A 144,179-nucleotide genomic window follows, 5' to 3' on the forward strand; every position below is an offset into this window, starting at 1 on the left:
TCAACAAATTAACAGCTAGAATGCCAAAGGTCTGCAATGCTGTAATTGCTGCAAATGGAGGATTCTTTAACGAAAGCAAAGTTTGATGTAAAAAAAATCTTATTTCAAATAAAAATCATTATTTCTAACCTTGTCAATGTCTTGACTCTATTTTCTATTCATTTCACAACATATGGTGGTGAATAAGTGTGACTTTTCATGGAAAACACGAAATTGTTTGGGTGATCCCAAACTTTTGAACGGTAGTGTATATTGTGCCTGCCTCCATCTACGCCGTGAGTAGAGATCATCCTTGTCGAATAATCCTGGTGGTAATGATGGTTTCACCTTCAGCAACCGGAGAGGATTGGGCATCAGTGCCTCCAAGTCATTTGGGTCACTAGATGCCTTTGTGATAGGTCGGCTGTTGATGATCGACTCAACCTCACATAAGATTGTGTGAAGGCTTTCTTCATCAAGGACTTGTTCACTCACAGTGGAATTCAGCACCTTTCTAACTGATCTTATTAACCGCTCCCACACTCCGCCATGGTGAGAAGCTGTGGGAGGGTTAAATGTCCATTTAATCCCATATTGATGAAACAAATGCTGGAATTTGGAGGTGTTCCAGTCAGCAATGGCTGCCTTCAGCTCACGATTGGCCCCAACAAAGTCCGCCCCATTATCTGAACGAATCTCTTTCACTTGTCCTCTCCTTGCTATGAAGCGCCGGACTGCATTTATGCACGAGTCTGTGTCCAATGATGAGGCAAGCTCAATGTGAACTGCGCAAACAGCTAAACAAGTGAATATAACACCGTATCTCTTTATGAGGCTTCTTCCACGTTTCACCTCAAATAGTCCGAAATAGTCCACCCCATCTCTGGTGAAGGGTGGATCATCTGGCATCAACCGATCTCGTGAAAGATCAGCCATTAGTTGTTTCCCAACTGTTTCATGTAAGTGACGGTATGTAACACACTTGAGAGAACCTTTCGAATGGCTGTGTTGGCACTAGGGATCCAAAATCTCTGCCGCAGTTTGGAGAGCATATGATTGCGGCCTCCAGGTCCAGTTTCCTCATGGATCTGTCGTAGAACTACATCAACAACGGGAAAGTCTCTAGACAGAATGATAGGCTGCTTACAACTTTCTGGCATAGCCGCTCGACATAGCTTTCCACCAACTCGCAACAGATCATCTTGAAACACAGGGTTCAGCTTAAACAAGTGGCTACTGCACTTCACATTCTGTCCCTTGAGTAGAGCTAAAATCTCATCACAGAACTTCTCTTTCTGACAGAATTTGATCACGTCCTGACACATTGATATGGCTGCTTCATCTGTAGCAACAGATTTCAGGCATTCATCCATGTAGACATTCTGCAACACTATCTCTACCACTTCAGCTTTGAACTGCCCACTCTGGTCTTCAGCATACTTTCTCAGAGCAAAACTGGCACAGCTAGGTGAAGATGTAGCCCCAAACAAGTGTACAGTCATTTTGTGCTCAGTCAAGGCTTGATTATAGTCACCATCTGTCCACCAAAGGAATCTGAGTAAATCAGAGTCATCATCAGGCACTCTAACCTGGTGGAACATTGCTTCCACATCCGCCATGATTGCAACGGGTTCTTGTCTGAATCGGATTACAACGCCAATTAGACTACTGGTCAGATTTGGACCTTGAAGAAGCTGCTCATTTAAGGATGTACCCTGATAGGATGCAGCGCAGTCGAACACAACTCTCAGTTTCTGTTTCACTGGGTGGTATACTGCATGGTGCGGTATATACCACACTTGCCCTTCCATGTGTGTCAATTTTTCATTGGGCAACTGCAGTGCATAGCCCTTTTGAATAAGCTGTTCCATGAAATCTGTGTATTCCTGTTGAAAGCAGGCATTCCTGATTAACTTCCTCTGTAAGTTGAGTGCTCGCTGTTCAGCTATCTTGCGATTATTTGGCATGTTGACCATTTTGCTCTTTAGCGGTAAACATATGGTGTAATTACCATCCACCAGTTCAGCTGATTCCATGACCATGTCCATGAACTGATGATCTTCTCTAGACATCTCTACTTCATCATGTTTTCCTCCTTTAGGGAAATCCATCTTGAACTGTTGAAGCCACAAGTTCTCTAAACAGGCCACAGATATACGATTCACCGTTGTCTTCATCGGTTTTGTCATATCTGCATGACTGCAGAGTTCCCTTAAGGGCTCATTCACGGTCCAACCTAGTTTGGTTCTTACAGTGTATGGTCCATTACCAACACTGCTCACCACTTCCCACGGCTCCATAGCTTTGGGTACATTTGCTCCAATGAGCAGTCCAATGTCGGCCTCAATTTGAGGGAGGTAAATTTCTTTGAGCTAAGACCACCTTTCAAGATCCTTCTGCTGGGGTATGTTTTCTTTACCTACATGTATTGACCTTTGCATGAAGACATCTGGAAGTTCAAGGAACTCGCCGCCTGACAAACCGCTGACCTCCAAGCCAGACACCATGTAAGTGCATACAGGTTTCTCTTTATTCATGGTTCTCAGCAGTATGTCGGTCTTCCTTCCACTGAGCTTTAACTGCAACGCCAATTAGACTACTGGTCAGGTCTGGACCTTGAAGAAGCTGCTCATTTAAGGATGTACCCTGATAGGATGCAGCGCAGTTGAACACAACTCTCAGTTTCTGTTTCACTGTGGGGGTTCTCCTGCCCGGAGGCAGGAGACCCCCCACAGTCCTCAGGGTATCAGCACCCCAGACGAAGCTCAACTTTGCATAGACCCTCCAGTGGACTCCGGTCTGGAGCCCGGCCAGCCACAGCCAGTAGCAGAGAGGAAGATGGAAGGAAGAAAACCTCAAATCCTGTGGCCCAAGTCCAGCCAGAAGATTGAGTGGGAGACCATCAACTCTGACCTTGTCCTCTTACTAGAAGGTCAAAAGGGAACAGTTGAAAGAAAACTGGAGAACATGGGAGCCATCATTTACAGCTATGGCGTAGAGAGATTTGGGGTAAAGGAGAAGATACCCAGTAGGCAGAAAGGCATAAGAGGAAAGAACGGGCTAGGACTCGTTTCTACAGCAACCCTTACAGCTTTGTCAAGAGCCTTTTTGACAGCAAGAAAAATGGGAGCCTTAGAGTCCCCATACAAGATCTGGAAGAGCACCTAAAGAAGACCTACTCTGATGTCCGGAGACATGAGCCAGTCACCATCCCGGATGACATGCCACCAATTCACCCACCTGACCACCATATGGACATAAGACCCCCCACATGGAGTGAGGTGGAGAGGACGGTAAAGCAGGCAAGATCGATGTCAGCTCCTGGGCCCAATGGTATTCAGTATAGACTCTATAAGAACACTCCTAGAGTCCTGAAATACCTCTGGAAGCTGTTGAAAGTGGCATGGCAGAAAAGAGTCATACCCAGGGCATGGCAAAGAGCAGGAGGCATTCTGATCCCCAAGGAAAAGAACTCTTCCTGCATCAGCCAGTTTCGCCAGATCAGCCTTCTTAATGTAGAGGGAAAGATATTTTTTAGTGTGATTGCCCAAAGGCTCTCCACATTCCTGCAAAGAAACAACTTTGTTGATACATCAGTGCAGAAAGCCGGGATCCATGGCTTCTCAGGATGTCTGGAGCATGCTAATATCATCTGGCACCAGATACAAGCTGCCAAGAAAGAACGGAGAGACCTGCACGTGGTTTTCTTAGACCTTGCCAACGCTTTTGGATCAGTTCCTCACAAGATCCTGTGGATGGCGTTTGATTTTTTCCATGTCCCCAAAAATATCACAGAGTTGGTCAAGACCTATTTTCAGGATCTCCAGTTCTGTGTCACAACACAGAACACCACCACCACTTGGCAACATCTGGAAATGGGCATTATGGCGGGCTGCACTATTTCCCCTCTGGCATTCACCATGGCAATGGAGCTCGTCATCCGTGCATCTCGATGGGTGGTGGGAGGCGAAAGGTCCAGGAATGGCCTGTGTCTTCCACCAATCCGGGCGTACATGGATGACTTGACCACCATAGCAACAACAAAACCATGCACCAGGCGCCTGCTGCAGAAACTCCAGGAGAACATCAAGTGGGCACGAATGGAGTTTAAACCAAGTAAATCTCGCAGCATCTCCATTGTCAAAGGCCAACTAGCAGATGAACGGTTCTGCATTAGTGATCAACCAATCCCCACAGTCCGGGAGAAGCCCATCAAGAGCCTCAGATGGTGGTACAATGCAGACCTCAAAGACACCCAGCAACTGGAGCAACTTCGCCAGGAAACAATCAGTAGCCTCAGGCAAATCAACAACACTGCACTGCCCGGGAAGTTTAAGCTTTGGTGCTTTCAGTTTGGGCTGCTACCCCAACTCATGTGGCCAATAACCATGTACGAAGTCTCACTATCTCATGCCAATCGCTTGAAGAGGCTAGTGAACTCGCAGGTGAGGAAGTGGCTTGGACTGCCAAGGTGCCTCAGCAGTGTTGGACTCTACGGCAATGGAGCCCTCGCACTGCCAATTTCCAGCCTGGTTGAGGAATTCAAATGTGCCAAAGTGAGGCTGGACATGTCCCTCACAGAATCCCGAGACCCAGTAGTGAGAGGAGTTGCTCCAACCTTAGCAACAGGGAAGAAATGGACCCCGGCTGCAGCTGTACTGGAGGCGAAATCTGCATTCCGCCACCGAGACGTAGTAGGCCATGTTCAACAAGGCAGAGGCGGCCTTGGCCTGGGAATAAAAACACCTACCTGGCAAAACGCGACTACTACCAAACGGCGAACTATGGTGGTTGAGGAGGTCAGCCGACAGGAAGAAGCAGCCAGATGTGCTAAAGCCATAGCACAAGCCAAACAAGGTCGCTGGATGAGGTGGGAGGGTGTTGAAAAGAGGAAACTCACATGGAGTGAGCTCTGGAGCATGGAATCAAACAGGCTGAGTTTCATCATCAAGGCCACATATGATGTCCTGCCCTCTCCGATAAATCTAAATCTCTGGTTTGGAGAGAATCCTTCTTGCTCCCTGTGTACAGCCCCAGCAACCCTCAAGCATATCTTGGTTGGCTGCAAGACCAGCCTTACCCAAGGCAGATACACCTGGCGACACAATCAGGTGCTCAGGTGCTTGGCAGCTGAACTCGATTGCAAGAGGGTTTCCATCAATGCCCAACCCTTCAACAACCAGGAAGGGCCCCGGCGGTTTCCAGCTTTCATTCGAGAGGGGGATAAACTGAAGGCCAACCCTTCACTTCCCAACTTAGGCTCACTAAACTCAGCCAGGGATTGGGAAATGCGAGTGGACTTAGGCCAGAAGCTCATCTTCCCGACAGAGATCGCAACAACCACCTTGCGACCAGACCTCGTCCTCTGGTCCAATTCTAACCAGCTCGCTTACATCATTGAGCTCACAGTCCCCTGGGAGGATGCAGTCGATGAAGCGTACGAGCGTAAGAAGCTGCGGTACGCCAACCTAGCAGCCGAAGCAGAGGACAGAGGCTGGAAGGTGAAGGTGCGCCCTGTGGAGGTGGGTTGTAGGGGCTTTGTTGCCAGCTCCACAGCAAAACTCCTGAGGGAACTAGGAGTCAGGGGGCAGGCCCACAGGAGAGTGATCAAAGAGCTAGCCAACACTGCTGAGAGGACTAGCCACTGGATCTGGCTCAAAAGGAGAGACGCCGTCTGGGCTGCCAGGGTGAACAGCTAACCACAGGTCACGCACCCAGGACCGATCAACCTGTGGTGGGCCTGCCTCAGCGGAGGGTGTCTTGTGATAAAAGGCCGAAACACCCTGTGATGCTGAGGTACACAACTGATGATATGTCCTGGTGGTGGCAATGTCACCTTGGCAGACATCTCCAGTTTGATCTCCACTGAATCTGTTGCAGTGCAAACACTAGGGATTTTAACAACCAGTCCTTTTTTGAATCTTGAATCCATCAATGCCTTCATACAGAACGTGGCAGAGCTCCCTGAGTCGAGAAAAGCATAAGTCTGCACCACCACACTTCCCTTCTTGGCTTTGACTTGGACAGGAACTATGGCGAGTGTGCAATCATTTTCTCCGGCCCCAGTAAACTCATAACCATCAGACTCTGCACAGACAAATGCACTCAAAACTGTTTGACCTTCACAGTTACCAGTCCTCTTCTTTGGCTCAGCAACCGTGTCCTTTTTCTTAATGTGCAGCAGTGTGGGATGAGCTAAGGAACACACCTGACAGCTCACCTTTACTTTACAGGCTTTGCTCATGTGACCATGCTTCAAGCAGCTAAAACACAGTCCTTTGCCTCTCATGAATTCCAACTTGTCTTTGTGTGGCTTGTCTTTTAGTTTACTACATGACTCTATGGTGTGTTCACCCTTACAGAAGAGACATGTCCTTGTCGTAGGTGTGATGGGATTAATGTGTTCTGTTTGCACTGCATCTTTTGTTTGACAATCCAATGGTATAGCTTGTGGTGAACGACTTCTTGATTCCACTTCTTTTCTGTGCTCTATGATCATCTTGTGTAGTTGTGGATCCTTTAGCAGTTGTGCTGTCCTTTATGTCGCCAAAGACTGGATGAAGTGCAATTTTGGCCTGTCTGTTCATGAACTCAACCAGCTCTTCAAACTTGACTCTCTTGTCGCATTGCTCTTGTACACCACACACAACAGCTCTCCACCTTTCACGTAGCTTGTATGGAAGCTTTGCTACGATAGCCTTTAAGTTCACAACATTATCCAGTTCTTCCATGTAACTCACTTCAGTCATGGTATTACAGCATGCCGTTAGAAAGAGTGAAAAGGCATTTAAAGCTTCTCCATCCTCTGGCTTGATAGGTGTCCAGCTCAAGACCTTGTTCATGTAGACTACAGCAATCTTGTAATCATTCCCAAAATGCTCTTTGAGCAGCTGTTTAGCCCTGCAATAACCTACATCTGACTTCATATGAAGACAGCTTTTTTATCAACTCTTTGGGTGGACCACTAGTGAACTGCTCTAAGAAGTAGAGATGGTCCTTATAGCTTTCGGTGCAGGATTCTACTCCATGCTCAAAGGCTCTTACAAAAAGATTGTAGTCTAAAGGATCACCGCTGAAGATAGGGATGTCTAACGGTGGCAAAGTCATAATTTTTTACTGCTTCACCATCAACTCTGTAATGCTATTCTGGCATGTCATGACACTGCAGAGCGTTTCTACCACATGATCATCTGCAATAAAGTTACTAGACTGACCTACACCAATGGGCTGGGGACAAAGTGGCCTGAATTCTTCACCTCCGTTTTCTGTGTTGATGATTGGCTCTGCATGTGGTGGTAGAACTCCAGATTCAATAGTCATTCGACATGTAGGACTTACTTGGGATAAGTGCTCAGTTTCAAAATTTTCTAATACTTTGATTTTAGCGTCAGATGCAGCAATAGCAGTTTGTAGTTCTAATGCTTCCCTTTTTGCCTTCAACTCAACTTCTTGACGTTCAAGATCTTGCTTCTGCTTGAGAGTAGCAGCCTTTGCAAGTAATGTGGTTCTCTCTACCTCAGCCTTGAGGCGCGCTGAGGAAGCACTGGAGGACGCCTTGCTTCCAATGTCTGACCCATGCCTTCTACTCTTAATGACCGAAGCAAGGGACGCCATTGATAAACTGTCTGTAGGCTTTACCTCTGCATCACAGCGTCTAGCTTGCTCTACACGCTCCTCGACTGCCGTTAGCCACATTTCCATCTCTTGTATAAATCCTCTTATATGACTTATTTTATACTCATATGAATTTTGATCTTCAGAGAACTTGTCGTCATGGATTAACTGTTTTATATTATCATTTAGCTTGTTTATTTCCCCAAGCAAATCCTGATAATCCAAACGTATTTTCCTTTTCACTGCATTTATGTTAGCATCATCTTCCATTAGCCACTCAAGCTCATTTGCCTGGTTGGTTAGCTGACCTAGCTTAGCTCTTCTAGACTGTGTTAACCTATGCAGTTTGTCCTTGACAGCCATTTCCGTCATTTTCACATTGCTCTTTTGACGAGGTAGCTCCTCAAACCCTTCTTCCATATTTCCACGTTACTTTGAAACGTCTTCAAATTAAACAATGCTAGCGATACGTTTTTTACTGCTTACCGTGCTGCCTTTCTTTTTACCATCGTTCACCAGTGCTCGGTTTATCCTCATCAGTGAGTTTCCTTGCTGTCCACAATGCCTTGAATCCATCTCAATCTTCCTTTTCCACTTGGAGCAAGACGGTTTTTCTGACAAAGATGTAAGGGCTGCTATAGCTATCCTGATAAACTAAATAAAAGAAGGAGCCTTATGGTTGACGCATGTTCCACTTGTCTGTTTGGTCCAAGAGTGATTTCTCCTTTGCGTTTTAAGTATTTATTTAAACTTGCTTGAAGACATACAGTGAAATAATGAACTGCATCCATGAAATAATAACTTTTAACCTGACCTAATGCAACGTATACACAAAGCACCAATACACGTAGGCTATGCACGAATACACGTAGGCTATGCACGAATACACGTAGCTATGCACGGTTAGAAAAACCGTGTAGCTCCACTCTGCTAGGCCCTTCTGCTTACTTCCTCTTCCGGAGTGCGTTAACCCAGGAACACCCTTCTCCAGTTCTTAAGGTGACATGCACCTATCTAAGACTACACAGCAAACTTATTACATAAAGAAAACAGTTACCTAAAGTATACGATGTGTAAAAAATAAGTATTTAAACTAATTATTCAAATTACTAATTAAAACATTAATTATTAACCATTAGGAGACATTCAGCTCCTACAGCCCACACCAAATGTTTACCTTAGGAACCTCAAGCCTCCAACCCTAGTAAAATCCAGGAATCACACAAAAGTTTGCCATCAAACTAAAGGGAAACGTAAAAGCCCTCTGAAAGTAGTCTGTATGGACTCAAAGTTGTTCTAAGACTTTGTCACTGAAAGTTATAACTTCTGTTTTCTCCTAGAGACTGCGGTTACCATGCCCTGGGGAATTTCCAGAGAACTTTCAGCAAAGAGTGAGCAACAGTATGGATTTTCAAAGTCAACATACTTTTTCAGGCATAAGATTTCTGTTTTAGATTGTAATGAATCAATCAGAACATGGTCCTGATTGGCTCAGTAACAGCTTCTTCCACTTCCTGTTTGTTCTGCTGCTTTGGGCTTTTCTACTGGCTGTTGAGATATTTAGTAAGATAGATTGAAATTAACAAAATTAACTGTCTTTCTATGATTTCCTATGATTTGTTTGTCTATCTTGGCGTGGTTGTTGTTGTTTCTCAGTTAAGCGAGATGTTATTCAATTGACTGTTCAGAACAGCGGCCTGAGTAACTGGCCTGGATCTGAGGGTCTGTTCTCCCGCTGCCCTCAACAGCCCCGACCTTCCTGCCCCACCAAGACAGCAGGCTCACTAGAAGCCCCCTCACAGAAGGTCAACTCAGGTGCATTGCAGATAGTGCTATGTGATGCGGCTTAGCATGCTACGGCGCTAGATTCATTTCTCTGCATCAAATTTGGCTTTCACTTTGAAGAAAATCAGACTTCTACAGAACACACGACTAGTTAATATGAGCAATGCTTTTGATGATGTGGCTGAGATATCAATCACAAAACATCTACTCAATTTGTTACCTACTTCACAGATGCCTTAGTTCACTGAACCACTAGAGTGAGGTGCAGCCTTCGATTGTCATTACTGTCACGACCAATATCAAGCCTACAAGTCAGAGCGCACAGGATATCCCACAGAAAGATGAAGGAAGCAGCTGCTACTCGTCAGAGGACAACCCGGTATCACGCCAAAGCGTGTAATACACCCGCTGCTCCAGCGTGTCAGTGTCATGGGTTGCCTCGCTCAGGCGTGAAAAGTACACGCGTGTATGAAGGTGCAGTGCCAGCAGGGGGCGATGATTAAGACGTGAAGGCAGGTTAGGGTTAGGGTTAAGGTTAAGGTTAGGGTTATGGTTAGGGTTGGGTTAGGGTTAGGTTATGGTTAAGGTTAGGCGAGGGATTTTGGAAAATGCTGTATGATTCTTTTCCTCCGTGGGGAGTTGCTAGCATTGAGTTAATCATCGCCCCCTGCTGGCACTGCACCTTCATACACGCGTGTACTTTTCACGCCTGAGCGAGGCAAATCGTGACACTGACACGCTGGACCAGCGTGTATATTACACACTTTGGCGTGATACCAGGCTGCAGAGGAGGTATAGTGGTCCAGTGTATGTCTTGTATTTTGTATTGGTAACACAGCAATAACATTAACACTGGCAAGTGTAGATTAGATGTTAAATTCCCCATATGGAATCTCATGCTATAAATGTATGTACTCACAAAACTCAGGCTCCTTCTATATGAGTACAGTATACAGTATCAGGGCATGTATAAAGTTATATGGGCATATATATAGTACACAGATGGGTGACAAATTAAAGGAAAAACCTGAATGCTTGACTCCTACAGTGAGGTGGTCCGGGGGCTCTGTTATGCTATGGGGGGCATTTTCCTGGCATGGTTTGGGTCCATTTGTCCCCTTCGAGGAAAGGGTTGCTGCAAATTGCTGAAAAGTTATTCTGAGTGATCACCTTTATTCTATGATGAGACATTTCTATCCTGATGGGAGTGGTCTCTTCCAGGATGACAATGCCCCCATCCACAGGCCACGAAGGGTCACTGAAGGGTTTGATGAGGATGAAAATTACATAATTTCCTTTTCATTTCTTTTTCATTACATAATTTTCATCCTCAATCATATGTTATGGCCTTCACAGTCACCAGATCTCAACCCAGTTGAACACCTATGGGAGATTGGACTGACTTGTTAGACAGCGCTCTCTACCACCACCATCAAAACACCAAATGAGGGAATATCTTTTAGGAGAATGGTGCTCATCCCTCCAATAGAGTTCAGAGACTTGTAGAATCTATGGCAAGGAGCATTGAAGCTGTTCTGGAGGCGCATGGTGGCACAACACCTCATTAAGACATTCTATAATGGTTTGTCCTTTAAGTTGTCACCCGTCTGTATATACTTATTCTTTATGCCAATTGACAATATCCTCTTTACGAATATATGGTTTAATGATAATAACTTGACCCTGTCCTCTCTTCTATGTGAATTTGAGGTGGAGCAAAAACTAAGACAAATATGAGAGGATACTCAAGGTATGTTTTCCTCTTGTCATTTATCAATAAGATGTTACATTCCCTGTGCCATACACCAGAGTGAGCTTTCACCCTGAAGGTCAGTTGAGACAACAAGCTAATGTGTTTCTGATGAACTACCTATGCACAGTCTGCCCTCTCATTTACAGCTATAAATGAACGGGATAAGCACCCAAATGATCTGAAAATGTTCAGACTTTCAATTTTTCTCTCTGAAATATGATTTTTTTTGTAAAAGACATGTTTGCACTCATTTAAATCTACTAAAATATAAGCATTTTAATTCCTTAATTCTATGGTTGCATTGTGCATTGCATTGTGCATGCAACTATAGAATCAACCAAACAACATCACCATGTTTTTTAACATGGTGATGCTGGTCGCATGGCTTGGGTCCTGGGCTGTTCCGGTGGCGTCTGGACACTGCTTGGCATCCTGCGCATCATATTCTTCATACATTTTATAAGTCCATCATAATTCTGTTTATCCTCTTTCAATATTGTATTGTGTAAATTGTGTAAATACAACATCCATTGCATGTTGTCCGTCTTGGGAGAGAGATCCCTCCTCTGTTGCTCTCCCTGAGGTTTCTTCCTATTTTTTTCTCCCTGTTAAAGTTTTTTTTTTTTTTTTTTTTTAGGGAACTGTTCCTTATCAGATGAGAGGGTTTAAGGATGGTATGTTGTGTTGCTGTAAAGCCCACTGAGACAAATTTGTCATTTGTGATATTGGGCTATAAAAGTAAAATTGACTTGACTTGACTTGACTTGCATGTGTGTGTGTGTGTGTGTGTGTGTGTGTGTGTGCGCGCGCACGCGCGCATGTGTGTGCATGTGCATGTCCATGTGTGTTGCTGTGGGTAGGGAGAGGGAGAAGGTGGGTGTTTTATTCTAAGTTTGTTGTAATTATAATTTCTTGTCAATCTGTTGTAAAGTTGCAAATGGGGAGAGGGAGGGGCTGGGGTCTGTATTGTAATTTTTTTTTTTTAATAAATTTGTGATTTTATTGTCTATTCATTGTGATTTTATGGTGCATCTTGTATTTTATGCTATTTCTTAAATCTGCCTGCCCAGGAGGGCCTGCAGATGGAAATTCGCTAATAGCTAAACCTAGCACAAAGCATCTCTTCTCTTTGAGTTAAATGTATTTGTACATGGTGTTTGATAAAATGAACACAATGAAATAAAATTAAATTGGATAAAATTAAATCAAATTGAATTAAATTATAAGCTATGTCATTAATAGTACCTAAACCAGCTATGGCTGAGCCTGTGTGTGTGCCTGTGCAGGCGTGTCCTTAAAGTTATCAAATGGCCACTTTCCCTCTCTGGTCATAGTAATAGTTCCCTACCAGGTCATGCACCCCACTCCACATCACTACAATGTACACCCATAATAATGTTTCATTTTAGTTAGAGGATTCCTTGAGTTTGACCATACCCAATAAACATGTGTAAATGATCACTCATCTGTCTAACTCTTCTCTTGTGTTGCATTGGTCCAGGTCAGGGTGTTGAGATGCTCGATTATGACACAGTGCAGGACGTGTCTCTGCTTATTTGTCCTGCCAACCAACCCAATGTGCTGAAGAGACTGGGTTGTTCTTTAGGTGTCCCACTCCAAATTCTCACCCATCTCCATGACTTCCAGGATCTATTCCAGTACCTACGCACCTCCACCTATCTACTCCTGCCCCAACTGGCCCAAGCTGCAGCACTTCTGCTGAGCCCTGAAGTCATTGTGAGGATACACCGAGCTGTGGTGAGCAAGTAAACTATTAGAGACCGGAGATCTTTTGCTTTGACTCCAAGCATTCTCAGCTTCTTCTGATCTGCCTCGTAGGATTATACCGTACATGTTTAGTATCCAGGGTCGCACATTGGCCCTAATACTTTCTGCTGAAACAGTTTGCATAAGTGCTGCTTTTTTTTCCTTCGGTGAAACTGACAGAGTGCAATGTTGGGTTTCACACAAGGGGGATAAAGATAATGCCTGTTATGAAGCCTATGATATTTACCCATAAAGTTAACTTTTTTCACCTGATTACCTGTCATTATATGTCCCATGGAGACTATTTGCTTTATGTTGTCACATGAGCAGCCTGCTGATCCATGTTCCATCATCTATAACATTAAGGTTTGTTGTGAATGTCAGACAGACTGTCATACATTTTTGAAGTGTGTTCTTCATGATATCTTATATCTTAAATTTCAGTCTTTTAATTAAGACCAACGTTGTTTGTGCATTAAGTGTTACATATAATGCTGTTATGTATTATTCAGGCCAGTGCAATTGAACCCTACGTGCGGTATTCTTTCCTGTTTTTCCATGTAAAATGGATGAGATGGCCCTCTGGCTAAAGCATGTGAGGCAGGCCAGGACAGAGGATGTAGTGTTCATGACTAGAGACAAAACATAGAGCCCTGGGAAAATGTGTTCTTTCTTTATTGGGAGGAGTTCATCAACTAATACTTGATCCCTTGATGTATCTAGATCCTCATATTCTTTGGTCCTTTCAGTAAGGTAAGCTGTCGAATTTTTTCCCTTGCATTATTCTTGGTCGACAACAAATTGCAACAAACTTGCTTTGAGATTAGGATGGAGGATTGTTTAAGGAGTCAAGGCTGCCTGAAGTCTTTTAGTTTGAAAAAAATCTGCATATTCACAAGTTCAACTTTGTCTCTGTTGAAAACTCCTATACCTTCCTCTATGTAAACCCTTTCTTCTTTGGATCTCAGTCATTCATGTTTCTTTATCCTTAAGTGCCTTATTGCTTGATCACTGTAAATCCATTACTAATTGTCTACTTGACACCTATTGCTTGTCTCCGTCATTGAACTGGGAGTGGGAACCCACCTTTACAATCTCTGGGGCTTCTCCTAATAAGTTTGTTTTTTATGGTAAGGTTTGTTGTTTTGTTTTTCTGTGGAGTTTTTCCTCATTCGAATCAATGGCCTAACGATAGGGGATGACGTACATTGGCCAACCACTCTATTTTCAGCTGTTGCAAAATTCTGGAACTGAATTGTTCACGATCTAGGGGCCATGATTTTTAGGGCCACTCCAATAAAAAAAAGACAAGACTTGATCTGATTGCTTTGAAATCCCCGTTTCGTTTTTACCAGCAACAAGCCCTGTTAAGTTTATTTAACTTCAACTCCAAGAGAAAAAGAAGGGTTCGACGTTATCGACGGTGCGTCAAAATACATCGGGCCGAGTTTTGCCGAGGAAGTAACAATTTCCGTTTGCTACACTACCTACGTACACCGCTAGATGACACTGTCGACTGTCACTGCGGCTGGTTCCTATGTGATGGACGCTGGTCGTCCACGTCCTACCGGCGGCTACGAGTTGCGCGCCTCCAGATCTAGAAAAAAGCGAGAAGAAGGAAAACTTCACAGAAATGGCGCAGGGTGCGACGTCTCTCAAAGGCTTGCGAGCCCAGATTGGTAAGAAACGCACTGGCAAGCTGTAGTTATCTGTGTATCGAATGCTCCCGGCGATGTGGTTAACGACTCGGTGGTGTTTGTCAGTGGTTATCGCCGCCAAACGTGTTTATTTGAACGTGTTTTAAATGCGGGAGAGAGTTAGCTTAGCTGGCCGGTGATTTGCCGACAATGGACGGGATGGAAGCCCGCCGCCTCCCTCTACCGCGGTTAACGTTGGTTCTCTGAATTCACCAAACTTGTGTTTAATGACGCTAGATATGTCGACTTTCTCTTCAGTTAATGTATAAACAAGTGTAAGTAGCTGCTTTAGGACCTGGGGGTTTGCGTGTCAGCTAACGCTACGCTAAAGTTGTAACGGTGTGTTTGTATGTTGACGTATGGAGACTTGTCTGGCGCCAGGTCATAACCGAGTCATTAGCCCATTGAACCTGCCTTCTGGCTAATGACTCGCTAACGTTAGCTAACCAGCAAGAGCAACTATTTTAACAAGTGGCGTAACAACGCAAGGTTAGCTTGGGAGGTTGGACAAATGAAATCAACGCGGAGTTTTTGTGTGTGTCAGCGGTTGTTTATGACTAGCACTTTATCATTTTCCAGTGACCTGTCTCAACAGATGATGTGATCACAGCTTATTTTTACGCTGTTTTCTTTACCACTGGTCAAGGAAGCTTATTGATCCTTTGTTCGTATCCCTTTCAAACCTGCTTTGCAGTCATTAATTTCGGTGCATACAATAGCAGCCATCCAGTTCCATTCAGCCACAGCAAGCTTCCAATGGATCAGCAGTACCATGGTTTGTTATTGAAAGTCAACGCTAGTACTCATTCAGCTCGATGCCACACAGGATACTCATTGTTCTTTTCTGTTACAGTTGTTATTAGCCCACAATAAAGCTTATTTGTTGACATATGGCATTGCCCCTCTCCCGTCAGGCAAGCCAAGTAACAATGTCTGACCTGAATTTCAGATAGTCCCAGACACTGAACCATGAGCATACAGGGCTCTGATAGGAAGATAAGGCTGCACAATGTGTTGCCCTCTCTCAGATGCGCTGATAAGAATTTAGGTTGTGATAGGAGTCTTCTGTTTTGGCTGGTAGCCCTGTTCCTCAAACACATTTTCTATTTGAAACAAAAGTGTTTAACTCTTTTTTTTTCTTCATAAATGACATTATTTGGATTAGCTGTATCAACACAACTTTGAACACTCCTGATCCATTCCCCTAGCCTGGCTCCATTTTCAGGTAAAAGGCACAAGATGTTTACTGTGTGTCTATCGTAGGGTCCTGAATGCCCAGTTTGTTTTGACTCAAGCTGCAGTTGGGCTGACACATTCATAGTTTTGTAGGCTGTGAGTAAGTTTTCTCGCACACTGTGTGTGTGTGTGTGTGTGTGTATGTGTGTGTGTGTGTGTGTGTGTGCGCGCGCGCCTACTTTTTTGTGGTTGACTAACACCAGATCATCAGTAGGCCTCCTCTTCATCTTGTTTTCCTAATCTGTCATGTTCAGTATTTTGACTCTAGAAATTTCAGCTACCTTTTTGTGGCCTCTTCGTGGCCTTGTGAAAGCATCCATCCAATTAGAAGAACTGGTTAATATTGTAATACTGGCTTTCTTTTGAGTTACAGAAGATAGGGTGATAAATGGTTAAACATTCAAAATCACTACATGCACAATCGCCAGCTTTCTTCACTCAGTGTGGAAGATGGAGAATTAATATATTATGTCAGGAATCTAGCCTGCGCCAACCCTAAACTGCTCTTGTGCATGGTTGTCTCCACAAGAATGTCACCTAGGAGTTGATGTATCCAGTTCTTTTTCTGTTACAGTTGTCATTAGCCCACAATAAAGCTTATTTGTTGATATATGGCACAGCCTGCTCCCTTCTCCTGTCAGGTTGAGCTAGGAGTTGATGTATCCTGTTGTTATGAAGGAAGGTCAGATGCTTGGGAATCACACTCCAAGGCTATCCTTATCCCTGGCTCAGCTGAATCAAAAGCATGACAAATATTTCTGGACTGGTTGCAGTTAACCAAAGGAGGAAATAGACCAGCCTTAATTTCTTGGTATAATTTCTTGGAATTGTCAATTTAAGAAGGTCAAACTCCTCTGAGACAAATTCACTACTCTTTGTTGTAACCCTAAAGGTAACTTTGTTCCCATGAGAAAGTGGTATTTGTGTGGTTAGTATTCAAGAAGCTAAAGGATTCCAGTAAGTCCTCCCCAACACCACCACACACACGCATGCGTGCATACACCAACACGTCAATAAACACAGTCTCATGTTTTTTTGATAACATCTTTTTTGACTTGTTAACCTAGTACATCATAGAAAGGATGTACATTTACTACAAATTATCTAGTCACTGCCCAGTCCAAGATGCTTTATCAATCGTACTCTGCTAGTGTTATTATTGTTTTACAAAATCCTTCCACAAGAGACTTGCTTATCACAATATAGCTACATAACAAACATTGATGTATACACATAAACATAAGCACATAAACAAGGTAGAGAGTGGTGTTTAAGATGATACATCTGGGCCCTGTTGTCATGATCCTAGTGGTTCTGGAAATGGCCAATGCTTTGAATGAATGTGTTCCTATGGGCACACAAAATATACAATAGATTTTGTGTGGTTTGTGTGTGTTTATGTATCAGCTGTGTTCCCTGAGCTTTATTGTCTTTTGAAACTTTACTCACGGCATTCACCATTTTTCCACAGTTGGAAAAAACAGCAGCAGGTTGTACATAGGAGGGGCAAAAGCCATGCACTGACCGACTAGAATATTGTCTGCCCACTGTAATATATTTATGTGTGTGTTGTAATTGACTTAAATAGGTGAGTTGTGAGCTGCATATGTAGTCCCAGAAAAGTTGAATCAGTTCATCTAGACACATTTTAGTGGGAAAACATTTCATCACTCATTTAAGTGACTTCATCAGTTCTCAGCTGAGAACTGTATATGTAACATTTTGTTTATGTAGCTGAGGTGTATATGTAGTATTTTGTGTGTAGCGCTGTCTAAAATTGCAGATTTTTTTTCAACTGTGTTATGTCCAATACAAGCCTGCATATTATGTCAGATGTATTGGTGTTTTTCGTACAAATACTTTTGATGGAATGCTACTATTGCGAACCCTGAAGAGCACATCACTGGTAATGTCAGGGTTTCAGCAGTTGTGATCTAATGCTGGCTGGCCTGTTTCCTGTTTATGACCTCCCAGTCTGGTCTGCAGAGCGGGGGTCAGTGAGAGTCCCTGATGAGAGACTGGTCTTTACTGCAACCATTAAAACCAAGCAGCCCAGAGGGCTGAATCCTACCAGTCAATATATATAAGAAAACAAAAGCAAACTTGTTCCAGCATATGCTGCTATCAAGTATTAAGTCTTACATGATCAAGCATAGATTATTCAGTAATCAGTTGCTAGGGTCCCCCCCCTGATGATTTGGTCCTCGTTTACTGCTTGAGTCTAACATCTCTCCTATAAGGCTTCAGCCCTGAGCTGTTTCTAACCAGCAATGCAAATATATGCTTATCAATGCAGGTGTCCATAGTGATGGAGGGATGAGAGGCAGGTATGCTCGCCTGATTGGTTCCTTCCACAGTGTCCACAAGGACACCTGGCTCTCATGATGTCTCTTACAAAAACAGGAAATCTCATCTTTGCTGATAAAGCACTGCAATCACCACATAAATTGTGCGTGTCAGAAAGGAAAGTATGCAGTGATTGTTGCTAATTTTATTCCCTGTCTCCCTGACAGGAGCTGCTGTCTGACTGCTTGGTTTTGCACTTGTTTTAAATTCCTTCTTGATTGCTACATGTCAGTTGGTTTACCGAGTGACTCTATCCAGTAGTTCCTTGTGTGTGGTTTGTTTCTACCAAAAGCTAACCTGAAAGTTGGTAAAACAATTTCTTCGTCAAGACTGAAAACGGAGTGTTGTGTGCTGAGTATATGAAAGGCCTGAAATGCCAGCTCATTGCTGGCTAAAGGAAGGGGCTGAAGCCGAGAGTGTGCCGGAGATTAGTCTGGCTGCTGGAGAGAGTGCAGGTTTTTAACTTGGCAGCACTGCTTTTACCTACTCAGCCTTTTCCTCAGCCCCTTTGCTTTTCTGTCTGCTCCCAATAACTTGTCCCCATTACAGTTTAAATGCCTCAGTTAGTGTTTTATAGTCAAATATGACAAGGGTTTCGGTATTTAAACATTGCTTTTGCCTCTTTTGAGATTTTTTTTTTAAATTCGGTTTAGGAAATTAGAAGTTTAGGAGTTTATAAGCCAGTTTTCTAAATCATTCTTACTAGTATTTTCTTATTTTGCCTATTGGCAAAGATATGATTAGACAGACACTATTTTTTTTCCCCCTCTTTTTCTCCCAAATTGTATCCGGCCAATTACCCTACTCTTCCAAGCTGTCCCGCTCACTACTCCACCCCCTCTGCCGATCCGGGGGTGGGCTGCAGACTACCACGTCTCCTCCGATACATGTGGAGTTGCCAGCCGATGTTTTCACCTGACAGTGAGGAGTTTCACCAGGGGAACGTAGCGCGTGGGAGGATCACACTGTTCCCCCCCAGTTCCCCCTCCCCACTGAACAGGCACCCCGACCGACCAGAGGAGGTGCTAGTGCAGCGACCAGGACACACACCCACATCCGGCTTCCCACCCGCAGACACGGACAATTGTGTCTGTAGAGTCGCCCGACCAAGCCGGAAGTAACACTGGGATGCGATCCCCATGTTGGTGGGCAATGGAATAGACCGCTACGCTACCCGGACGCCCCAGATGAACACTATTTTAATTCAATTCAATTGTAAAATTGAATCAAACATTTAGTTGTTGAAGCAAGACCACTATGAAACCTCACATTCATTTACTATAAAAAATCAAAGCTTCACCACTCAGTGAAGCCATTCACCTGTGAATCAACTCACTTCAGAATTCATTTTAGTCTGTTGATGTGAGCAAGGGTGAGAGACGCTTGTTATCTGTCTCCAGCTACTCATTGCATCATCTAGCAACAATCGGCCGTATCACAGAGAGCTTAAGAGATTTTAATTTGAGTGTGGTTTTATATGTATTCCCCAACCAGTAAAATTACTTAGTGTTTACTTACTGTAGATAGGATCCCTAACACAGAATAGGCGCTCTTCATGTTTCTCTCCTCTTTTCTGTTGAGTGAAGGACAAGCATATGTATGACAAAAAAGTTTTGTAGCAGCTTCAACTCTGAGGGTCCAATATTTGTTGCCCCTGAAACCATATTTTTATGTTATGTGATTTTTATGTTATATGTTAACACTTCTGAGATCATGCTAAACTCATTTGAGTGGTCTTTTAAACATGGATGTTTTACAAAATGTTAGCAGATTAAAGAAACACTGTTTGCACTTAAATGTGCATCTGAAGAAAATGAAACAGTGTGGGGCATGGTGAACAGTTAAAGATTTCCTTGAAATAGATAAAATTCAAGTAACGGAACTGCAACCAGGGGATTTTATGTATGAGAACTGGATTTTTCAAATGGATCTTTGGGATTTTGATTCCTCGAACACCGCTGCATTAACCATGTGTCACCATAGTTGTCAGTAAAGGCCCCCACTCACTGTACAGTTTTGGCCAATCTTAGGACCATCCCTGAGGCATTTTTCAAGTTGCAGACAAAATTCATCATGTTCATTCATCACGAACAATGGTCAGCTGTCTTGGGTCATTCAGTGTGACAAGGTTAAGAACTGCTGACAAGTGTCGATCTCCAAAGTTGTAGGCTCTTAATTTCTAGCAGTGTCAGAAAATGTAGGTTGTGATCGTGTAATGTGGCTGGGGATACGACAATAAAAACTATGGCTATGACTCCCTTTTGGTGAGTTAACCAGTAGGAATATAGTACAAATCGGTGATATCCTAGCATTCCAGCTTTGGACAGAATGTTGAGACAAATATTTGCCATCATAAATTCAACTACATGTTTTTTTCCTTAAACCGATTTAGAATGTCTCTTTTTGGGGGGGTGTGGGTTCATAGGGCACTATCAGCTCTCTGTGGCTGATGTTAGGCTTGGGCGAGTGGATGAATATATCAGCGATTGGCTGAGTCCAACCAGTGAATTTTTTTTGGGGGGGGGGACGCAAGTCTCTTTGTTTTTGCACGGGATTTTTGTTCTTTTATTTGGCTAATGGTCCACGTCCTCAAGAGTTCAACTCTGTAAATAATTAACCTGTAAAGCGCAATTCATAGCGTTTGCGAATAGGAACTGGCAGTTGGAGTTGGGCCATATGCATGTTCTTGTTGCTTTCCATAAGTCTTTCACAGAACAGTGCAATGACTAAATGTCAAGCTGTCTTTCTAGGTTGCTGTCTGATCGATTGGTGCTGAAAAGCAACGTCAATTCATAAATCATATTTGGGAAATAGACCAAAAACTGTATGTTCAGTTGTGCACCCTGATCATCTGATTGCATAGTTTTGTTATCCCCGGCTGTTTTTGTTCAGTTGGAGGCTGCAAGCTGAGGCATCCTTCTCTGATGCCATTGGACTATTTTTTTTTCTTTCCCCGAATCGTGTCATTCAGGCTGTCTTTACAGCTTATTGCTTGGCAAAGATCTCAAGGCGATTTATCTTGTTTAATTGAAGAAGAGTAGCCTATGGGCTGTAATGTTTCAGTGACATTAGATTTTCACATTTAATGCTTGTGCAAATTGATAGTGTTAGAATCTTTTGCAGACACAACTTGTTTGTAAAGACGGCAAATTAATTAATTTAGATCCTTCGGCTTGCCAGTTATGTCCAGTTTAAAACCAAAATAATCTCAAATGGGGGATTTTGTAGTCTTTTTTTTTTTTTTGCAACGAGCTCTTCGGTGATTACATTTGCTGAACATGGCCGGTGCTCTGTTGATATGTGCTACCTATCGTGATGTGCTAGCGGTTCTGCGCATAGTTAGGAGAGGTTAAGGTTAGACTGCTGTCTATTCGCACTACAGTAGCATTGGCAAGGTAGCGTAAATTGTCAGAACACTGGTGCATGAAGTGGGTGTATATCGGCAATTACTGATTGTTGGGCTGATGTTAGCCAGTTGGAAGATTTTGATACATTGCCCAACCCTAGCTGACATAGGTTGTAGTCTTGTTCAACCAAATACAAAAAAATTACAGTAGTCTCACTTCATCTCATACATAGCTAACAGTTGGGCTGTATTAAGATTTTACTTTTTTCCTGTTGTACAGTGTCATGCAATAAACATTTCAGAGAATTGCACAGTCTGTGGAGGCTTAAGCAAAAACAATTGTTAGGATTGTAGCTTTTTTTTTGTTGATTTTCTCACCAATTGTATCTGCCCAATTACCCCACTCTTCCGAGTTGTCCCAGTCACTGCTCCACCACCTCTGTCGATCCAGGGAGGGCTGCAGACTACCGCATGTCTCCTCCAATACATGTGGAGTCATCAGCCGCTTCTTTCCACCTGACAGTTAGGAGTTTCACCAGGGGGAGGTAGTGCGTGGGAGGATCACGCTGTTCCCCCCAGTTTCCCCTTCCCCCCGGACAGGCGCCCCAACTGACCAGAGGAGGCGCTAGTGCAGTGACAAGGACACATACCCACATCCGGCTTCCCACCCACAAACACGGCCAATTGTGTCTGTAGGGATGCCACTGGTTTTCGATCTGGCAATCCCCATGTTGGTAGGCAACAGAATAGACCGCCACGCTACCTGGACGCCCGTTGGATTGTAACTTTAATAAAATGGTAAGACCACATATCCTAGTTTGACCGGCTGTTTTCTTTTTCTTTTGCGAGTTTTACCTGCTCATTGGTAGGGCCTTCTACTGCTGAGTGGGGTGTGAGAGCAAAATAAAGTGACCTACTATATTTCCTCTAGGGATTAACTGTAGACTTTGATCCACAACTGTCTGCTGTGACCTAATGGCATTATTGCACCTATGCAGAATACTGATGTCAGTGCTTTTGGGAACGCTCACTTTATAAGCTCTGTGTTCCCTCACCCTTACAATATCTGGCTTGATAGCTCAGACCCTAGAGAACTATCTGAATTTTGGTTGTTTCGTGATTACAAATTCAAATAGCTTGAGTTGTGTGATTCTCTTTTAAGCTGTATCCCTAAAAAGATGCAGACTCATGTGGAGACCAATTTCTTTTTTTCTGATTGAATTGTCTTTCATTGATTTATCCTATTTGGTCAACCGCTGGTACGACAGTATTTTTTCCCCACCGCCAGCATCTCAGAACAAACAAACGTGTAATTGATGTTCAACTGAGTGAACAAAGCCTTCAGCTCATTTGTCATGGTCACCTCATGTAAGGAGAGCCTGTTTTCATCGCTGCTGGATAGCGCAGTGGATTTAAGGTCATCCTATCTAGTGACATCTCTTTGCTCAATGAAAAGGAGGTGGCACTGCTACCCTTTCCTTACAGTATATGTTAATGAGTTTTGTTAGTCTTGTGACATGATTGTGGACAGGGCAGGAGCTTTTATAGGTGGATTAGTTCTGCTGTATTCCACCTAGTTCAGTTTTCGGGAAAGTGATGAACAGCTGTGAATGATTGATGTTGTATGAGTTTTAATCTGTGTGTATTAACCAAATTGGGATCTGATGAAATATCTTTGTTTGTTTCATTTATGTTTGAGGGTGAAGGAAAAAGGGATGCACAAATACGGATATTTCCTTATTTTGTGCTAGAACTTTTGTCAAATTCACTATTCTCAATAGTTTGGGTTAGAAATGTTTAATTGCTTTTTTTTGTATGTTGTATTAAGATCTTGGCTTTTTTGGTCAACAAGGGACATTTTAGATACTCTGCCAAATATTAGTTATTAATTGTGGAAATTAGAATTAAAATATGCAGTTATGCATGGATGACTGTGCAGCCCTTAAAAAGAAAAGACTGCTTTCAGACCACAGTCCAAGTATTCATCAATAATGTGAACATCACATGACTGACAGTCTCACTGCCTCGCAGTCAGCACTACTGTAATGCAACACACACACACACACACACGCACACACACACACACACACACACACACACACACACACACACACACACACACACACAGGGAAAAGGGTTAAGGCTGTTACCAGGACTCATAGTGCCTAATCACATCCTGTTCGCTTCCTTCCTTCCTTCCCTCTCTCATTCCATCTCTCCTTCGTCCAGCGTTACTGTTCAGTCTTGGCTGGAGCGGTGTAGCTGTATTTGTGCCCCTAATGCATTTTTGTGACCATTTAAGCCAAAATTGCTGTCCAGCCCCTGGGCATTGCCAGGCCAAGTGATTGTTACTTTATGTTTACATTATTTTTGCAAGACTTGATTTTTTTACCGTTCTGAAGACATTGTTTCTTCTGTCTTGTTGTTGTAAACCTCAAGATTTTAGGATTAATGACGGTGCTAAGAGGCTGTAAAGCTGTTTTTTGCAAGACTCTGAAAGGGAAATTTGTCTTTTCCCAGAGATGCACCAATTGCAATTTTCTTGGTTGATTTCCAATTTTTTTTTAAAAGTATGACCTGCCGATTCCGATTTTTTTTTTGTTGAGAATTATGATTGACAGCATACACGAACATTTTTGTAAATTTTCTTCAAGGTGAATTTCAATTATATATTCACAATAAAACATTGACCATTAAGTAACTTACATTGTCTCCAAAAACAAAACAATTGAAATAGGATAACAGAATTATAATGGAATTATAAAATTTATGAAGGTAAGGAAATCAAAGAAGGTTGAATCGGTTCAACTGGATACACGGTACATGCTAACAGATCTAGCAACAGCACAAACCCGTGCTGGTAAGATAGAGAGATCAGCCTGGAAAAGAGCTGGATGTACATATGTAAATAACATATAGCAGTCTGAGGACGGCTGTCCTTGCCTGCCTAAGTTTTTGTTTCCTTATTATGTGGAATTGGCACATGGGAAGGACCATGTGTCGGCCCTGAGATGGCCTGGCGGCCTGTCCAGGGTGTCTAATGGATGGATAGATGGACATTGTTTCCAAAACTGCACCAGGTTACAGGACCCTCTCTCACTCACTCAAACAAATCTCAAACTAAAAAAGTTATCCAGGTTACTGGACAGAGCTTTTTTTTTGTTCAGATAAAATATAGGGCTGCATTCGATTATTGCCATGATAATCGATAGTAAAATCAGTATTCAGTCCCCCCCCCATGAGACGGTAAACACAGTTTGCAATATGGCACGTGAAAAACGGTGTCCACTTGAACACATTATACTAGCTCTGTTCATAATCATAATGATGTTCACAATCCTAAGGAGACAGAAGTAATGCTGTAAATTAAGATTTCACGTAAAGGTCTACACTGATTTTAAAAAAAGCCTTATTTCTTTTTCATTTCATGAGCAACTGATTTCACTTTGAATGTGTTTGTAGCAAGTTTATTTCAGTAAAAACGAAACACCTTGAAGTCAAATTTTGCCTTTGTCTCCATCCATTCATCCATCCAGTATCCTAACCGCTTATCCTGCTCTCAGAGTCGCGGGGCTGCTGGAACCTATCTCAGCAGTCATTGCGCAGCACGCGGGGAGACACCCTGGACAGGCCGCCAGACCATCACAGGGCCAACTCTCACACACATTCACACCTAGGGACAATTTAGTACGGCCAGTTTACCATGTCTTTGGACTGTGGGAAAAAACCAGAGCACCCGGAAGAAAATCCACGCAGACACGGAGAGAACATGCAAATTCCATACAGAAGATGACCCCCAAGGTTGGACTACTCCGGGGCTCGAACCCAGGCCCTTCTTGCTTTGAGGCGACCATGCTAGCCATTGTGCCACCATGCTGCCTTTGTCTCTCAATAGCATAATTCATTACAATAACAACCTAATGATAGGATGTGATAAAGACAATAACTGCAAACATATGAGCAATTTAGTTTTTATAGTCTATGGCTATAATTTATTTAATTTAGTTATTGCACAGTTGCTCCCACCCCTCCCCCTGCCCCCCAGTGAAGCTTCATATACCTTCGAATATTCGCTACTGAGTATTTGAAGCCCAAAAAAAGATATTTGGGACAGCCCTAATAAAATCCAACTGAAAATGATTTGCAGTATACCCCAATTTATCTAATATCTTTTGCTTTCCCAAAGTAAATGACAGTTCTCAATTAAATGTTTTAGCGTGTGTCCGGCTGTGATGTTAACTGTTTGTGCCACTGTGTGTGTGACGTGAACCGTCATGTGGCGCATGCAATTACATTTGACTGACTCAGAATCGGATATGTCTGAGACTGACTGGCTGGTCACCGGTTATGGCTGATCAAGCTGAAAATCGGCCACTTCAGATCACCAGCCAATTGATCGGTATGTCTTAATTTTTACATATACACTCTAGAAGCGAGCCTAGAGCCAAGTGTCATCTGCACTATCCTGGCTGTAGAATTCTTAAGGACTCAATGCCTTGCTCAAGGATACTAAAACAAAGTTGATACCTGCTGTGAGGGTTGGAGTAACTCTGATGTTCTCTTTGATGAACAGTTTCCATACTCAATACCAGGCGCGCTGGAATCATTTCAGAAGTGTGTGTGTGGGGGGGGGGCAACAGTGATATATATGCATGTGCATGGGGTGTACTTTATAGTGCTATAAGAGCGCACAGCTCCGTATGCCTGTATTTGCGGTTTTAATACAATAAAGCACGTTATTGAAGACACGTGTCCGCCACATCTTTTTACTTTGTTGGAGTTAGACAATCTCAATGTAGTGTTCTGTGTTGAGCTTGAGCGCTTAAGTGGTACATTGTATCCGGGGCACCGGAATGCCCCCCCCCCCAACTTTTACCTTCTTTCCACATTTTTTTTTAAGTCAGGAATCCCTGTATTCCCCCCCCCCATGCCCCTATATTGCAACACTGACAGTAAAATGACATTTCAATCATTCCTGTTCACTCTTAAGACATTAGGTCAAATAAAGCATGCAGACAGAAATCAGGAAGAATATTCACATTTTAATCCAATCAAAGGGTACATGCAACACAATACAATCAAATGCATTGTAGCCTACATAGCAACCAATAAAATTATGTGTGTTTGCGTTGTTTGTCTGTTTGAGCCGTTAGCTTACGTCAGCTCTGGTAGCTATCAATATTGCGAACACATGCTTCTGCAAAAATGTCAAAAGAACCAGTGACTATGAAAGTAAAATACAGCCAAACAAAACTAAACTTTAACAGTAATGTCACACCCCCGCCGTCCACAACTCCATTGATGGAGCCTGGTCCCCCCACTCGAGAGCCAGCGCAGCCAGAATCCCGAAGCAGCAGCTCCAGCACCGGGACTGCTGAGACTTGAAACCGCTAGCATAGAACTGAAACATTATAAATGTTTCAGTTCTATGCTGTAATTATTTTCGTAATATTTTAATTCGTGTTAACACGTAAAAATATTGCGAAAACAATTAAAATTTTAATTTTTTTCATAATATTTTTACGTGTTAACACGTAGAGTTTGGTCGTGTTGCGTGTTAACACTTACATTATTTTGACATTATTATTTATTTATTTTTTATAAACTTATTTCTAGTTTTTCCCCTATCCCACCTGATTAACCCAATGGAATATGGCTGGAACACTTGTCGAATAACTCCCCTGGCTCACGTTTCCACAGGAAGTAGATAGTCGTAACACCAGCTTCCTTCAAGCTCGTGTCGCCCGCTCTCGCTATTTTACACACTGAAGCCTCGTATGGATTGCATTACCTTCAGGCCGCGAAGTAGACGTAGGGAGAATGCTTTCGGTTGCTTGGCTGCAGGCACCTGGATGGGCCAGAGGGGTCGCTGGAGAACGACGGGTCCCCGAACACTACACCGATCTACACCCACTGTCCCTCGGGTAAGGGTGGCCTAATGAATGCCTTACCCCGTGGATGCTCTGGCCGTGACCGGTTACGGCGAGTCTGGGATACGAACCTCCCAGCCACATGAACGGATTGCAAGAACAGCGGTTTATTCCTCTCGGCCATCAGAGCGATTATTTTGACATTATTGACAAAAAGGAGACTGCTAGGTTGTTTGGCCAAAGGGAAAGATACTTCAATGCAGAATGGTATAAAAATAGAGAGTGGTTAATTCTGCTGAACACATGGCAACGTTACCCTCGCTATTACTTGCTTGCTACTACAGTGTTACTGTCTTGTAAACTCATAGTTTAGGCTAATTGAACAAGAAATGTTTTTATCTAATCCCACATGCACTAGCTGGTTTATGTTTGAATTATACCCTGTGGGCAGGCAGCAGAAAGAGTGAGATTTCAAAACTGAATACAATGTATCACTAAAGCGCTCAAGCTCAACACAGAACACTACACTGAGATTGCCTAATTGCAACAAAGTAAAAAGATGGGGGTATAATTCAAACATAAACCAGCTAGTGCATGTGGTATTAGATACAACCATTTCTTGTTCAATTAGCCTAAACTATCAGTTTACAAGACAGTAACGCTGTAGTAGCAAGCAAGCAATAGCAACGGTAATATTTCCATGTGTTCAGCAGAATTAACCACTCTATTTTTATACAATCCTGCATTGAAGTATCTTTCCCTTTGGCCAAACAACCTAGCAGTCTCCTTTTTGTCAAAATATTACGTGTTAACACGACCAAACTCTACATGTTAACACGTAACATTTTTTACCTGTTAACACGTAAAAATATTACAAAAATAATTGAATTAAATTTTAATTCTTTTCGTAATATTTTACATGTTAACACGAATTAAAATATTACCAAAAGAATTACAGCATAGAACCGAAACATCATAAATGTTTCGGTTCTATGCTGGCGGTTTCAACCGGTCCTGGAGCTGCTGATTCGGGTATCTGGCTGCGCTGGTTCTCGATTTGGGGGGCCAGGCGCCAATGGCGTTGTGGACGGCGACGGTGTAACATTACTGTTAAAGTCTAGTTTTGTTTGGCTGTATTTTCCTTTCGTATTCACTGGTTCTTTTAACATTTTTGCAGAAGCATGTGTTCGCAATATTGGTAGCTAGCAGAGCTGACGTTAGCTAAATTAATGGCGCAAACAGACAGACAACGCAAACACATCATTTTATTGGTTGCTATGTAGGCTACTATGCGTTTGATTTGTGTTGCAATGTACCCTTTGATTGGATTAAAATGTGAATATTCTTCCTGATTTATGTATGCATGCTTTATTTGACCGTATTTCTTAGAGTGGACAGGAATGATTGAAACGTCATTTTACCGTAGGTGTTGCAATATAGGGGCATGGGGGGGGGGGGATACAGGGATTTCTGACTTTAAAAAAATGATGTGGAAATAGGGTGTGTGTGTGTGGGGGGGGGGGCAATGGCCCCCTGGCCCCCTCCCATTCCGGCGCCCCTGCTCAATACACCAACCTGCTGCCCTGTTTTAGCTCAAAATACAGCATGATCTCTCTGTCGATGAGCTGTCCTCAAATATAGAGAGGAGATTTGTACATGGGGTTTCTTTTGTGTGTTGGATACTAGGAAGCACACCAGATGGTGTGGGGAATAAGAACAAAATACTTAACATTTTCAGAGGTCTCATCACTTCACAAATTGTATCGCAATGTTGTTCACATAGTTTTTCTGAGGATAGGTGATGAGTTATGGAAAAGTGCATCCCTACTAGGTAGTACAGTGTTAGAGCATTATGTTATAGTACAGTATTCATCCTCTTCTTTTATCAAGAGCTTCTGATATACTTAATCAGGTTGAAACTCAAAAAATTAAGCTAATTGGATACTCACTTAAAATGAGTTTTTAGGGCCCTGTGAAATCCATTTTATTTTTTCCCCAAGTTTTGTTTTATTGTTTCCCATTTTCAGTTCCCGTGTTTTTATTCTAATTTTGTTTTTGTTTTTTTTACCCATTTTAAGAGAATTTGTACAGTCAACTATGATAATAAAGTAAAATGGCGGTTTCTGTTTTTTGTTTTATATTGTCCTCTGTGAGGCTAGTTGCTTCAACATTTTCTTCTTATCCCATACAACAAATCCATGTTCATTTATTGACATGGGCGCACTGTGTCACGTACACTCGGATGCACAAAGACACAGAAGGGTGACAGGGTTTCTGCAAGGGAGAGCAATGGATGATGTAACAATAAATTACTTCGAATTCATATGTTTGCCAATTTTGTAATCTCACTCAAATCTCCTAATTCCATGCACTTTCCTTCTTATATCTGAAATCTGTTGTTTGTTTCCATTCTGTGGTTCCTTCCATGCTTCCACATCATGTCAATCATAGGGCCGTACTTTTTGTATTACCTGTTATTTCCTCCTCCAAATTCTTCCTCCATCATCATGTCAGCCATGCAAGGCTTTTTTCTTTGTTCATGGAAATGGGCTCAATTGATGTCACACCACCTCTGTTAGTAAGGTCTTTTAACAGCGGGGAAAAGGAAAATGTTAATCATTAGTTAAATGGATATCCAATCTAGCTTTGTCTGTACGTGCATGACACTTCTGGCAGCATGTAAGTGAGAGTATTTGGTAGAAAGGAAGAATACTATTTGTTGAAAATGATGAATGGAAAATACACAAAGATCATAGGCTTTTCTAACAGGGATGTTCAAATCTCGTGAGAGCAAATCATACACTTCAACTAGTGACAATATTAGATTGTCACATCAACTGTCCCTGCCACAGAGGACTGATTATAGAGTTATCTCTCCTAAATGCTCTTAAGTGGAGGCAGCAGCCCATCTCTGCCAGTGTGTCTTGTAGAGCAGTGTATGGCTGGCTACAGGGCTGGGTGTGAGCAGGGTGGGGGTTAATGCTAGTTGGCTGAATGGCTGGATTGTTCTGTAGCTTCAAATCCGCTGGATCTCTTTTAGAACTTGCATTCCCATGGAGAACAAACAAAGCACAGAAAAAAACGGCAGCCACAGGCTTTGCTTGGCTTGTCATTCCAAAAACGCCCTGCTTCATTGATGTGATTGATATTGTTTGGTAGACATGATATGAAGAGACTCCATAGTCTTGGGTAGACATGATATGATGAGACTCCATATTCTTGGGTAGACATGATATGATGAGACTCTGTGATCAAGGTGTGTATGCATTTACATCTGCCTACAGCTGCAGCCGCGCAGGCACAAGCAGAGGAGCGGCGCAGCCTAGCAGGGAACAGCCCAGGACCTACAACCAACGCACCAGCTAAACCTCAGGGGTCTAGGCCAGGTAATGGACACCACACATAAAAAATGTAAACAATGTGGTTCTCATAGGCACTGCCCCACAGCCATTATATTGTCTTCCAAAGCTCAACTTATTTTGCATCGACTAGTACTCCGTGGACCTTTTGCACCGCAAGAACTTCAAGCATCAGCCATACCACCTTGTCATTGTGACTTACATTAGTTAACACTCAGTCATTATCTTATCATTGTAACAGCCTGCAAAGCTCATTAATGGCAGTCACATGCATGCATGCATGCATCTGCCTGTCAGATACTTAAGTCTTTATGAAACTGCATGCTATTGTAATCCACCACCGTGTCCTTTGTGTGTATGTTGTCGCATGCCTGTGTGAATAACAGTAGGCCTGTTTATGTGTATATTTCTATTTGTTTTCAGTCATTGACGGAGCCTCACTTAGGATAGACGACCGACTGCGAGTAGCGAAGGAAAGGCGAGAGGAGGCAGAGAAACAACAAGGTGAGAGGGATCCCAATGCCTCAATAGAACACATTTAAGTCAAGGCCAGCTCTAATCTTTTCATACATAATGTGAATGATTTTTATATGACTAGATTAGAGCGTATACTATATAATGGGAAATTTAGTGGTGAAATGTGCCTACAAAACCGAAGACAGGCTATTACTTGTGAAAACGGGAAAAACACAACATAAAACCAACAAAGGCATTTTTTTCATCTATAGGCATTTCATATGCCTACAGATATTTCATATGCTTGTTTACATGCGCACCAATACCTTAATACTAGAAGTAATCAGCTGAAGCCAAGATTTTGATTAGTGTTGACATATTTCAAACTGATTGGATCTCTCAAATACTTGGGTAGAGCAGGGTTCTTTTAATTTGCAGTCTGTTTCATATTTGTATTGTATAAACATCAGATGTACTGTGTCTGGTCGTTAGTTACATGAGGAAGTGACCTGTAAGACTTAGGAGCATGATCAACTGATGTTTTCCACCAGCACCAGACCTCTTTTGTATTAAAAATCAGCTGTTGATATTTGCTATAATACCGCAATGGGCATTTTGCAGGAATGAGGAGGGAGTTGGTGGGCCAGACATTTTTGCACCTCAGCTTCATTGCATATGCATTTTTGGGAGTCACCCTTTTCAAAGTGCAAAATATTGGAAGGATATTATGGAAATAACCCTGAATCTGATTTATCAAGGCTGTTTGTAATTACAACCTTGACACTATTTAACACATTGCCATTGATATGGCTGTGTTGAGTGACTCGGAGAGGATACCGTAGGATACAGAAAAAGCATGTCAGATAGGAAAGAGCTTTTTCTGCATTTGTGAATTTATTTACAATGTCAGAAGAAAACATTGTACGAACTTATTACCTGCCAAGTCACATTATTCTCTTTGCTAGAGTGAATAAAAGAAGATCTGGAGCCACAAACTAAAAGGACTCAATGCAATTCCAGCAATAACTAAACTCTTTGCCACACTTAATTTATTTGCTTCTGGTTCATTTCAGCGAATGGTACCATCTGTAACTGTTTGTCACAGTCAGCATTATTTGCCATGTTGTCCCAAGTCCTTACCTAAAGAGTGCCAAATCATTTACAGTTCCCAGATCACTGTAGTGTTCTCAATGCAATCAAACAGGAATATTATAATATAGAAGAGTTCCCAATTTTACGCGGAGCAATTGAAGGGACACGTGCACAAAACGTGTTCATATAGTGCCTGTCAAATTTAGATTAACAAGGCTGCCACTGTGTTAATCATCCTGCCAGTCTTTCTTAATCGATACCGCACTAAATAAGCCACCTCTGTTAGCGCTAATTGTAGGTAAAATTGCGCTTATGTGTGCTTCTGTCTGTAGATCTGGCCCAAAATCTCAGAAATTGTATCAAAACAGTAGTTGTAATGTTAGACACAGATAGAAGATGTAAATAGGTGTCCTCATTACCTGTCTTTCTATACACACTGTCCATGAATGCACACATGCGCGATCAGCTTTGCGAGAGTCTCAGATTTTGGAGCGGGACCGTAAGGCCAAGCTGCAGGTTGAGCGTCAGATGGAGGAGCGCCAGAAAAAGGTGGAGGAGCAACGCAGGAAGGAGGAGCAGAGACGCTCAGCTGTGGAGGAGAAAAGGAAGCAGAAACAAGAAGAGGAGAAGGTAGCTACTCTTCAACGTAATTAAAATGATTTCTGGAATACTAATACTTAAAATGATGAGAGACAAACACCTGTTCTTTTTTATATTTGACCATGTCCTCCATGTAGACTGCCAGTAGGAATATGTTTCACAAGAAACGTACAGATTCAGAGCTGGTGCACATGATTGATTTATGTCAGTTATTTTGTTCCATCAAGTTCAGTATCAGGGGGAAAAAATGGCAGACTGAGGATGACTTGTTTTTCTACTCTCTGCCTTCACCCTGCTGAAGGAGCACTATGAGGCAGTAATGAGACGCACAATGGAACGCAGCCAGAAAGTGGAGCAGAGGCAGAAAAGGTGGTCCTGGGGTGGACTGTCCACAGACTCAGATGGTCGAACAGGTGAGGAGTCCACATTCCACCAAAAAATACCTTCTTGTTTCCTCTCTCTCTCTTCCAAATGCACACAGCATTACGTCAGTTGGCTTTAGTAAATCCTTCAGCTTGAGTGCCCATGTGCAAGTAAATCATATTGATCCCTGAAAGCTCACCCATGTATCTGGTGGCTGTAGCTGTAAAATCTCTGGATTGCTACCATTTAAATTAAGATCTGTTGATGTTGGTATGTTCATACTCGCTATCTGGAAGTTTGTTTTTTTTTTAATGTAGAAAAACACTTGTACAGTCCTCTGCAAATCCAACTTTGAGGTGCAATCCTGAAGAGTGACGTTTTTGTTTATCTCACTGTTAAGCTATATCATGTTTTTTTCTTGGCAAATTCCTCCTCAGCAGCAACCGTCAAAATAAGCAACTTCAAAAACATTCATTATTTGAATATTTGTGGATTTGCTGTTGTCTTAAGCAGCAATAACAGGGTCAAAAAGGGAGATTTGTTTGTGTCAGTCTTCAGGATTGAATCGTAATACCTAATGTGATAATACTCAATAAATGTCCGCTTGAGTGATAATAGCTAATAAAACAAAGAAAATGTATTGACAAAAATACTTTGCAAATTTCTCTTGTAACTGGAAACAATTTGGCATGTCTGTGGAAATTGATCTGGTCACCAACTATCAACAGAGGGAAACGTTTTAGCCCTGTTATAGATCCCCCTATCTGACATTAGGTGTAGAGAATGTTACTATTCTCTACTTGTGTTTCAATGCTCCCTCCTGAAAGCTGTTTTTCCCCACAGGAGACTCTGACGCCAGCGCCTCATCACCAGTAGCTATAGTAATTTCCCCAGCGTCTCCAGAAAAGCCCCCGAGGAGGCAACAAGGTTTTGATTGTTGATAATTGGCCCACCCCTGTAACAGCACAGCATGGACTGTGACCAGCACTGTAGCTAGCATGGTCATTTCTATTCCCCACACCAACCCTCACCTGCACCCTAACTGTCAGTATCTCACTAACAGCTGTCATGGTCTGAGGACTCTTTTTGGTTTACTTTTGATGTACTGCGTACTCGGGAAGATTGCCTGCGGCTTCTCAATCATTCATTCGCTCTCAAGTACTTCCAGGTCATTGGGGGACTGGTCATGCAGAGGTTTAGCCCTGAATCAGCTGCTTAAAGCCCAGATGGTCAAATATGATATCTGTATTCCCTTTCATGTTAATGTAATGTAGTTGTCTTTTTGGTAAATCTCTTGTGTCCATGGCACGGAATCCAGGGTTATGTTTGCTGTTTTTTTCCTGTTACACCTATAAAATACTTACGCACGCCTACCGGAATAGCTTTGGATTGGCACCTGGATGCTTGCTTTGGAAAATGGAAAGTGTGCTGAAAATGTTTTTGAGAAAAAAATTGGGATCATATGCTGTACTACTGTTTGCATTAACAGCCCATTAGATCGACAAATGCTAGCTTTGATTTAGCTTTAAAAATCATTCACAGGTTAGACTTTGGAGTTAAGCAATATAGTTTTTTTAGTCCAAATCTTAAAATATTAGATACAGAATATTTGGGCCTTGCAAAACCTTGCCCCTCCCTCTGTGTTCATCAAACTGCCTTTTCCTATTGGCTAGATCACTGTGTAAGCCCCTCCTACCCTGTCTGTCTCTCCTCCCTCCCTCCTAGTGGACAAGCGCTCCACATCAACCGTGAACCTGAAACAGCCACCCGAGGCTAGCATCAACAAGCGCCTATCCTCCTCCTCTGCTACCCTCATCAAATCTCCCGATAAGAGTAAGTCTCCTCCCTCTTTTCTTCCTTCTTCTGCCCTGTACTGTCTCCTAACCTGTGTAGTATATTCCAAGACTGTCTGTCTACCAGCCAGATGCCAAGGCCTTTCTTGAATGAATGAAACTTAAACTTGCACTTCGATCCAGCAGCTTGTTTGAATTGTAGATGGCCCAGAACAAACCCAGTTTCTCTGCCAGCTCTTAGTCTCATGTAAACTTTGACCCTTCTCTTCTTCATGTCCAGGATTTCACACACAAGCTCACTGGAACACAGAGAGAGACTGGTAAACCAAAGTATTAGCTCCCTGTCTCTGGTTCCAGCCAATGCTAAATCAGCATGACCCTCTGATTGTACAGCATCCATTCACTTTGCACCTCAACTACATACATTAGAGCAGAGTGGAGGAATCACAAGGTGCTCCAAGCACGGGACCATGATCTGTTAGCAAATTTATTCTAAAATCATGGCTGTTGTGTCCTGTTCTGCTCATTTTCCAACATAACTACCTGATCTGATTCACATGATAAAGCAGGGTATCTGACTTATGCAAAAATAATAATCATCACTATAATTGGTAAAATCACATCTCTTTGCAGTTTCTTCTTCCTCCCTTAAGGCCAAGGGGCCTGCCAGTGTTTTTCTCCCCTGTAATACACTGAATTCTCTGCACCTCTGCCTCTTTCTGCTTAATTCCACTGCCTGTTTCCTCCTCAGGGTTATGAATACATTCTGAAAGAAATCATGTGGGGCTATTGAGGGTGGGACTGAGGGTTTTGTGATAAAGATTCACTGTTTCTGTGGTTGTCTTTGCTGTTCTCATAAAGTCAACCTGTTGGGTTGTTTGTGCGTGCGTGTATGCGTGCGTGTGTCTGCGTGCGTGTGTCTGCGTGCTCATGACTGAGTGAGTAACTGAGTGCATGCAAATTAGAGCAAGAGTGTAGTCATTAAAAAAAGTGCTGTGTCACTTCACCGTGAGTGTCTCGTCACTGTCTCCCAGGTGTTAAGCGGAGGAGTTCATTGTGTAACCGGTTGCCTAGCAACAACAATGCAGCTGAGCCCACTAAGGAAGACAGCAAAAAGCTTCAGGTGGTGCAGAAGATGCCCCAGCCATCCCCCATAGTGTGCTCATCACACAGACACTACATTCTGTTTGTCCAGCCACCTCTGTAGCCACAATGATGTTTTCCACTGGGGAGATGACTTAAATTATGGAGATAAGAAATAATTTAACTGATGATTAAAATGCGCTTGGCCTCACCTATGAAAGCCACAACTTATTAGTTTGATAGTGTTACAAGCTGATGGCATCTGGACAACTGGTCACTTAACCGCCATTAAGATTAAGACTAGAACACTACAAGAGGACATCCAGTAGATTTCTACCGTAGAGCTGACTCGGTAATAAAATTAGATGTAAAGTTTTACCTCCAGCTTGTGTATTCGGTTGCTGTTTGAGACTTGGATGTTAGTCACTCTTCACCCCAGGCTATTGATTGGCAAATGCATAGTGAAACGAAGCTCAGTAGAAAACACGTGGCTTGTTTGGGGGCTTTTTGGGGTTCCCTTGTTTTCTCCTTTGCCATATCTGTGACCGGCTGTAACACAAATCTCCTCTCTGTAGGCCCCTCCCAGAAGAAGAGAAGCTCCTCCCTCACACGAGTAGGTGGGGGTAGAGCACAGAGCCCTGCCAAGCCCGATAAGGGAACAACGGATGATCAAGGTGGCTAGCATGAACAGTCAACGATAGTATTTCTAATCCCTATCTTCACCGCCTGGGCCTTCCTCTGTGAATAACAAGCATGCATCTCGGAGGTCATCTGCTCACCTATTCTAAATCTGCTCAGTATTTAAGCCATTAATGATGCTATCTGCTTGTTTTAAGAGGTTGTGGGAATAATTCCCATGTTTTGGTGCAATTAAGTGCCCTAAGGCTACAAGGGTGTCTGAAATCGGCAAACTGTACTTGTCCTCTTTTTCCTCTCTCTATCCAAATCCTCCTCTGCCAGATTGCTTATTCACTGGACTCAGATCTACCCCTTCTAACCTTCTGCTGATCTTCTCAGTACTGTTTTTCTCTATCCATGCTGTAACCCAGAACAATATACTGGTTCCTATTGTGCCTTACCTCCCTTTGTCTTTCCCTTCCAGATCTTTCTGTATTGTATTGAGTTTTTCATTCCCACTTAATCTTGTTTTAACCTGCTTTTGTTGTTTCAAGTCTCAATCCAGGAGTGGGTCTTTTGTGTGCAGTGTGTGCACTAACAAAATGTTTAGTTCACGTGTCACAATATGTTTGTTGTTTTCTCCCTCCCAGATGACGTCAAAGCTGCTTCTGAGTCACTGGTCTCGTGCCTTATTGCGGTGTGTGTCAGTGCCATCCCACTGTAGCATCCCTCCCTGATTGCAGAGCACAGAAGTGACTGCAGGGGGATCTGTTATGCTATTAACCATCAATGTCTTTGTCCTGTAGCCACGCCAACTTATATATGTGCACATGATGATTGGTAAAAAATTGTCCCTGTCCAATGCCTAACATCTGGTACTTTAGAACAAAAATAGCCCTGTGTGTTTTGTTTGGTAGGCTGTGCCATAATGTAGTGCAACCAGCATAATTTTAAATGGCTGGACTCAAACGAAAATAAAAAATCACCCAAACGGTACCTCTCTTCTTCAGTGAGGATTCCTTCCTCAACATTGCATAGTCCTTAAAACTATCAAGCACCATTTTATTCCTTATTACAACCATGACCCAAACTGTTGAGCCCGTTTCTTTATAACTGGGCCCTGATCAGCCCTACTTACAAGGACTAGTGCTGAACATCTTATAGATGAGTCTGTCATCAACAGATGTCCTCTATGTCAGGGCCTCTCTCATAAAAAGGAGAAAAATGTGACTCTGCAAGCTGCTTCATTTGAAGTGCCAGCATTTATGAACCCAGACTTCACATCGGCTCCTTAACATTTAAAACTTTCTCTTTTTTGGTTTCTACTTTTTAGATTGATAAAAAGGACTCATATGGGAGGCGTTAGGTCTTTTTTATTGAAGCAAGGGCTCTTTGCTACTGCTGTCTAATTCACATGTCAGCCAGCGACATTTTTAACATGCTTTACATACTACACTGTAACATTCATTCTGCACATGCATAATACTGTCTATTGTAATATGTTAGGCAAGGCCGACAGTCAGCGTCCTCATTTTAACTTGACAAGTAATATCTGTTGGCTTTTGTGTCTGGATTGTGAAAGAATTTGCACAGTGGAAGCTAAAGAGCACTTGACCTGTTATGCCCATCGGGCCTATCACTTTAAGTTACCTTGTTTTCCACCTTACTACCCAGTTCTGCTCTCACTCTTAGACCTCACTTTCTTTTAGACATCACTAATGGTTAATTTTTTTTCTCCATCAGCACCAACCCCCTTTAGTCCAAGGAACCACTGATTCAACCTCATTGTACTCCACTTTGATTACCTTTCAGTTTCTTGGCAATCAGCCCGGTCTGTGTCTCAATAGCCTCATGCAGCTTCCTCTTCTTGCTGATTTCCTACCTATCCTTATTTCATCGGTCATTACAAAAAAGTAAAAGGACAAAGACAGTGTTGAGAAGGTGCCCACTTAAGGCTATTGAGACACAGCCTCGAACTTTGGTTCTTCATGTTGATTTTCTCCACTTGGTTAATATCACAAGGTGACCCTTTCACAACTCAACACCACCCCCCATTCCCTTCTTTGTGTTTACCCCTCATCCCCAATCTTGCCTCCTTTTTCTTCTTGGCCTTTTTTTCCCCCTCTTATTATTTTATTTTTTGGGGGGATGTGGTTTTCGGTCGTATAGCTCGCAGGCCCCTGGCCAGTGCCATGGATGGAGGGGTCCTTAGTCGCCTGCTCACTCCCACCCAGGCCTCACTAGCTAGAAGCAAGAGTGCTGCTGTCCTGTCCGCTGACGGAGCAGATGCCCCAGGTAACCTCAACCGAGGCGACCCTCACATTGTGGGAGTATACCCAGACACAGCCCTCTGGTCCTGAATCACAACACCACTTCACCTAATCCATTATCTCAGACCTAGTGCCCTATAGGTGAATCCCCTCCCACAATTGCAGCTGCTGAAGTAATTTTGAAGCTAACCTGTGTTGTTGCTTTTGGCAACAGTAGCAGCTGAATATTTTCAAGAGTTTAAATGCTACTTGCATTGACATAGGCTGTTTGTTTTGTACAGTGATTATTTGCAGTAAAGTATACTCATGTGATAGTGCACATTCACTCACACTAAACACTGACGCACACACAAACTCATGAACCCTGCCGGGTCCAGCTCACATGCACTCCCAGTCACAATTGGCCGTTGTGTGCAAACCCGAGCCAAGTCTGGGTAGACTTGGCTGGGAGTAGTTAACTATGTCCAAGGAGCCTCAGGGTCTGTACTGTGAGATTTGCTGTAAGCTGCTTACCTGTTGGTTTGCCATTGCATGCGAATCAAGAGTGTTGTGTTTTGGTCCGTAATATGGTGATCGGACCAGGGAGCTGAGGACTCCAGTGCACATTATAACAATTCCTGTGAAGGCAGTAGCCCTTGAATATTCAGCTCTGGAGTTGTTAATCAAATCAGACCCGTTGACATTTCCATACTCAGTTGTTTGGCTGCTGTTTGTATAGTTGGATGTGCTCTGAACCCTTTTAGCCTGGGTTTTATGTCGCACTTGGTTGATGTATATGCCTTAAATATTTGCTGAAGTGCGCGGTTTCCTTGTATCAAATTCTCAAATTAAAATGTAAAGGCCTTAAATGTAGAAAGCATAGGAAGGTCTGTATTCAAATCAGGTTGACTTAGTCTTTTCACAGAGAATTCTTTTTTGTTATTGGGTGTGTTCCTAGATATTTTTTTTTACAGCTAGAAAAAACAATATAGCACATCATCGATGGATTCTGGGGCTGAAACAGTATTCCCAGTATTTACTTTAGAGCTGCAGTGTCTGTTGACTGTATTGTATTAAGTACAATATTATTATTATAAACCCATTAGAATTTATTATAAACCCATTAGAATTTATAGATTGCCTGCTAACCATAGCCTAAGCAGAAACATGACATATCCACATTGGCAGCCACAGTGGCAGATTATGGCTGGGCAACTTTTGTAGTTGTCATACAGTAGCTGCTCAGTATCCAGTCAGGATGAATTATAGGCTACATGTGTGATCTGAGAGATCTCCAGACCTTGGGATTACTCCTGCTAATCCCTCAATCTGACGTAGCAAGATTGTGACTACTGAGCTGACAGTATTCCCCTCCTAGTGAACTGAGACTTCTCTTAAACTTGGGTTTTTTTATGCATCATTTCACCTGCTGTTGCCCATCTATTTATGTTGTAGAATCTTGTTATTTAGCAGATATAAGTGACTAACAGGTCTCTCATTGACATACATGAACAATTTAGGCTTCTCCTCCCATTTTGTTTTTGCTTATCATTCTTTTGCAAGAGCATTGCCATTTGGCTGTATAATGATGAAAAAAAAATCGCAACAAATTTATTTACTGACCTAGAGTCCTAAGGACAAGACGGACTCTAACCCCAGTGCGCTATTGCCTAGTTATTATCCATGAATATGACGTAGGACATTGTGTCAGCATTCAGCATGCTTTAACTGTTAAATGTACAATTGTGGTGTTGCAGACACCACAGTAGTATGTGTTTATGACAACTACACAGTTGTGTAGCCTTTTTTTTCATATGTGTATGTGTGTGCAGTGCCAGCTTGGTGTACTGTCTGAAATGCTGGTGGGTTTTGCGTGGTATATGTTCAGTGTTGCTGTGGTTTGTGTGTTTTTGCTCAGTGCTGTGCTGTCATAGTCTGTGTTGGTGCTGGTATATTCTGTGTTGTGTTCAGAAGCTTTTGCACCTATGGACTGTCTTTCAAGGGTTCCCATGAGTCTTTTCATCTCCATTTCTCACCCTGCCAGTGAATTTCAGCCCAACCAAAGCTTCAGATACCAAGCTTTTTGCCGCTGAAAGTGCTATATCTAACTCTAAGCAATGTTTTTTTTGTCCTCTTATTCCCTTACAAAAACTTTGCTCTGCCCTCTTCCACCATTGGCTCCTCATCTCTTCCTCTCTTTCTGCCTCAATCTCCCCTCCTCTTGCTCTTTTTCACTCTTGTATCTTCACCCTCCTCTTTCCACCCTCCCCTGCCTCTGCTGCTTCGCTGACCCAACTTGGCTGCTTCCCCTGCTACCTGTTGGTTGTGCTCCCCTGGCCCTGCGATGACTGTGTCCTTTACCAGAGTGTCACCTGTGTCCTCGCTCAGCCTCTGCCAGCCCCCTGCACCCACCGCGTGGGCCCCTGCGCAGCCGCAGCATCGACCGGCAGAAGAGTGGCATGACCAGCTCTGTTTCAGCTGAAGGAGCCTTGGACCCCTCACTGGTGAGACCATCTCTTGAGCATAGCAGTCCAGTGTTAATTTGCTACCTAAGACAGCAGTCCCCAACCACTAAGCCACAGAACGGCACTGGACAGCAAAGCATTTGCTACTGGGCCACAAGGAAACGATATGATTCGGCAAAAAAAAAAAAATCTGAATAACAAAAATATGCCGTTATAGGCTATTTGTGCAGTAATTACATTGAACTTGGCATGGTCTGTCTGTGCTGCACCTCTCCTCACCATTCCTTGCCACGCCCACAACAGGATGAGGATACTGATGAGTAGTGCAACGTATGCGAGGTGATCACTCAGTCATCACCCACTTACTTACTCGATGTGCGTGTTGCAACTAGCTAGGTACCATAAGTAAAAAATCAAACGTCACTTATGAGTTTCTTCGGAAGAGGTTGGGAAAATAAAAGGTCTAACTGATGATAACGCAGCGACAGCAGAGGCGAAGACTGCAAAAAAAGAAAGTTTCCTTCAAAACAAAATACGACAAGTCGCACCTAAAATATGGCTTTATTGCGACCGATGACTCGCATGTCATGACCGTCTTGTTGCAGGGAAAAAAGCCCAGGGCTCCCTCTGATTCTGTAATATTGGTGAGTTGCAATGTTTTAATATGTTCATGCGAGGAAAATATGCACTGTGTGTTTAATATCCAAATGTTACTTAAATGTTATTATGCTGTTGACTTACATAACCCTCCCCCCAGCTCGTCCGCAAGAATATTGTCAATATTAAACCGATCTGCTGTACAAAAAAGGTTAGGGACCCCTGGTGTAAGGGAGCTATGTAATCCAATGGCTTTTGCAGAGGTCCTCCGTATGGACCAGCTATTTGTTTGAATTTTTTTGTATGCCTGCACAGGTACATTGTCTTTCAAAGTTTGGGCCACATTTATACAGTACATACTGATCTCATACATTGTAGAGAGGATTTGTGTGGGTGAATTTTGCTTCTGAAATAAACGAATGTATGTTTTTTTTCTTTCTCCAATCCTCATTGTTTTCTTTGATGGTAGAATCCTGACCAAATTGCTCTTTTTGTAATCATGGAGTTGATGATGCTTTAACCAGGGATGGCTCTGATCTCCACTTTACAGTAATATCTCTGCTGTACCCCATCTTGAATCTTTCCCTCTCAAGTTCCTTTGTTTTATGTGTGGATGTATGAGTGTCATGCCCCCTGCAGGTATACTGTGCATCTGTCCAAGTGGCATAGATTTTTGGTGTCTATTTCCCAGTATCTACAAGTTGAGTGCTTAAAAAAGTCACACTTGCCCAGAATTATATGAAGAATAAAGTTAATGAATGATGACTGTCTTTTCCGAAGCTCCACTGGAAGCGCAAAATTCTGTTTCACCCCTTGATAACAATTGTCTCCTGAGTTAATGACCCGAGAAAATAAGTTAAAGGCAGTTTTATATGCACACATCCGGCTCCATTTGCCTGTCAAAACATATCCCGAGGATGCTAATCCTAGGGAAAACTGCTCTCCTGCTGCTCTTTGACCATTACAGCTCAGTGGCAATTTGAATTCGTTTCTACTTAGTTGGAATTTCGCCCCACCTACTACATGTGTGAAGGCAAGAAGTTGCACACTCGTAGCCACAATGCAAGAATAGTTAAATAAATTATCAACGTATCGACATTACAGCCCTACCTACTAGGCACACTAATTTCTGCACTGTTATATTTGGAAGAAAAAAAAAACAGAAAAGAGGTTTCGTATTCCAGTCACTCTGTGTCAAAAGCCTAAATGGTATTTATGCTATTTTTGTTATATTACTGTAAGCTGAATGAGCTATGGCCTGCAGCCCCAAGAAGAGCCTATAATGTTGTCATCCAGTAGCCCATGGTGCCTGACTCTGTCTTCCAAGCCCTAATCCAGCTCATTCTCCTTCTCTGTAGAAATGAAGAGACACATTGTCTCAGCCTGAGACAATGGGATCCACAGTAGCGTTTGTGCGTATTGAACAGGTCAGGCCATGTAAAGCAGGCCACACCTTGAGCCTGAGGCCACGTGTCAGTCACCTGTGGTTTGCCTGCCCAAGCCATTGTCTTCTCTCTTCCACATGGACAGATTGCATAGTAAAGGTATAAGCAAAATTCAGAGCCTTACATGCAAGCAGCAGTTATCAGTCTTTTTAGGCATTGTGCCAAACACTAAGTGAATGCTCTCTTTAAACTTGGGTGAACGTGGCTCCCAGCACCGTATGCAAATGCAGTGCATCCAGCCAGCATTGATGCAATACAATTCTAAGCACTTCTGTCACTCCTATCTAATTCATTCACGAAAATAAGTATATAAATACATAATGACAAACTATTAATTCATGCTCAGCATTCAAACATTCCTATTGTGCATAGATGATCAAAAGTTACGAAATATCTCCTAGTGAGACCTAACTCCGTCCTCATCACTTAGCACTCTTGTTTTGCAGAGGATGCCATGGGGAAGTCCGAATTAGGGTGGCTACGTATGTATGAGAGCGACCAAAAGAGCACTCATTAGAGTGAAAATGGCTGCTTCAGATGATGACTCGGGCTGCATAGTAGGTCACTGCTACTGTGACATGAATGGAATACGTTTGTCTCTTCCCCGTTTTGAATCTTTGCTTCTCTCCCTTGAGTCACTATCCTTTCTTCCTGCTCTACTCTTCCCAAGGGAATGGTAATAAGCTTTATACTGAGGCTCTTTAAGCTTTGTGAAAACAACTAGTTCAATAAGAACATGACAAATCATTGACCCTCACATAAACGGTAAACACATTCTGTTGCATATGAGAGAAAATAAATACACTAATCTCATTTGCTGAAATTGTAATTTGTACAAAAGAATTTGCTGGTCATCAAGATCATCCCAGTTTGTGTTAAGGGTGTCTCTCTGTCTGTGCACCATGTGAGTGACCTTGCTGTGCCCGATTGTCAGCATGTTTAAAAGAGCCAAGCATGGCATTAAAAATAGATGAATTAGAAGCCAGACCACATGACCACCTAACATTCAGACTGACATTGTGTTGTTATTTAAAACCTGTGGAAATTGGTGCTGCAGGGGAGAAGCTGCGAGAGAGGAGGTACACAGAGTAGCTCACTGTTTTTTTGAATCAAATATATAAGTTGCACACAATCGGCTGTAAATTGTCTTAAGAAAGAATGAGTTCTTTTTTCCCCCCATGTTTTTATATACTTTTTTTTTTTTTTACTTTGTTAGCTCACTTCCCCTGTCATTATGTACCTTGTGCTTGTGGCAAAAAAATCTTAAGTTTTTTACATATTTAACATCAAAATATAACCACATCAACTTCCTCTAAAACAGCCAAGTTTTTGTGATTATGTCACCAAGTCTGAGCGGGTGGATGAATGAAATTAAATGAAATGTTTCGTGTGATCCAAATAAATCCTGAAAGGTCAAATCACATTCCTCCCTACATTTTCTCCCGCCCTAATAGCCTGTTACTTGGAAATACATCACATTACAGAAGCAAGATACCAGTTCATGTTGTCTCTATTATTCTTTCAAAATGAGAGATCCGATGCATCCAGCCTTTTTTGCTTCCAAGATCGGATCCCTGCATTATTTGGGCTTCACTACAGCAAGCAAATAGGTGGCAGTGGGTATTCATGTTGGTTGCGGACTTCTTTTACCTGGTGTCAGTAATAATCAGTTACAAAACACAGTTGTTGGTTTGAAATGATCAACCTCAAATTTGGTACTCTGCAGAAATATGAGTGTTGGGATTCGTGATTAAAAAAAAAAAAAGTAATCCCACATTCATTGATTATTTTGATGAATCGTCTCTCTACCATCTCTGTGGAATGACAGAAGGAGAAACGGCTCTCTTCGCCTGGAGGGCAGCGCCCCCCTTCCCCCTCCAATGTCACGGGACGCCACCGCTCGCCCTCTCCAGCCCCCAACCCTGCCCCAAAGAGGACGCCCTCCCCAGCAGCATCCAAGTATGGCCCCAAACCACCCCTTTCACAGCCTGGATGAGTTCATTGATGTTTGTTTCATCTCAAGTTGTTAAATAACTTTGGATGTAGTATTACACCTCTTAGCACAATAATGTAGTGTGTTATGATTTCAACCCATTTTGTGTAACCCTACCATTTTTTCTTCCTACAGGCAGAGTTCCCGCACCCGCCCCCCTTCACCTGGCACCATGAAACAGCGTCCCCCATCCCCTCAGCCGACTTCAGTCAAACAGCCACCCAGCCAGAAACCAGCCCTTACCCCAACAGGACCCCCCACCTTGCGCAAGAGGGATTCCAAGACCAAGGAGCTTACCCCTGTCCAAGCACTGTCATTGCAGTCTGCTGATGCCACCCAGACTGGCACCACCCCCAGTCCCACCCCAGCCACTGCGGCTGCTTCCAGCAAGACCAAAGAGAAAGATGGTGAGCATAAAGAGATGGGGAAATCTTTCTTTTTTCTTCCCCAATCTAAATGTTCCATTACCAGCAGATTCTATCCTGCCAACATGCCATTGCGCAGGACAGATCCCTGTCTTCATTATTCATTAACTTGTCAGTGGCCAGAGAGACGGGTAGTCGGAGCCTACAATGAAACGGAGTCTCCTCGTGGATGTCAATTTCAATAAGACTTTTCAACTTTCATCTTTTTACAGCGCTTGATCCATATTAAGCTAGACAGAATCATATTCAGCTAGGAGAAGTTAATGTTATTGGTGGTATTTGTTAGGATAGATTATTATACTGGCAACCAAGATGCTTGCATTAGAAATGAGGTGGAAGCTTGTTGATATTAAAGCAGTTCTGAGTGGTCATAAGGTTAGTTAGTCAGTTTGGTTTGGCTAAGCCAAACGCTTCTAGGCTCCAAAGCTGCACTTCCACTTAGCTAGTTTTTTATTTAAGCAGAAATAACCTCACACATTGTTTCTTGTTTCATTCCACATCACTAAAATAAATATGCCCCCCATACTGGACATTTAACATCATTTTGAAGGACCATGAAAATAAGAGCTACGATAAGAATTGCCAACAAATATTCAAAATGAAAAATGGCATTCTTACCAGCCCTAGTTTGGAGACCATCGAGTTATATACCCTTCTGTTTTAATGTAATAACATCTTTAGCATAATCTTTTTAATTAGTGAGTATAACTACTCTGGCTGAATATGTACTACAGGCTGATGTGGCAGCTGCTCAGTTTGCACAAGGCTCAAATCTCAGTGGACCTAAAAAGTCCTCAACTCCCTGTTGGAGTCACATCCTGCACTGAAACTGTAACATTTTCTGCTGCCTCCTTCTGGACAAAATCATGCTCTGCATGCAGCTCATTGGTGACATGTATGCAATTCAGTGCTTCAGATGCAGAAAATTGTGCCTGTTATCATCTGTTTACTTGTACTATAGAGAGGAGCAGCCAGGTAGAGCTAGTGTTGTCTTTCTTCCTCCTACATTGCTCTCCCTTTCTTTATTTTTTCTTCTCAGTCCTCATTTTCCACTCAATAGACCGCAGCCAGCGATCGACCCCCCCCCCCCCCCCGCCACCACCACCAAAAAAATACAAGATAGCAAATGGTGAGAAATTGGTTATGAGATAGTTCTTTGGCCGGGATTATCATCTGTATTTCTCTCAGATCCCAAGGCTGCAATAGGCACCAGTTCTGCTGCTGAGGCTTCCAAGATCCTGGCAGAGAACCGCAGACTGGCACGAGAGCAGAAGGAGAAAGAAGAGCAGATTAGAACACAGAAGGAGGAAGAGGAAAGGTGAGAATGTTTAAGTTATTCTCACTTGGTTAAAGGAATCCTTTCCCATCTTTTCTTCAATGCCTACAAACAAAGTGTGAAGTATGGAAATCTTTGTTATTAGAGGTATACGTTCAGTACAACAATAAAAAAAAAGTAAAGTAAATGGATCAGCACTTAGGTCTCTATTTACCACTAGAGTTAGCATAACAAACAAAGAGCCTTTATTTGCTGTGAGGAAATCATCAGCACTGCTGGAACACATTTTTTATTAATTAGATTGCTCAGCTTAAACTCTGTTGTGAATCAAACAGTGTAAAGAAATAAGTTAATATGACCTACTGTCTGTCTTTCTGACACCACCAGTATTTACTTTCTCATTTTTGATTTATGCTAACCCATGCCACCATCTCTGTCCTAGGTTGAGAAAGGAAGAGGAGCAGCGCCTGGCAGAAGAGGTTAGGCTAAAACAACTAGAGGAGGAGAAGAGGCTGGCAGAGGAAAGGAAAAAGAAAGAAGAGGAAGAGGCCCTGAGAGCAGAAGAAGAAAAGGAGAAGCTGGCTGCTGAGGAGGCGGAGAAACAGGCCGAGCTCCAGAGAGAGCGTGAGGAGGCAGAGGCCAAAGCCCAGGAGGAGGCAGAGAGAGTCCGCCAAGAAAGAGACCGCATCATGCAGCAGAACCAGCAGGAACGCATGGAAAGGAAGAAGGTATGGATGGATGACAAGCGTCTTTATCACGTGTCTTTCTCGCAATGACTATTTTATTAAACAGAGGGGTCAAAAACTGCTTTTTAATAATTGTTATTGTTTATATTTTATTGCATCAATTCAGATTGTGTCAGATAAGTTTTCAAATGCAGAAAATACTTTGAATCAATCTGCAGATGTTCTAGACCTTTTGGCTTTTGCTCAATAAATTCTCATCCATCAGGTACAAGCAGGTTAAAATAAACTTTAAAGGAATAGTTTGGTAATAATATTCAGTAACCCCTGCATATATTTTACTTGTCATATTGTGCTTCATGAAAGCAGAGACACTACACATTTCTCCTTAAAGGGAATAGTTCAGATATCTTGAAGTCTATCCCTATTGTATACTCATTGCTCATACACTACATAGGAAGGATTCATTTTCACAGTCATTCATCCTTTTATTCATACTGAAAACAAAGCTTCATCTTGCCATCTTGATTTCAATGCAATTACTGAGGGACAAATCCACAATTCTCATTCAGTGCAAAAAATACTCCATGGTTCAACCAAAGCTAACATTACATGGTGCCACAACAGTCTATCATAGCAAATTTGAGGGACCATTTTAAAAATCATTAGTTTTTACGATTTGTTTTCAGTTATTTTCCTAATATTTTACATCCTCAACGCAGTCTACAAGCGATTATTACCAGATGTGACTCTGCAGTGGCACAGAAAAGCAAACATTTGAGAGGAAATTTAGCAATAAAACAATTTTTTAAAAATGACCAATCAAATTCGCTATGATAGATTGATATCATGTCATGTGATCTTTGGCTAAGCTGTAGAGTGTTTTTTGTTTTTATTTTTTTCAACACCCCCCCCCCCATTAAACGAGGGAATTGTGTCTTTATCCCTCATTAATTGCACTGAACTCTCTAGATGCTGAGACTAAACTTCATGTCCAGTATAAAGAAAAAGATGGTTTACTGTGAAAATGAAACCTACCTACTGTGGTGCTTGAAAGTTTGTGAACCCTTTAGAATTTTCTATATTTCTGCATAAATATGACCTAAAACATCATCAGATTTTCACACAAGTCCTAATTGTAGATAAAGAGAACCCAGTTAAACAAATGAGACAAAAATATTATACTTGGTCATTTATTTATTGAGGAAAATGATCCATTATTACATATCTGTGAGTGGCAAAAGTATGTGAACCTCTAGGATTAGCAGTGTTTTCACTCAATGCGGTGACAATCAGGTGTGAGTGCGTTCCATGTTTTATTTAAAGAACAGGGATCTATCAAAGTCTTGCAAAGAATGGCAAGAACAAAGGAGATTTCTGAGAATCTCAGAAAAAGTGTTGTTGATGCTCATCAGGCTGGAAAAGGTTACAAAACCATCTCTAAAGAGTTTGGACTCCACCAATCCACAGTCAGACAGATTGTGTACAAATGGAGGAAATTCAAGACCATTGTTACCCTCCCCAGGAGTGGTCGACCATCAAAGATCACTCCAAGAGCAAGGCATGTAAGGTCACAAAGGAACCCAGGGTAACTTCTAAGCAACTAAAGGCCTCTCTCACATTGGCTAATGTTCATGAGTCCACCATTAGGAGAACACTGAACAACAATGGTGTGCATGGCAGGGTTGCAAGGAGAAAGCCACTGCTCTCCAAAAAGGACATTGCTGCCCGTCTGCAATTTGCTGAAGATCATGTGGACAAGCCAGAAGGCTATTGGAAAAATGTTTTGTGGACGGATGAGACCAAAATAGAACTTTTTGGTTTAAATGAGAAGTGTTATGTTTGGAGAAAGGAAAACACTGCATTTCAGCATAAGAACCTTATCCCATCTGTGAACCATGGTGGTGGCATCATGGTTTGGGCCTGTTTTGCTGCTTCTGGGCCAGGACGGCTTGCCATCTTTGATGGAACAATGAATTCTAAATTATACCAGCGAATTCTTAAGGAAAATGTCAGGACATCTGTCCGTGAACTGAATCTCAAGAGAACGTGGGTCATGCAGCAAGACAACGACCCTAAGGACACAAGTCGTTCTACCAAAGAATAGTTAAAGAAGAACAAAGTTAATGTTTTGGAATAGCCAAGTCAAAGTCCTGACCTTAATCTAATTGAAATGTTGTGGAAGGACCTGAAGCGAGCAGTTCATGTGAGGAAACCCACCAACATCCCAGAGTTGAAGCTGTTCTGTACGGAGGAATGGGCTAAAATTCCTCCAAGCCAATGTGCAGGACTGATAACAGTTACCAGAAATGTGTAGTTGCAGTTACTGCTGCACACCAGATACTGAAAGCAAATGTTCACATACTTTTGCTACTCACAGATATGTAATATTGGATCATTTTCCTCAATAAATAAATGACCAAGTATAATATTTTTGTCTCATTTGTTTAATTGGGTTCTCTTTATCTACTTTTAGGACTTGTGTTAAAATCTGATGATGTTTTAGGTCATATTTATGCAGAAATATAGAAAATTCTAAAGGGTTCATAAACTTTCAAGCACCGCTGTATGTACTACATGAGCGGTGAATATAAATTTGGGATAAACTTAAAAAAATCTGAACTATTCATTTAATTATTCCTTTAAGGTGTAAGTTATAGTGTCTCTCTTATTTCCAACAGCATAATATGTCAAGTAAATATATGCAGAGGGTGGGGGACGCTGTTGAAAACAGTGGAGTGAGGTCACATTTCCCGAAGTTCTACCAAGTAGTGGCAAAAGTTATAATTTAAAGCACAGTTTTACCTCTAATTTATGGAGATACTACTAATGGTGGTAAACCACTTTTGAGTGACTACCAAAGCAGGCTGCAGATAATGCCTTGTCCTTTCCTGAGCCAGCTAATGTCACCCGGCGTTGACAGGAGCTCCAAACACAATTAACCTTCACGACTACACTTTGTCACGTCAGGATACCTCCGTGAAGTTGACACCCCATGAAATCAGAACATGAATAAAATTATTATCATTCATTTGTGCAGCGTTTGTGCTGATTGGTGCAGCAAAAACTAGTGTTTGTGCTGTAGTGTTTTTTGAGATATTAAGCATTATATTTTATAGGCTGTGATGTCATCCTGCACCCCATTATCATCCAAGTCGTTCAAAACTGGTCTCGTTGGTTTGTGCTCGGTTTGTGCCATTAAAAGAAGCATTTGTGCTCTTTTAGTATTTTAGATATAAAACAACATTTTGCCAAAGGAATGACGTCATCCTGCACTCCATTATCGTACAAATCGTTCAAAACTGGTTTCGTTTGTTTGTGCTGGGTTTGTGCCCTTTTGTGCCATTAAAAGGAACATTTGTGCTCTTTTAGTATTTTGGATAGAAAACAACATTTTGCCAAATGACTGATAATATTTTTATTCATGTTCTGATTACATGGGTCGCCAACTTCATGGAGGTCTTGCAATATTATCTTTCATTTGTGCAGCGTTTGGGCTGATTTGTGCTGCAAAAAACATTGTGCTGTAATATTTTTTGAGATATTAAGCGTTATATTTTATAGGCTGTGACGTCACCTTGCACCCCATTATCATCCAAATTGTTCAAAACTGGTCCCGTTTGTTTTTGCTCGGTTTGTGCCTGTTTGTACTATTAAAAGAAACATTTGTGCTCTTTTAGTTCTTCACATATATGCCAAGATCAATACCTTTTAAACGCATGACTTCATTTTGCACCTCATTGTTGTCCAATATTTTAAAACTCGTCTCGTTGTTTGCGCTGTCAGTGCCGTTTCTGAAGACTGGTAACTTATTATTTTATTTCATTTATTTTATTTTATTACTTTATTGATCCCCGTGGGGAAATTCTTCCTCTGCATTTAACCCATCCTAGCTGTGTAGCTAGGAGCAGTGGGCAGCTGCCCACTAACTCCAATTAATCTTGCCATGCCTCGGTCAGGGGTACAGACAGGAGTATTAACCCTAACATGCACGTCTTTTTTATGGTGGGGGAATCATCAGAATCGGAATACTTTATTCATCCCAGAGGGGAAATTGGGTAACCATAGCACCCGGAGAAAACCCATGCAGACATGGGGAGAACATGCAAACTCCACGCAGAAAGGACCTGGGATGACCACCCTGAGGTTCGAACCTAGGACCTTCTTGCTGTGAGGCGACAGCGCTAACCACTGCGCCACCGTGCCGCCCATTATTAGGCATGACTGCCCCACCTCTCTCAGCCAGGGCTCAATAATAGCAGCAACGGGCATCCAGGTGGCGTGGCGGACTTTTCCGTTGCCTACCAACACAGGGATCGCTGGTTTGAATCCTTGTGTTACCTCCGGCTTGGTCAGGCGTCCCTACAGACACAACTGGCTGTGTCTGCGGGTGGGAAGCCGGATGTGGGTATGTGTCCTGGTCGCTGCACTAGCACCTCTGGTCAGTCAGGGTGCCTGTTTGGGGGGGAATAGTGTGATACTCCCATGCGCTCTGTCCCCCTGGTGAAACTCCTCACTGTCGGGTGAAAAGAAGCGGCTGGTGACTCCACATGTATTGGAGGAGGCATGTGGTAGTCTGCAGCCCTCCCCGTATCAGCGGAGGGGGTGGAGCAGCAACCGGGATGGCTCGGGAAATAGAATAATTGGCCAAGTACAATTGGAGAGAAAATCCACACAAAAAAAAGGGGGGGCATGTAGTAGTCTGCAGCCAATTGGGGAGAAAAGGGGGGGGGGAGAATCCCTAAAAATAAAAATAATAGCAACAACATGTATAAATTATGTCAAATCACTGAATGTTTTGGCGTTGCAATTTAGGTATCAGGAAGCCAGTTTGTCAATATCATGTGCTGCCAACAGAAATAAAGATTAAAAGGTCGATTGAGACTTTGTGTGTTCAGTTCTCCAGTAGGTCCTCTGGAACAAAAGCTTACCTTTATTCCAAACTTGAAATAATAAACAAATCAGGCACTATTCACGAGATTAGCAAGACTGACTGCAATGAAAATGTAATCATCACTTGCTTTTGTGTGTTTATCCTGAATGGCTAATGAATTAATCAGAATTTTTGAATGGCATTATTAATGAGCATGACTACATCGGTTCTAGAAATTGTGAGTCTTGCCTGCCAGCACAGGACATACTACGTACATTAAGCATACACATAGCTTTGTGGTTAGAGCATGATCTGTGTGCATGAGGTTCAGTCTCATTACATTAAGTAATTTTTAAATTTGTTGGGTAATTAACAAATTATTGTTTTGATCAGATGTTTAGGAAGCCAGCTTGTCATAAAGATGATATTATGAAAATCATCTTCTCTGCTAGGGAAGATGTTAAAGGCCAGTGTATAGCTCCTCCCTCAGGAAAAAGTGTGGACACACCTGAGTCAGCTACTCCCCAACAAAATCTCGCCAAAGGCTTTATATACGTTTGTAAAATTGAACAGGCACAATACATGGGAAATCCTGGGCTACAATGATGATAAGCAAATCAAAGGTGAACATAGAGAGAGTGACAGCCATGATAGTGACAGCCCAGATGAGACTGATATTCATCCCTCAGTGCAGTGCAGGCAGAATAATTATGCCCTGAATTTTGAACTAGCACTTTCTATCAAAAGATGGACAGAAATCTGGAATGAGTAAATCCTTAAAGTCCGATAAATGTTCAAAGTCCCATGAAAGACAGTGCACTGTATTAAAACATGGCACATGGACTCATGTCCTGAATGAGGAGATATGGGAAAAGGTGAAATCTAAATGCACGTTAAGATTTCAGAGGGCGAAGGTGCTTCCAAATCGTGCCTCAAACTATTGACATCATAGGTAACTGCAGTGGGTGCAATGCAACACTGTCCATTACTACAGATAAGATACCAGAGATCGATCAATCAGTGGTTCTCAAATGCAAAAGCCAAAATATTGAGTTTAGAGTGGATGTTGCACATTGTACTTATTAGTCAGTGGGACTGTCTCCAGAAAAAGAGCAATCGAGTGAGGGACTTCTACCTCAGGTGCATGGCACAACTTACAACTTATACAATCACCCTAGAACAGGGGTGGGCAGTCTTATCCAGAAAGGGCCGGTGTGGGTGCAGGTCTTTGTTCCAACCAAACAGTTACACACCTGTGTCTCCTAATCATGTTCCTCAGGAAAGATTCTACTGGTTGATTAGTGGGATCAGGTGTGCAACTACTTGGTTGGAGCAAAAACCTGCACCCACACTGGCCCTTTCTGGATAAGATTAACCACTCTTTCCCTAGAAGATGCAAGGCAGCTGATATGTTCAGTGGTCATTGTTGCTTTGAGTGAATCTGAGGGGAGTGATGACAGAGGCATGCCAGTAACCTCTGAGACTTGCAAGATGCAACTAAAGAAAATTATTTCAGAAGGATGTGTCCCACTTCCATCCATAAAAGGCAATGACATGGAAGAGATCAATTTTAAAGAAGCTGTTTATGTATGCCAAACCGATCTGAATCAGTGGATGATGGAGATCTGTCATGACAGCAAAAAGCTTGCAGTGGATGATGGTGATCGGGACAATTTACACTCTCTTCCTGAGCTTGTCCCTCATATCACACGAATGGCATGCTACCTGCCTATTTGGACAGACATAATGGTGCCTTACTTTAAAAGTAAAAACCTTACAGCAAGTTCTGCCAGTATTGAGACAGAATTCAGTCATATCAAACATGGTCTCTTCAAGCATAATAACTTGCCAATCTGTGTAGACTGCTTCATTGTCCGTCACCTGCGGCATATTGAAGGCAAGATGAAGCTGTCCTCTGCACCTGTGAAGATTTAAGCACACACTGGAAAAACAGATCTTAAAGGTGGAGAAATCCACATCAGGTCATGGGGAAATAGCATCAGGAGGTCCTTGCAATGTCAGAAGATGAACATACAGTAACAGGAGAGAGCAATCTACCAAGGGAAGAATTTGTTGAAAACTAGTGAGGCCTTGCTCTTCCACCAAAAAAGGAGTTCTTTCTACCTTAATCCTTGCTCTGAGTGGTCACATGTAGATCCAAACTTGAAAACAAGACAAACCAAAGTTTGTCTTCTAAGAAATGGCAACTACATGACCAAACAGCCTGTAAAAGTTGGCAAAACCCTTTTTTTGTGTAAACAATACTTGTGCCTTTGATTCCTTTTGCCAATGTCTCTGTTGTGCATTCTGTGACAGTCAGGCATTTTGCATTTATGTCAACAAAGAAGAGAAAATGATTGAAATGTTTCACTTGGTGAAAACCATTGTCACAAAGGGAGTGTACCATGATGTTTATGCAGAGGGCAAAATACTGTCTGATACAGGTGCTCGTGTGTGTGTGTGTGTGTGTGTGTGTGTGTGTGTGTGTGTGTGTGTGTGTGATGGCCTGGCGGCTTGTCCAGGGAGCTCCAGCGACCCTGAGCAGGATAAGCGGTTTGGATAATGAATGGATGGATTCCATCTATCACCTTCTATGTATGTTTGCGGAAGAGGTTTATTTATTATCTTTTATTTAATCATTTGGTTTTTACGAGAAACCCTATAGGCCACAAGCCTTCATGCTGTCTGTGTTTTTGGTTTAACACTTTATTTAACTTGCCTGTATTGGTAAGCTGTGCTTTTTATTTATTTACTTATTTTTACATTTAATTGTCGCTACCTCAGCTTGGTAGGAGCTTTAATAGGCTACTAGGTCTTCTATGTTTCTTAGGAAGTAGTACTTAGGAGCGCACTTGTTCTTTGTCGTGTATGTTACGTTCGGTCTTCTAATGGTACTTAAAGTGCTATATTCACTTTTTCTCTTTTCAAAGGATGACCCGACAACCTAACTTAAAAGGGCAGTCAGGTGGGAATACACTTAAGCTTTGTAGCTAGAACTGTAAAGGTCTAAATCAACCAATAAAGCATAGTAGGGTGTGCCAGCATTTGGGAACTCAGGTTGCATTCTTGCAGGAGACTCACTTGAAGGTCTCGGTTCATTCTAGGTTGCAGAGGAGCTGGGTTGGCCAGTTATATCACTCTGCTTTCCACAGCATAGCTAGAGGCGCTGCTATTCTAAGTTCTTCATTTTAGTAAATTAGAAAAGATCAAATACTACTACTTTAACTACACACTTTTTATATGTATAGGCCCTGTGATGGCCTGGCGGCCTGTCCAGGGTGTCTCCCCGCCTGCTGTCCAATGACTACTGGGATAGGTTCCAGTGACCCTAAGAGAAGGATAAGCTGTTTGGATAATGAATGGAATAGATATATAGCGTTTTTTTTCCAGAAACCATCAAAGGTGTAGATAAAAGTGTTCAACAAATGAGGAGTGGAATATTAAGATAGATGTAGGAAATCGGCAGCTGATGAGTGTGTGACACACGAAACAAGCTTGTACTGAAATGCATTAAAGTTTTTTTTCCCTACACACACTCACACATGTATATATATATATAGACAGATAGATAGATAGCCTTTTTTTCCCGGAAACAGTCAATGGTGTTGATAAAAGTGCTCAGCAAATGAGGAGCGGAATATCAACATAGATGTAGCAAAAAAAACTTTTAATACATAGCATACAAGCCTGTTTCGTGCGTCGTGCACTCATCAGCAGCTGATGAGTGATTATTTTGCTCCTTATTTGTTGAGCACTTTCCTTACTGTTGAGTGTTTCTTTAAACAAAGTTTTATATATATCCACAGGATGTTGCAATGAAACCTTCGATGTAGAAAACATGTTGAAACAATTGGGGAAACTACTGTTTACAATGTTGACAAACACCATTAAAAAGAGTTTGGGGGATACATATATGTATATGCAGAGGATTACTAGAATGCTACCAACTGACACAAAGTAAATGACCCGAGATTTCACCCCGTCCCCAGATTTCTGCATTCAAAGATACATGAGCTGGCCAAGTGTTTTTGTTGTTTGAAGGACCATGAGTGCCAAGTCACGTCTTTCAATTTGTCGTTGTTATTCACACTGTTGAACAATAGAGGTCAGCATTCAAGTAGAAATCACATGTTGGACCATTAAAAGTATTGTTTCCATATCCCATTTAATGCAGTTCTGATGTCAACAATAAACATTTATATCTGTTCACTGCACTGTGCACTATACCATGAAATAAAGTGTGAATAACAGCTTTTCTAATGACATTTTTTTGTCCATGTATCAGAGAATTGAGGAAATAATGAAACGAACCAGAAAAGGGGACCAAAATGATGTGAAGGTGAGTTTTTTCCTTCAGCTTTCGTGTCTTTGTGGTAACCAAGTTTCTTTAGTGAAAATCTTCCTCCGACAGTGTGTTGATTTGTTCTTTGCGTCTCCTGTGTAGAGAGATGATGATAAAGGTATGCAGGATGACCAGGACGACCAGGACGACCAGGACGACGAGGGGGAGGATGAAGCCAATGGTAAGTGGCCTCATCGCTCAGATTTCCATCTGATGTTTGCATATGTACCATTTAACAAGCCCCCCCCCCTCCCTGTATTTATTACTTTTGGCCATATAATTTGGTTCCTCTGCCTTCATGACTGTTTTTGGCATGGGTGTTGTATTGTCTTTGTCTGTCTTTATTTGTATGTCAGTGCTTGTTGGTTTGCATATACAATGTGCTCAAATGGCTTATGTGCTTTTCCTAGTTTCCCCATGTGACTCATGGCTTATGCTGTCTGTCTTCCCAGTAGGTGACACTGCCCTGACAGAGGACGATGGTGACACTGCCCTGACCGGGGACGATGACGCTATGGAAATGGACACAGCCAACAAAGATGAGTGTGTCCTGTCCGCTGATGAGCCAATGGGAGAGCGAGAGGAGCCCCTGGGCAGCGTAAATGGAAAACCAGAGACAGACGACAAAGAGAATAATTATGGCATCAGCACAGATGAGACTCAGGCAGTCAGGTATGGCTGAAATTCACACATACCTGGACACACACACACACACCCCCCAAGTCATTTTCATTCTTTGTGTGGGATAAAAGTGCACATCCCAAAATGTTAACAAAAAGTTGGAGACACTAATTATAGCTGGAGACATCAGAGTTTGATTGTTAGTTTTCTCCAGAAATTAATTAATGAAATATATTACACTGTCTTTTGCCTTTAATAAAAAGTAAACTTTTTAAATGAACATTTCAAAATCCAACAGTTAATATAATTAGATGACAGATGTCACCAAAATATGTTAAGAAATATGTGGCTGAACTGTTGATTTTATTATGTAACAGCCAAAAATTCAACCCAGACACTCCCTCTTACACCTGTCTTAGCTTTCTGCTTTGGTGCTATTAGTGGTGCTATTTGTCTTTAATTAATTAATTGCCTTGTTGCTGAAATATGCTATATAAATAAATCTGCCTTTCCATTAAAGCGCCTGTCTCTCTCTGCCGCACATTCACTTAGCTCCATCTCATGCGCCCTACAAAATAAGTTATTTTGTGCTGTGAGGGATTTGTCTCTGGCACCCCACTCTCACTTTCCTTACCTTCTTCCATCTGCCTCTCTTCAACTTCCTTCTCCAGTCCTGTGCCTAAGGGCCGACTTGTTGAGGGCTCAGAGTTTGTGAATGAGGTAGACTCCACTAAGGTTGCTTCGGTCCCAGGCCTCAACGGTAGGTCCGGCCCCTGGAGCATTGAGGAGCTCATCGATCTCAATGTCCACTCCAAGAGCCACCCGCTCATTGACACAGAGGAGTGCAACCAAGGCTTGATTGACTGTGATGGGGGCTCCGATGGGCCCAAAGTAGCCTTTGAGGACAAGGGGAACCCTGTCAGTGCCCTACATTCCTCAAGTCAACCCATCGAAGCTCTGTCAGGTAAGGACAATGCATTTTTGTATCATTTAATTTTTTTTTCTTTATCTTGGTTATTTACCTGCCACGCTCTCATTGAAGCAGAATGGAGATTGTCTGCGATTGAAGCGGAATAGAGACAGTCCTCTTGATTTGTGCATATGTATGATGGGCCTCCACTGTCTTTCACGTGTCTCTAGAGATGTGATACTGCAGGCGCGAGAGATGTCCCATTGTTGCACTCCTAGAGTTCCTGTCCAGCTGAGCTGCTTAAAAGACTCTCCACCATCCCTACCCAGCCTCCACCCTGCTCCTCTGGACTCCTTAAGACAGAGAGAGCACAAGGTGAAGGGGAAAGATGACAGACCACCCCCCTATGCTAACTTTGCACCCCAGCCAATGAGGAAAAAAAATTTGACATTGTAATATTAAGTTGCATTTCAGGGAACTCTTCATATATTCCTTCACTGTGCTTGCTTCAAAGTCTCCCTCCTCCCTATCCTGTACTTAACTACTTCCCAGTTCGGTTTTGACTTGTTTTGTTCATATTTTGTTGAGGTTTTTTTGTCAGGGGTGCATTGTCGTAATTTATTAATTTTGGCTTCTTTGTTGTAATTACTGTTATCACTTGTTTAGGCTTTCCCTCTCGTGAGAATATTTCAGAATGCATTGACACTTGGTGAGGTGAATTGTAAAATTATAATAAGAGGTAATGGAAGGATTGTAAACACAACTTGTATTGTGGGGAGGCTGCTGAGGTAGCTGTGTGTTAAATAATGTAGTAGTGATTCAAACAAAACTGAAATGTTATCTTGAATTTTCAGTCCATTTGACCAGCTGTCATTCGCAGCAACCAGCAATATGGCCTTACCTGTCTGTCATGACATCTGCTTTGTTGTGGTAAACCTGATACACATCAAGCTGAGCAATCTCATTGTGTGTGTACACTGAGGAACTGAAAGTTATGAAGCTGCTTCTTTATTCATCCTTGACATATAGACCCTTATCTCTCTGCTCCTCCGTGACTCATACCTCTTTCCCCAGCACTCCTTGGTGTATCCCCACCCAACCCCATTGTGTCTTTCCTGCCTGCACCGATAGAGGTACTCCATCCATTTAGACTTAGCATCCCTCAGTAACTTTGTTACTAAAGGATGCAGGGCTTCAAGAGAATGCTGTAGTGGATTCATGTGTTCAATGGAAGGTTCAGCTGTTTGCTGTTTAGGTTGTGTCCATGGTCTTGTTTAGCCATTACTCATGAATTTGCATGTCTATGTAGTCTGCGTTAACAATTAGCAACATTCCTCAGAATCGAATCTGGATCACTGAAAGCTGTTCTATTTAATGGTTGCTGGAAACTAGGTTAGTCTCCCATATAGACTATTCACAAACAACACAAACAGAAAAAAAGAGAGACCTGCATCAGATTAAAGTGTGTGTATGATGGTGATTATTGCATGAGCAAAATCCACAAGTTTCACTTGAAGTCGCTTTCAAGCTTCTTCTCAGTACTGTGTCTGCATGCATGTTACACTAACTGTCTCTAAACTGAAATTGAATAGTTGGAGTTGCCACGATGCCCATGGTTCCTCAGGGCCAAAATTTGACAGGTTTATCAGAGTCTGGTTTTCGCCAACCAGCTTTACTGACATCCCCATAGTATAATTTTTATCCATCCTTCTGTCTGTATGGTTCTATTAATTCCAGTGCTTTTACACTAAGCCCTACAAAGATTCTCTAGAGAACACAGTAGTTGCTGCTTTCTTAGGTTAATTGGCAAAAAAAATATTTCAGCTTTTTTTTTTTGTAATATATAATTTGGCTGTCTGTCTATATATAAAACTGTATTTCTACATTCAGTATATTTAAGTATAATTGTATTGTGTATATAATCAGTATTAGGCCAATGAAGCCATGTTTAGAGTGGAGTGGGTAGTTGAAGTCCCTATGTCTTTTACTGTAGTATAATTAGGGCTCCGATTGACTCGTGCCTTGTGCCAGCAAGTCAGTGCTGTTACCATAACATCAGTTCAGGTTTGGGCAATATTAAAATTCAAGCTTTTCAGGAAGCCCTCTCTCCCCAAGAACTCTACAAAACCAGAGAGCTACTTGTAGTCTCCTAATAGTGTGTGTGTGTGTGTGTGTGTGTGTGTGTGTGCGCGCGCGCGCGCACACATGCGTGCGTGCGTGCGTGCACATATTGAGGGCATTCAGTCCTAGATACCTGTGCCCCACCCTTGAATATTGCCTTGTTTCCTAACAGATGGTGGACTGGTGGAGAGCAGAGCTGTTTCAGTGCTTTGGGTGTTTGCAAAGTGTGAGTTGCATTATATGAAAAGACGGAGGAGTTGTATGTAATTCTTACAGCAGGTATCTTAATACAGGCTCTGGCCTTTGTAATTTATTGTGCGCAGCTGGGTCACATCCACCCCAATAACAAAACAATAGAAACAGGTGCAAAATGTGACTTTGGGTCAGTCTTGTCCTGCATGATCATTTTCTCCTGTTTCACTGCGGTTATTTTATAGTAACTGTGTCAAAAGCTTGAAATTTGCTATGCTTGAATTGTCCAAACAGGATGTTTGGGGAACTTATTTTTGCCTTGTAGTCTGTCAGAGTGTCTCGCTAACTAAAATCATTACGTATATACATTTCTATCTAGTTTTGGAGCTTTAGAGCTTGGCTTTGATAAATAAGCATAAAGAATGTAACGAACTCAATAAACCGCCCTTAATCATTTAAATATCTTGAAGCAGCCAACTTTCAGATACTTTGCATTGTCAGAAAGCCCACTGTCTTCATAGGCTTTGTGAATCACTAATGTGTACTGAGGAGTGGCTCTGTTGTGCAGGCTTGAATGAGAGTTATGGTATGGTATTTACAAAGGAAAGGAACGTAGTTTGTCAAGGATTTTTCTCTATTCCAGATCCCACCCCATCCCCCACGTCTCCTCAATCCTCATTCAGAACCCCAAAACTTAACCTATACTCGCCCTTTCCTGAAATGTAATGCACTCAACTATTGCAGTGAATCCAGGGTTATTGGTTAGTTAGAGTGCTTTCCCACATAAATAGCACAACCAATTGTAAAGAGGACTTGTTAGGACCATTGCAGTTGCTGCTTGAACACATAAATATATTAAAGGCCCTGGTGTTTCATTCCCTGTACATTTCTGCATCTTGGGGGGCTTGAGTTATTAAAGCATAACTGTTCTTAATCCTCTTGATGGTCTTTAACAATAGAATAGACGGTGCCTTAGATTGAGATGTAGTATTTTTATTCTGTCGTAATTAAGAAAACTGTGTCACGTCCTTACCTCGGCCATGACAATCAGCCTACCCAACCAGGGCGACGGTGTGAATATGAACATCTTTCTCCAGAGGCTTTTCAAACCCAGCAGAGCCTTGTCTGCAAAATTATATTTGTAAATATATCTAAAGTGTACTGAGATGATACAAACTGTTAAAAAGACAACAATAAAGTTTTGCAAAAATACAGTTTTGCCATCTTGTGTTTGATACCAGCAAGGGACATGGACGCTTCAGTTTTCTGCCTCCTCGTATTTATTTATGTTTTGCATTCAAATTCCAGATACAGTTCACCCCAAAAAGCAACGAATATACAAGTCTATATTTCAGCATTGATCTCTCTACAAAAACCTACTTTATCTAAATTTTGCACTGAATATTTTCCTAAATTTCACATAGTAATCTATTCAAATATTTAAAGATATTGCAGATTGTCAAAGTTTGTATGTATGAGCGCCATTATGCATGTAAAAAGCACATTCTCTTTGAACATTTCCAGTAATGTACTGAGAAGGTCTTTGCCTTTTAAGGCTGCACAGAAATCTGGATTATAGTAGATTAATACTGCATATTACAAGCCCACCACAAAGAGTCATCTGGCATGTTAGTATCCAATATTTACTTGGAAGTAGCTAACTCATTTGGCCTATTTTATATGCTTAGTTTTTGAAATAACCTCAGCCTTCACATGTATGCTCTATCAGGATCCTGATCAGGCTAAAGGGTATTTTCCACAGCATCTGAGGCTATTTTGCAAGAGTAGCTGAATTTTGTGTGTGTTTGTGTGTGTGAGAGAGAGAGATTCCATAGCCTCTATAAATTGAAAACTGGAAAACTAAAAAAAAATCTTTGGGTAAATGCTAGTAATAAATTTTGCTCTTTTACAGAGTAATTATTTGAAAATCAATTTTGCTGTAATACCCCTCTAAATGCTGATTGTTGGTCGAGTTTCACTGCTTCTTGGCACAGTCAGGGCAGTAGATATGATCTCCGCTGATGACGAAGCGCTTGTTGGCCAAGGAGAGGCTGCACTTCTTGCAGTTGAAGCAGTAGTCATGCCAGGAGTACCCCTCGTAGTTCACCATGTTGGTGCCATGGCCGAACCCTGCAGAACCAAAAGTCACATGGGACCTCATTTAGTCAGTGGCACAAGAGGTAATGATCCTTTTAGATAATGGGCTGTAATTGTTCAACACTTTCCTCAGATTCTTGATGCTTGTTCTAACCTGTAGCAAGCATTGGTTGGATCGGGTGATCTTAATAAGGACAAATTTAAAAAAAACTGGCATCATGGAAATGTACTATACTCAATAAATGACTGAACTCTTCAGTATTCGTTTAACCCCTCAGTAAATTCAAACTACACAAGAATAAAATGCAAATATGAAATAACCTGTATTTTAATCTACAGTGATTATAAAGAGTCTACACACCCCTGTTAAAATAGCATGTTTTTGTGATATAAAAAAGAAACCAAGATAAATCATTGTCAGAACTTTTTCCACCCTTAATTGAAATTGCAGCCTATAAATAAGTCAAAAACAAACATTTTAGAAAAAAAAATACAAAATGTTTGCACCTGGTTGCATAAGTGCACACCCCTTTATAATTGGGGATGTGGCTGTGTTCAGAAGTAACCATTCACATTCAAGCTCATGTTAAATAGCAGTTAGTATACCCCTGCCATTAATTAAAGTGACTGATTAACCGCAAATAAAGTTCAGCTCATCCTGTAGGATTTTCCTGACATTTTCTTGGTTGCATCCAACTGGTCCACAAAGCACTTACAAAGCATGAACAGGTTCTCATTGGTGAAAGGTATCGATCAGGAGGGGTAGAAAAGATTTTCCAAGGCATTAGATATTCCATGGAACACAGTGAAGACAATCATCAATGAGTGGAGAAAATATTGCACAACACTGACATTACCAAGAATAGGGCGTCCCTGTAAAATTGATCAGAAGACGAGGAGAAAACTGGTTGGGGAGCGCTGCCAAGAGGCCTACGGCAACATTAAAGGAGCTGCAGGAACTTCTAGGAAGTACTGGTTGCTCCTTACATGTGACAACAACCTCCCGTATTCTTCATGTTTGGGCTATGTGGTAGGGTGGCAAGTTGGATGCCTTTTAACATGGGGGGACATCCAAGCCTGGCTAAATTTTGCAAAAAGATACACCCAGTCTCTGAAAACCATGTGGGAAAAATGTGTATAAGATCAAGGTTGAACTTCTTGACCAAAATTCCGAAAGGTATGTTTGGCAAAAAAAAAAAAAAAACATCACATCACCAGAAGATCACCATACCCACGGTGAAGCATAGTGGTGGCAGCATCAGGCTTTGGGGCTGCTTTTCTTGAGCTGGAACTGGGGCTTTAGTCAAGGTGGAGGGAATCATGAATAGCTCCGAACACGAGTCAATTTTTGTGCAAAACCTTCAGGCGTATGCTAGAAAGATGGAGGACTTTCACCTTTACAGCACCATGACCCAAAGCATACATCCAAATCAACAAAGGAACGGCGTCACCAAAAGATCAACATTTTGGGATGGCCCAGGTCTAAATCCATTTAAAATCTGTGGGGTGATCTGAATAGGGCTGTGCACAGGAGATGCTCCCTCAATCTGATGGATCTAGAAAAGATGTGCCAAGCTGATAGACTCTTACCCAAAAAGAGTTTAGTGCTGTAATAAAGTCAAAAGGTGCTTCAACAAAGCATTAGTTTAGGGGTGTGCACACTTATGCAACCAGTCTTATTGTAAGTTTTTTTTTCCTCCCCAAAGTGTGTGTTTTTCAATTTATTTTCACAGGGTGCTATTTCACATTAAAGATAGAAAAAGTTATGACATGATTTATCTTGGTTTCATTTACGTCACAAAAACCTGCCATTTTAACAGTGGTGTGTGTTGACTTTTTATCAGGGACGTGCGGTCAGGGGAGGCAGGGGAGGCAGAGCCTCACCTTTCATCATGAAAAGAAAAAACAAATGATGATAAAATAAAATAAATATTAATATTTATGTTGCATTTCCACCTACTGACAGACCCCAACTCCCTCACACAGCTTCCCACATCCTAGTTACCTTGATCTCTGTAATGCCCACCATAAATGTAATTTATGTACAATTCCAATAATTTAAATCATTTGTATTATAAAATCGCTGAATTTGCATATTTGCTGTTCAATTAGAGGGGAGATACGCGAGTTGAGGCAACGAGGAGTGGAGCCTCACCTCGGATTGCGCAATCCCTCACAAACTGGGTTGAGAGCATGCCTTTTGCTTTCTTACTGTTTGTCACCAATGTAATGTTTGTAGACACTTTTATTATATGTCCTCACTTTCCTTAAAATAGTTAATGTATTTCATGTATGTGTATAACATATTTAGTCTTGCTGATCTTACATAAAACCACACTGAAAACGCATGAGATGAGGCAGCCAGTACCTCTGCCTCACTGAAGGGGGCGTATGCGTGAGCCCACGGGTTTACAGGATGCTTTCCTCTTCTGCTGTTGCTCTGCTTTAACGTAGAGTCAAGTTCACTACAGCAGTTCGTGTATTTTGAAAAAAAATTCTGACTGCAAAAATGGTAGATTCTATAGCTAAGCTCAAAAGTTTCTAAAAACTGGACTTTCAATCAAAAAGCGAAGTGATAAATGATGGAGGACCAATGCCGCCGGAGCAGCTAAAAGGTTTGCTTCAAACAACGGGACAGAAGATAACTCGCTCTTTTCAAACGGAGTGGTGGTACACCCGAAAAGACTGGCTGTGCTACAAGAAACCGCCTTTTCTACTTCCCCTGTCTTGTTCTCAACATGCAATAATGTCTGGACTACCACAGGATTTTGTGACTTGAGAAATCTACCAAGAAGCCTCAGCAAACATGAAAGATCAACTACTCATATTCAAAGCCAAATTGCTTTGAAAACTTTTGAATCTTCAAGAAAAGATTTGGCTTTGGATGAACAACGGAGACTAAATATTTCCATCCACAATGCTAAGGTAAAGGAAAACCGAGAGATTTTAAAAGACCTCATTAATGCAACAACCTGCTTCCTAGCCAAACAGGAATTGGCATTTCGTGGTAACAATGAGAGTACAAGCTCGTCTAATCGTGGCAACTATGTAGAACTATTACATGCTTTTGCTGAGAAAGATGAAAGGTTAGCTAGACATTTGGAGACATCCACTGTGTTTTCTGGCTGCCAAATTAATGGTGAATTGAAACTTCTATATTGGGTTCATATATTTGCAAATCTGACTCTGAAAAAGTCAGTGCCTCACCAGCCACGAACCTCACTGCACGTCACTGCTTTTTGTATCCACTGTATATTGTACCACTGAATCCTGCATCACGGTCCATGTCAATGATTGGTTTGGTCTGTAAAAAACGGGCATTTGCACATGTAGTATGCACACACAGAGTCTGACCTGTGATGGGATTCTTGCAGCCGTGACACTTCTTAGCCACGTCAGACTTGTAGCAGTCCACACAGAAGACGCCATCCTCGTGGGAGGTGAAACGGGTTCCTGCCAGGGGTTTGCGGCAGGTACGGCACACAAAGCACTCTGTGTGCCAAGGCTGGTCCTGGTAGCTGATCCCTCCAGAAGTAATTGGCTTGGAAGAGCAGGGAAACACATTTATTCCTACTGATTGATCAGTGTATCTAACTATCGTATAGTTTTTCATCTGTCATCTCTGGGTGGAGGAAGAGGACAGAATCACACGTTTTTAGGAGATAAGCATTCAGATTTATTCAGAAATGGAGATCATGCGTGATAAATTGCACACCAGATAAATAACAAAACTTGTCCATACCTGCTTGCAGAGGTGGCATTTCTTGGCGAACTTCTTGTCGTGGCAGGGGGAACAGTAGATGTCATCCCCTTTGGTCAGGAAGCTCTGTGTACGGATCGGCTGCTTGCATTCAATGCAGGTGAAGCATTCCTCATGCCACACCTTCTTCTTGTACTCCACATTTTGCGATCCTGAAAAGCCCAATGCATAAAAACAATTGTCTTTAATTACATAGCTATTTGCAAGATCCAACATTATCAGACCAACTTCTTGTACTGAAAATGAGTTAGAAAATGAGTTAATGTAACTGGACTTAGACTTGTGCTTGTTCAAACAAGAAAATTGCTGTGCTTTGAGTGCTAAGGGCAAAAAGTAGAGATGCACAATATATATTGGCTCATGTCTAGATGGTAACCCTGGATTTTGAAACTCTCACACATATGCAAGGTAAGCGGCTGGCGACTCCACATGTATCGGAGGAGACATGGTAATCTGCAGCCCTCCCCAGATCGGCAGAGGGGGTGGAACAGAGACTGGGACTGCTCGGAAGAGTGGGGTAATTGGATCGATACAATTGGGGAGAAAAAGGAGGGGGGATCTCTTCCCTATGGCAACTCAGATAGGACATCATATGTCACATATAGAAGAACTACATAGAGAAACACAGAACAGTCTGTTACAGACCAAGACACACGTTGGTATTCAATGAAACCCCAAAAATATCAGTAATGGCTTTGGTATCGGTATCGACAACCGAAACAATCCCGGAACCCATAATCTGTTTATAGAGATTACACCCAAAATGACCGAGAAAATCATCGATATAATCGGGTATTGGCAAAAATGTCAATACTGTGCATCCTTAGCAAATTGTCTATGGCATCAACTGACCTGGCATGACCACCTTGTAGCAGCCCTGGCACCGGTTCCCGTCCTCGCGGGAGCCACACTTGCCACACATGATCTTGCCATCATCCCTGGCATTGAACGGCTCATTCGCCAGCGGCTTATAGCACTTGGCACAGCGAAAACAGTCCTCGTGCCAATAACGGTTCTTGTGGTGCAACTCCTGTACAGGGAGAAGAGACAGCAGTTGAGGATGAGTGCATCTCGCTCAGTCTTCACATAGAACTCATTAAACTGATTATTTATGCATCATCTGGGCTGGGGACAAGAGCCTAACAGGACATGTCCATCTGGTGGGCATTACAGAGATCAAGGTAACTAGGATGTGGGAAGCTGTGTGAGGGAGTTGGGGTCTGTCAGTAGGTGGAAATGCAACATAAAGTGTTAAGCCCAATGAGTTTTACCTGTGTATCGCTCTCATGCATGTAACTATCTGTGACTCAGGGTTGAGATGGGGTGTTTTCAGAGGTGGGAACCTCTTTTGGAGGAACGCTCATAACGTGTTACACTGGCTTGTGTGTGTGTGTGTGTGTGTGTGTGTGTGTGTGGGACAGTTGAGGCGTGAGAACCCTTTGAAGGAATTAGATTAGTGATGACAACACCCAAACACATCATCTCTCTGCCTACCTCTTGCCCTTCTTTTACTCATTCACTTTGACTCACTCACTCACTCATTTCATTTATTTTTTAACTCAAACGCTGTATATTCACCTTGGCATCGGCACCGATGGGGCGTTTGCATTCTACACAAGTGTTGGCACAGAGCTTATCAAAGCACTTGGTGCACACGTGCTTCTCGTCCTTCTTCACATACTTCTTCCCATGCAGGTTGTCGCGGCAATAGTAACAGTCAAAGCGGTCAGTCATGGTGGCAGTTAGATAGCTCCGAGGACCTGTAGAAGTATGGGACACTCTCAATGTCAACTTAATGTCAACTTTGCAGGCTGTATGTGTGTATACTCTATATTGGATACATGCATCTTCTTTCATGTCCACCTACCTCATGCATATAAAGTAACTGCTTAACATATTTATTCCAGCATCTTTGCACTCCGCACCATTGCACTATGGTCTTCCTGCTATAACGTCATTGTTTTGTTTATAATATACTTTTTATATACATCTGTACATAGTAGTTAAATGTTTGTTTACCTTGTTCAGCTTTTTGTTGTCTGTTGGAGACAAATTTCTTGTATGTGTAGGCCTACACATATTTGGCCAAATAACTGATTTTGATTCTGATAAGGTAAGGGTTCTCCAATTTTCTCTGCATGGTTTGATATTGCATGTAATCACCAGATGGGAGCAGTGTTGCCTTTACTAAGCGTTGACTTGCTTGGCTCAACTTTTACTGAGCCATATCCAGGCAGACCAAGAGGGCCCAGCCACACAGCGATATATCAAGTCAAGTTTATTTGTATAGCCCAAAATCACAAGGTAGTCCCTAAGGGCTTTACAATCAGTTTAATATACGGCTCTCCCTATCTTTAGACCCTCGATTCGCATGAGGGAAAAGTTCCACAAGAAAAACCTTTTGAGGGAAAAACAATGGGGAAAAACCTCAGGAAGAGCAACAGAGGAGGGGGTCGCTCAGTTGATGCACAGATTTAGTGAAGCAAATGGCCATGCCAGTTGACTTTGCAAATGAACACAATGATGTCAAAGGGTCGTACTCGCTGCATATCTGACCTGTCAATCTTACAGCGTGAAAATAAACCTATCTGTATGGCATCCAGACTCTGACACCCCAGTGTATTCCCTTCAGTCAAACACACAGCAAGACGCAAGCCGAAAAGCAGCATACCAAACAGATGAGGGGAGTGTGTGGAATGTTTGAGACGAAGAAGAAAAAAAACAAAACAAAACAAAACAAAAAATGGCCCACAGATGTCTGTCTGGTTGCATAGACCCATGGGGTCACATTGTGTCAGACTCAGCTGTGCAGGGGCTGCTTTATCAGGCTGTGACTGGAAAGTTAACGTCATATTTTTAGAAGGTTTGGCTCACTCCCTCCACCAACACACCCTCCCGCCCACCCCCCTACACCGTCTGCATATCGGCTGGGTCATTTTATTGACCGACTGTGGTAAACACTGTAAAATCACTGTAAACAATGTAAAAAGCTTCACTCATCAACATGTTTCCATCGCCGTCAACAGGTACAGAGAGACTTCCGCTGAGTCGCTTTGGGGAGTGATTGTGGGTTGTACATAGCCATGTCTACTTAACATCTTAAGCATAACTGGTGCTGTGAACCAAAGTGAAAAGTCCCCCCCCCTCTCTCTCTCAGGATGTGAGTCATGTCAGCAGGCCAGTGTGGGACGTGAAGTGGTTTATTCAATGGACAGATGTCATTGTAAGGTCACTCTAGTTTAATGTTGTTCAACACAATCGAGGAAACACTGGATGAATTGGCATCATGCCCCAGTTACCATAGGAACGAGGGAAATATTTATAAGAAAGGATTGCAGCTATTTAAGTAGGATGTAGTAAACAGCCGTTTGGGAGAGATGAGCCTCGGGGGCTCTGGTATGTTCTCCTAGCCCCTTGGGTTGATGTTTATGGATGGATAGATGGAAGGATGGAGGAATGTTTGGAGCACACTGAAGAGAGAGGACTGTCTGCAGCTTTGCTATGGGGATAAGGAAGTTTGCAGCAGTGAAACAGTCCAAACCTGCTCAGCCCAACGAAATCAATCTTTCTCTATCACTCACAACAGTCATGTTTATTTACTGAAGCCAGCGAAACAAAAGATCTATTTTAAACACAGATTCTCAATGTTAAGTGCATCGACTTTCCATGGGGGACAAATGGAGAGGGGTGCAGAGGGCTGACTTGTGGGGCCTGTGCCACCAATGGGGATTCAGTTGAGATGTGCCCAGTATGTGTGCCTGGTACTTCATATCTCTAATCTTGCTCACAGACGGCCTGACAGCTGCCCCCTCGATAAACAACCGTGGTATGCACCATCACTCGGTTCAGGAGGGGCTGAGGATGCCTTTGTGGTCCCTCTGGTGAGAACCTCTATAGCATAAAAGGTCAAGAGAGTGAGACCTCTCCAACTGGTGCCAGGGAGAGATTGGACAGAGAATGGTGTAGAGTAGATCAAAGACAGAATGGTGCAGCCAATAGTTTTGCATAAGCAAACAGCCACAATGTCTACTTTCTCTTCTTATCCAAGCACTAAGCAGCCAAAACACAAACAAATATCCAGTTTTCCACCGTCCTATCGTGTCAATCACTTTGCATCGCAAACAAGGGGTGGGAGACGGACCCTCCAGATGGTACACCACTGCAATACTCCTTCTATAATATTATAGTACTGAAATTGTTCATCATTTTGTGATTCCGTTAGTGTTTTGACATGATGCTGCCACACAGTATATTACCAGTTATTATCATTTCAGGTTTTTATTTACTTGATTGTAGATCGCTGTCTTTAACAGCAATAAAATGGTGAAAAGATCGCCATACTGAGCAGAAATCGAAGGTAATTTAGTGAATGAAATGTAAGGCCTTGCAGGTGCAGCAGGTGTATTCCCTCTATGGGAATTTACAGTCAACATTTCATCCTTTGGTCTGGTTTTGAAGCCCAAATAAAAAAAATGGCTAAATTTGCTGTTGACATCAATAAAATACCATGGAGGAAATATCAGAAGTTATGCTATATCAACTTTTACTTCCATTTTTTAGGTTGGATACCTGTGCAGTCGACCCCTTGTGCAATTCGTTTACCAAGAAGTATACATGCACACGTTGTAAAATCAACCACAGTCCAGCTACAATTTCTATAAAGTTGCAGAAAACATCAGCACAGTTGACCTCCAGTCTCCACGAATTGGTGCCAAACTTGCATCCGAAAAACTTTGGTGGTTTATCGCTTCCAGCAGATTTATAACCCACTCAAAAAACATTTATCAGCGCCTGTGACCCACTGCTGACGACAGCAGTTCTTTCTATTTACCTGAGTGCCTGTAGAAAGTCATGTTTGCTTGCAGCCAGGAGCAAGATGGGAGAAATGATGGACAAAGAAAGAGCTGGAGGAGATGGTAGCATCCACAGAGGGTTCAAACTCGATGACTATACACCCCCATGGAAATGTGGGGCTGTATATACCCCCTCTCTGCCCCACACCCTAACACCAACAGCCCCGACCCCCACATCCAAACCCAACCTTCAACCCCTCTGGTCCTTTTTAGGGTATGCTTCAGAGAACAGGGCGGATGAGAGAGAGGGGGAATTATACAGAGGGGGATAGATTAGGCGACAGAGCTTGGATTCCATCGCTGTAACATCAGAAGGTTAACAGGAAAAAAAAAGTTTGACAGCTTTAAATGATCACCAACACGAGATAACAGATACTCCCACTGCTCCGTCACAGAGGTTTTGTCGGGCTGTTTGGGACATGTTGAGATGACACGTTGGATTGCTTTGTATCATAACTTGGTGAATGGACGACTTACAGAAGACACACGCTGATCATAACTGAGTTGAGGATGGACAAAGTGTAGGAGAGGAGTCTGTGTATCACTTCCTATATCATCATAGATGTGAGAGTGAATGTGTATGTGTGAGTGAGTGAGTGAGTGAGTGAGTGTGTGTTTGGGAATGTATGTGCATGTGTATGTTGTGTATGTATTTGTGAATGTGTGTGTGTGTGTGTGTGAGAGAGAGATAATGTATGTGTGTGTGTGTGTGTGTGTGTGTGTGTGTGTGTGTGTGTGTGTGTGTGTGTGTGTGTGTGTGTGTGTGTGTGTGTATATGCTCGCCTAAGTGTACGTCAGCATTTTCAGAAGATGTCGTATGCGGAAAAATATGTTGGAAAGTGGGTCAGACAGGGGTTTTTTTTGCCCCGTTCACTTTAAGATAAGGAGAGAAAAAAACACACTCATTACGTATGCTACTTTATTTTCAGGGAAGAACATTTATCTATTTGACCTTAGCAGTTTGGGTAGAGTATTTTCTTTAAAAGGACATGTGGACGTACCTATGCATTCCTGATGGAAGACCACAAGAATAATTCAGTGATCCCATACTCAAAAAGGAAATGTACCACCACGAAAATAAAAACTGTCTGTCTGTCTGTCTGTATGTCTGTCTGTCTTTCTATCTGTCTGTCTGTCTATATGTCTGTCTGTCTGTCTGCACGTCTGCTTGTCTGTTTGTCTGTCTGTCTATATGTCTGTCTGTCTGCACGTTTGCATGTCTGTCCGTCCATCTGTCTGTCTGTCTGTGTCTCACGATACATTTCAGTTTCATCATTTTTTGACTGTAGTGTAATATTTATAAAAAGTTCACCCAATGTTTTTGTACAACAAAGTAACAAGATCTACAATCAGTACTATTCCTACAATTACTGCTTCTGCTAATATTAATAAGCATCCCTATCATCAACATCATCATCATCATCCCTATCATCATCATCATCATCATCATCACTTAGTCAGCAGTCGGTCTGAAAAGACTCCACACTGTCTGATTCTAATTGTCGACTGGGCGTTAAAACAACAAGCAAGTCCACATGTAGAAACCATGGGAATGAACAAAGACTGGGAGGCTGATAAGATCATGGCTGGGGCAGTAAGTGAGTTAGTCAATTAGAGTCAGGTCAAGTCAATTTTATTTGTATAGCCCAATATCACAAATTACAAATTTGCCTCAGTGGGCTTCATCATAAAGTATGGAGCGCCACTAAGAACCCCAGTCCCTGTACTGTTGCCCTCCTCCAGCGACTCTGGCAAGACTGAGTTCTTGAAAGCTTCATGACCCAAAACAAATGAGCGGCGCAAACAGAAATGTTTGTGTGTGTGTGTGTGTGTGTGTGTGTGTGTGTGTGTGTGTGTGTGTGTGTGTGTGTGTGTGTGTGTGTGTGTGTGTGTGTGTGATTGTTTGGAGACATCTGGTTGTAATTGCAGATTTGATTTGGTCCATTACTGCAGGACCCGGCGTTATGTTTGTCCTTTCAATGATTGTCCACATTTATAATCTGTCATCCAGTTATTCTAAGACCAGTAAGACCAATTAATGATCAGGAAGGCGCCACAAGTCCCAACCATATGCCTCTGCCCCAGCCCCCCCCCCCCCACACACACACACACACACCTGGCTAGAAGCTCTATCCTTTCTTACATTTTTACATGCATCCTTATTCGTTTTGATGAGTTGGTGTCTTCGTTCCAGGTTTGTCCCTCTCTTGCTGGATATTTCCTCCTTCATCTAATCCCAGCCTCTGTTTCACCTCCCCAAACCCTCTCCGATGCATATGCATCCTTCCCACTCTGCATTTGTCCCTGGTCCCATCAGCTGTTGTGCTGGGTAAATCTGTCCTTGCATTTTATCCTTCACCTGTCCTGGTAGTTTATTCTTGCTTGCCCTGGGCAGCATGGCTTCTGATACTCAGAAGTGAGACAGACAGCTGTGCAGTAAAACAACATGTGTTCTGAAGCAATGGTCGACATGAAGAAATGATTTCTTATTTGATTTTAATGATATGTGGCTCTGGGTGTGTGTGTGTGTGTGTGTGTGTGTGTGTGTGTATGTGTGTGTGCGTGCACACGCATGTGCTTGCGTGTGTATGTGTGTGTGTCTGTATCTGTGTATGGTGTGTGCATCTGTCTATTGGATGTCTGCAGTTTGTGAAGGTGTGTCGCCAAGTGTGTATACTACGCATGGCTGCACATAATGCGTTGCGTGCATAGCAGTAGCCTGGAGGGACGGTGATGGCTGCCTCATCTGGAGGGGCTCAGGAACCAGCGTCTGCTGTGCTGATAGATAATAAAGTTGGAATGTGGTCGCCCACCTCCCCACCTGCCATCTCTCGGGCCTCGCTTCTTCAGGGGACAGAAATAGTTCTCCGTGTCATCAGGAACAACAAACGCTCACACCAAACCCTATAAATATCTTTTTCCGAATAAAATAGAGAATTAACTCTAGCGAAATAGCTGATATTATAGCTAAGTCGTCATTTGACTTTTTGGAAACAAAATGGCGCATTAGTTATATATGTAAAACACTCATATATTGCACCTGTATATTTATATATTTATTTGTTTATTTATTTGTTTGTTTGCTTGTTTATTTATTTTTAATTTTGTTTATTTATTTTTATTTATTTGTCTTTATATCTATTATAATATTTCTGTTTATATATTGCATCGTATTCTTCATATATTTCATAATTCCATTATAATTCTGTTGTCCTCTTCCAATGTTGTATTCTGTAAATTGGGTAAATACGACATCCATTGCACGTTGTCCATCTTGGGAGAGAGATCCCTCCTCTGTTGCTCTCCCTGCAGTTTCTTCCTCTTTTTTCTCCCTGTTAAAGGGTTTTTAGGGAGTTCCTTATCTGATGTGAGGGTCTAAGGACAGGATGTTGTGTTGCTGTAAAGCCCCTTGAGGCAAATCTGTAATTTGTGATATTGGGCTATACAAATAACAGTGACGTGACTTGACTTGACCTTGCAAACACATAATGACATGAGGCGTTAGTGTTTCAGTGTATAGGTCTTAGCTCGTACATTTCTTCTACAACAGGTCAGTCCTTGAAAGTGTCCCTGTAAAATGCCGACCGTCATACTGTTGCCTCAAGTGAAATATATTTTTTGAAAATATCAAAAGTTCCTACGTTTCTTTATAGGCCACAGCATGACCTGTCTGTCCACAGCACCTGTTGTCGCCGTTGGCATATAATTAATGTGTCATCATATCGGTGCATCATACCGGGCATGGTTTCAACATCTGTCCTGCTACCGATAACACGTTTTTTTAATAATACCGATAAGCTGACCGACATATCGTGCACTCCTAGAGAGACATTCTCTTAACTGTGAGTTTTGAACAGCAGATGTGAGCAAACGAGAGACAAAAGGCCAATCTATCGTCATGTGATCTGGGCCCCCCCCCCGCCCCCCAACATGAACTCAAGCCCAGAGTTGTGTTCTGACTTAGTCACCCTCCATTCCTGGCTAGCGGACAGACAGACCAGTGAAAGACAAGAGACACCTAATCTCTTTCAGCGGAAAGAGGAGGCAGCCATGACTCACAGAGCACACACACACACACACGTGCATGTGCCCATCTAGAAATGAAGTACAACACCAACAGCGGGCTACCAAGCAACTAAAGATGCCACAGGACTCGGTTATGAGTCATAGACACATTGAGGTGACGGCTGTTTGATATATAACTGGCCAAAAGGCCAAAAGGGTACATCAGCACAGCACCACTCCTTTCCAAGGGCTGTGGTTTGGATAGAGGTCTTACTACTACGCATACAAACACACATTCCCGTCTACCATTTAGAAGGCAACAGCAGCGGGTGTAGTTGAAAGGAAGGATTAGGGGCGTTTTTCCATTGAACACTCACAGTTCCTTAGACACACACACACACACACACACACACACACACACACACACACACACACACACACACACACACACACACACACACACATACACAGACACAGACACAGACACATACACATACACATACACACAAACACACATGTCCACACGCCCCCCCCAACACAAGCGCCTTCAGATAAAGCCTCCAGTGTGGATCAGCAAACACTCGACTGGACTGAAAAATGGGTGATGTGCTCGGTCATATCGCAGGGAGGAAAAGCTTCACCCCCCCCCCCTAGAAATTATGGTCAGGAGTAATTAGTTCCATCCTAGAATAATTTTATTAACAATGTATGCTGAAATGACAATATTTATTATAGCATTTGACATCGAGGCAAGTTACTTCATGATAAGTACCACCTGCATTTTGACAAGGTAAAAATGATTTGGATTTTGGCCATAAACCTGGCAAAGTCAGACAATCTATAACAAAATTAGAAAAAGGGGCATAAAGGGGACAAAAAAGGACAGAAAGATGGTTGTTATTCACTTGGCTCATATTTCTTATCTTCCCACAATGAGCAAGCAGACGTATCAAGCCGTGCCCCATCCGTCTGGTCGCGACACCGGGGGTTTGGAAAGTCTTCCGGTAAAAAGGAAAGATATGAAACCTTTATTACTCTGCACAAGAGAAACGTTTACTGAACACCGTTACACTAAATGGTGCACACACACACACACACACACACACACAACCCATGTATCTGTCCCAGCTATTTCTTCTCTCTCTCTCTCTCTCTCTCTCTCTCTCTCTCTCTCTCTCTCTCTCTCTCTCTCTCTCTCTCTCTCTCTCTCTCTCTCTCTCTCTCTCTCTCTCTCTCTCTCTCTCTCTCTCTCTCTCTCTCTCTCTCTCTCTCTCTCTCTCTCTCTCTCTCTCTCTCTCTCTCTCTCTCTCTCTCTCTATCTCTCTCTCTATCTCTCTCGCTCCATAACGCGCTCAAAAACGCACGCTGGATCACCCTGTGTGTGCGCAGCAAAATGGAGGCAATATCTGGTGAAAGAGGGTGAGAGGGTGAGAGGGTGAGAGGGCGGGAACAGAGAGACAGGACAAGTAGTACTGCCTCCCCTGCACAGCGCTGTGCCTGGAGCCGGCCAGAGAGGCGGCCACCCATTGCCTAATTAGGAGTAGCATGGAGCGAGTCAGGGTGCTATTTCATTTGTTTCGCAAAGTTCACCCATTTGCACGTAAGCAACGCGCTCCCACTCCCACGTTTTCCCCTTCCTCCTCCATCATCTCCCTCTCTCTCCCCCTCTCCCCCTCCCTCCCTCCCTCCCTATCTCTCTCTCTCTCTGAATGATTTACAAGGATCCCCTTACAAGGATGAATTAAATGGACCTCTCAACAAAAACAGTTTTCTACTCTGATAAACAGGTGTAACCAGGGTTACCGGGGCTCCAGTTCACCTGCATGGGCAAATGCCCTCGTGCTTAAAAGACTGACAGAACATAGACCTCACATGCAGTGCAATACCCCTTTTTCTGGAAAAGTATTACAATTATTAAAATCCACACATATGAGATTTAAACAAATCCTTAACCCTGCGCTTTCATTGGTGCACTGGGATGGGAGAAGCAGTGCGTGCACAAGGCCTGGTGGCATCTGTATATGCCCTGATGAGGCTTTAATATAAATACCACTTACTACATGGTAATTAATGTTTCAGAAATGGCAGTATAAATGCTTTTACAAATAGATGAAGGAAACCACGATGATGTCCACATTTAGGGGAGGGAAACGTCTTACAAAGTTGAGAGGGTAAACTTGGCTTTAACATTACACAGAGTACTTTTTATGTCTTTTACGACCAAAAATGGTGATGTAATAGTGGGACCACAAAAAAGGCCCGCTGTGCCATGTAGCAACTTTAATCATCAAGTCTCTTAAATGACGTCATGCATTTGGTTTGGCAGCTACCCAACACACGAGAGGAGATGGGTAGCTGTTTTGTGCTGTAATGGTCCAGGATTCACCTTGGGCACAAGAGGTCACTGGTGGCAGCGCTGAGAGTCAGCATGCAGACAGTCCCTGCTGACATGACTGACCAACACCGGGGAGGTAGAGACTCAACATGCACACCCATAATACAGGCAGGTAGACGGGCGCCAAAGCACACTAACTCTCCGATTGATAAATTGATTGATTGATTGGTTGGTTGATTTCTAAATAAGCCTTACAGCCAGCTCGAATGAATAATGCAGATGTTTTTTGAGTTCTTGTGTACACACAACATCCACTGCACGTCTGTCCGTCTTGGGAGAGAGATCCCTCCTCTGTTGCTTTCTTCCTATTTTTTCTCTCTGATCAAGTTTTTTTTTCTTTTTCAGGGAGTTGTTCCTTATCAGATGCGAGGCTCTAAGAACAGGATGTTGTGTTGCTGTAAAGCCCACAGAGGCACATTTGTAATTTGTGATAATGGGCTATACAAATAAAACTGACTCGACTTCTTGACTAGTAACAAATTCAACGTTTGACTGCACTACGACCAATGCAAAACCCTCCTGGTAGAAAAAAAGAAAAGAAGCGCCAGCTGCAGTTGTGACTGTACTGTATGTAAAGGTAACTTCTGGTACATTTACCACACTTGCGGGACGGCGTTTTCGCAGCCGACTGCACGACATGAGGTGAAGTGACCAGAAGCGACCCGTTTGCACGGCATGCCGTTCAAGTTGCGCGAGACTCACCTTTCAGAGCGTCAAGATGCGCGTGTCCTGCACCAGCAGCACGTCCCAGGGCTTCGGCCAGCGGTCAGAATGAACGACTGGGCCGTCACCGCTCCTTTAGTACAGGCAGAGGGAGCAAAGAGGAGAGAGAGAGAGAGAGAGAGAGAGAGAGAGAGAGAGAGAGAGAGAGAGAGAGAGAGAGAGAGAGAGAGAGAGAGAGAGAGAGAGAGAGAGAGAGAGAGAGAGATAGAGAGAGAGAGAGAGAGAGAGAGAGAGAGAGAGAGAGAGAGAGAGAGAGAGAGAGAGAGAGAGAGAGAAACCCACCGCAGGATGTGATCCAAACCTCTGTTCATTCTTATAAACAATGACCTCAGCCTGGAATTTACAACCCCCAAGTAATGCGCCCATTGGCGTTGAATTAAGGCGAATTTATTACGCAGAAAAAAAGCCAGTGTTTTAGCCTATCGATGAGCATCCAGTGTTGTTGATCTATCGTACCACTGTATGTGTGTGTGTGTGTGTGTGTGTGTGTGTGTGTGTGTGTGTGTGTGTGTGTGTGTGTGTGTGTGTGTGTGTGTGTGTGTGTGTGTGTGTGTGTGTGTGTGTGTGTGTGTGTGTGACAGAGAGTCGCAGTAGTCTGATTCAGACAATCTGACCTTTTAGGTGCGATGCACTTCATTTGTGACCACTAATTACCTCAAAAACATGAACAAACTGTAGGCCTCCCACGGTTTCAACATCATCTCGTTAAAAGAGATAGGCTGCATTTGTTTGCGTGCATTTCATCCGTCTTCTCTGCATCTGTGCTCGCTCACCTCCTTCTTTGGTAAAGAACAAAAGAGGAATTACATCAAGATGAGTCATTGTAAACTAAAAGTAAATACACGCAGCCTCCAAACTTACCTTCAAGCTTTAACCTTTACAGCGTTGTTGCGAATTGATTATCAAATGAGTGCAATCGTGCTGGTATCACACAACACGTCAGCCCTGCTAAATAAGCAATGCTGAAACCATTTTCCCCCCCATTTGAACAACATCGCTGCGTCTCTGAGGAGGCAGAAAGATCGCCTCCACCTCTCACACACTGGCTTAAATAAATAAACGAGTGTCCCGAAGTTCATGGCTGTTCAGCTTTATGGGCTTTTTTACAATGCTGTTTGGAAGCTGGATCAGCCTAGACGACTTCATGAGTCTATGCAGGCCTGCAGTAGTAACCTGCAGAGTTTGTACTGTCAGCTCCTTCAAAGTCAAAATAAACGTTGCTCTGCTGCCTCACTCGTGAAAAGGTCAAACGCATCCAAAACCAGCGGGAGATCCAGCAACCCTTTCTTTGCATTAACCGATAGAGGACACGGGGGCGTAGTGTCCAGACACCATAACATCATGTATGTTAAGATCAGCCTTAAGGCACAGTAGACTGACTGGAAAGATGCTTTATCAAACCCACGCACAAGCATCTACGCGCGCGCACGAGCGCGCGCGCACACGCACGCACAAACAAGACAGTCGAAGAGAAAGGCTGGTTATTCCGGCGGGAACGCCTCTGCCTTCTGTCGGATGTGGTTGTAAACATGTTTCACATCTCATAAACAAGCCCTCTGTAACCCACCGAATGACCATAAACACATATTGGTGTGGTTATAATGAAACGGTACGAGGATGATCTAGGGAGATGTGCTCTTTGGCGCAGGTTTTCACACTGAGACTCAGCGGTATCTCTGTTGGAGCAAACGTATATCAAGAAGTCCGCCACCTTTATGGGAAGCCAGAATGAATATATTTGGTCTTACTTCACTGAGATGCTCAGCTACGATTTAATTTCACACTTCAGCATGCACATCGCAAAATACATCACAGTAGCTAGCTCTAGCATGTCATTTAATCATCGTATTTCTGCCCCTGAATTCATTTCTAATCATCTGCCACTGAAGTGAGGTATTTTTCTTTGTTCCTATAGACTACATTTGCATTTTATTTCTCTAAACAGGCAAAAATATCATCACTCCACTAATTTCAAGAAGCTTTAGGAAAATTGAGCAGCAGCAGGCGGTACCGTTTCATCCAATATGCAGCTTGTTGCGCGTCATTCAAGAGAAGTCCAAGTATTGTGTTTAGCTTTTTAAAACTCATTCACTTACTGCAATTATTTTTTAGCACGGATCTTCTAGTCACGTGGTGAAAGGGATAAGATAAAGAGCCTCTGTCAAAGAACCCGGGGGGGGGGGGTGAGACAGAGCGAGAGAGAGAGAGAGAGAGAGAGAGAGAGAGAGAGAAGAGAGAGAGAGAAAGAAAGAAAGAAAGAAAGAAAGAAAGAAAGAAAGAAAGAAAGAAAGAAAGAAAGAAAGAAAGAAAGAAAGAAAGAAAGAAAGAAAGAAAGCGACTGTTCAAGCCAAAGTCGTCTTGATATTTCGTGGAGGACGGAAACTCTGGCATTCTTGAGAGTTGAGAGTTGTGTCCATATTAGGAGTATGTTACCTGATACCGAGCACTGAAATGAACCAGTCACATAAAATGTCCTTCCCGTTTAATTGGCTTTCAAGAGAGCTGCCTCCAATTCTGGCAATTCTTCTCTCCTTTGGACAGTGGAATAGCAAGTCTTCTTATCGAGAATATTTGCAGCTTTTACTTTTATTTATTTACAGACGATTTGCTGAGAACGCCTCACTCTATTTCAGCAACGCCACTGAAATTGTTACACCTAAAAGTCACCCACTGTCCCGGGATGGACAGTGAATTGATCCAGTAGACTGATGTTGTGTGTACATGAGGTTTGCTGCTGTACAATAGCAAAGCAAGTCTTTTTGTACCCTATAAAAAGCAATTACCCTGCCTGTAACCGTCCAAGCTACCAAATTTAGTGGATTTAATCACTTTTATAACAGTGCACGTCTTCTTTTTTTGGGGGGGGGGATCCCCTCCCCCAATTGTACCCGGCCAATTACCCCACTCTTACGAGTCGTTCCGGTCTCTTTTTCACCCCCTCTGTCAATCCGGGGAGGGCTGCAGACTACCACGTCTCCTCCGATACATATGGAGTCGCCTGCCGCTGCTTTTCACCTGACAGTGAGGAGTTTCGCCAGGGGGACTTAGCGTGTGAGCAGATCGTTATCCCCCCGGACAGGCACCCCAACCGACCAGAGGAGGCGCTGGTGCAGCGACCAGGTCACATACCCACATCCGGCTTCCCTCCCGCAGAGACGGCCAATTGTGTCTGTAGGGACGCCCGACCAAGCCGGGGTTAACACGGGGATTCGAACCGGTGATCCCTGTGTTGGTAGGCAATGGAATAGACCGCTATGCTACCCGGATGCCCAGTGCACATCTTCTAATGTGGAAAACTGGATCTGACTCTGTGAGCTGAGTAAAACGAAACCCTACTTTACAGGGGCTATTTTATAATAGCTAGAAGAGACAAAAGGTGGGCAAGCTCACGCAGTTTCGCCAAGGTAGAAATGACTAACGTTAGTCGTCCTCCCTTGTGCCATGCTACATCTAACCAGTAGCCCTGGAATGGGGGGGGGGGGGGGCTTCTGCAGCTTGTTAGCCGTTTTCACAAGATAGCTCAGAGGCAAAGCAGGCTGGGTTTCAATCATCCAGACGTCTGACGTAGTCAAATCAAGTAAACAGGGAGGTCAGGACTGCAAAGAGTTTAATCAAAAGCACAGGCTTCTCTTTATTGACCGCTGCAAGCACATGAACAGGTGAGGATATATGTACACAGATGTAAACAGTCAGTACCTGCAACACATAAAGAGAGCTCTCTATCACACACACACACACACACACACACACACACACACACACACACACACACACACACACACACACACACACACACACACACACACACACACACACACACACACACACACACACAGAATTTGCAGTATAAAGACAGTGGACTGTCTGAAAACACAGAGCACAGCAAGCCCCTTTGGTCAGCAACTTCAGAGAAGAATCCAATGATCACAGCCAATCACAAGTTACCATTCAAAGTACAGAGAGAAAACACATACTGGCAGGGCAGTACAGGCAAATACACAGACCCAGACCTATATGGGCCATTATAGATTTCACATTATTTCATTTGACAAAGAGTAGCGGCACAATAGTTTTTTTCCCTCCCCCCCAGAGTCCAAGTTTAATGGCGAATGAATGAAACTTATCAATGCTCTGTATAAACCATCTCAATAGCATTCTAACAGCATTTCGTTGCTACAATATATAGCAATGATCCAAATGTCAAGGTGATGAGAAAGGACTATTACAGTATGACAAGGCTTCCAACCATCTCACCTGCCTTCTAATATGCAAATAATTCTTTACACACAAAAGCAAGAGGGTCATTAATGTGAATTTATTCAAATGGCTCGACTAACATGAATTCATCGTTCATTAGCGTCCCATGAATTCTTTCATTATTCCACCACCTTCAAAAACATAAAAGTGATTAATTCACAAAAGCAACTGTTAGGAAAAACAGGCGTCATCGTCAAACAAAAGTAAAAAAAACAAAAAACAACTCGGAAAACGAGTGCAAATGATTCAATATTTCTTTGAACTTCAGCTCCCTTCAACACAATGAAATAAAAGCAAGTATAAAAAGGTGGAAAAATATAAATTTTCTGGACGATGAGGCATGCTTGACTGAAACAAAACAAACCAAGAAAAAAAAAAACCCTCTTCATTTGAAATTCCTGCACAGCAGAAGATAACACTGTGGGAGGCAAAGCTATATATATTCATCTGCTCTTCCTTCCACCAATACATCAGACACACACACACACACACACACACAAAGAGGAACAGAAGAATTCTCAACTGTGTTCTCTCTCTCTTCCATTTGTGTCTGTGTCTACAATAAACACACACTCACTGCTGTAACTCTTAATATTATATCTAATACAATGCTTGGTTTCTTTGACCTCTGTAGGCCACAATGCAAACCATGGGCTCATTAAACCCCTTGTTCGAGTATTTGTCTGGCTATTAGTCAGCATCCATCCACATCAACATTGTGTTGCCAGGGTGATGGGCTGTCAACACTTCCTGTTAAACCCCAGTGGCAGCCAACATTGCAAGACCAGTGAGTGCCGTAGAGAACCTCCTGAGCCGTACCCAGAGGAACAAACACTCAGTCCACATGGAGCTCCAATCAAAGTACAACAGTCTCCACAGTGTAAAGACATACACTGAAAAAATAGACTACCTTATAAATATAACATACACATCCACCAGTACCCTTGTATTGTGTGCAATATTTAAATCCTTTTTTTTTGGTCTGGGCCCTTCTCACGTCATTGTGTTCAATTGTTGCCAAGATACTGACCCACAAACCCTGTGGAAATCTCTAGCAAGCCTCAGTTAAAAAGTAGCAAGGGCCGAAACGACTGTACCCCTTCTATCCATCCATCCATTATCCAAACCGCTTCTCCATACTCAGGGTCACGGGATGCTGGAGCCTATCCCAGCAATCATTGGGTGGCAGGTGGGGAGACACCGTGGACAGGCTGCCAGTCCATCAAGGGGGCCAACACACACACACACACACACACACACCTAGGGACAATTTAGTACAGCTGATTCATCTGACCTATATGTCTTCGGACTGTGAGAGGAAACCACGCAGACACGGGGAAAACATGCAAAGTCCACACAGAGGACGACCCGGGACAACACCCAAGGTTGGATTACCACGGGGCTCAAACCCAATACCCCTTCCAAACTGTAAACTGTTCTTTATCTGGATTAAGGATTATGATCTGAATTTGTACGTGGACAGCACAAAAATCTTATCAGGGATGGACGAATCCAAACAATCACAACTTTGGCCTTGCGTATCACACTCATCAATTTCATAACCACATCATGAGGATGTTAAATGAAAGACAGAAATTATGGTCTTTAAACAATCATGCTCACAAATCAACTGTGTGAATACCAATAACATGTTAGTAAAGATTCTGTGATAAGAAATTCATATATCGGAATGAATGTCAGATTGAGTTAATGAGAAATTTTGATCCTAAATCTACACTCTGAAGATTAACAGATAGGAATACAAGATTGTAATATAAAATATATATATATTTATATACATAATGCGAGACATGTATGACAAATGGGATTATTCTTATGGTATTTAAGCTATGTTGCAAAACCAATAGAAAACACTTTAGTTATCTGCATTCAAATTTCACAAAAATGTCAAATGCAGGACAAAAATGGCACGCGCTAAACACTGTTAAGACTCATTTGGTCCGCATATTCAAAACATCAGCCCTTCATTCTGTGAGTGACATCAGCTTCTAAAATAAGGTGTAAAATCCCTCTCTATGTCACAGTCAAAGGTCATTGGGAGAGATCCACAACTGCCAGGCAACTCTGTATCAGCGGCATCACACAACTGCAAAATTTCTACAGATGAACAGCACACAAACACAGCCCAGTGACCAGTGAGTAAAATGCTACCTTAAGGACAGAGCAGTCTATACTGTAGGGAAAAACCACAGCGGTGTGACACCCCACCCCCCACCACCCTATTCTGAATCATCCAGAACAGGCTTTTCCAGGCTAAAAACCACAATTGCCAGGCACTTGACTGTAACAGAGTTTACAGTAATGTTCAGCCGCTGGGTCAGAACGTCTTTGATCATGCTGTCTGACGCGCCGACGGAAGGCATCAACATTCAGGATTTAGACCCAAAACACAAAAATCCCTCCACTTCCCACACATAGAAAATAACAGAAGCATCCTTTGCATGCACATCAAAGTTATAGTGCTCTTGGGGTGACACGTAGACAGATTAGCTAGTGGTTGGTTAGTTGACCTACATTAATAGACTAACGCATGCTTCTAGACTTCTGCAATGCTACTGAAAGGTGATTGCCAAGTTAACCTATTTTCAGCCACACCTAAAAACGAAAACATCATCATCATTACCAATTGAAATTTAAAACTCAACAAATAAATAGACTATATTACAGTTACGCAAGATGCCGGAAAGATGAAGAAACAGAACACAAATGAGGTAGAGACAGTGATTGGCCACAAGGAGGAGTGTATAACGACAGCTAGCCGGAGACTGTGTGCCAAAAAAAAAAAAAAGGGCAGGGGAGTGAGGCTGGGTGCAAATGAAGCAACAGAAAAAGTGGAGGAATGAAACAGAGCATGCAAAAGACTAGTCGTTTGCTCAATTTCTCTGGCCAGTCGGGCAAGATGGACGGTTGCCTGGGGCTTGTCACGAAGACCCACACTCACATCCGTAGACGGTGGTGTGGGTCTGTAAAGGGTGGCTCTGAGTCATCCATAGGAAGTACCAGCCGTGTGCCTCTCATCACCAGCTCATGGTCCCCGTATGTGAGCTCTCTATCCAGGTCTTCAGAGGTGCTGGCGCCAGCCCCAGTGCCCACTGGCCCAACACTGGTGTGGGCACCAGTGGCGTCGGTGCTGACCGTGATGTCACCGTAGGTCAAGCTAATGTCACCGTCCGTCAGGATGAGGTCAGAGTCATCATCCTGCAGCTGGCACTCGTTCTAGTAAGGAGGAAGGGAGGTTTTAGGATTCGCCACACCTTTTCAGTGTAAGCACAGTTTAAATGTCCTTCCGCCACTGAAACGTATATGCTGATTTTTCTGTGATAAAACATTTTTTGACTGGTTTTGAGGTGCCAGGGAATAACTGACCCAAGAATATTTGCTGTTCTGCTCTGTGTCAATCAACCATGACAAACCAAAACAATTATACTGGTATTGTTCCCTTCTAAGTCACGCTGCTAACAGTGAACACAAAACATTCAAGACATACTTCTGAACCTGTGGACATGCAAATTTTTCTAAATAAAAGAAGTACGAGTTCATTATTTCGTGTAAGGTTTAACAAGGACGTGGTTTCTCAACAAAGGGACAGAAATTAAATATGAAGACTGTTTTTCCTCATATCTTGATTTCAGTACATGTCTTATCAGTTGGGTGAATTAGATTTTCTTAAGTAAAGCAATTGAGCCCCGACTTTTGCAAACTTACAAGATTCATTACGGTTCGCAAGCTTACTCGAGCTTGTTCATTCATCTGAATGAGTGTTGATGAAAAAAGTCTTAACTGGATGTTGCTGGTGAAGTCTAATGGTCAGTTTAGTTGGATCACCTGCTTGGTTAGAGCGATGTTTGGACTTCAAATGAAACCCCTCTGCAGCATCTCACAAAGATCTATCATAATATACACATGTATGTAAATATATATTCAGACTGAAATAGCACAGTGGAGTGGCTTCTGACCTCATAAGCCTGAGGGCTGGTGAGGCAGCGGGCCAGGGGGCCACAGCAGGCAGGCAGCGTGGCTGTGAGAGGAGGGCCGCTGTGAGTCAGGATAGGCTTCAGGTAGCTGGGGAGAGCTAGTTAAGGGTTTTTCAAACTGTGAGGAGCACAACGACAGACATTACACAGTATCGGAGAGATTCCTTTTAAGTGGCAAAAACATGTTCTTAATTGATATTCTTTAACAAAATTACCTTTTTATCTTTCATTCATTTATACCTTAGTCCTTCTTAAACAAGCTGTAAAGGCAAAATAGGATAACCTATACCTTGCTCCACATACAGCACATGCAGTTAAAAGGAAGAATGAGGGGGGCCTCCGGGTAACGTAGCAGTCTATTCCGTTGCCTACCAACATGAGGATTGCCAGTTCGAATCCCTGTGTTGCCTCCGGCTTGGTCGGGCATCCCAACAGACACATTTGGCTGTGTCTGTGAGTGGGAAGCCTTATGTGGATATGTGTCCTGGTCACTGCAGTAGTGCCTCCTGTGGTTGGTCGGGCGCCTGTTCAGGGGGGAGGTGGAACTGGGGGGAACAGCGTGATCCTCCCATGCACTAAGTCCTCCTAGCAAAACTCCTCACTGTAAGGTGAAAAGAAGCGGCTGGCGACTCCACATGTATCGGAGGAGGCATGTGGTAGTCTGCAGCCCTCACCGGATTGGCAGAGGGGGTGGAGTAATGACTAGTATGGCTTGGAAGAATGGGTAATTGGTCGGGTACAACTGGGGAGAAAAAGGGGGAAAACTCAAAAAAAAAAAAAGGTAGAATGAGTAGGATTTTCCTAAAAACCAATGTATAGACTCAATACAAAAATAATCCCTCCCAATCATCACTTATGACCCACTAGACATGTGTGTCGGTGTCTGTATCTGCAGAGACCCTATCCTCTGCCTGTATTTTCTTATTTTGCTTTGTACGGGACGTTTCTGGGCGTTAACCTTTGGACAGCGGGACTCTATAAAAACATAGCGACCAGGTGCCAGATCGAGATCGTAGGCACACATCCAAGAGGAAGCTACGACAATGGCGGACACGGCGGTTAAATGGTGAAAATATAGCGAGGCAAAATGCCAAGTGGACAAAGCTCGCTCCATAACGAGAGTGAATCTGGGGTTGGCTTTCACCTGCTGGCGAGCACTGAAGGAGAGGATGGGAATGAAGAGCAACGCGGAGTTGGCCTGTACACTAGGATGTGTCCTGGCAACTGCGGTCAGGGGGCGTGTTCTTCTGGTGTTGTTGAGTCGGGGGGGGGCAACTTTGAATGTTGTGCTTACAAACTGCAACCGACAAGTCCTACTCATTCTACCTTTAAAGAACAGTAGGTTGACAGCAGAGGAGGTATTTGTACTTGGCACTCTCTCTGCTGTCTGCCGCTGTGAACTACACCAAAAGTGGGACATCAGTCAGTTTGGCAATTTTGGGGACTTTTGATCAGTACAAATGTTTTCAGTCTCCAGTTGTGGCATAAAAAAACTAGCAAGCTCTGATTAAATAAAAGTCAACTGAAATTGGTGACAGCCAAATAAATTGAAATGATGAACATTGTGACAAGCCATCAAACAAAGTAGATATTGAGTTTAAATGCACAGTCTATCGACAAATCTGTGGGAGGTTTTCTTAGGTATGCTATGTACTCTGACTGGCATGAAAACAAACAAATTTCTTTACAGAGGCATGGTTGTATAATTCTGCCACTTTTTTCCCCTAACAAATCATATGCATCCGTGTTCCTGTTACTTTCGATAACACACCAAAGGATACTTGTGGTCAAAGTTGTACCAGATTCTGAAAAGCCAGGCACTTTCTTGTTTGGTGCTCCTCCTTTCTGAGCCTTCACCAATACTCATCTGGAAATAATGCAGATATTAAAATGAGTTATCATCTTCAATTAATCATTCAATCAAACTTTTTTTAGTATAGCATATTTTGTGCATAAAAAGCAATGGACTTTGCACAGGATAAAACAGAAATACATATAAATATACATAAGAGTTTTTTTTTCAAAACGAATACACATACATATCGCAATAAACATACAATCTATAAAGAACTGGTAAGGGCTGAATATGAACCCTGAAAAGCACAGATGCTGAATGTGTGTATGCAAATGTGCCGATATGCAGTGTTGGGACAGGAAACAGACCCGGGTTAGGGTAAGGGGAGGGGGCTTTGTGGTTGAACCTGGTCGGAAACGAAACCTGGTTCAAGTAAGGGGAGAGGGAATGTTTGCGTGGGTGCATGTGTGTATGATAGTGGTTAATCTTGGATTCGTGGTCTAAACAGTTTAGTTATTGCAACAAATCTCTCATAAGTGCTATACTTACAGAGTTATCTTGGTCCGAGTCCACTCCCACTCTGTTTAAAGAATTGCACATGCAAGTCAATTACAGTCATTCCACATAATCAATTGTCAAAAAAAAAAAAAAAAATGTTGTGAAACAAGTTTTTTTTTCGGTTCAGCAAGTTTCTTACAAAGGTTCCTAGAAACGTCAGCACTTAAATACCATTTAGGCTTTGAGCTTTGACTAGACACAGACCAAATGGTCTTTGCAGAGCAGTTCACAGGATTTTAACCTACCTGGATTATCAGACAGGTTCATCTGATGTGACAATAAAAGTGTCAGAAGTTTAGGCAACCAAAGTCAACCAATTATTTAGAAATAATTTAACCTGACCTTTTTTAAAATTGCTTGATGCAATAAATCACACCTGTCTCATTTTATTTGCAAATACTACATGATAAAGGTCTATTCAAGATGAGGATAGGTCATACCGTATGTGCTGGCAGGACAGCATCTGGGTGGTGCCACCTCCGCAAATCCAGACAGTGAAGAAGACCACTAGGAGAGTGGTGGAAAACATCATCTGACGGGCGTATGTAGCTGTGTCTCTGATGGACAGGGCAAAGGTCATGGCCCCGCGCAGTCCTGGAGGTCACAAGGAAGTTGGGAGAAAGTTACACAGACATACCTGTATATGCATATGCATATGTGTGTGTGTGTGTGTGTGTGTGTGTAGTCAAAACTCAGGCAATCGGTAGAATTGTCTCTGCTTGGAAATTTCAGGAGATTATCACTTAACTCTGTCAACAGTGTATGCAAATGCCATTTTCCTAACACAATATTCTACATGATTAAATACAGAAAAGGGGAGACGTTCTACTCAATGACTGTAACATTTAACAAATTACAAACCGGCAAACATCATCATGTGCTGGAAGTTAGATCTGATCTTATTGCGTCGTCCCAGGTTCAGAAGGAGAGAGAGAGGGTAGATGTTGGCAGCTCTGCCCAGGAACACCGCCAGCTAGGTAAGAACACGGTCAAGGAATGGTCTTGGTCCCATAAAAAAAAAAAAACCTGTGCGTCCCTGATGCCTTCTCTGGCCCGCGACAGGGGGCCTTTTTCACTGAACCATGTCTTAAAATTCTCTTATAAAATAAATACCTGGTTGTTTCCTCAGTTATGGCCTTAAAAGTTGGTGAAATTCAAGTTAAGCATCCAACCATCCTTCCATCCATTATCCAAGCCGCTTATCTGAATTCAGGTTGTGGGATGCTTGAGCGTATCCCAGCAGTCATAGGGCGGCAGGAAGGGAGACACCCTGCACAGGTTGCCAGTCCATCACAAGGCTGACACATTACACCTTGGGACAATTTAGTATGGCTGATTCATCTGACTACATGTCTTTGGACTGTGGTTGGAAACCGGAACAACCAGAGGAAACCCATGTAGACATGGGGAGAACATGCAAACTCCACACAGAGTACGACCTGGGATGACCCCCAAGGTTGGACTACCCCGGGGTTCGAACCCAGGACCTTCTTGCTGTAAGGTGACCGCGCTAACCACTGTGCCACCATGCCGCCCCAGCTAAGCATTCATTTGTGTAATTGCTCAGAGATATAAAAGTTGTATGATGGTAGTTCATCAATTAGGTGGAGCAACAACAAAACGTGGTGGTAAAACAAGTGGGTCGGGTTAAGGATTGGGCATGACTTGATTTTTCATACTTAAATTTAAGAAAACATGAGGTCTATGACACGTACAGGGTTTTATGTCAGTATCATACACTTGCATTGGGCTAATAATTCATTGGTAACATTGGTGCATTCATATCATGGACTGCTGTCCCAATCACTCACAGGTGCTACATGATCTTATGTGAGGATACAAAAGCCCCGACGATAAACATGGGGTTAAAGATGTGGTTCTGGAAGGTGAACAAGGTCAGGCCCATGTAGGAGAATATAAAATTCTCTGCCAGGAAATTCAGCAGTTCAAACAACTGCAACATAAAGACACACATTGTTTTCTTTAATAGAATTAAACCTCAGTTGATGCACAACAAAAAGGGCAAGCACTGAAATTTGCACATAAAGTTGAAACCGACCTAAGAGTTTGATGAAACTAAACTGAATGAATGAGCAGAATGGCCACTGGTCTAACCTGTTTAGTCCTGTCCTGGGACTCTGGGGACAGGTTGTTGAAGGTGTAGTGGGCCTGGGTGATTCCACAGAAGAGCACTGCCACAACACCTGTAACACATACGTAAATGTCAGGGTACAGGCAGATAGAGTAGATCAGCCCTTCATTGCTGTCAATTCAGGGTTATCACTCTTTTTAGGGAATAATTTTGCAACATTTTTCAAGGTCGCAAAAACATTTTCCACTTGCTTACAAACATAAATCTAAAAGCCATCTCACCTACATTCAGCAGGCCCATTAATGATTTTATTAGCTGCAGCTCTGTGTTTGTGCTACTCTGCTAACGTCACAGAGCACAAAGACCGGCCTGGCATGTTTTTAACCTTTGGATACTTTTTAACCTGTAGATGTCAACAAACCCATTAAAACTGCCCATGATTTAGTTACTCTGAGATACCGAACAAACTGTGCATCACCATATGTATCTGAATTTCGTCCCAATACCATTGAACTAAGATACCATTGATATTATTGAATTACTGCCCAGACCTACCAAGAAGCCAGTTAGTTTTTTTGCTTAAAGATGCTTCAGTAGGACAGATGCTTGTCAACACTGGTACATGACCCAAACCCATACATTTAAACAACTATTTTTTTTTTGTTGGGATTTCTCCGCCTTTTTTCTCTCCAATCATTCATGGCCAATTACCCCACTCTTCCAAGCTGTCCTGGTCATTGCTCCACCCCCTCTGCCGATCTGGGGAGGGCTGCAGACTACCACATGCCATGTGCCAGTTGCTTCTCTTCACCTGACAGTGAGTAGTTTCGCCAGGGGGACGTAGCATGTGGGAGGATCATGCTATTACCCCCAGTCCCCCTACCCCCCGAACAGGCACCCTGACCGACCAGAGGAGGCGCTAGTGCAGCAACCAGGAAACATACCCATATCTAGCTTCTCACCTGCAGACAAGGCCAATTGTTTCTGTAGGGAGGCCTAACCAAGCTGGAGGTAACACAGGGATTCGAACCAGTGATCCCCGTGTTGGTAGGCAACCGGATAGACTGTCAAGCCACCCGGACGCCCCTTAAACAACATTTCTAACCACTTAGCCTCTCTGCTTATCAGCTGGAGAATAATTAATGAGGGCAAGCCACACCTCCGTGAGATAGCAAGATAACATGTTACCTTGTGGTGAACTCTTTGATCAAAAGCATCTTATGGTAAAAACAGCGTGTACAGTTTTAGTGTGTGTCATCTTAGTGGGTAGCAAACTAATCCCTCCAGCGCTGGTGCCATCCACTGAACACAAGGCCAGCACAGGGAGGTGAGGCAAGGCTGTGTGTGTGTGTGTGTGTGTGTGTGTGTGTGTGTGTGTGTGTGTGTGTGTATGTGTGTGTGTGTTTGTGTGAGAGAGAGAGAGAGCATGTGTGTGAGAGAGAGAGTGAGATTGATAGAGTGTGTGTTAGAGAGAGAGAGAGTGTGTGTGTGTGTGTGTGTGTGTGAGTGAGAGTCAGCGAGAGTGAGAGTGTGTGTGTGTGTGTGAGTGAGAGACAGCGAGAGAGAGAGTGTGTGTGTGTGTGCGTGGGTTACCTGTGAAGCCACAGGCTTCTGCCAGTAGGAATGTACTCCAGGACATGAGGAAGAATAGTGCGGTCTCCAACAGCTGGAAATCTCTCAGCTTGGTGAATTTGGTCACGTTAGATCAACGGTCAAGGAGTTGAATATTACACACAAACAAGGAAGTAATCTACATGTGCCTCAAAATGTGTCCACCCAAATGATTAGTCCTTGTTTTGCTGTGTTGCAAAGTGAAATCAAAACATATTTAAATGGGATATTTTTTCCCCTTCCCTATAAAAGTAATTCTCCAGTGGTTTTTAATCTGGTCATCGGGAATTCACAGTACTGCTGTTTTTTCTGGTTTTCTATTCTGGCAAATAGTTAAATATATTACCTCCTCGATTGGATGGCTGCAATACCTGATAACCGGTTGGAAGTCAGAAATTACTGTACCTAAAATCTTTTGTTTTCAAGAAAAGTACATCAGAAACAGGTGAAATAATCTCAACTGAATTTTTTCCCCTTAATTTTAGGGAAATAAGATTTCAAGACCTAACATCAGACTGAATAATTTGTCATGCAGGATATTTATGCAGTGTAGCATACACAACATACACCGATCAGCCAAAACATTAAAACCACTGACAGGTAAGTGAATAACATTGATTATCTTGTTACAATGGCACCTGTCAAGGGGTGGGGTATATTAGGCAGCAAGTAAACAGTCAGTTCTTGAAGTTGATGTGTTGGAAGCAGAAAAATGGGCAAGTGTAAGGATCTGAGCGACTTTGACAAGGGGCCAAGTTCAAGCCCACAGAAGAGCTACTGTAGCTCATACTACTGAAAAAGTTAAAGATGGCTATGATAGACAGGTGTAAGAACACACAGTGCATCACAGCTTGCTGTGTATGGGGCTGTGTAGCTGCAGACTGGTCAAAGTGCCCATGATGACTCTTGTCCACCGCGGAAAGCACCTACAATGGGCACGTGCACCTCAGAACTGGACAATGGAGCAGTGGAAGGTGGCCTGGTCTGATGAATCATGTTTCCTTTTACAGCATGTGGATGGCCGGTGCATCATTTACCTGGGGAAGAGATGGCACCAGGATGCACTATGGGAAGAAGGCAAGCCGGCAGAGGCAGTGCGATGCTCTGGGCAATGTTCTGCTGGGAAACATTGGGTCCTGGCATTCATGTGCATGTTACTTTGACATGTACCACCTACCTAAACATTGTTGCAGAATAAGTACAGCCCTTCATGGCAACGGTATTCCCAGATGGCAGTGGCCTCTTTCAGCAGGATAATGTGCCCTGTCACCTGGCAAAAATTGTTCAGAGATGGTTTGACGAACAGGACAGAGTTCAAGTTGCCTTGACCTCCAAATTCCCCAGACCTCAATCTGCCCGAGCGTCTGTGGGATGCTCTGGAAAAACAAGTCCAATCCATGGAGGCTCCACCTCGCAACTTACAGGACTTAAAGGATCTGCTGCTAACATCTTGGTGCCAGATACCAGAGAACACCTTCAGAGGTCTTGTGGAGTCCATGTCTTGATGGGACAGAGCTGTTTGGGTGGCACGAGGAGGACCTACCTAATATCAGGCAGGTGGTTTTAATGTTTTGGCTGATTGGTGTAAAACACTCATTTGTTACATTGTAGCATTAGAATATCCACTTCCTGTTCAGTAATGAAAATGGCATCAAAAATAAGACATAAGACATAATACATTATTAAAATGAGGAGGATATGAGTGCGGTGACAACCCCAGTGGCCACTCCCAGAGCAAAGGAGCCACTGAAGACCCCCAGAAAAATCCCAAAGGACTTCAGCATGGCCATGACCTCGAAGGTGTGGGTGTTGTCCCCCTGTGGCTGGTAGGCGACTATAGATCTGGTGGAACACATAACAAGACCACACACAAAAAAAATCAAAACAGTTCTGTCAACTATGCTCAGTGCATGTAGATGAAGTGTTAATCACATCATGTTAAGATGGATGTTTATCAAATGTATGCATAAATAAAGTACATCTTAGAAAGCTGAATATGAAGCCTAGTTAAAGACATAGGAGTGCTCGTTTCTGTATGCGACCGGGAACTCACGAATGTGGAGGGTATTTACATAACGCACCCTTTCCGAGGTGCAAACAATGCTTTTATTGGACAAAGTTAATCAATGCACACCTTTCTGTATATCAAGCATCTCTGGGAATCTTAAGCTTGCTTCTGCAACTAATAAGCAGACCTTCACAATGCTGTTCTTCGTGCCGGATAATAGGCACAAAACTGTAGTATCACTGGACTGTGATGAGAAGATTAATAAAAAAAAAAAAATCTCACTCCAGAATCCCAGCTTCATATCAGGAAGGCTAGGTAGAAAAGGAGACTCAAAAGATGCAGGAGGAATAAAAATGTGCAAGACAGAAGTCAGAGCAAAAAAAAAAACAACAACAACAACAACAAAACAAAACAAAAAGCAAAAAAAAACAGGGGTGTCCGGGTAGCGTAGCAATCTATTCCATTGCATACCAACAGGGGGATCACCGGTTCGAATCCCCATGTTACCTCTGGCTTTGTCAGGCGTCTCTACAAACACAATTGGCCGTGTCTGCGGGGTGGGAAGCCGGATGTGGGTACATATCCTGGTCGCTGCACTAGTGCCTTCTCTGGTCGGTCGGGGCGCCTGTTCGGGGGGGAGGAGGAACTGGGGGGAATAGCATGATCCTCACATGCACTACGTCCCCCTGGTGAAACTCCTCAATGTCAGGTGAAAAGAAGCGGCTGGTGACTCCACATGTATCAGAGGAGGCATGTCTGCAGCCCTCCCCAGATCGGCAGAGGGGGTGGAGCAGCGACCGGGACGGCTCGAATTGGCCGGATACAATTGAGGGGAAAAGGAGGGGGGGACTGGGCTCAAATAGTATCTGCAAACAATACGTAGCCTTGGTTTTAATCAGGAGTGTCATGTGGTCGGGTTCACTGCATGACAGCTCAGGTAGCGGCTCCAGTTAAAATTAGAATGTTTTATCATTCCAAACAAAATTCTTTGGACTGCAAGTTCCGTAAGGCATTTCTATTCTGTTTGGGCTATTACTGCGATTATTAACGGTGTATAATGGTCACTGGAAACCCTGCAAATGCTGGGTGCTGTCACGCACAGGTAAGTATAATAAAACTATAAATATTTTGCTGTGACAGTCTAACTTTTCTGGTAGGAATCGTATTGTCCTATATGGCAAACACCATCCATCAGTCATATGGACAACACATGGCATAAAGCAAACAATTAAAATTATGCACAAATACTATTTGACCTTGGTCTGATTTTAACTATCATCATAATGGATTATTCAAATTGTCCACTCCCAGTCCCAATTAGATAGCAGATCGCCAGGTTTGTTTTTGGAAGTTGTCTACTCAAACTTGGCATCACATCCTCTCTTAGGCTTGCTAGGTATATTCAAAAATAAAACAAATAATTGCAACTCGGAATTTATGCTTAATTGACCTGTGAGGATAAATAAGGATGAAATAAACACACATGGTTTCAAAAGCGTCAGCTGTCATTGAGCATTTATGCTAATGTCAAATGACATGTGATTTGTCTTGTTTGTCCAGAGATACTGTTCTGCAAATGCACTGCCAAATCACACACTGTTGTACTTTCTACATTTAAAGGTGTGGTCAGCCTCCTCTACACCCTCTTCCCATGGAATAGCCATTCCAAGGGCATGTGCTGCCCTACTGTGCTTGCCATAACAAATTATAATTTCATGGACATAATCTGTACAGAGGAGGAGAGAAGCTGATAAGTGTTAGCTCAGGGGCAGTCTCACACATCTCACAGTGTTAATGAGGGACTGTATTGAATTAGCAAAAGGTCACTAGCCGACAGATGCAAAATGAATTACCTGCACTTGCATCACCTCACTTACAAAAACAGCTCTTTGTCAGCTTCGATGACTTTAGAGTTTTAAGATTCACATAAGAATACCTCATAAGATTTACATACAAACAAATGTCCTTTTTTGATACTTTCTATTACATGTGTATTTATGACACATGTTAATTTTAACGGCTAGTTTTGAGTAGGACTTCCCCATGAAAAATGATACAGTGCATACCATTTTCCACTTTTTACAACATACTAGATACTACAGCATCAGTTGCTAAAACTCAAGTTTAACTGTGGTTTCTTTTTTTATTTGGCAGTGGGGAAGGTGCTGACACAATAGTGCCAGCTATTGATTGATTTCAAATGAAGTGATTTAGTCAAACACCAATGCACCAGTGGTCAAACACCAATGCAATGACCATGTATCACTGCTATCTTCTTCATAGTTTTAAACAGCAGATGACATTGGCTAAAATCAACACTCAAGATGCATCAGAAGAGAACCAGAGATATCTGTCATGTGACATTAACAGGAAAGAGGACTTACGAGGACAGTACAACAGCCACTGCATCATTGAGAACTGATTCTCCAAAAAGCAAGGCGTACAGATCCACGTCCACCTGTAGCTCGTTGAAGATTGCCAAGACCGTCACTGCAACACAAACAGAAATGCACTTGTATCTGTCATTTTGCCATTATGGGGACTGACCAAAACGATGATACCGTACTTGTGACCAGGCCAATTAGATGATGCAATACAGATGTCTGCTGGTGGCCATGATTTTGACTGGCTTTGTTTTGGTCCACCATCTCTCCTTTTTCTTGGATTCTAATCTGTCTTTCTGTTATAGGTTATATATTAGTCACAGAAAGTTGAATCAGTTCATCTGGACACTACGTTTATTGGGAGACACGTTCCATCACTCATCTAAGTGACTTCTTCAGTCTCAACTGACTGCAGGTATCCCCACCCTTATTAACAGCACAGTTGCATAATGACTCAAAACAATGATCGCACTGATACACATTGAAAGAGACTAACTTTAGAGACTAAGGCATAGCATACACACCAGGGTCTGTGGCAGAGACAATAGCGCCAAAGAAAAGACAGTCAGTGAAGAAAAAGTCCCCATCCAGCTGCCCCACCTGCTTCATCAGCATCACACAGCCATACATAAGCGATCTGAAAAACAAAGGGACAGCATGTACCCTTACATATCATTGTGAACCAGACTCACTTTACTGAAGGGAGATCCAAATGTGACAGTAACTGATATACACAAATACTGCACCAGATCTGAGAATTTACTTTATTGCTTGCCACATTCAATTTAAATGGGTAGAGAAGTGAAGGTCATTTTGGTTATTTAGCAAATAAAACAATATAGTTCTTACCCAATGATGAAACAGGAAATGACTGTCCCTAGAAAAGCATAAGCAAGGATGGATCCCATGTTTCGGAAGAAATGTCTCTGAAAGAGACATTAAAAAACAAACAAAAAAAACCCCCCATCAAATATTCTGTATATTTATGATATTCCTCTTCATCCATTCCTGAACTACTTTGATTTCTAAAAATGGTTATAATAGAAATGGATATTAAGATGTGAGACTCCACAAAGAAGAAATCTACATCATCTGTGAAGACCAATAACAAATGCCAAAAATAAGCAAATTCTAAGTGTGTGTTATGTGCAGCAGTATGGACTATGCCTTTAATCCCTTTTTAATACTGTACCCTTTTCAGGCTGTAGCCGGCATGGAAGATGATTGGGGGTAGAAGGATGTTGAAGAACACTTCTGGGTCAAAGGTCACCTGAGTCACACAAAAAAAGTGCCACATAATAGTGCTGAAGCACTGGAACAAGCAATGAAACATCTGCTTTCAGTGTAGCATCATCTTGAAGGCACTCGATGCTTATTCTAGCTTGACAAAATATTTGGATTTCTATACCACTGCAAATTAATGTTCAACTTTGATCACTGCATCACCAAAGATGGGTTTGGACACTGAAGTAAAATCACATGATGAGGAATGCCCCTCCATACTGACGGAGGAAAATGGATGTCACTTGATACCAATTTAGGCGTGCTGAAGTTGTTCATCAGATTACTTACTGACCCCCTCTGTTTAAAAAAGTCAAATAGTAGCCTCCTTGACTGCTAAGGATTAGCTGTATAATCTATATGTCAAAGTCAAAATTATATAAACCTCTCTAATTCCTGAGCCCTTGCTTTCAAGTTTATGATTGGGCATTTAAATCCACACTGGAACTTGGTTGTTGTGGCAGAGAAAGCAAATTAATTTGGAGGTAAAGCTTGCAAATGGTCTCTAAACAGAGAAATCTCATAAAATGAAAACAGAAAACCAGGAAGCCTAACAAATACAACCAAAGATAAACATAGTATGAAAACGTGTCTGTGAATGTTCTCATTCATCCAGATTATGGTTATCCAAAGAAGTTGAATCAAGTGCAACTGGACTTGGTATATATCCGTGAAGACGTTTCGCCTCTCATCCAAGAGGCTTCCTCGGTTCGTGTCTTTCTGACTAGACGAAGCTAGTCCGACTGGCTGGTGATGAGACTCAGAATTTATCCTCTTTGGAGTCCAGCCAGTCAGACTAGCTTGGTCTAGTCAGAATGGCACGAACCGAGGAAGCCTCTTGGATGAGAGGCGAAATGTCTTCTCGGATATATACCAAGTCCAGTTGCACTTGATTCAACTCCTTTGGATTGTATGAAAACATTAGACGAGCCTCACATTACATTGCTGCACTGTTGGTGTGTTTCACATAATCCTGTTTCACATGATACAGCCTATGTATTGCTTGGTCTCTACCTTGCGCAGCATTTCATTATCCTGCACATCGTCGACCTCACTAGCACCGATCTCTCCTTTCAGGGTGTACTCATAGAATTTGCCACTGACATTCACCAGCAGGGTGGCAGGGCTAGCATTAAAATGGCAGTTCATGGTGACATGACTAATGTCACGTGGCACATGGATGCCATAGCGTAGGACCACACCAACCAGTAAGCCTAGACAGAAGTACAAAGGAAACAGGGAAAAGATGAAGTTAGTTGATTATTATCCTTGTGAATGCTACCATTACACCAAGGAATGTTCAAAATGTAAGATTACAATGGCTGGACATAATTCTAAGTACCATGTTTTATAAACAGATGCAGAAGGGTTGCTTACACATACTGCTGTATGTTATATTACAGGTTAACATTCAAGATAGCGTTGCCAATACATTTTAAACTAATTAAACTGCTGATACTGGAGGCAGCGTCCCATTTAACCCGAGAATGCTATTGGCAGTCATCAATTTCTACTCTTGGCCTTAATCATCTTTACAAATGCAGACCAAAACTATAACGCAAGTCTTCCACAGTGGGATCAGGCGATCAAAATTTTATGCAACAGACAATACTGACGATGACTGATGACATCAATCTGTCAGGCTTCTCACCATAGATCATCGCCAGTCCAGTTTCATGCAAAAACCTAAATCGCCGGTGTTTGAAAAGCCAAATAGTTAAGATCGTAAGGGTGAGGAGCATAATGAAGATAAGCAAGTCTGCACTATCCTGCCTGTGGCTCTCCTCCGCCTTCTTCTCTGTAACGATGTTCTCCATGGCACTGTCCTCCTCTTGAGTTGATGCTCTGCAAACACAGATGCTGATAGACAGGCTCACCAGCATAAGGAACCATAATGTCCTCGTTGCCCTCCTAGCACTGTTGACCGTTAGTTTAAACCTCATTTTAGTCACTCAAGACGTCTGATGTCGCAACGCTGTCGTCTATAAGCACAAACTTAGTTTAAATGCTTTATGCAAGCTAAGTGATAGACACCAGAAGGACGACACCAACAGGGAACTCGAGCCCGGCCCGGAACTGAAAGTGAAATTTTTCCAGAAACGTGCAATGTTAACTTCAAAATAAAAGTCTCTGAGGAAACTATTTTTTCTTGAACAGTCAGTGCGATAAATTATAAGATTACATATCGAACATTATTACAGGTTAGGGGATCTGTGAGTGAGGTAGATATTTTGATACCATTCTTGCAGTATTATTTCCGTAGCTGTTGACACATTTTTTTTCTGAGGACTCTTGTTGCGAAGTCTGACTGGTTTTGCGTTAGTTTGAACGGGAAGTGAGATAGATGACAAGAAAAAAAATCCCTGTAGTATTGTTAGGGCAGCAAATTTGTTAGCAAGTTTTTGACGATTTCAAGAGTAGCTCGTTGATGATCTTAGTTGGACATAAACACAATTGTGGAAACTATTTCAAGTAACGTATTACCAATCTAAACAGTCAGGATAAATTATATTTGGTGGTATTTCCAAATTTCTGAATTCCAACCACTTGAATGTAATTCTCTAATTGTGCAAACGATGGCGATATTACAGTTAAAAACTGTGCGGACAAAAGTGGGGCTATATCGCGATAGTCAAAGCACTCGGTTTAATGGGGCGTTCGTAGTGACATCTAAATCGGATAAATGACAATTCTAGTTGGACATATTCTTCAGGCTCCCCTCAAGTAGGATGTGCAATACGACAAAATAATGGTATTAATATATAATTTTAAACCTTTTGCTGACACACGATATAAGCTAATTTGCCAGTAGAACCGACCCACACCTATGATAGTCTATTACACAAGCAATTGCAAAGGCATTAGAAAATCTTGTAGTACTAATCAATAACGTAAGACGGTATGAGCAGTTGAAGAATATAATGTAATTGTCAAATATTCGATTAGTTGTAACAATATTTAGTTCAGCCTGACACAACTGGAGCAGAAGTGCATAACACAGTGAACTATTTTATGAGCAAAGTACATCGCCGGTTGTACAACGGGGGCTTCCGGGAGAAAACTTGATCCTGAATGCATCAGGAGTCAACTGAGCTGTGCCATGTTTTTTCTTCGTGTCAACAGTACAAGATTTTAGTGTCAGCTAGGGATTGTCTTCACCTCGCTAGGTGGTATTTAGTATCTGAAAGGAATCAGTTTTGATTTAGTTTCCTTATGCAAAGCAAGAAAACAAAGATGACATCAAAGCAGAAAGGTAAATTCCGTTGACATCAATTAGCTTACATAGCTAACGTAAGATACCATTTTTACCTCGATGCAAGCGTCACTTTTAAATCTTTTTTTTTCCTTGTGCACATTTCCTATATTAGTAATGTTTACTTATATTCATTAATTTTACTTGATGGCTCTTTTGTAAAAGTGTGCTTTATTACAGTCTACCACCTTGCCACAAAGTGGTTGTTGACCGTTGTTTTGTTTGTTTGTTTTGCTTGTTTTTTGTTTTTGGTACTTGAAACAGCGTTTAATCTATCTATCTATCTATCTATCTATCTATCTATCTATCTATCTATCTATCTATCTATCTATCTATCTATCTGCTAATGTGGTGCATCACGGAAAACTACCAATCTCAAAAAGTTAAGATATATTTTGGAAGTTCAGATGAATTACTGTATGTGGCCAACCTTCCATCTTTTAGTTTTTGTAGTTTTGTAGTTATCAAAAAGTATGATCACGCGTAACTTCCACTTCCAATCAGTGAGACCAACGCTAATTTCTTCTGTAGCATTTTAGCGCAGCTGTGACACCAAAGTTTCTGGTTTGTGTTTTGATAAGTCCTTAAATTCTCATCATTGGTCCTTATACCAATTTGGTCTATAACGTGACGTGTCAGGTCTGCACTTTGCAATCCCAGCACTGATGTCTTCCTCTGATAGACTTAATTCACGTCAAGTCATGTCCTCAAATCCGGCCTGAATTGAAAAATCATAAAATCCATTACACGTAATTTTAGTTTGACATGAATCCCAAGGGCAGCCATTCATAATTATTATTTGTGTACAATTTCTAATTCTCCATCATGTTGAAAAATTCAGTTATCTCTGTATGAATAACAATCACATTTGCTGACCAAGTAACAAGAGGTGTTGACAGGGCACTTTTACACTAAAATATGATCTCTGCCAAAAGGATCTTTGACATAATGACACAACTTCTTTAACTGAATAAAAATAATTCCCTCTTCAATATCATGGTTATGGGGTTCAGATGCCAAAGATGCTGTGAGTACATTGCTTAAACATCACAGAGGGTTTAATGATTGGATATGGACGTGTAGTTACATTAACTGATTAAAGCCTAGTGGAAGCTACTGTATCAGTATGAATCCTGTTGATGATGCTCTGATTACAGTTGGCAAGGTTGGCTCAAAGAACAAAGAGGATGCTCCCTATGAGCTGGAGAGTCAGTTCGTCCTTAGGCTTCCTATGGTAAGAGACTTGCACATTTATCTCTGAGAAATTGTATCTCAATTTAGTGCAACTGATATTGATTCTCCTTTCTGTTTTTAAAGGAATATGCCTCCACAGTAAGAAGGATAGCCCAGTCAAGCAGTATGAACATGAAAGACAGGCTCACCATCGAGTTGCATCGTAAGCCTTATCACATAGCTGTTATGTTGATCTTCAGTTTAAAAAAAAACATTGAAAAATGCATTATGAAATGCTACCTTTTCACAATGTCATTCAAATTTATCGTAAGGTGTTGATCTTAACATTGTTACTAATAGATTGAAAATCACTTAAAAGGTCTGAGCCCGATTTGAACTGTGGTAGTTTTTTTCTGTTTGTGACATCTTGATACCCATTTTTAAAGGAAATGTAAGTTTTTAAATGTTTTGTCATCATGCATTGTTTGAAACCCTCAGGAGACAAAGCAGATTCCCTGAAAGGGATAATTCTGCCCAAGAAAGATTATTCACAGCCTCTCATGCCATGCTATCCTTCTGTTTGTTAGCGGATGGTCGTCATGGCATAGTGAGAGTAGACCGTGTCCCCTTGGCTTGTAAGCTGGTGGATCTTCCCTGTATCTTGGAGTCTCTTAAAACAGTGGACAAGAAGACTTTTTATAAGACTGCTGATGTCTGTCAGGTAAGATAATACTATGACCTAAAATTTAAGAAGTCAAATCTACCATCTTCAAATAGATAGGACAGTTTGTTAGATAAGCGGTTCGGATAATGGATGGACAATTCATTGACAGCTCACCGCCATCGGTTGGTCCTAGGGGAGGGGCCAGACTAAGAGCGATTCCCAAAAACCCCAATGAATTTACACCAGCAGAGTTACAGCACCTTTCCCGGAAAAGGGAAACCGGCGCCCCCTCCTGGAGCCAGACCTGGGAGGGGAGCTCGCCAGCAAGTGTCTGGGGGCCAGGCCTTGACCCATGGGGCCCGGTTGGGCCCAGCCCGAAAAAACAGCATGGAGCCACCACCCCGTGGACCCACCACACGCGAGGATGAGCATCGGGGTAGGGTGCAATGCAGGCCGGGCGGCAGGCAAAGGCGGGGACCGGGGCGTGCCGACTTCCGGCATCGCAGATTGGTCCTCGGGACGTGGAATGTCACCTCTCTGGCAGGGAAGGAGCTTGAGCTGGTGCAGGAGGTGGAACGGTACCAACTAGATATAGTTGGACTCACCTCCACACATAGCATGAGTTCTGGTACCAAACACCTGAAGAGGGGCTGGACGCATTACTTTTCCGGAGTTGGCCTAGGTGACAGGCGCCGGGCAGGTGTGGGGATACTCATAAGTCCTCGGTTGAGCGCCGCCATGTTGGAGTTCTCCCCGGGGAATGAGAGGGTTGCCTCTATACGACTGCAAGTCGCTGGGGCAAAGGCTCTGACTGTTGTGTGTGCTTATGCACCAAATAGCAGTTCGGAGTATCCGGCCTTCTTGGAGTCTCTGGGTAGTGTCCTGGATAGGGCCCCGCCTCGGGACTCTATAGTTCTGCTGAGGGACTTCAACGCTCACGTGGGCAACAATGGAGAAACCTGGAGGGGCGTGATTGAGAGGAACAGCCTCCCCGATCTGAACCCAAGCAGTGCCTTGTTATTGGATTTCTGTGCGAGTCATGGATTGGCAATAACAAACACCATCTTCGAACATAAGGTAGTTCATAAGTTTACTTGGTACCAGAACACCTTAGGCGGAAGATCAATGACAGACTTTGTGGTCGTATCATCAGATCTGCGGCCATATGTTTTGGACACTCGGGTGAAGAGAGGAGCAGCGCTGTCAACTGATCACCACCTGGTGGTGAGTTGGATTAGATGGTGGGGAAGGCTGCCGAACAGACCTGGCAAACCCAAACATGTAGTGAGGGTGAACTGGGAATGTCTGGCAGAGGCCCCTGTCCATGAGGTCTTCAACTCCCACCTCTGGAAGAAGTTCTCGTGTATCCCAAGGGAGGCTGGGGACATGGAGTCTGAGTGGGCCATGTTCAAAGCCTCTATTGTAGATGCGGCAGGCAGGAGCTGTGGTCAAAAGGTAATCAGTGCCTGTCGAGGCAGCAACCCAAGAACCCGCTGGTGGACACCGGTGGTGAGGGAAGCCGTCAGGCTGAAGAAGGAGGCCTTTCAGACTTGGTTGGCCCAGGGGTCTCCTGAAGCAGCAGACAGGTACCGGGAGGCCAGAAAGGCTGCCGCTTCGGTGGTTGCAAAAGCAAAAACTCGGGTGTGGGAGGAGTTCGGCGAGGCTATGAAGTAGGACTTTCGGTTGGCTTCAAGGAAGTTCTGGCAAACCATCCGGCGACTCGGGAAGGGGAAGCAGGGCGCTGTGTTCAGCCAGGGAGGGGAACTATTGACCCGGACTGGGGATGCTGTCGAGCGGTGGAAAGAACACTTTGAGGAGCTCCTGAACCCGACTAACACGTCCTCAGTGGAGGAGGTAGAGTCTGAGGACTCGGGAAGCCCCACCCATATCCCTGGCAGAGCTCTCTGAGGTAGTTAAAAAGCTCCACAGTGGCAAGGCACCGGGGTGTGGATGAGATTCGACCTGAGATGCTGAAGGCTCTGGATATTGTTGGGCTGTCTTGGTTGACACGCCTCTTCAGTGTCACGTGGAGGTCGGGGACAGTACCTGTGGAGAGGCAGACTGGGGTGGGGGTTCCCATATTCAAAAAAGGGGACCAGAGGGTGTGCTCCAATTATCGGGGCATCACATTGCTCAGCCTCCCTGGGAACGTCTTGCGGAAGTGCTGAGGGGGGCATGGGAGTTTGACCAGCCAGTCTACATGTGTTTTGTGGACTTGGAGAAGGCTTACGACTGTGTACCCAGGGGCACTCTGTGGGGGGTACTGCGAGAGTATGGGGTACCGGGCAGTTGCTACAAGCCATCTGGTCCTTGTATAACCAAAGTGAGAGCTGTGTCCGCATTCTTGGCACAAAGTCAAACACGTTTTCGGTGGGTGTCGGACTCCGCCAAACGTTGTCCCTTGTCTCTGATTCTGTTTGTGATATCATGGACAGGATATGAAGGGGCAGCCAAGGTGAGGAGTGTGTCCGTTTTGGGAACCTCAGAATTGCATCTCTGCTCTTCGCAGATGATCTGGTTTTGTTGGCTTCATCAGAACGCGACCTCCAGCACACACTGGGGCGGTTTGCAGCTGAGTGTGAAATGGCTGGGATGAGGGTCAGCACCTCCAATTCTGAGGCCATGGTTGTCTATCGGAAAATGGTGGATTGCTCCCTCCAAGTTGGGGATGAGTTGTTGCCCCAAGTGAAGGAGTTCAAGTATCTCGGGGTCTTGGTCACGAGTGAGGGTAGGATGGAGCAGGAGATTGACAGACGGATTGGTGCAGCATCAGCAGTAATGCGGACGTTGTACCGGACTGTTGTGGCGAAGAGGGAGCTGAGCTGGAAGGCAAAACTGTCAGTTTACCTGTCAGTCTTCGTTCCAATCCTCACCTATGGTCATGAGCTTTGGGTAGTGACTGAAAGGGTGAGATTGCAGGTACAAGCGGCTGAAATTAGTTTCCTCCATAGGGTGTCTGGGCTCAGCCTTAGAGATAGGGTGAGGAGCTCGGATATCTGGAGGGAGGTTGGAGGAGAGCCACTGTTCCTTTGCATCGAAAGGAGCCAGTTGAGATGGTTCGGGCATCTGATTAGGATGCCTCCTGGGCGCCCTCCTTTGGAGGTTTACCGGGCACAGCCAACTGGGAGGAGACCCGAGGTAGACCCAGAACTCACTGGAGGGACTACATATCCAATCTGGCCTGGGAACGCCTTGGGATTCCCCAGGAGGAGCTGGAGGGCGTTGCTAGGGAGAGAGACGTCTGGAGTACCCTACTTAGCTTGCTGTCACCGCAACCCGACCCCAGAGAAGCGGCTGAAGATGAGATGAGATGAGTTTGTTAGATGCAACAAAACGTCACTCCATGAGTAGAACACTGAAGACTGAATGAAGAATGACACAGAGACTGAAAATGACTTTGCCATGCTACATTTTTAGAGCACTGAATATGTTAAATTAACAATTTTTTATGCTCAAAAATTTTAGTTTATCTTTGCCTTTTTTCAATCACAGAATCCTTTCAATATAACATGGAATAATCATGCACAATGCGGAGTGCAGTAATTTGTTCAAAATGATATGTCCCTCCTAAGTAGTGATTCATTGTCTGTGGGTTAGATGCTGGTGTGTACACTAGATGGAGACCTGTACCCTCCTTTAGAGGAGCCCACGGGAAGCACCGACCCTAAGAGCAAGAAGAAGGACAAAGACAAGGACAAGAAGTTCATCTGGAACCATGGCAGTAAGTACACACACACATACACACACACACACACGCGCACACACACACACCAAAGTTTATCCTTTGCGAAGTTTATGAGTTGAGCACTTTGAATTGTTTTGAAAACTTCACACGTCAGTAATTCAGTAAGCTCAGCTGGTCCTCCACAGTTGTTTGAGCTGTCTTGACTTCAGTAATCCTTTTGTTTTGCTCTCTAGTCACCTGCCCTCTGAAGAACACACGCAAAAGGAGATTTCGCAAGACTGCGAAAAAGAAGGTTCTTACATTTTCATTTCGTCTGAACGCTCCCCTCTTCTTTCCCATCCATTTCTTTTAACATCCCCTCTAATGATCCATCTTGTTTCCTGGGCTTTGTTCCAACAAGGCATTTACATTTCATAAAACAGGAACTGTGCTGAAAGTGAAAACTAAGATTTACATATAAATAAAGCCTCTCCATCTTAGTTTGCCCCAAAAGTATGCAAGGAGGCAATTTCGCCGTGGCTTTGATCAAAGTGGAGGAGAGCGCGTGAGCACTAGACTTTCTACTTTGTCTTCTGAATAAATCTTCCTGAAGCTGCAGAACTGAGCCATATTGATTTGGCCTCCTCTGTTTTTAATCGCTAATGTGCTTGTTGGCATTTGGCCAGCCACAATGCGTGTGTGTGTGTGTGTGTGTGTGTGTGTGTGTGTGTGTGTGTGTGTGTGTGTGTGTGTGTGTGTGTGTGTGTGTGTGTGTGTGTCATGCCGTTGGTGGTGAACCTAACCCCATGTCTCTCTCTCACATGCTCAGTACATCGAGTCTCCTGATGTGGAAAAGGAGGTGAAGAGATTGCTAAGTACAGACGCTGAGGCTGTCAGTGTCCGTATCCTTTTAGACATGCACATCTGCCCCTGCAAATTCCTCAAGAGTAGTAGCTGTGACCAGTCAAACCAAAAAAGTATCATTTTATCCAAATTATTTATCTCTTGGCACAGAAATAAAATGTACATCATGTAAAATAGCATTATGAATATCATTTTTTCTTGTTGTGAATTCATAATGCCAGTCATGACCTTTTGAATTTTTGAGATTACCCCAAAAAGGGATTACTCCCTTTTGCCTTTGTAGAACAGTCCTAACCTCTGTCTCACCCAGCAACATTTGAGATATTACCCTAAAGTAGATACTCTAAACAAAGCCAAAATATATTGATGAGTGCTTCAAGTGAGAGCTTTAGGTCCTCCCAGGTTCACCCTACTTGACTGTCTAATGCCTCTATGTGAGAGAAATACACTTAGCGAGTCGGCCATTAGGGCTCTAATGAAACTCTAAACATGCCTGACAGAATAGGAGCAAAGAAGAGCTGCTTTAACGACTGCTCTCTATGTCTTAATTGAAAAGGAGTGTGCATTATCATTGCCTATTTGGTCACATTGAAGCTAGTTTCTAATTATAGCTGAAGCTTCCGCGTGCAGCAGCAGCAGCACGGACAACGTGCAAGTAAATATTTGAAAGGGAGAACATTGCTGCAAACCTGTTGTCAGCTTCTACTGGTAAAATCAAAATAATGAGGAGCTAAAGGAAAGGAATAAAATTTGAAGGAGTACAAGTGCAAAAAAGCACAGGGTGTCTAGCCTCATAGTGTGTACGCAAGATAGGTTGTTCTTAACCTTAGATTCTTCAGGGTGGGAGGTGATAGCAGAGGATGAGACCAAAGAGGCAGATCAGCATGGTGCTCTGGCCAACCTGGACTCCTCACCAGGCACGTCGGGACACAAGATGGGGCACGGTTCTTCAAGTGAGTTGCAATACTTTGTTTTGGCCTGAAAGGCGTCCTCTGATCGTAACTCGTTTAAAATGTGATTCTCAGTGCTTTCATGTAATGACATCTCTGTTTTATGATTTGTCCCTTGTCCCGTGTATGATCAGCCCAACGTGATGAACTGAGAGAGATCTTCAATGACATCAGCAGCAGCAGTGAGGATGAGGAGGATGAAGGGGATCGGCATGAGGATGAGGACCTGAATATCATGGACACAGAGGACGACCTGGTCAGACAGCTCCAAGACAAACTCAGCGAATCTGATAACGCACATCACGAGTCGGACGGAAACAACCAGATAGGTGAGAGAATATCAGGGTCCTATGTAGGCCTGGAAAAGTGCTGATAAGTGCAAAAGAATTAAATTTGGGAATCGTCCAAGTCTCTGGATTGAACAAATCGGGGGTTTTTGAAAATATTCTTTCTTTATATACTTAAGGCTTCATATTTTATGTAAAGACTCACTCCCCATTATGTATTGTGATGTTTCTTGTTTAAAAAAATATTTCAGCCTAAGAATGGTGGTCCAGTTTACAGCCATACTATCCAACCAATATCAGTGTACATAATTTTGAATACTGGAAAAAAATATTTTGGAAAGTATGGGATTGTGAAATGAAACATATGTAGGAAGCTTACATATCACATAAAGAATCATTGGGATGTGTGTGTGTGTGTGTGTATGTGTGTGTGTGTGTGTGTGTGTGTGTTTGCATGCCTGCAGGTGAGGACATGTGTGTGTAAAAACATATTTGGTTGTATGCACTTATTTGTACTTGGCTTTAACATATAAGATCTGACCAAGCATTTCATAGTCAGCCTTTCATACTTTGCAAGCAACTCCTGTTAAGATTGGTGGATGCAGATCTGGTTAGCCTTGTGGCTTGCCATACCAAGTTACCAGCTGACTTCTCTGCATTGTATGTTTTTGTATTGGTCATGCTCAAGTAGTTGGCATGTTGTTATCAAGACAGAGATAGAAAGTAGAAGCAGTCTGACATCAAATCAAGTTAAATCAAACCGATACATGTCAAAGCAGAGATTGAAAATAACTTGAGTCAATTGTATGGACTTCTAATCAGTGCTGAGTTTTCTAGGTCAGGCATATCTCGCTCTTGCTCTCTCTCTCACACAAACACACGCACACACACACACACACACACACACACACACACACACACACACACACACACACACTTTTCAAAAAACATGATGTCATCTTGCACGCATTCTCTTAAATAACCATGTATACACAGAAAGTGTGCAGTCTTTTACAAAGATCTGCCCATGCACACTGTGGCAAGACTGTTGCTACAGGGTTTGGGATGGAAAGGCGGACTCAATTTAGTCAGCTTAACACAGGCTTTTATTTTACAAAGTCTCTTTCTACATGGGCCGGTGCGTTACAGTGCTGGAGCCACTCCTTCACTCTGCTCTTTCAACATGGCTTGTGGCTCCCTTCTCATACAGTCTCTCCAGCTTTGTGGCCCTGTCCGTGTCAGTCCAGGACCCAGCTGTACTGTGGTATATAAAGCACAGACCATCAGTTCGACACCCCTGAGGCTAATCAGCCTCCCTACTTACAGAAGAGTCTGCTGTCCTGCGAACCGTGCCCCCTCTCTCAGCTTCCAACCGATGCTAAACCACACCCCACCTCCACACACACATTTCCTTAAATACAAACACAAAGCTCTCCTTTCCACTTTCCCCCCTCATTTTTGCAGCCTAACATGTTGTGGCTCTCTCAGCATCTCAGACAATTGTCCTATCTGACAGCTGAATGCCTTTGCACCGGCTGTCAGTCAGCAAGACAAGGCTACTGGTGGCTCAGTTATGCCAGCCCAGCCCAGTGGAGCCTTTCCTTAAAGAGCCAAAATCTGGCCATGCATATTCCTGGATGCCCTGCATGTTTCTAATGAGTGTCAGACAGATGAACTATGTCTGCAGAGATTTTAATTTCGTCAATGCTCCTCCCTGCTTGACTGCATATTCAATGGGATGTATTAGAAGATTTGGTCAGTGGGGGAGCAGAGGATGGGGCCATTTATTTTGGAGTTGATGTTGATGGAGCCACGTGTTATTGTGAGGGTGTATTGGCTTGGCTGGACTTGAGGAGAAACCCCTGTGATGCTGAGGGCAGACAGAGTTTTGTCACTGAGCACTGCTGGTTCAACATCCTTTTCAAATTGGTCTGTTGTTGCCATTATGGCAGTTTTTCAAACTGAAACGGGAGCACCCTGGTGGTTCATTAGGTTAAGGTGTGTTCATTGTACCCATGACTTTGTAAGTTTGAGTGTCGACCTCAGCATTATGTCATCACCTATAGCTCCCTGAAAGCATTTACTTCCTCTACTAACGCTATTCACTGCCCAACAAGAGCAATCAGAATCAGAATACTTTATTCATCCCTGAGGGGAAATTGGGTAAACAACAACAGCAACAACAACATAAAGGAGCAACATAAAGAGCAAATGACTTGAGGAACGGTATGTGTGTGTGTGTGTGTGTGTGTGTGTGTGTGTGTGTGTGTGTGTGTGTGTGTGTGTGTGTGTGTGTGTGTGTGTGTGTGTGTGTGTGTGTGTGCCAGTAATAATAAGTGAACCTCCCTCTGCCCCCCAGTAATGGAGTATCAGGTGCAGATCAACAGTGTCAAGGCCAAGCTCCAGGAAACTCGTGCCCGCAAGAAACAGCAAGAGGAACTCATCATGAAAGTGGAGAACCAGGCCCTCAAGGTAAGCATTGAGCAGATGCACAACCCTCATACTCCCCGACATCTGCAAAGTGGTCACATAAACCACAGAAAGTAGGTCTGCATGTACATGAACATAAGAGACACACATACATACCTTTTGAGGTGGAAAAAAAAATCTAGTGAAGCGTTAATTTTTTAAACAGCCATGTATTAAACCCTCTAAACTCTGCCCACCAGCACGTTGGAGGCCATCTTTTTTTCTTTCTTTTTTTTGAAAAGGCATGAATATTTTATTTCCACCATCAGCCCCTTGTAAGCTTTTGCTTACAGGGGGAAAAAAAACGCATGAAAATTCATCGTTCCACCAAGCACTCTTTTGGGGTTGATTTTACAATGTGTGAAACACGAACAGACGTGGCTGTGTTTTTTTAATAACATTGCCATTTCGGGCTCTCGGAGCCCAATGTGCTCAGACCGTCAAAGCTCCATCTCCAGTCATTATGATCACAGACGGGTGGAAAAGGTCAGCTGCCTCTGACTGGCATTCCAAATGGCCTTTCTGTCAGACAACAGATAGGGACATGAGCAGCCCAGGCAAAGAAGCATTTGAGGCCATCACAATTTAATGAGCCTCAGCACTAAGACTCAAACAAACCTTGTTTGTCTTTCTCTTCACAGAACCGCTTTCAAGCTCTATTGAACGAGATTATTCAACAGGAAGAGCGAGAGATGGAGCAGGTAAGAGCCTGTTCTCACTCATTGAAGGCTCAAATCGGCACGCTCACCCTTCTGTGTATATGTTGCTGTATTTTGAATGATTGTGACACGCTTGCCCTGCTATTGTCCATTCAGTAAATTTGAATTGCCACATCTCATATCCAAGTTAAGTCTCAAATTGACCAAGGTTAAGTCGGAGGAGCTACCGGGCGAGTTTGTTTTTGCAGCAACACTGTAGTGGCCACCCAACTGGCTTGTTTGTGTTGTTCATATTGACAAGTGAAGGCTACAAATTAATTTGGGAAGACATGTTAATCATCATACACTTAGCCCTCAATTACACCCTGGGGCTGACGGGCATCAATCAAGTTTGCTATTTTCTGCTCCAACAGCTGGCCTCCCTTCAGGAGCAGCTGGACTCACTCATCGAGAAGTGACCACAAGGGGGCAGCCACACGTCATTGTTGTCCAGAGAGCCACCAGGAGCAAAGGGACCTGCTGTAATAGGATTAGGACTCCTCATTTGCTGACATGATGTGTCATTCCTTTCACTTAACAATTTTCTTACATTGTAGAAGTGCAACATACCTCTGTTAGTAGTAAAAGTGAATGTTTGTTCTTGAATTGACAGGATCGGTTTTAAATTATCCATTAATGTATGATTAAATATTTGGTTGGACTCGGAAAACTTTTGCTTGTCTTTTTCTTCTTTTTTTAAAAATTTACATTTAGCTACAATATATGTTAATCATCCTGTTACTCTTACCTTTAACACATCCTCCCTGTATGAATCTAAATCTTGTGAAGAATGTTTTAGCACACTAGCAAAACTAGGAAAACCTCAGTGCCAGTCTTAGGTTTTCATTCAAATCAAATAATACCCTCATCTGGACTGATAACATAGGTTTGAAAGTGTTTTGCCACACATCTGAATAGCTTCAGAATGAAATCAAAATGGCTCAATTGCCATTTAACTTAAGTACTGTGAAGTGGAGTGATTCTTGACATTGCCAGGGTAATTTATACGTTAATTCAAAGCCACCAGAGCCCTGCCTTTAAAAAAACAAAACCTGGTATCCTATTTCCACAGGTGTGTCCTCAGTTTTAGTCTGTAGGTACGAGGGCTCCCTGTCCACCATGATTCAGTGGGAGTCTCATTACAACATCCTTACATCATAAGATTACTCCCAGTCTTTCCAGAATGATCCCGAGTTGTTCTCTGGTGATCTGGGTCTTTCTTGACGTCCTGAGCATGTGCCGGTGGTCACCTCCACCTCTCTACTCCTCCCCGTAAGGATTACCCCACCCCAGGGTAGGCAAAGGGATTAGCTCCTCAGATTAAAGTGGCCATCTCCAAACCCAGGCTAATCCTGCCATCTGTCAGAGAGCAGCCAGCCAGCCGGCCGGCCAGCCAACCAACCAGCCAGGACTCTATACACTGGGCTAATTAGAAAACCAAAAGAACTCGTCTCTAAAAACAGACACGTTCGTTCAGTTCTACTCAACTCAAGAGCCTGCAGTGTGGCCCCAAGGTTCGAGATACACTTATCTACCTCGACAGCAGGGAAAAGCCAGATTGAGAATGGAAGAGACGTATCTTCTCGACCACCCAGGAGTGAGGAAAAAGATTCTTGCCGGAGGCACGGGGCCATTGCCTCACTTCCCAACTGGGACTAAGGTACATCATGTCATAAATAACCTGAATTCAAATAGAAAATTAGACTTATAGTCAGTGTGTAGGGAGAAAATTATGTCCCGCATAATTAGCATGTTATTGCAATTAATTTTTCACATAACAGGTATTTTTAGCCCCGCATTGCACTGCCCACCACAATTAGATTCTGATGAATTATTCATGAAGGGAGGGAATTATTCTGTATCTGCCTGTTACCCAAAAAAAAAAAAAAAATTGGTCGACCAAAATAAAATGCCTTTTTTTGTTAGTTCTTGGCAGTGCATGTGCACTTCTGTTTATCGTCTGAACTATGGTTGCACACGTCTTTCCTTCCTAGCCACATCCAGCCATATGGCTTCAAGCCTGGACACTGATGAACATTTTTCCATGACAATGCCAGCATGAATCTTTCCATTTACCTGCGTGTGTGCACACACACACCACATTATAGTGTGTGTGTATGTGTGTCCCCCTTTTACTCTTTCTGAAGAGGTGAATCCCAGATTCTTATGCATTTTTCAGGTAATTAAATACAATCTGTCACACTCGAAACAGAATTTTAGGGGGAGGTAATAAATAAATAATCCATCAACTAAAGTTGAGGAAGAGGTCAGTTGCCCTTAACAGATAAAAGCGAATGAATCTCACACATGAATAAGCACTGTGTCCGTGTTGCAACAGCTCTGAAGGAAATAGAAACCCATGGTAAATATACTTAATCTTCACCCTGTGTCTCTTTTTTTTTGTGTCTCTTTCCTCCCAAGCTGGTCTTCCATTTTCAGACCCTGTTGGACAACTTTGAGAGGACAGTAATTGATGACAGTCGACTTGCTAAAAGGCCGGCTGAGATTTTTGTCGGAAAGATGTTCAAGATGGAGGTTTGGGAGACCCTGCTGACATCCATGAGGGTTGGAGAGGTGGCTGAGTTTTGGTGCGACGCCATAGTGAGTTCAACCCCAGTTCACAAGTATACACTCACACACACCCGTCTCTCCAAACACCATGCTAGACCTTGGGGCCCCAAATGACGGCCTAATGAGTCTGCACTGGAAGACAGGAAGTTATTTTTCTGCTCATTGATATGCACAGAAATCAACCTCTGGGGGCATCCTTCACACACTATTAATAAAAACAAAAAAGAGCAATCTCATTGTACAAGTTTTGCGTATTTTTACTTTGGGGGGCGAAAAAATTATGGATACACATAGTAAGACATCTGATTGCACTTCTGTTCTATGTTTAGGACTGATTGGCGTGGGCTTACGGCAGCAACACCAGCAGGGTTTGACTTGATTTTGTGCTTCTACAACTTGTTAAGTCAGAACATTTTTTGTCCATGTATTTATTTTCACAGCACACAGGTTTGTATCCCATTGTGTCAAAGGGGATGCGGCTGATTGCCGAAGGGAGGGACCCTCTGGAGGGCCAGAGGCACATGTGCGGCATGGGCAACCTGTTCCACTATCACTCCACTGGCTTCCCTGAGCTGGATGAGCTCATGAGAAATCCTCAACCACTTATCTTCATCATGGAATTAATACAGGTGAGTGTGGACAGCAAATTATGGACAGAGAAGAAATAGGTACTTGACACCAGTTATGAGCATGCTACATTTTGAAATGAATATATAAGATCAATTTTCAGTTTGAAGTGAATATAAATGTGTTTGTTCACAATCAAACACAGCCACTCATAACTCACACAACGACACACAAATCCATACATACATAGTGACAAAACCTACATTTGACCCCTATGTCTAAAAACATTAAAATCTGGAATATTGCAAAACATAATCTACACAATTGTATACAAATTGCTCTACAAGATCTTTGAGGTTTTTCAGGAATTTGGTGACGCATGTTCACGCCTGAGCATCTTCATACTTATCAACTGGATTTACACCAGTGGAGCTTTTTCTTTTAGAGTTGTGCACTTCTTTTATGCCCCACTGTTTCCAGGTAGGAGACCCCATGTCCTACAAGCGAGAGTCGTGGATGATGGAGAAAGATGAGAAGCTGGAGACTGTCCCAAAGCTCCACATGCAGGGCAATGCCTTAGTCAAACAGAGGCGATTCAGAGAGGCTGCCAGCAAGTATAAGGAGGCGGTCCTGCTGCTGAAAACTGTTCAGTCCAGAGTAAGTGAAAGTATAAATGGATGAAAAGATAGAAAAGAGAAAATTAATTTAGGGCAGGAATGTGATTTTTTTTCTCATTTTCTCAGGATTTCAGTGACATTACTATCATTCTGTTATTACTGGAGATCATTGTGTTGCCTTTCTTCATCCACAGTTGCATTATTGGAATTTCCCATTACTTGGCCTGTGTTGTCCATGCCAGACATAATGGGAGGCAGTGGGAAAGAAAACGGGGGGTGAAGAAATAGGAAGGAAAGTATGTGACAGCTTTGCTGTTGCAGAAGACTGTTAGGAAGAGGGAAAGAGTTGTGAAGGGACAGAGGGAAGTGTAAAGGAATAACATCTCAAGCATTTGAGATGACTTGATAGGACAGCATGCATGTGTATATTTAGACTTGTAAATGGGCCTGTCCACATAGCAGAAAAAGATGGAGCAAAATTCTATTCAATCTCTATTGTGGGTGTAGATTTGTCTGAAAGGCTTGTGGCTGAAAATTTCTGTTTGCACAATTTGTCAATTATCATGATCACAATGGGTCTATTTGATTTAGGTGTGCCAGGCCTATCAACATTGACAGACAGACAGACAGAACCAGCACTAACAAGTTACAGTAGTACTGTCAATGCTGGGTTTTTGGTTTACCTGCATTCAACTGACCCATTATGAATCTAATTGCAGCTGTGTTTATCCTGCTATGCTAACATCCAAGAGTACCAAGACCAGCCTTGCATGTTTTGATGTCAGCAAACTCGCTAAAATGGTCTAGGATTTAGTTACTCTTTAAGGGGCAAGATATCCTGTCATGAACTTGCAAATGATTTGTATTGTTATGCATTTGGTTGCACGTGTCTAGCTAATTTCGCAAACTACTGGACCTATCAGCCTAATATTTTCGTGCACAATTATGACTGTATGATGAAGAACCTCTCATGCTTGCACTGATTGTTCAACTGTCGAAAAACGTTTTTTTCTTGGCTCGGTCTCGCCGCTCCCTCTCTCCATTCACTATCTAGCTCGCTCGACCAACGCTGCTTTCCATCGCTGCGCACTCTGAATCAACCATGCGAATGCGTGACTCACATCCACGGTTGCTCAGGGCAGCAACAGTGTCAAAATGTGTATTCGGGTAAGAGTCTTGAAAGTAAATGAGAAGTTGATTGTATTCCACAAGTCAGCAAATCTTTCACTGCTGATCTCAACACAGGACGACTGGAGGAAGTTTGGATGAATTAAAACTCATAGCCTCTGTCTTTATTTTCTCAGGGTTAGGGTTAGACCAAAATGGTCGCATAGCAAATCTTTTCTTTTTGGAAAGTGCAAGTTCATATCAGACTTGATCGCATTCATGTGAGAAGGCTGCGCATCCACAGACTACTACTACTACTATGACTACTACTACTTTCAGCTGCTCCCGGTATGGGTCGCCATAGTGGATCATCTGTTTCCATCTCTTGCTGTCCTCTGCATCTTCCTCTATCACACCAGCCACCTGCATGTCCTCTGTCACCACATCCATAAACCTCCTCTTGGGCCTTACTCTTTTCCTCTTCGCTGGCAACTCCGTATTCTGCATCCTTCTCCCAACATACCCAGCATCTCTCCTCCACACATGTCCAAGCCATCTCAATCTTGCCTCTCTTGCTTTGTCTCCAAACTGTCCAACCTGAGCGGTCCCTCTAATATACTCGTTCCTAATCCTGTCCTTCTTCGTCACTCCCAATGAAAATCTTAGTATCTTCAACTCTGCCACCTCCAGCTCTGCCTCCTGTCTTTTCATCAGTGCCACTGTCTCCAAACCATATAACATAGCTGGTCTCACTACCATCTTGTAAACCTTCCCTTTAACTCTTGCTGGTACCCTTCTGTTGCAAATCACTCCTGACACTCTTCGTCACCTGCTTCACCCTGCCTGCACTCTCTTCTTCACCTCTCTTCTGCAGTTCCCATTACTTTGGACAGTTGACCCCAAGTATTTGAACTCATATGCCTTCATCACCTCTACTCCTTGCATCCTCACCATTCCACTGTCCTCCCTCTTATTCACGCATAGGTATTCCGTCTTGCTCCTACTGACTTTCATTCCTCTTCTCTCCAGTGCATACCTCCACCTCTCCAGGCTCTCCTCAACCTGCACCCTACTCTCGCTACAGATCACAATGTCATCCGCAAAATCATAGTCCAAGGAGACTCCTGCCTGATCTCGTCCGTCAACCTGTCCATCACCATTGCAAACAAGAAAGGGCTCAGAGCCAATCCTTGATGTAATCCCACCTCCACCTTGAACCCATCTGTCATTCCAACCGCACACCTCACCACTGTCACACTTCCCTCATACATTTCCTGCACCACTCCTAAATACTTCGCTGCTACTCCCGACTTCCTCATACAATACCACACCTCCCCTCTCAGCACCCTGTCATATGCTTTCTCTAAATCTACAAAGACACAATGTAATTTTTTCTGGCCTTCTCTATACTTCTCAATCAACATTCTCAAAGCAAACATCACATCTCTGGTGCTCTTTCGTGGCATGAAACCATGCTGCTGCTTGCCAATCATCACCTCTCCTCTTAACCTAGCTTCCACTACTCTTTCCCAAATCTTCTTGCTGTGGCTGATCAACTTTATACCTCTGTAGTTGCTACAGTTCTGCACATCGCCCTTGTTCTTGAAAATTGGTACCAGTATGCTTATTCTCCACTCCTCAGGCATCCTCTCACTTTCCAAGATTGTGTTAAACAATCTAGTTAAAAACCCCACTGCCATCTCTCCTAAACACCTCCATGCCTCCACAGGTATGTCATCAGGACTAACTGCCTTTCCACTCTTCTTCTTCTAGCCAGCATAGCTGCCCTCACTTCCTCCTTGCTAATCAACCGCACTTCCTGATTCACTATGCCCACATCATCCACCCTTCTCTCTCGCTCATTTTCTTCATTCATCAGCCCCTCAAAGTACTTCGTCCACCTTCTCAGCACACTCTCCTCGCTTGTCAGCACATTTCCATCTCTATCCTTGGTTGCCCTAACCTGCTGCACATCCTTTCCAGCTTGGTTCCTCTGTCTAGCCAATCGATACAAGTCTTTTTCTCCTTTGTTAGTGTCTAACCTCTCATACCATATGCCTTTCTTTTTTCTTTTCCCCTTTTTCTCTCCAATTGTAGCTGGCCAATCACCCTGCTCTCTGAGCCGTCTCGGTCGCTGCTGCACCCCTTCTGCCAGTCCAGGGAGGGTTGCAGACTACCACATGTCTCGTCAGATACATGTGGAGTCGCCAGCCGCTATTCCCCCCAGTTCCCCCTCTCCCCTGAACAGGTGCCCTGACAGACCAGAGGAGGCGCTAGTGCAGCGACCAGGACACATACCCACATCCGGCTTCCCACCCACAAACACGGCCAATTGTGTCTATAGGGACGCCCGACCAAGTCGGAGGTAGCACGGAGATTCAAACCAGCAATCCCCATGTTGGTAGGCAATGGAATAGACCACTATGCTACCCAGACGCTCCCCATACTCTTTTTCCTTTGCCACCTCTCGCTTTTCTTTTACACTGCATCTCCTTGTACTCTTGTCTACTTTCTTCATGTCTCTGACTATCCCACTTCTTCTTTGCCAACCTCTTCCTCTGTATAGTTTGCTGTACTTCCTCATTCCACCACCAAGTCTCCTTGTCTTCCTTCCTCTAACCAGATGACACACCAAGTACCTTCCTAGCTGTCTTCCTCACTATTTCTGCAGTGCTTGCCCAGCCATTCTGCAACTCTACCAGCTAGTGCCTGTCTTAACTCCGCCCTGAACTCCACACAACAATCTTCCTTCTTCAACTTCCACCATTTGATCCTTGGCTCTGCCTTCACTCTCTTCCTCTTCTTGATCTTCAAAGTCATTATACAGACCACCGTCTGATGCTGCCTAGCTACCTTCTCCCCTGTCACCACCTTGCAGTGTCCAATCCCTTTCAGATCGCACCTTCTACATAAGATGCACATCCACAGACTGAAAGGCAAAATGTTTTTATTGGGTCGATGTTTTAACTTGAGCACTGCATTGTAACACATTTTTTATCCATATTTCCTATTCAATCGACTGCCACCGCCATTCTCTATGTATACCAGGCCTTCACCAACAGTGGGCATGTAATGTGTGCTACGCAAGTGGGGTACAGGCATCTCTGGCTGGGCCCGTCATCCCTGTGTAGCGCCTTCTTCCCAACACGCCTTTGTTGACAGGATGGAAATGCCCCGCGAGGCATCAGAGCAGGTGGGCTGCCATCTTCTGCAGCAGGAGCAGCAGCCTCATCCTCCATCAAAGTCTTGCGGTTGCCACTTCTCCGAGGGCAGGTCCCACGACACTTCCACCACCAGCGTCAGTCTACCTGCGCACTTTCAAGCCTCCCTGGCCCCCCATCTAGCTCTGACTCGTGGCGGGGGTGCTGGCCCCATTTGCTTGTCCTTTTCCGGCCGGAGGCAAGTTGTTTTTCATGGTTTCAGTAAAGGGTGTCGCCCCAACCCTTACACCTTCCTAAAAAGTGCTGTTCCCTACACTAATCACACTGTAACTTTGGTTGTTTAAGGTGTTGGCGCTAATAACTTTCTGAGGCACCCCACCCAGGCTGGAGGGGATGCCCCTCCCCTTCCCCAGTTAAGACTATTAAGGGGCAGTCAGTGCTTGTCGCCCATTCTAAATTCTTTATGAGACAGTACAAGCCTGTTTCATGCCATAAGCAATCATCAGCAGCCTCTCTGTTTATTAAAAGGAACTATTGCTATGGTAGAGATAGGGATATATATATATATATATATATATATATATATATATATATATATACACTACCGTTCAAAAGTTTGGGATCACATTGAAATGTCCATATTTTTGAAGGAAAAGCACTGTACTTTTCAATGAAGATAACTTTAAACTAGTCTTAACTTTAAAGAAATACACTCTATACATTGCTAATGTGGTAAATGACTATTCTAGCTGCAAATGTCTGGTTTTTGGTGCAATATCTACATAGGTGTATAGAGGCCCATTTCAAGCAACTATCACTCCAGTGTTCTAATGGTACAATGTGTTTGCTCATTGGCTCAGAAGGCTAATTGATGATTAGAAAACCCTTGTGCAATCATGTTCACACATCTGAAAACAGTTTAGCTCGTTACAGAAGCTACAAAACTGACCTTCCTTTGAGCAGATTGAGTTTCTGGAGCGTCACATTTGTGGGGTCAATTAAACGCTCAAAATGGCCAGAAAAAGAGAACTTTCATCTGAAACTCGACAGTCTATTCTTGTTCTTAGAAATGAAGGCTATTCCATGTGAGAAATTGCTAAGAAATTGAAGATTTCCTACACCGGTGTGTACTACTCCCTTCAGAGGACAGCACAAACAGGCTCTAACCAGAGTAGAAAAAGAAGTGGGAGGCCGCGTTGCACAACTGAGCAAGAAGATAAGTACATTAGAGTCTCTAGTTTGAGAAACAGACGCCTCACAGGTCCCCAACTGGCATCTTCATTAAATAGTACCCGCAAAACACCAGTGTCAACATCTACAGTGAAGAGGCGGCTGCGGGATTCTGGGCTTCAGGGCAGAGTGGCAAAGAAAAAGCCATATCTGAGACTGACCAATAAAAGAAAAAGATTAAGATGGGCAAAAGAACACAGACATTGGACAGAGGAAGACTGGAAAAAAGTGTTGTGGACGGATTAATCCAAGTTTGAGGTGTTTGGATCACAAAGAAGAACGTTTGTGAGACGCAGAACAAATGAAAAGATGCTGGAAGAATGCCTGACGCCATCTGTTAAGCATGGTGGAGGTAATGTGATGGTCTGGGGTTGCTTTGGTGCTGGTAAGGTGGGAGATTTGTACAGGGTAAAAGGGATTCCGAATAAGGAAGGCTATCACTCCATTTTGCAACGCCATGCCATACCCAGTGGACAGCGCTTGATTGGAGCCAATTTCATCCTACAACAGGACAATGACCCTAAACACACCTCCAAATTGTGCAAGAACTATTTAGAGCAGAAGCAGGCAGCTGGTATTCTATCGGTAATGGAGTGGCCAGCGCAGTCACCAGATCTGAACCCCATTGAGCTGTTGTGGGAGCAGCTTGACCGTATGGTACGCAAGAAGTGCCCATCCAACCAATCCAACTTGTGGGAGCTGCTTCTGGAAGCGTGGGGTGCAATTTCTCCAGATTACCTCAACAAATTAACAGCTAGAATGCCAAAGGTCTGCAATGCTGTAATTGCTGCAAATGGAGGATTCTTTGACGAAAGCAAAGTTTGATGTAAAAAAAATCTTATTTCAAATACAAATCATTATTTCTAACCTTGTCAATGTCTTGACTCTATTTTCTATTCATTTCACAACATATGGTGGTGAATAAGTGTGACTTTTCATGGAAAACACAAAATTGTTTGGGTGATCCCAAACTTTTGAACGGTAGTGTATATATATATATATATATATATATATATATATATATATATATATATATATATATATATATATATGTACATGCACACCCATACACACACATATACACTCACTGGCCACTTTATTAGGTACACCTTGCTAGTACCGGGTTGGACCCCCTTTTGCCTTCAGAACTGCCTTAATCCTTCGTGGCATAGATTCAACAAGGTACTGGAAACATTCCTCAGAGAGTTTGGTCCATATTGACATGACCGCATCACGCAGTTGCTGCAGATTTGTCGGCTGCACATCCATGATGTGAATCTCCCGGTCCACCACATCCCAAAGGTGCTCTATTGGATTGAGATCTGGTAACTGTGGAGGCCATTTGAGTACAGTGAACTCATTGTCATGTTCAAGAAACCAGTCTGAGATGATTCGAGCTTTATGACATGGCGCGTTATCCTGCTGGAAGTAGCCATCAGATGATGGGAACACTGTGGTCATAAAGGGATGGACATGGTCAGCAACAATACTCAGGTAGGCTGTGGCGTTGACACGATGCTCAATTGGTACTAAGGGGCCCAAAGTGTGCCAAGAAAATATCCCCCACACCATTACACCACCACCACCAGCCTGAACCGTTGATACAAGGCAGGATGGATCCATGCTTTCATGTTGTTGACGCCAAATTCTGACCCTACCATCTGAATGTTGCAGCAGAAATCGAGACTCATCAGACCAGGCAATGTTTTTCCAATCTTCTATTGTCCAATTTTGGTGAGCCTGTGCGAATTGTAGCCTCAGTTTCCTGTTCTTAGCTGACAGGAGTGGCACCCGGTGTGGTCTTCTGCTGCTGTAGCCCATCTGCCTCAAGGTTCAACGTGTTGTGCGTTCAGAGATGCTCTTCTGCATACCTCGGTTGTAATGAGTGGTTATTTGATTTACTGTTGCCTTTCTATCAGCTTGAACCAGTCTGGCCATTCTCCTCTGACCTCTGGCATCAACAAGGCATTTTCGCCCACAGAACTGCCGCTCACTGGATATTTTCTCTTTTTCGGGCCATTCTCTGTAAACCCTAGAGATGGTTGTGCGTGAAAATCCCAGTAGATCAGCAGTTTCTGAAATACTCAGACGAGCCCGTCTGGCACCAACAACCATGCCACATTCAAAGTCACTTAAATCACCTTTCTGCCCCATTCTGATGCTCGGTTTGAACTGCAGCAGATCGTCTTGACCATGTCTACATGCCTAAATGCACTGAGTTTATGCCATGTGATTGGCTGATTAGAAATTTGCGTTAACGAGCAGTTGGACAGGTGTGCCTAATAAAGTGGCCGGTGAGTGTATATATATATATCTAAATATTGATATTGATATTGATATTGATATTCCGCTCCTCATTTGTTGAGCACTTTTATCAACACCATTGACGGTTTCTGGAAAATAAAATGCTATATATATATATATATATATATATATATATATATATATATATATATATATATTACCACAGTCTTCCGAGCTGTCCCGGTCACTGCTCCACCCCCTCTGCCGATCCGGGAAGGGCTGCAGACTACCACATGCCTCCTCCGATACATGTGGCGTTGCCAGCCACTTCTTTTCACCTGACAGTGAGGAGTTTTGCCAGGGGGACGTAGCACATGGGAGGATCACGCTATTCCACCCAGTCCCCCCCCCCCCAGAACAAGCGCCCCAACTGACCAGAGGAGGCGCTAGTGCAGCAACCAGACACATACACACATCCAGCTTCCCAGTCACAGCCAATTGTGTCCATAGGGACGCCTGACCAAGACAGAGGTAACACGGGGATTTGAATCAGCTATCCCTGTTTTGGTAGGCAACAGAATAGACCACCACGCTACCTGGGCTCCCTTTGTCATAGATTTCTACAAGTCTCTGAATTCTGGAACACCGTTCTTCCAAAAGATATTTCCTCATTTGGTGTTTGATGATGGTGGTGGAGGGCGCTGTCTAACAAGTCAGTTCAAAATCTCCCATAGGTGTTCAGTTGGGTTGAGCTCTGGTGACTGAAGGTCATAGCATATGAATTCCATCATTTTCATACACATCAAACCATTCAGTGACCCCTCGTGTCCTGTGGATGGGGCCATTATCATCCTGGAAGCAACCACTCCCATCAGGATAGAAATGTCTCATCATAGGATAAAGGTGATCCCTCAGAATAATTTTGTATTGATTTGCAGTGACCCTCCTTTTCCTCTAAGGGGACAAGAGGACCCAAACCATGTCAGGAAAATGCCCCCCCACAGCATAACAGAGCTCCCAGACCCCCTCAGTGTAGGGGTCAAGCATTCAGGTTTTCCCTCTAATTTGTCACCTGTCTGTATATATATAGTTGGTGCAATGATCTTAATGTTCACTGCATCTTCCGAATCGGTGAGATGGGTAAAAGATACTGTCATTTCCCTGATTCCATAAGCTATTCACGTCTTTTTTTTTGTTGGTTTGTGTGTGTGTGTGTGTGTGTGTGTGTGTAGGAGATGCCAGGAGATATAGACTACATCAACCTTGGTCGTCTGATCATTCCCCTGGAGCTGAACTACTGCCAGTGTATGTTAGAGCTGGAAGAGTACTATGAGGTTATTGAACACACCACTGAACTGCTGGATAAACACAAAGGTAAAATCTCACCGACGCACAATGCCAACATACATGCAATGCCAAACAGAAGGGCCTGTCATGCTGATTGCAAAACCAATCACCTTCATCTGACATTCAAATGCTGTCTCACAGAGAAACTCTACTTGTCTCCTTTTGATGTATGTTGCATTGTTGTAAACAATGCTGGTGCCTTTTCATGTGTGAACACAGACACTTTAACAAGCTCTTTACAGAGTCTTTTATCGACCTACTATTACCACAACTTAACTTACTTATAACTATATATAATATATAATAAAAATTATATAAATATACCCAATATAACAATATACTCAGCATCGCTCCTCCACACATGTCCAAGCCATCTCAATCTTGCCTCTCTTGCTTTGTCTCCAAACCGTCCAACTTGAGCGCTCGCTCTAATATACTCGTTTCTAATCCTGTCCTTCTTCGTCACTCCCAATGAAAATCTTAGTATCTTCAACTCTGCCACCTCCAGCTCCACCTCCTGTCTTTTCATCTGTGCCACTGTCTCACTACCATCTTGTAAACCTTCCCTTTAACTCTTGTTGATTCCCTTCTGTCGCAAATCACTCCTGACACTCTTCTCCACCCACTCCACCCTGCCTGCACTCTCTTCTGCACTCCCCGTTACTTTGAACAGTTGACCCCAAGTTATAATTAACTATTATATATATATATATATATATATATATATATATATATATATATATATATATATATATATATATATATTCAAGCTTATCCCGATTGGGGTTGTGGGGATGCTAGAGCCTATACCAGCAGTCATTTGGTGGTAGGCGGGGAGACATGCTTGAGAGGCTGCCAGGCCATCACAGGGCCGAGATCGCGGATACAAGCGGTTGAATGAGTTTCCTCCGAGATAGGGTGAGGAGCTTGGACATACGGAGGGACCTCATATATATATTATATATAATGGTTACTTATAAATTGGGGTCAACTGTTCAAAGTAACAGGGAGTGCAGAAGAGAGGTGAAGAAGAGTGCAGGCAGGGTGGAGTGGGTGGACAAGAGTGTCAGGAGTGATTTGCAACAGAAGGATACCAGCAAGAGTTAAAGGGAAGGTTTACAAGATGGTTGTGAGACCAGCTATGTTATATGGTTTGGAGACAGTGGCACTGAGGAAAAGACAGGAGGCGGAGCTGGAGGTGGCAGAGTTGAAGATGCTAAGATTTTCACTGGGAGTGACGAAGAAGGACAGGATTATGAACGATTATATTAGAGGGATGGTACAGGTTGGATGGTATGGAGACAAAGCAAGAGAAGCAAGATTGAGATGACTTGGACATGTGTGGAGGAGAGATGCTGGGTATATTGGGAGAAGGATGCTGAATATGGAGCTGCCAGGGAAGAGGAAAAGAGGAAGGCCAAAGAGGAGGTTTATGGATGCGGTGAGAGAGGACATGCAGGTGGCTGGTGTGACAGAGGAAGATGCAAAGGATAGAAAGAGATGGAAACAGATGATCCGCTGTGGCGACCCCTAACGGGAGCAGCCAAGAGTAGTAGTAGTAGTAATATTACCACAACTATAGAAATTTCATGAAAATACTTACATGTGACGTAGAGGGACACAGTTTCACACCATAACCCCGCTTGGTGGCAGTAAGATCCAGAAAAGCAGAAATGTGCCTGTCCATACTTATGAAGATGTGAACCCTCTTATCCTAAGTACAATAAAATTCAAAACCTTAGAATGAGGAGGCAGGGCAGGGTCCAATGCCTGTGCTGGCATTAAGTAAGCTGTTACATGATCATGCTGTGTTCTCAGTGAATGAGTTACAGTATTTGTATGAATGCTGAGGTTGACATTAGAAAGGGCTTTTATGATGTGGACAGTACTGGAAATTGTGCAGCCATGCCCATGGCTAGCCCATATAATCCTTGAGGAGCTCTTATGCTGACACAATGTCCAGCTCAGAGCCCTGTAATTGTGCCCTCACACAGAGACAGGCTCTGATGAGACTTTATTTTATTCTCTATCTTACACCTGATTTCTACTTTTACGTGTGTGCTTGTGTGTGTGTGTGTGTGTGTGTGTGTGTGTGTGTGTGTGTGTAGTGGGAGGAGAGGGAACTGTAAACATGTGTTTTAGTGTGTGTGTGTGTGTGTGTGTGTGTGTGTGTGTGTGTGTGTGTGTGTGTGTGTGTGTGTGTGTGTGTGTTGTGTGTGTGTGTGGAATGGGATGGGAGGTGCAAAATTAAGCTCTGCACTGCTCCTTTCTTTTTCTCTCTTCGCTTTTAGTTATTTTTTATTTCATATTCTCTCACTTTTCTCTCCGCCCTTTTTCTCCTCAGCGTCTTGCAGCCCCTCCTTCTCCGCCTCCTCCATGCTCTCTGCTCCCTCTTTCCCCCGTGTTTTCCCCTGCTGTCATCATTACCTTGTTTTCTCTATCACTTTAAATCAGTCACTCCAGCTTTCTGCTCCAGCCCTTCAGCCCAGCCTTACTTTTAGAAGAAGAGTCTGATGGCAGCTTACTGCAGTTTCTCTGTTATTGCCAGAGGCTATGAAGAAATCTATTTCAATGTTGGCAGAATGAAACATTTAGAGTAGAGGGAACAGGACTGGAGAGGAGGAAAGAGACAGAGCCATCAATGGGGATCTAATCAACCAACCCCGAGCCTACTCCTCTGAGGCATATAGATGTATGTGTGTGTGTGTGTGTGTGCATGTCAGTGCTTGCAGTATATGTGTGAGTACGTTTATGTCCATGCATATACATGCCGTGCTAAGATGGAAGACCTTGGTGAGGAATAATGGATGTACAAATACACACAGTGGTATTCAAGCCGTTTTGTTTGTTGCATATATGCCACAAAAGCCCCTGGTGGGTATTGTTTTTCTGTCATATGCTGATGAGACAAAACAGTAATTGGTGATGCGCAAAATATGCATTGGCCTTGATGCATACAAATGGGCCATTTCAGCTTCAGTAGATAGATTTGTTGGACTGATGAGTTTGTTTGGGCATACATCCTAAAACAGACAGCAGGTCTCATTACTGAACATCTCCATCTCAGACAGTAATAATTATCTGTTCTTATTTACCGTTCAACTGTTTTTCCATTTTTTTCCCCATGTCTCTCTCTCTCATACAACATCATTGCCCTCCTCCCACCTTCTCCTCTCTCTCAGACTGTGTGAAGGGCTATTACAAGAGAGCCAAGGCCCACGCTGCAGTATGGAATGAAAAGGAGGCGCGGAAAGACTTCAACATGGTGGCAAACCTGGACATCACTCTGGCCTCTCTGGTCCACAAAGAGCTGAACCTTCTGTCAGAGCGCATGAAGGAGAAGTACTGGGAGGAAAAGGAGAAGTACTGGAATATGTTGGAGAAAAAGGAGGAGCAGAGCAAACTCGAGGAGGCTGAGGAAGAGGAGGGAGATGTTGAGGAACTGAGGGAAAAAGAGAAGAAGAAGTCTGGAGGAGAAAAGAACAACAATGCTGAAAGTCTGAGCCCAGCATCTGAAGAGGAGGCAATAGGAGAAAGAAGCGAAGATAAATCTCAGACTGAAAATGTGAACGTTCTAAAAGATGAATTGCAGTCATCAGCCGAGGTCACAGCAACCGAGAGAATAGCTAGCAAAGAGGAGCTGCAGACAAATAAAACGATGGCCTCTAAAACAGAGGGGAAGGACTGGCAGCAGATGTTACGGCTGGTCATGCTCCTTCAAGATGAAGGCAATTTCCTCATCAAAGAACACCATTACGAGGAGGCCTCTGCAAAGTTCAGCGAAGCCTTAGAATATGTGGACTTCCTTCAATATAAGGTTAGTGTCGCTTGCCAGGTTTTGGGTGTAATTTGAAAATGCACACAATAAGATAGACCTGTCTGAAAACTGACATCTAAAATAAGGCTTTTGGATTTACCCAGATGGGCTTATGTATTGAGAATCACAACTGATCCACACTAGCCACATAGCAAAACAACCGTTTCAATCCATTGAAGAATGATTAACTATTATGAAGTTTGTCAGGCAGTCCTTACATAAGGCTCAATCTGTCTCGCAAACTATAATCCTCCTCCATTGTTGCTTTCTCACTGAAGAGTGCAGCTGTGACATTGTAGGTGTGCTGGCAAAATGGAGGGGAGGGAAATTAGGGACTAAAAATAACAGATACCCTGAGAGATTTCACTATGACAGTGCTCACCGAAGCATCTCTCTCTGCCTTAAAGTGTGTCTTCTCTCTCACACCTTCCTCTCCTCTCCTCCCCCCACATCTTTCACATCACACCAACCCGGCCCCCTCATTCATCTCTCCAACCCCTTTGTATCAACCTCATCCCATTCTTGTCATCTTTTCTCAATCCCTCTACCTCTACCCTCCATCTATCAACTTCACTGTTCAATCTTTCCTCTCATTCTCACGATACCCACTTCCTTCATCACCCCCCTAAAGCTCTCCTCCACCCCACCCCCCTCCTCCTCCTCCTCACCACTCTCATTCTTGTGCATCTTCCACCTCATTCCCCACTCTCTTGCCTGTTGGTTATCCCACCTTCTCTCGCTCATCTCTTTCTTTCAACTTCCATCACTCCCCTCTACGGGTTTCCTTCTGCCCATGCCTCCCTTCCTTCCTGTCTGTCTGTTCAGCAGGTAGACCACAAGGGTGAAGACTGGGAGTCTCTGGAGAAGGTGCGACTTCCGCTGACTTTAAACCTCAGCCAGTGCATGCTGGAGCTGAACCAGTACAAACGGGTGGTAGAGCTCAATGACAAGTTGCTCAAGAAGCATGAAGGTAATGGCTGGACAGAGAGAAGGTGGACATCTGTATCGATGTCAGCTCTGTGGGTGCTGAGTGGCTTGAGCACCCCCAATAGCCCCCCCCCCCGTCACCCAAACAGCCACCTGTAAAACATAGAAAATGATAAAACAAACACTAAATAGGCTTATCAAAAACACATCGTTGAGTCACAGAATGACTGTTGAGAACTGGAACGAGACTGCTCGTGTTACCAACAGACAAAATAAACCAAAGACATGGTGCTTGATTTTAACTACGGGACTTTATCAAACATGAGATTTCAACCAAAGCTGTTGGCTATTTACACCTCCTGGTTTTGTGGCATCTGGGTAGAGTGGCGGTCTATTCCATTGCCTGCCAACATGAGGATTGCTGGTTCAAATCCCCCGTGTTACCTCCAGCTTGGTCAAGCGTCCCTACAGATACAATTGGCCGTATCTGCGGGTGGGAAGCCAGATGTGGGTATGTGTCCTGGTCACGGCACTAGCGCCTCCTCTGGTCGGTCGAGGCGCCTGTTTGAGGTGAGGGGGAACTGGGGGAAATAGTGTGATCCTCCCACGTGCTACATCCCCCTAGCAAAACTCCTCACTGTCAGGTGAAAAGAAGTGGCTGGCGACTCCACATGTATCGGAGGAGACATGTGGTAGTCTGCAGCCCTCCCCAGATTGGCAGAGGGGGTGGAGCAGCAACCGGGATGACTCAGAAGAGTGGGGTAATTGGACGGATACAACTGACAATTCGGGAGAAAAAAGGAAAATTACCCCCCAAAAAAGTTAAATAAATAAGTTAGATAAATGTCACTCTGACAGCTTTCAGTAATGTGCATTGAATGTCAGTAACGTTCAAAACTACATTACAGTTTACCATAGGACATTTTTTAAAATATTAGACAACAATAAGCACAGACAGACTTAGTCTATAGTCATGGTGTACAGAGGGGTCATAGAAACAAAGAAATGCACCATTTTATTGAAATGACAGTAGCTAGTAGTCACATAGATAGAGGATTGGTAAAAATACAAGTTATATACGATTTTAGGTCTCTGCTTCTGGATGAATACCCACAATCATTTTCACAAGTTGGCACCTATGGACACACTTGCAGTGTTTTCGGTGTTGGGGGAAACAGAAAGAGGTTTAGATGCAGAGTGTTAGAGAGAGAGGGAACGCGATGGATTGCTATGGGAATTGATACATGAGGCAACAAGCTGCAGACACGCACTTGGATTCAGTTTTTTGTTTTACACTTTCATCTCGAGGTGAACAAGATCAAGACCTATCGGCAGTACAAATACCTGGCCCACAGCAGACATCTGCCTCCCCACTCTTCCAAAGCCTGGAATCTGTTTACTGGGGGAGAAACCAGAAGCATTCACCACCCCACATCGCTGAGACTCCCTCCAAGTCGAAAAAAGAATTCGTTGCTTTCCTTATTTATTATTTTTTATTCCTGAATTATTCATTAACCATGCTAGTTTCAAATTGGTGCACTTACATTTTTCTTCACCCAGGATTTACCCCTTCCCCTCATATGCCCTCTACTTTTTTATTTCTTTCTCGTGCTCTACCACATATTTTTTCACTGTCTGGCCCTCAGTGCAGCAATTTCATTTCCATAACCTCCACAATGCTTTATTTTCCTTTATCTTTTCCATCCCATTGCCTTAACTGCCTACCAATTTTCCTATATATCACCCCTCTCCCAAACCACCTTATACTTACTTCATTTTATCAGTGCCTCTTAAGTTGCCTATAAATATTCATTAATTGCCCTCACCTTCTTCCTTCTGCCTGTATATAGAAAACTTTAAGGCGGTGTATCAGCGGGCACGGGCACACTCGGCCTTGTGCAACGAGGAAGAAGCCCGGAGGGACTTTGTCAAGGTGGAACGCCTGGACCCCAAATTCAAACCAATTGTGCAGCAGGAGCTGAAGAGGCTGGGTGAGAACATCCGCTGCCTGCACACCAGTCAGAAGAAGACATACCGGGATACAACCCAGGAGAGATGGGGTGCTGGTGGGACCAAGGCCAAAGTGACTGCTGCTAAGTCAGGGAGGAAAACAGTGACGTTCGCAGGGAAAGCAGATGTCGCAGAAGAAAAGGATGGAAAAGGGGAGGGGAAGGAAGACAGCAAAGTGCCGGGGCAGAATGGTTCGGAGCAACCAGCCGCTGCTGCTGGGAAAGAGGGAGGCGATGACACAGAGCAAGAGGAGAAAAAGCCTGATATGAAAATGGAAGGGGAGAGTAAAAGAGAGATAGAGTGTAGGACAGCAAGCAGAGAGAAAGGGGTTATTTTAAAGAAAGAAGGTGCTGTGAACCAGGGGGGTAGGTGTGACCCACCAGATAATCAGGTAGAAGATGAAGATAGCAATCCAGCAGCCACTAGCAAAGCCAAAGATAATGTAGCAAGCAAGAGATCAGGGCCTGATACAGGAAGTGAGAAGGTCAAATGCCAATCAACTGCTACACAAGGTCCGCACAAAGCAACCCAGGGGAAGAAAGATCCCAGCGATAACACAGGAAATGGTGACACTGAATCAGACTCAACCAATAGCAGCAAATTATCTGCCAATAACCCTAAGGCTGCCGGGGATGTTGAGGATGGAGAGAGGCTAGAGGAACCGACAGGTACTCCTGTGATTGAGAAGGGAGGAAAAAACGGTGTGGATGAAGGAGATGAGAAAGAAATAAAGGCAAGGGATAAACTGCCCACTGAGGTGGCCATGCCCCAGGTCTCAACAGGAAATATTGATTCTGCCACCAAGAAGTCCAAACGCAAACACAAAAAGAAAAAATAATATGAACACCCCATATTTGGCATCATGGTGTTTTTATGCTTTATTATTCAATTCTCAGAAGGATAAGTGAAGGCACAGAAAAAGCACAGGCAGACTTAGGCTATGCCAAATACAAACTTTTTATTTCTGTACACAAAGAGTAGAAAGCAGCCAGTAACCCATTTTTAAAAAGCCTTCAGAAAACATAGTATACAGATTAAAAACTTCAGAGGAGACAGGATGAAGTGTTTGAGGGCTGTATGTGAAAAATAATGACAAACGGGAAACCATTGAGTATTAAAAAAACAAAAGCAAAAAAAAAACAATGCAGCAATGATTAATGAGATTTTAAAACAGTGATTAGAAAAAAGAAAGCTCAATTTGACAGGTAAATATATATTAAGTGGTCTGTAGAGGAGTGTGTGTTGTGTATATGAAAAAAGGAGGGATAGCGTGATCGGATCATTGTTTGGAGGTCAAGTGATTCACTGACATATCAGAGACATACTGTACACACAAAGCATGTGTCCTCATTACAAACTTTGGCAAAAGATAACAAGAGTGGGAGGTCTGATGCAAGCACTCGGGGGACTAATGGGAAGAGTCATTAGCAACTCAACCTACTACATGCTGTATAGTGGGCCGGCTAGAGATACAGATCCCTGTAGAGATGTCCTCTGTGATGACCGCTGCCTTCGTGGAGAGCCTCTCTCTTCAATCACACCGCTTCGGCCACACTGCACAAAGTAGGCTATGTGAATTCATGCGTAGGTACGTTTGTGCATGGGGGTGGGGTGGAGGTGGAGTTTGTGTGTTGGGTGGGGTGGGGTGGGGTGGGGTGGGGTGGGGGGTAGGACAGATGTGGGGAGGATGCAGGGAGACACACACTGTGCTGCAAAGCCACTCTCACAGAAATTTGCATCAGATAATAGTGGGAGATGTAGGCACAGTAGAGATGATGTTTGACTGTCAGCGATATCCTTTGGTAGGGTTGTCCACAGACTGACATGCGTCAGCTACAGAGTGAAGATTGTGCATGGAAGCACGAGGCTCCTTGATAAAAGCCACCTGGTATATTTAGTCATGCCATCACATTCTGTTCCCCTCTGCTTCCTCTCTCACCTCCTTTCCATTTCTTCTAAAAACAAGCAAGACATATGCTAACATAATCCTACTTGGAGTACAATTGTTATGTTTTCCACCACCTGTCACTTTCACATCATTGGTTCACCCACAAAGTACCAAGGTGCAATGTAAGGAGAGGGCTTTTATTATCGACGTGTAATGCGATGTATGAATACCAATAAAGAAGTGCTTCGTGAATAAACATTCCTTGGTGTGTTTTTTCCCCTCCCAACAGCCCAGAAGCTCTTTGTTCACACTTCTGACATTTATTTTAATCAATGAGTTAGGCTCAACAGATGCTGATGGTAAAATCTATCTTTGCCAGCTAAACTGTGGTAGAGTTAGGTATAGGGTGGAGACACAGCAATCTCATAAGGTTATTAGCATTTCTATTGTGAACGGCACACAACCTTTCTGGTTTAAAAAAAAACCTTGAGCATTGCGTCCTTGGGGACAGTTGCCTAGCAACAGCATCAAATCTAACAAGTGGTGAGTGCCACGGACGATGGTGTCAAATGTGAAAGCTCGGAGCCTGGAGGGGAGCCCATGACGAATGCAGGCATGGGATTTCAACTCATATCTGGCATTGAAGTCCGAGTGTCTTTAAAGGTCAAAGACGAATTCCCAACACTGAAACTCTGTCCTTTGTGAGACGTGAGGCCATGTGATTGCAGGGAAACGGAGAGCTACACCTCACATTTTCAGGCAACCGCTCGTCAGTTTCGACAGATTTGCTGTGGCAGGCACATCAAAGAGGATCCCTCCCAACAGCCCAGGAGCGATAAATGCAATCTTTTCTTCACCTCTCCTTTCTTGTCTCTCCGATCTTTGCTGCTTCCGAGCATCCCCGCTGCCATGGCTACCCACATTAAAGTCTTATTTGGTCAGTGTATGGACCTTCATCTGGTGTGATCCATATTTCTTCCTTTTTTATCCTGCTCTGACAAATGAATTAACCATATGGCTACAGACTGACGGACACAACTTGCAGACACATAATGCACGTCTTTTGCATCCTACCTTAATTAAGTAAAACAAAGTGTGTGTGTTGTATCACTCTAGTTCCTGCTACTCAAAGGAGATAACTTAAATATAGACAACTTCCATTTAATATTATTTGATGCTACAGAGCAGACACATTGTAGCTATCAGTCTATGTGGGTTGTCTCTGGATTTAAGACTTTAACATCCATCCATTATCCGAACCGCTTATCCTGCTCTCAGGGTCGCGGGGATGCTGGAGCCTATCCCAGCAGTCATTGGGCGGTAGGCGGGGAGACACCCTGGACAGGCCGCCAGGCCGTCACACAGGGCCCACACACACATACCTAGGGACAATTTAGTACGGCCAGTTCACCTGTCCTACGTGTCTTTGGACTGTGGGAGGAAACCAGCGCACCCCGAGGAAAACCCATGCAGATGCAGGGAGAACATGCAAACTCCACACACAGGACGACCCGGGACGAGCCCCCAAGGTTGGACTACCCTGGGGCTTGAACCCAGGACCTTCTTGCTGTGAGGCGACCACACTAACCACTGCACCACCATGCCACCAAGACTTTAACAGACTGTCCAATATCAAGAGTAGAATGTGCATATGAACCTGTTGTGATGGAGGGCCAGTTTCACCATTAGTGTCCTCATTAATCTAAAAAGCAGTTAAGTATGCAATTTGAAAAAATTATAACAAAGCATTCAAGAGTCTATGGAGGTATTCAGTTGCAGTCTAGATTATACTCATTTCATATCAACAGAGGATGAGGTTATTGATGAAGTCAGTACAAGACATGAATATGGAAGCAGGTCTTGTCCCCCTGTGGCGTTTGGAATTGGGAATTGGAAATGAGAGGGTGCTACAGTCTAGTAATTCTTAATACATCCCTATGTCTGCACAAAGCAGGAAAACAGACCGCAGTCAATGCCTGCATACTTTAATTTATTGGCAGACAATATCTAATAAACCCACTGGACCTCAGTACATATTGGCTCCATATTGAGACACTGTCCGTGAGCTGAAGAGACACAAAATCACAACAGATTCTCCTTCAATTCCATGAATGTGTATGTGTTTGTTGTATTGATGCAGTTAGTAAAGGGGGCATGAATTTCATTTTGTAGACATTTGTATGTGTTGTTTGTATTTTTGTGTGTGTGCGTGTGGGGTGCATTGCTAATAAAGAATATGGATGTTAATATTTATGGTGCATGTGAACACATGCATTCATGTGTTTCTGTTCTAGCACGGAGTTCACACTTCAGACAGAGAAGTGAGCTATGGGAACGACAGGCTGTTTAGGAAGATTAGAGAAACCACGTGTGTGCGCAGAGGCGCAATGCTAGTGGGCACTTTGGCTGTGTTATGATGCATCAGTTCTACAGAGTAAATAAGTGCATTGAGGGTGCTGTCAGCTCCCTGAGTTGCACTGCACAACTACATGAATTGCAGTCAGTCCAACCCATTAGTAGGCATTAACACCCCAAACTCTTTATAAAAACAAAAAAAAAACAAGCATGAGGAAATCATACAAACAAACAACACAAAAACACTTGCACGCTGAGGTTACTGGCATTCTGTCAGAACATGGATATTCTCACTTCTTTTTGCATTTTTAAAGTCCTTTTCATAGAAGGTCCAATTTGTGCTGTGTACCGTTATAAAGCTTAACACCTGAAGATGACTACACAGATGCTGGTTAGCACAGTGTCTTGAATGAGCTCTGACTTTTTCTTCTCCCTGATTGGCCGCTAATGTTAGTCTCCTTTGGCTGGTTGACACAGTGTCAGGCTGTGCTGCTAAAGTTAGCTCAGATAGCTAGCATAGCCTGGCTGAACTGACGTTAGCATTAGCGTTAGCCTTTAGCGGTTTTGCATGATAAAGGCTCTCAGTGCAGTGAGTTCCTGTAGAGGGTTAGCTCTGGGTAAGCTAGCTGCTGTAGCGATCGCAGGGTCTCGTGCACTTTGGGGGTGACCCCAGTCATATGGATCCCCCCCGTAAGCCTCCCATCAGGCGTATCTCCGGTCCTTGAGACCTACTTGGTTAGATGAGTGATGTGGTGCCTAAAACAGAGGCAGACGACAAAAAAAAAATTGTAATCATACATCAGTTTGTGATCAAACAATCTCAATGGACGAGAGACATAGTATGTTGTTAATTATAATATCACGGGAGTCGTATAACTTCATCTGTATTATTCTGCTTTTAAAAGGTGATTTCATCAATAGCTTTTTTTAAACAGCTTCATCAAGAGTCTGTGTCAACAGTAGATATGTTTCAGAATAGTCATTAAATATCCAGACAGCCTGAATCAGACAACACGCCACTGGTGAAGCTGATCTGAAGCTAATGCACGTCCTACACACACACTCTTCTCTAACTGCACAATGTACATATTAGCATATACCAACAAATATGCCTAAAAGCAGCAAGGTTATTTAATCTACGTTTACTATGTAAGTTATTCAATTAGTTTTGTTGTTTGTAGTGTTACAAAGTGTAAATTTACAAAAGTAAGTAGTTATGCTAGTTCATATGGTAGTGACATTTGTCACCACTTAATTGCTTAGAATGTAGTAACATTGTTAACAGTGTTTGCATAGCATGAAGCCACTTGTGGTGATACTGCATTTTTCTGTGGAGGAAACTGCAAATATTGAAAACATATATGACAATTTTTTTCAGGGTTTCTTTTTTACTCATGTAACCGGTTATTTTCTTGCCCGGTGCGGGATTCGATACGAGGTGTGCTGCACCAGAAGGCGACGTCCCTAACCGCTCGACTAAAGGAAACAGACTTGTTGGCTAGGGACTAACGTGTCTTATTAGTAGTTTACCGTTGTCACCCTCCCCGGAAGCGCGCCCTCGCGCTTTGTTATTCCCGCGCTCCGAAGAGACTTCCGAGGATCTGCACACTTCCGGATCCCACCGCTGCCACCAATGTAATCGGTTATTTTCTTGCCCGGTGCGGGATTCGATACAGGGTGTACTGCACCACAAGGCGACATCACCAACCGCTCGACTAAAGGGTCAGACCCGTTAGCTAGGGACTAACGTGTCTTATTAGTAGTTTACACTCAGTTTGTAAAATTGTTAAAAGCAATGGCACACTCAACATCCCATGTTATAAGAATATCGTGGCTGTGATTCAGTCACAGGCATTATTCGTTATGTTGGTTCATGATAACACATTCCCTCCCGTGTTCTGTTGCTTAAAGCTCTGTTTACATCTGTTTTGATGTGGAATCTGTATCTGGATATCTTACCTGGATAAGGAAAAAATGCATGTTAATGCAAGATGTAAATGAAAGCAGCACAATGATATAATGTGATTTGATCTGCCAGACCACATTTGGAGGTAGTCTGGCTTGCATTGTGATCGGCCAGGTGTACATGCAATCTGTACACGGTGTTTGCATTTGGGAGACAGAAGGTGCCAGCAATAACATTTGATTATCATTTTGTACTTTTACTTAAGAAATGAGAATAAAAGTATACAAGCGAGAGTTCAATTCCCACCTCCAGAAGAAGTTCTCGTGTATCCCGAGGGAGGCTGGGGACAAGGAGTCTGAGTGGGTCATGTTCAAAGCCTCTATTGTAGATGCGGCACGCAGGAGCTGTGGTCAAAAGGTCATCCGTGCCTGGCGAGGCGGCAACCCAAAAACCCGCTGGTGGACACCGGTGGTGAGGGAAGCTGTCAGGCTGAAGAAGGAGGCCTTTCGGACTTGGTTGGCCCAGGGGTCTCCTGAAGCAGCAGACAGGTACCGGGAGACCAGAAGGGCTGCCGCTTCAGTGGTCGCAAAAGCAAAAACTCGGGTGTGGGAGGAGTTCGGCAAGGCTATGGAGGAGGACTTCCAGTTGGCCTCAAGGAAGTTCTGGCAAACCATTCGGCAATTCAGGAAGGGGAAGCAGGGCTTGACTCAGGCTGTGTTCAGCCAGGGAGGGGAACTGTTGACCCAGACTGGGGATGTTGTCAAGCGGTGGAAAGAACACCTTGAGGAGCTCCTGAACCCGATTAACACGTCCTCAGTGGAGGAAGTAGAGTCTGAAGACTCAGGGGAAGCCCCACCCATATCCCTGGCAGAGATCGCTGAGGTAGTTAAAAAGCTCCTCGGTGGCAAGGCACCGGATGTGGATGAGATTCGCCCTGAGATGCTGCAGGCTCTGGATATTGTTGGGCTGTCTTGGTTGACATGCCTCTTCAGTGTCATGTGGAGGTCGGGGACAGTACCTGTAGAGTGGCAGACTGGGGTGGTGGTTCCCATATTCAAAAAGGGGGACCGGAGGGTGTGCTCCAATTATCGGGGCATCACATTGCTCAGCCTCCGAGGGAGGCTGAGCAATGTGATGTTGAACCTCGGATGTTGAACCTCGGATCCACGAGGAACAATGCAGATTCTGTCCTGGCCATGGAACAACGGACCAACTCTTTACCATTGCGGAAGTGCTGAGGGGGGCATGGGAGCTTGACCAGCCAGTCTACATATGTTTTTGGACTTCGAGAAGGCTTACGACCATGTACCCCGGGGCACTCTGTGGGGGGTCCTGGGAAGTATGGGGTACCGGGGCAGTTGCTACAAGCCATCCAGTCCTTGTATAACCAAAGTGAGAGCTGTGTCCACATTCTTGGCACAAAGTCAAACATGTTTTCGGTGGGTGTCAGACTCCACCAAGGTTGTCCCTTGTCTCTGATTCTGTTTGTGATATTCATGGACAGGTTCTAAAGGTGCAGCCAAGGTGAGGAGCGTGTCCATTTTGGGAACCTCAGAATTGCATCTCTGCTCTTCACAGATGGTGTGGTTTTGTTGGCTTCATCAGAACGCGACCTCCGGCACGCACTGGGGCGGTTTGCAGCTGAGTGTGAAATGGCTGGGATGAGAGTCAGCACCTCCAAGTCTGAGGCCATGGTTCTCTACCGGAAAATGGTGGATTGCTCTCTCCTGGTTGGGGATGAGTTGTTGCCTCAAGTGAGGGAGTTACAGTATCTTGGGGTCTTGTTCACGAGTGAGGGTAGGATGGAGTGGGAGATTGACAGGCGGATTGGTGCAGCATCAGCAGTAATGCGGACGTTGTACCGGACCGTTGTGGCGAAGAAGGAGCTGAGCCAGAAGGCAAAGCTCTCAATTTACCAGTCACTCTTCGTTCCAATCCTCACCTATGGTCATGAGCTTTGGGTAGTGACCGAAACGGTGAGATTGCAGATACAAGTGGCTGAAATGAGTTTCCTCCATAGGGTGTCTGGGCTCAGCCTTGGAGATAGGGTGAGGAGCTCGGACATCCGGTGGGAGCTCGGACTAGAGCCGCTGCTCCTTCGCATTGAAAGGAGCGAGTTGAGATGGTTCGGGCATCTGATTAGGATGCCTCCTGGGCGCCTTCCTTTGGAGGTTTACTGGGCACAGCCAACTGGGAGGAGACCCTGGGGTAGACCCAGAACTCGCTGGAGGGACTACATATCCAATCTGGCCTGGGAACGCCTTGGGATCCCCCAGGAAGAGCTGGAGGGCATTGCTGGGGAGAGGGATGTTTGGAGTGCCCTACTTAGCTTGCTGCCACCACGACCCGACCCCGGAAAAGCAACTGAAGATGAGATGAGATGAGACAAGCGAGAGTTCAGAATTAGCACCATGGATAGATAGCATCATCACTGGAGGTCACTCGGGGCCGAGTATGATCGTCCTCCCTCTGGGCCTCTCTGGGGTCTCAGGTGGGTGTAGAGGCTGATCCTGGAGCTGCATAATGGAAGGATGCCTGCATGTGACAGCTTTTTACTTGGAGTGGCTGATGTACCTGCAGCCACCACACGGTCCTTGGCAGGGGGTGGCCAGAGTCCAATGGCACAGAGTACCAAGAAGTTTGGGGACCACCTTCTGTTGCAGCCTTCATCTGCCTTCACTGCCATTGTGACCAGAACACATTTTCTGCCAGTTCTGCCATTGAGGTCTTTGTTGGATTGCGCTTCATCTGGAACCTCCTCACTGACCTATCTGCCTTAGGTGACCCTACCAGGAGCCAAGTTCTGGGCAGCATAGCTCTTGGGATCATTGATCTCCGCCAATGTGGTGATCCAGGAGAAGACCATGGATAGCACTGCACAACTGCCAGCCAGCATGAATAAATAACTTTTTTTCACCTTATTTTTGTTCCAAAAATATCTTATATTCAATATCTTATGTTACTATTTCACTTTATAATACTCAAGATACAGTTATGCATTTGACAAACAGAACTAGGTGTAATAAACTACATAAACTATTTTTAGAAAAATTGTGCGTCCTGTGTTGTGTGATGTTATGGTATCATACGTTGGGGCAGATAGCATAAAACTGCATTCTATTTAAAAACTGCTAAGTGTTAAGGACAGTTTTCAAAAATGAATTTAATGTACATAGTTTACTGTTTAATGTATGATATTGTTTTATGTAAAGCTGGCGTTTCACCATTTCATTAGTAACATATGAGGTTGCAAATCATATCTCTACACATGGCATGTTTCTTTTTAAAAATATTCACTGACTTCTCAATACCCACCTGCACGCATGAGAAATCAAGATCTGATTCTAAAGTGGACACATTGTTGACAAGGAGAGCACAAATAAATACCCGGTGTAAATGCAAAGGGCGAGATCGGATCATTTGTTATCCATATAAAATATCCGGATACAGATCGCATGTTAATGCCAAGTGTAATTGGGGCTTAAATGAAGCATTCAGAATGTGTTAACACAAGACAAGGCTGTGTGTGAAGTTTTGTAAGGAAACTTAGATGTAAACTTCTATAGTTTGTATAACACAATCTATGGACGTTTACATCTAAGTTTGTCTTATTTTACATTTACTTTTGGGAGCATTAGACTACTACTACTACTTGGCTACATTTGACTGCACTGAAAATTTTAAGCTGATTTCAAAGATACTAGTTTATGAAGCGTAACACTGTCTCCCTCCATCTATGTATCTGTTCATCAACCTCTCCTGCCATCATTTAATCCCTCTGCCCCTCATTAAAATTGACCTGCAGCACAACATATGCACACCTCTCCATCTCTTACTCCCCTTCCCCCCAGGTTGATGGAAGAGCAAATAGAGTGACTCTGAAGTGCAGCTGCTACTGCTGTTGGTGTCTGTCAAGCTGTGTTGAGCCAACTCACCCGGCTCTGAAGGGAAGACGTTCCTCAGCTGCTCAATCACCTCCTGGAGCTGCAGCACCGTGTCCTGTTCATGCTCTGGGTCATCTCCTGACACCGACACACACACAGGAGGATGCACATACACACAAACAAACACACACAATGTTAATCCTCTGAGGGTGGATGTTTACCAGAAATGGAGGGGTGGGGGCATGTCTGGTTTTAAATTCAGTATGACAGTCATGCATATACCAAGTGCGGTCTCATTGGTGTGTCAACGGCATTGCATATTTTGGCTTCGGTACACGTTACTGACCTGCTGCTTCAGTGTCAGTGGTCTCCCTGCTGGCTGGCTCCCCTTGGTGTCCTCCCCCAGAAACGGGAGAGGACAGGGTTGATGGTTCCGACCCATTGGCCTCTGAGTCATCTTTGGGCTGTCAAGAAATGATGAGTATTATCCAATGAATACTATCCAATATTATCCAACTGCTCATATTCATCATGTGTTTCAGAATCAGATCACAGATAATTTTGACTTCCAGGTAATAATGAATGTGATGGTTAAGGGCACCGATCCAGCAGTCCTAAAATGGCACTCTGTCTTTGAGAGCAATGATAATATACTTAGAAAATTGGCCATTTTTCCTCACAGCTTTCCAACAATGACCGCAATCCTGTTTCTTTGTACTTGGATAAACACAGGAGAGGACAGAAAGAATTACAGACAGAGCTAGACAGTGTTGTACTATACACAGCAATATTGCACAATACACACTGACACATATAGGTAGGGGCAGGTCTATAACCACACCAGTTAGAAACACATAATGTGATTCAACAGTTTATTGTGCACATGCAACCTAATGCAATTTTATGCATTAACTGTATGTATTCTACATTACCTTGCTCTGTGTAATCTATGATGTTACATTATAATTCTGTTATTTTTGTATATTTTGTGCATTTGACACCTATTTCATGTCTATCCATCCTGGAAGAGGGATCCCTCCACTGATGCTCTTTCTGAGGTTCTTGTGGAGTTTTTCCTTATTTGGGTTTAGGGTCCAAGGATAGAGGGTGTCATATGTCGTATATTGTTGTATATTGTACTGATTGTAAAGCCCTTCAGGACTACCTTGTGAATTTGGGCTATACAAATAAACTTGACTTGCAACATATGGGGTTTGATTTTTTTGTTATTTAGCAGTTCTGTTAAAATTCAGAGAGAAGAAAGCTAAGCAGATGCAATGAAATCAAACGACTGTGCAGACACTTAGGGGAATCTGACATCGTCAAAACCTATAAAGGCAGATTCTGCTGCTCTTTCCAAGAAAACAAATTTTGACATTGATCCTGTGAATAGAGAGCTGCCTGTGCTCTGTCTCACACAGAAAAAAAAAAGCTTAGTGGTTCAAGCTGTAGAAATAGAAAGAAAAGTCAGAGTCCACTACCCTAAACAACACCTGGAAGTATAGTACAGTTTTTTTTAATGCACCTCTACTACCTCTTACCACTAAGTTGTTACTTTCCTTTATGATAAGTTCACCCTTCCCCTCTTTATCTATCTGCTCCTCTAGCACTCACTTTCTCCACTATCTCCAGTCACTCCTTTCCAATCTAGGCTTAACCCTCCACATAAAGCTAGAGACTACCTCCATTTCTACAGAACCTGCCATCCCTCTGAGCTCTTTCTCTACGAGTTCCTCTCATCCTCTTGATTATTGGCTCTTCTG

The 144,179-nt window shown here is 43.3% G+C and overlaps 5 protein-coding genes across 11 annotated transcripts in view; 2 read left to right on the plus strand and 3 right to left on the minus strand.

Moving 5' to 3' along the window:
- Positions 1 to 14,511: 14,511 nt before the first annotated feature.
- Positions 14,512 to 61,197, plus strand: map7d3 (MAP7 domain containing 3). 5 transcript variants are annotated; one of them, XM_056302065.1, is made up of 19 exons: positions 14,512 to 14,577; positions 30,678 to 30,779; positions 31,176 to 31,256; positions 32,767 to 32,930; positions 33,202 to 33,313; positions 34,107 to 34,190; positions 34,989 to 35,096; positions 36,715 to 36,813; positions 38,927 to 39,052; positions 41,371 to 41,510; positions 45,342 to 45,472; positions 45,642 to 45,913; positions 47,120 to 47,249; positions 47,650 to 47,935; positions 57,049 to 57,102; positions 57,208 to 57,286; positions 57,558 to 57,777; positions 58,398 to 58,690; positions 58,867 to 61,197. In XM_056302065.1, the coding sequence occupies exons 1-19, from the start codon at positions 14,532 to 14,534 to the stop codon at positions 58,872 to 58,874; spliced, it is 2,535 nt and encodes an 844-aa protein (XP_056158040.1). In that variant the 5' UTR covers positions 14,512 to 14,531; the 3' UTR covers positions 58,875 to 61,197. The 5 variants fall into 5 exon arrangements, with proteins under 5 accessions (XP_056158040.1, XP_056158066.1, XP_056158079.1 ...); XM_056302091.1 differs by having other exon boundaries at positions 57,561 to 57,777; XM_056302104.1 differs by having other exon boundaries at positions 41,395 to 41,510.
- Positions 61,198 to 62,196: 999 nt separating this feature from the next.
- On the minus strand, positions 62,197 to 79,535 carry fhl1a (four and a half LIM domains 1a). Of its 3 annotated transcripts, XM_056302165.1 has the most exons (7): positions 79,437 to 79,535; positions 78,762 to 78,855; positions 68,385 to 68,566; positions 67,659 to 67,836; positions 66,789 to 66,958; positions 66,401 to 66,587; positions 62,198 to 63,079 (listed from the first exon to the last, which is right to left on the minus strand). In XM_056302165.1, the coding sequence occupies exons 3-7, from the start codon at positions 68,538 to 68,540 to the stop codon at positions 62,925 to 62,927; spliced, it is 846 nt and encodes a 281-aa protein (XP_056158140.1). In that variant the 5' UTR covers positions 68,541 to 68,566; positions 78,762 to 78,855; positions 79,437 to 79,535; the 3' UTR covers positions 62,198 to 62,924. The 3 variants fall into 3 exon arrangements, with proteins under 3 accessions (XP_056158149.1, XP_056158140.1, XP_056158132.1); XM_056302157.1 differs by lacking the exon at positions 79,437 to 79,535 and having other exon boundaries at positions 78,762 to 78,893; XM_056302174.1 differs by lacking the exons at positions 78,762 to 78,855; positions 79,437 to 79,535 and having other exon boundaries at positions 62,197 to 63,079; positions 68,385 to 68,564.
- Positions 79,536 to 85,997: 6,462 nt separating this feature from the next.
- On the minus strand, positions 85,998 to 100,706 carry slc9a6a (solute carrier family 9 member A6a). The gene is made up of 16 exons (XM_056286240.1): positions 100,415 to 100,706; positions 99,778 to 99,977; positions 98,675 to 98,752; positions 98,332 to 98,408; positions 98,007 to 98,119; positions 97,483 to 97,588; positions 94,791 to 94,932; positions 93,073 to 93,178; positions 91,503 to 91,591; positions 91,228 to 91,341; positions 90,249 to 90,360; positions 89,828 to 89,981; positions 89,379 to 89,409; positions 88,816 to 88,901; positions 87,017 to 87,122; positions 85,998 to 86,276 (listed from the first exon to the last, which is right to left on the minus strand). The coding sequence occupies exons 1-16, from the start codon at positions 100,704 to 100,706 to the stop codon at positions 85,998 to 86,000; spliced, it is 2,085 nt and encodes a 694-aa protein (XP_056142215.1).
- Positions 100,707 to 101,515: 809 nt separating this feature from the next.
- On the plus strand, positions 101,516 to 113,447 carry taf7 (TAF7 RNA polymerase II, TATA box binding protein (TBP)-associated factor). Its single transcript, XM_056288694.1, has 12 exons — positions 101,516 to 102,016; positions 103,174 to 103,250; positions 103,334 to 103,412; positions 103,777 to 103,910; positions 107,451 to 107,574; positions 107,772 to 107,830; positions 108,347 to 108,419; positions 109,221 to 109,334; positions 109,466 to 109,660; positions 111,978 to 112,090; positions 112,729 to 112,788; positions 113,160 to 113,447. Exons 1-12 carry the CDS (start codon positions 101,977 to 101,979, stop codon positions 113,202 to 113,204), a joined length of 1,113 nt encoding a protein of 370 aa, XP_056144669.1. The 5' UTR covers positions 101,516 to 101,976; the 3' UTR covers positions 113,205 to 113,447.
- Positions 113,448 to 135,949: 22,502 nt separating this feature from the next.
- The window catches only part of drp2 (dystrophin related protein 2), a 130,107-nt gene continuing 121,877 nt past the window's right edge, over positions 135,950 to 144,179 (minus strand). Inside the window, exons 22-24 of the mRNA XM_056274530.1 lie at positions 142,763 to 142,880; positions 142,468 to 142,554; positions 135,950 to 137,382 (exon numbers count right to left, since the gene is read on the minus strand). Of these exons, the coding sequence (XP_056130505.1) occupies positions 137,363 to 137,382; positions 142,468 to 142,554; positions 142,763 to 142,880 (225 nt within the window). The 3' untranslated portion in view covers positions 135,950 to 137,362. The remainder of the gene's footprint in view (positions 137,383 to 142,467; positions 142,555 to 142,762; positions 142,881 to 144,179) is intronic.

Source organism: Lampris incognitus, chromosome 1 (assembly GCF_029633865.1).
Source record: "Lampris incognitus isolate fLamInc1 chromosome 1, fLamInc1.hap2, whole genome shotgun sequence".
Taxonomy (NCBI): Eukaryota; Metazoa; Chordata; class Actinopteri; order Lampriformes; family Lampridae; genus Lampris; species Lampris incognitus.

Coding starts and splice junctions, on each gene's coding strand:
- map7d3 (XM_056302065.1), top strand. CDS start 14,532: ATGGCGCAGGGTGCGACGTCTCTCAAAGGCTTGCGAGCCCAGATTG. Junction 14,578..30,677: donor AGGCTTGCGAGCCCAGATTG/GTAAGAAACGCA, acceptor ATCTGCCTACAG/CTGCAGCCGCGCAGGCACAA. Junction 57,287..57,557: donor GGGGGAGGATGAAGCCAATG/GTAAGTGGCCTC, acceptor CTGTCTTCCCAG/TAGGTGACACTGCCCTGACA.
- slc9a6a (XM_056286240.1), bottom strand. CDS start 100,706: ATGAGGTTTAAACTAACGGTCAACAGTGCTAGGAGGGCAACGAGGACA. Junction 98,409..98,674: donor CCGGCTACAGCCTGAAAAGG/GTACAGTATTAA, acceptor TGTCTCTTTCAG/AGACATTTCTTCCGAAACAT. Junction 97,589..98,006: donor TGTCTCTGCCACAGACCCTG/GTGTGTATGCTA, acceptor TTTGTGTTGCAG/TGACGGTCTTGGCAATCTTC.
- taf7 (XM_056288694.1), top strand. CDS start 101,977: ATGCAAAGCAAGAAAACAAAGATGACATCAAAGCAGAAAG. Junction 103,911..107,450: donor AGACTGCTGATGTCTGTCAG/GTAAGATAATAC, acceptor TCTGTGGGTTAG/ATGCTGGTGTGTACACTAGA. Junction 108,420..109,220: donor CGCTGAGGCTGTCAGTGTCC/GTATCCTTTTAG, acceptor TAGATTCTTCAG/GGTGGGAGGTGATAGCAGAG.
- fhl1a (XM_056302174.1), bottom strand. CDS start 68,540: ATGACTGACCGCTTTGACTGTTACTATTGCCGCGACAACCTGCATGGG. Junction 67,837..68,384: donor CCATCGGTGCCGATGCCAAG/GTGAATATACAG, acceptor CTCCCTGTACAG/GAGTTGCACCACAAGAACCG. Junction 66,588..66,788: donor AATGCCACCTCTGCAAGCAG/GTATGGACAAGT, acceptor TGCTCTTCCAAG/CCAATTACTTCTGGAGGGAT.